Genomic DNA, 119,185 nt, shown 5'->3' with positions numbered 1-119,185 from the left:
ATTAGTTAACATAAAATAAGGATTTAAATTTACCGTAAATCTAGCGGGACAAAAAAATATTACAAATTTAAGATAACTAAAACCCAGACAGACAAGAGCAAAATAAGATTATGACGTCCACACTCCAGTCCGATAGGTGGCGGTGCACCTTAGGTTGGTTGCCAACCGTCAATAGAAGCCAAAAGAAGAAGAAACACAAGAATAAAGTGAACATAAGTAAAAACCCAGCAAATTACCAGAATAGTGCCACAGCAGAAAAGCGAGACCCAAACTCCAGAGGATCGTGACAGTGTTCGTTTTTAAAAGGATTGCTAACACAGACATGTCATGTCCGCCACGCTCTGGCCTGAAGCAATTATGGTGAAAAGTGCCGACTTCACATTTTGTCACAGTCACTGTTTCTCTGTGCAGGCAGCTTAAGTCACAGAGAACGCTGAACACAAGCATACTAACGGGGGAATGAAAACGTTGCAAAGATAACACGAAGGAAAAGACAACTGAAGAGTTTGGGGGAGATTCCCCAAGGCCTGGACTGTAATCCAGGACAGGAGCTGCAGCTGCTTCATTCCTCGCAGGAAACCAGGCCTGAACAAGACAACGCCGCCCTGCTGCACCTGGACGCACAGAGCTCCTGTCAGAGTGAAGGACAGGATGACATCAGTCACTATGGACAGCTTCCAGGAATGAGGCCTTCCTCACCTTGTGGAGAGACCCACAATTAGATAAAGAGGGCTGCAAAAATGGCTCCCTCTAGTGGTATGATGCTGTTTTACTGGTTAGAAGAAAAAAAAACGACTGCAAAAACAGAGGTGGGTAGAGTTGTTCAGGAAATTACTTCAGTAAAAGTGAATGCTGCTACCGCTCTGATTTAGTTTGTGGAACCGAGACAGACAGAGAAAATATAAAATGATGTGAAGGTACTGGTACTTTAGTAAGATTTAAAAATATATATAGTAACGAGGCACCTTTAATAAAAAGTAGTTTGTGTAACTGCCTCTCCAATCTACACAAAAAGGGACAGAGATGAAAATAAAGAAAAATGAAACAGAGAAACTAATCCAAACTTTGTTGTATTATATAATAATTAGTTGTCTAATGACAGGACGCGTCATCAAATCTCCAGTATGTCCAGTTTCCTTTAATCTCCAGCTGATTTTGGTTGAACTTACAGCTGAAGACATTTAAAAAAATCTATTCATTCATATGGCACATTTAGCAACAAGTTCAAAGTGCTTTACATCGTGAAAACAAAAAAAAAATAATAATCAGATGTCATGAGAACACCACATCAAGTTAAGCACAATAATCAAAACCATCACAACACATGTTGGTCCACATTCATCACGGTCCAAAAGAAATTTAGCCTTGCAGATTTAACACAGTCTGCATGTGTTAGATGGGCCTCTATTCCAGAAGAGCCGATCCAAAAGATTATATGACCTCTTCTATGACTGTTTGACCTTCTTCTGCAGAAGCCTGTTAATCACCCACAGATTGAATCCAGGTGTGTGGCAGAAGGGAAACACCTAAAACATGGAGGCCATGGGTTCCGAGGACCGGACTGAGAAACACTGATTTAAAGGAACTCCAAACATTAGCATCATAACAAACCAGGCAAGAAGTAGGACGTATTGAAATTCCAACTTAAAAGCTCACATGAGTTGGTGATAAAGCAGTTTGACTGTCTGCAGCTCCATAAATTCCCCTTCTTGCTGCTGGAATCTGGTTGCTTTTCCAATGTTTCATCCATATTGACTCGGATGTCCGAGAACTAGAAGAAAAAAAAACTGGAATTTTCTCTTCTATCATTAGAGCATCATTAGAATATTGAGTGTTGTGACTTTAACGTAGCTCCATAGAGGTGACGCCATCCTTGAGCCAGCCGGCTCCACCGCCCCCATCCGGCCCGGCCCGGTCCGGTCCGGTCCTGCCCATCCCATCCCATCCGGACTGCAGCTCAACGCCACGCGTGACACATCACACGGCTCACAGCAGCGACACATCAGGACGCAAAGCAGCCAGTTTCCCCCAAACCCAACGAGCCGCTTCACAGCAGGGATCCGTGCGCACAACATGGGCAACGTGCAGGTAGTAATTATATTTTATTTGTTTGTTTGTTTGTTTGTTTTTATCCCCCCCAACTTGTTCTGCTAATTCACGCACCTCTGAGTTAGAATCCACTTAACGCGACTACTTTGAGGAGTAACAGTTTTATTTTATTTTTTTTAATAGTTTGTTTAGAAAATTGATTTCTGATCAGTTTTACGAATAAAAATACAAATCAGAAAACTAAATTTCACAACAACAAAAAAGAAAAAAGAAAACAACTGGGCTTTTGTCGTTTCCTCCAGACAACTAGACTCAGTGGAAACAGCATGAAACGCAAGTGGCGCAGTGAATAGGGAGTGTGCTCTGCCTGAGGGAATTTCAGATCAATACGGAAGAGGAGAGCAGAGGGAGAGGCTGCTGCTGCTGCTGCAGCTGTAGCTGCAGCCGCTGGTGCTGCTGCTGCTGTTGGCCCATGACTCAGCACAGGCAGCAGCACCCTGCTCTCGCGGGAGAGACTACTTCCTGGATGCAACACCAGAACAAATCTTCTGCAGCGTCTCCTTTTAATTGTAGTCATTTTGTGGTTCTTCTTTGCAAATAAATATTTCAATAATCTGTGTGTCTTCTCCCCTCAGCCCACCGTTGTCCCATTTGAGGACTTTGACGTTACGGCTGACATCAAAGACATTAGAAAAGCATGTAAAGGTTTAGGTGAGTGCACTGAAGCCAAAACAAACAAACAAAAATCTTTAGGAAGATTGTTAGAAAAGCCTTTTAAAACTGGAGCATACCTGAAGGGGCGGTGCTATAAAAAACAACTTTTTATTTATTGCTTTATATCATGTTGTGTTTTTGTTTCCTCATCAAAAAGAAGCAGTGTTGCTTTGACTCTTTCGTGCATGTTTGAGACATCCATTCATCTCCCCTGGACGCAGAGGACGAATGGCGGAACCAAGCGCTGCCTTCCTCACTCAGCTCCTTCAGACTAGCTGGCAGCAATTAGCAAACACCTGGTGGAAATGAGCATCTGCTGAGCTCGTTATAGGAGCTACTTCTCAGTGAAACACTGGTAAAAACGATTAACATAGGAAGGTTGCTGTGACAACTTCCTGAAGGTGGAGCGTCAGAGCAGGAGCTTCTTAAAGAGACAAAAACCTGAAGTCACGTTTGATATTCACAATTTTTTTTTTTTTAAATGACAACATAGTCTCTTGTTTGTGCTACAAAATAGCACGTTGTGCATGGAAATTCCAAAAGAGCCTAAAGTGTGTTTAGTTGGGTGGGAGATGCTCTAGTTTCTAAATTCTGTGTTGCTTCATGTTTTCCAGGCACAGATGAGGAAGCAATCATCCAGATCCTGGCCAACCGCTCTGCAGCTCAGCGTCTGGCGATCAAACAGGCCTACTTTGAAAAGTATGATGACGTGAGTTCCCCGCCCTCCTCTGGTCTCTGCTGTGTGTGTGTGTGTGTGTGTGTGTGTGTGTGTGTGTGTGTGTGTGTGTCCTCTGTTCCAAACTGAGCTGTGTTGTCTGTCAGGAGCTGGAGGAGGTGCTGAAGAAGGAGCTCACCGGTAGCTTTGAAAATGCCATCGTGGCCATGTTGGATGCGCCGCAGGTGTTCTTCGCCAAGGAGCTCAGGAAGGCGATGAAGGGGGCGGGAACAGACGAGGCTGTCCTGGTGGAGATCCTGTGCACGGCTACGAACCAGGTGGGCAGCGAGTTGGGTTGGTGGTGTTGAATAAAAGGAGGAGTGTGTTGTGTTTGAGCTTTTGTCCTATTTTGAACAAAAAAAAACAGAACTGAGATTTGGTGTTTTCACTCTGTGTTGGTGTCGACTTTCACTCGTCTTGGTTTGTCCCACAGGACATCATGAGCTACAAGGAGGCGTACGTCCAGGGTAGGTTTTCAATCTACCCACCAGATTTTGTTTTCTGTTCGTTCTGAAAAATGCAGCCAGGAAGAACCTTATCACATTTCGTCGGGTTACGACAATTGTTACAAAGCAAATGAATGAATAAATAAATTCTGCTGGAAGGCGAACTTCTGCCCAAGTCTTTTGGCAGCGTGCGTTTGTCTGGTTTCCTGAGTGTTTGTCGTCTCCTTCCAGTGAACGAGCGTGACCTGGAGGTGGACATAGAGGGCGATACCAGCGGAGACGTCAGGAACCTGCTGATCTCACTGCTGCAGGTACAAAAACCAGCCATTGTTGGGGTGTCGGTTATCGAACGAAAGCGCTCCTTCCGGCCCCGCCGCCTGAGTCCGGAAGGAGAGTCCAGTCCAGACGGGAGAAGAACGCTGCTTGTGTTCTCTCTCCCTCAGATTGTTTCTCAGAGTCGCTGTCGGTGCCTCGGCTCGCCCACTGCCACATTCGTCACATAGCTTGGCACGCTTGGGCCCCCATGCCCTCTCGGACTCGGCTTCCTCTCTTTTTCCTTCCTTCCCCCGGGTAAATAAGAAGGGAAAAAAAGGACAAACAGAGAGAGTGACTCATGTTTTACAGCAGTGCCGTTCTGGGGAACTTCAGTGGCCTTCAACCGTTTCCTATTTATGAACTCCAGATGACTGCTACCCCATTAAACGCCTGGTGTTGTTTTTGTCGTCCACTCTCTTTAAGTTGCCCCTAACTCTCTCTCTCTATTTCTCTCTCCACCCATCTTTCTGATCCTCTTCCCTCTCTTTGCTTCCTTCGCAGGCGAGCAGAGACGAGGGCTACGAGGTGGACGAGGATTTGGCCGAACAGGACGCCGTGTCTCTGTTTGAGGTGTCCAGGACAGGCTTTTCTTTACGATACATTCACCTCAGGAGAAACACATTAGTGGCGTGGAAAGAAATGGCTCACAGTTTCAAAAGTTCCTTTCGAACACAGAATCAGAAAAGCAAAAGGCATTCATTCAGATTTAGGCCCCCTCTACCATAACGCACCCGAATACAATCCGGTTCCACCAACTGCTTCCAGAAGTCATCGACCCGGTAGATGTCGGTGTAATTTGATCTCAGAGTAAATACTAACATTCTGGAAGGTTCGGATGATAATATAAAAGTGAACAAACAGTATTGAGCGACGTGGAACGCCCTAAGTAGAAATTTGAGGAGATTCTTGAAGCAGGTTTAGGTTATTTAAAAAGTAGAGGCTCTTCATCTGATCCCGCAAAGCTTTAAGTGTCTTGCAAGGAGAAATGGTCAGAAAATCTGAGACCTTAGGTCATCAAAGCCGCACTGCAAAACAAAACCACAAAACGTCGCCATGTATTTTTGGTCTGGTTTCAAGTTCAAATATTTTGGTTTTTCGTGAAATGGGACAAAAACAATCTGAATGTAAGTTTTCAGCAAGAAATGGCAGCTTGTTTTAATTCCTTAATGCTGATGAAAAATTATGAGTCCTGCTGACAGATTATTTAACTTACAACATGGGGAAAATTGTCTTGGTGCAGTTAGGGTTAGCCTGAACCCTAACCCTACCTTACCGGAAAAAATCTCCCAGTGGAAATGGGAGGTTTTTAATCAGCATCAAGGAATTGGCTGCAAACAATAATCTGCTGAAATGTTACTTGTAGGGTAATTTTGTCTTATTTCAAGTATTTGCACTAGAAACTAGTTCGCAAATACTTACTTTAAAAAGATTTTATCATTTTCCTTTTTTTGATATAAACTCATCCCCTCTTCCTTAGTCATCAAAGAACTTACAACCGAACTCCTAAACCTATAATGTCTTCATTTCTCTATCACCTGGCCGAGATATCAACTGTCTTCTCAACCGCTTAATGAGCAAACGACAGTCCGAGAGAGACATCTAATACAACTGCAAACATGTTGGCGTATTGTTTTCATTTTGTGTACACAACAGGCAGGTGAGGGCAGGTTTGGTACGGACGAGTCGACCTTCACCTACATCCTGACACACAGGAACTACATGCAGCTTCAGGCCACCTTTAAGGCCTACGAGTCCGTACGTACCGCACCGTGGCAAACCTCCTCCAAAATGAATCCCTTTGCTTCTTTTCATTAATTTCACACACGTTTATGCTGCCTTGTTCGCACGCAGCTGTCGGGGACAGACATCTTGGACACGATTGACGCCGAGGTGACGGGAACCCTCAAGGATTGCTACGTTACTCTTGGTGAGCAGAAAGTTTTTATCACTTTTTTTGATTTTGGACCGTTTCCCGCTGATTTCATGTTTGTGTTTGGATTGACAGTGAGGTGTGCTAAGAACCCACAGCTGTATTTTGCTCGCCGTCTTAATGCTGCAATGAAGGGACTTGGCACCGATGAAGACACGCTCATACGCATCATCGTAGGACGCTCCGAGGTAAAGTGTGTGTGTGTGTGTGTGTGTGTGTGTGTGTGTGTGTGTGTGTGTGTGTGTGTGTGTGTGTGTGGACAGTCTGGGAAGTTATTATAGACTTAACAGGAAATTAAAGGTATTATTACGACGCGTCACGTCTTGCAAGAGTGCAGTGCTATAAATGTTTACCGCCTGTCTGTACAGAACTTTAATCATACATGCTTAGGGTTTGTAATTTCTAATTATTAAATGTTTGATTCTTTGATCGGTAACTCAGGATTTCAGTTTCCATTTTTACTCTTACTTGAGTCATTTCTTGGACAGCTACTTTCTAGTTGAGTAAAAATAAGTCAAAGTAGAACCAGAGTGTAACTTTTGGCTACTCTAACCATCTCTCTAGCAAAAGACAATAACTTTTCACACCGACTTGAAGAATTTCCCATTCATTTCATGGCACATTTATGTATTTTGAGTCATTGATGATGAATCAAGCAGTAGAAAAATAAATATTACAGAATATAAATGCCATGGATGCACCACTGTCCTTGTTTCCAACCCTCAGATCGACCTGGAAACGGTGAAAGACATGTACCTGGAGAAGTACGACGTCACCCTGAAAGACGCCCTGGACTCGGAGTGTGGGGGAGACTTTAAGCGTCTGCTCATTGAGATCTTGCACTGAATCACACACTTACATTCACGTCCGCTCCTCACCCGGCCTTATTCCGCTGTGACAAAACGGGATGCCTCTACACGCTCTGTTTTCTATCTCTCTTCACTCTCTACTCTAGGCTTTCTCCATCTCGGAGAGTTCACTTTACAGCATGGACCAAAAAACAAAAAACCCAACTCGACGAAATCCAGTGCAGTGTTTCGACATGTCGTAATTTTTTACAAGTTTTGTTAACACCTTTGAGACTTTTCAGAAAATCGTCTTAACTTGTTGTCCAGTTACTCAACGACAGAATTGCGGAACTAACGGCATCACGTTCATGCATCTTAAAACTTGCAGCGAAGTCATCGTCGTCTGTTGTTTTCCCACTTTCAGCTGCGATCGTTAAGCGTCTAACAGAATAACACACATTCGTCTCTCATCAATTCTTCATGTCACCATTTGCCTGAAGGACGACCTTCACAAGATTGGAAGCGATGCAAGCTACTTTCCGCTGCAACACAGAAGTGCCCGATTATCATATCGAGTCTTTAAGATCCGAAGACATTTGAGCTTTTTCTTAGAACTTAAAATATTGGGACGTCTTCATGGAAGGCCCGGTTGTTTAAGGGATTCGCCGCAGGCAGTTTGGTCGCATATTTCAAAAGACTAGCGAGACGTGCAAGTGCTCCAAGTCGTTTTTAAAAGTTCACATGTTGCCTAGTTCTTAGATTTCTAGACACTCTTAAACTATTTTTTGCATTGAGTATTTAAAAATCACTGCTTCAAAAATAGCCATAGTTGATTGAGACGACGCTGATAACTTTTGATGTTTTAAAGCAGTCCCTCTGAGACTGAGCTCTGTTAGTACGAACGAACTGAGGCATAATTGAAATATTACATATTACAATATAACTTACGTAACTGTATACATGTAACAAAATGTAACTGATGTCTGTTAGTGTTTGTACAATATTGGTATGTAATAGATATTAATAAATTTTAACCACCTGAACTGATTTCGTTCTTCCTGTAGAGGGCAGTGTTGAACCATTTCCGTGATGTTGAGGGGAGAAAAACCCAAACACACTAATCATGATGTAAAGTCAAATATATTCAGCCACACATAACATAAAATGAAACAGGGGATTAATGTTGTTTTGGAGATGATGTTAGTTGCTCTTCTAAGTGACGTGTGTTTAACTTTCATATTGAAATATGGAAACTTTGAACAGAGGTTTCTGTCCACAGGTTTGACCCCAATCACCTTTTGATTCATACCAGAGTAGAAAATCCTGTGTGACGTCTCTGGCTGGGTTAAAACTGGACAGTAAAGGAAGTCAATCAAAGTATGAAATGATCCCAGATGTGCCGCTGTCACATAAACAGCCAGCGTCTCTCCCTCCGCCTCTACATTTTCTTCTCCGAACCTCTCATGGTTTATTTCGCCAGTTTCAGAGATCAGTGTGCACCTGTTTTCTGTAATTTCTGTACATATGCTTCCAGTCTGTGCACCATATGTGGCCTCACCAACTCTGGCTGGCCATTTATTTGCCTGGCTGAGACGTGTTGGCCCCACCACATGTGGCTGCAGATAAATAGAGAGGTTCAGGATGTGTAGACACCAGTCTGGTGTAGGATTCTTTGTGTGTGTGTGTGTGTGTGTGTGTGTGTGTGTGTGTGTGTGTTGTGTGTGTGTGTGTGTGTGTGTGTGTGTGTGTGTGTGTGTGTGTGTGTGTGTGTGTGTTTAAGGGAATTAACACTTTTCTGTTCTTTTTGTCTAAAAAAGGGCTTTCGAGGTTTATGTGCCAACGCATGACATTAATCCAAAATGTTTACCTCGTTTGTAGCTTCGTTTCCATCTGCCATAATTGTGCAACTTAAACATTTTAAAAATAAATTCACTTAATGGAATCCCGCCATTGTTTTTCGATAGTTTTGGTGCTGTGATGTTTTTCGTTGACCGTATCAAAATTGGTTTATTTTGCAAAACTGCCATGGAAACATGTTTTTTTTTCGCATCACACCAGTCACATAGTCAACAACCGCATGTTGTCGCTGGCAGAAACCATGAAGAAGACAACAGGAAGTAGTTGGAGGATGACTCATCGCTGAACAAACTTATTCCCAGGTGATTTTAATTGTGTTTCTCTTGTAATGGAAACGCCGCATGTGCAAATTGTTTTTTGACATTAGTGGCATATTGACAAGGTTTTGCAGACATTTACATATAAAGCAGCTGCTGTTACACGATGCAGATTAATCGTACGACCTGTTCTGAGCCAAAAGCGTCGGTCCCGCCTGGTTCACGGTGCAGCGGTCTTCTTCTGCGGTCATTGGCGTGTCAGGTGAGAAGATGAGTGAGGAGAGTCAGACTGATTTGTCCAACGGGAAGTTTCGCTTGAAAAAACACAGCGATGATGTTTATAAAGAAAACTGAGATATATAGATTGAGACTTTATTTCTCCTTAAGACTATTAGGGCAATAACATTTTCACATTTCAAGCTTACAAAGTTAAGCATGCTAATTAATTGTGATTAATTGTAGCATTGGTGATTAATCTGATTAAATTCCTTAATCGATTGACAGCAGGAGCTTTTGCATCTGTGCTTACCTTGAGATTTTCTTTTGTGTAAATGTAAATGAAAAAAGCAATATAGTTATTTGACTTTTTTTTTTATTTTGCCCCTTTACTATTAACACGTTAGTGGAATAATTAAAAATGGTCAAACGTCCTTTACATAGCCCACATCTGTTAGAGTATCTGGAGGTGGGCACGTGTATCCAGACCCAATTATGTCTGTAAATGTCTGCGGCATGAAGCTGGGTAAAATTTAGCTAGCGCTCTTTCAAACAGTGACATGTCCTCAAAACTTTTGCCCAAAGACTAGAAGTGAAGTCTGCGAGTCTCTGTCTTTCCGGCGTGGATCATGCGGGTAGGCTTTGCTTTCATGTTATTGCTACTTAGTGTAATTTGTATTTTAAATTTTTCCACTGGCTATAAAAGCCCACACACATTCCAAACGGATTGGATCCACTTACAAAGCATTCAAAAGTATTGAAAATCATCAACATCTTTTTGTTTTATTGTTATTTTTAGGAGCAAATATGGGGCGGGTCCTTGTGCCCTCTTTGGTCAGCAGAAGTTTTCCCGTGAAAACTCTTGTGGAGTTCTAATTTTTGCCACTGTCTCTTTACTGTTGAGTAGTAAGAATTGATCTGAACCTGTTACAAGCTGCTTGTAGTAGATTGGTGAACTCCTGGTTGAGGTTCTGATGCATTTTTGTTTTAAAATTTTCAGCTCTAATACCAAGGTTCCCTGCTGTTCCACGTTTTCTCCATCTGTAGATAATGACTCTCCCTGTGGTTCACCAGAGTCCTAAAGCCCCAGGAACAGCAGATTCATGTCAGCGTCTTTGTTTTCAATCTGTTCTTGAGTTTGTTTGGATCCGGGTCATGGATGTCATAGCCTACTGCATATTACTTCTTAAATCTAAAGATCTGGCAGTAACTAGTAAAAAAAAAAAAAAAAACATGTTTAGTTTAAGATTTAACAAAGGGGATTTAAATTAAATTTCATATTGGGATTTGGTTTGTTTTGACATTTTTTTCCCGCTTTATAAAGTCCATGGTTTGAAATCTGCATCATGGAAATCTGTGAGGGAATGTCAACTGAAGTAGCCAAGCTACAAAGCACTGCGTTTGCAACATCTGCTGTTTTATAGCACAGCTCATGGTAAAGTAGCTCCCAGTTCTTCAGTAATAGGACAGTTGCACGAACCAACACCTCGGCCTCTGAAATGCTGTCTGCCTTACATTTATACCCTGCTTTAGAAATCATGCGGCTCCATAATCAGGCTCCACAGCAAATCTGATAAATATTTTTATTGCGTTAACAGAGAAACCTCAAATGTACACGTCATTGTCAGTCTTAAATAGGCTGCTTTTTTTTTATTTTTATTTTTTTACATGGCCTCAGTCTTTCTTTCTATTCATATTTAAGCCAAACTCTGCATGCTTGGTACAGTGCACTCGCGGCAACAAGACTGGCATCTGATGTGAAACACATGCCCTTAAAAATGAAGAGAAACCAGTTAAACAACTGGAGTCATCTGAAGGCCCTTTGGCATAACAGAGTAGGATCTCTGAATGACTTAAATATACAAAAACAACTCAAAACATGCAAACTGAAGACAGTTTAGAACAGAAAGCTGAAGCTTGAAAGACTGTCTGGTGGGAATAAGTGAACAATAACTATGTACAAATAAACCACTGGTTTTCCATGATATAAAAGATCCATTCTGTTTTATTAAATATCCTGTAGTTCATTTTGACAGATTAAAAAAAAAAAAGTAAATTATAGCTGATTACATCATCAAGCAGCTCATAGGGGGAAAGAAATTAGGAGAAATGTTACTTCTTTGTTTTGCCGTCAGTAGGCAATATTTACAAGATATTTTCCAGATGACAAAACCTCTGGGAGCGTCTGAAGGCGGCTACTGCTGCACAGCGGCAGAATGAAACGGTCTGGAGGAAACAGCTGGCTTTCGCTGTGTCTTTTGAACTTCAGCGGGACAATGAAGCCTGACCTCGTGCTGGGGGCTGCACAGTACGGCGCTCGCCGCTGATGAAGCACAGACGCTCCGTTTCAATGATTTATGGTCCACCGCATACTTCAGCGTGAGCAGCGTCCAGTTTAAAGACCTGGACGTTGCTGGATTAATAATTGCGAGGCTGCGGGCCGCTTTGTTTGTTGGTTGGCAGCTCTAAAGTCGACAGACCAGCTTTAAAACTGCCACAGATGCGTGTAAAATGAAATCGATACGAACAGATGAAGTCGCAGGAAGTTTACTTTGAAGCTGGTTTCTGTAACTCAAAAGTATTTTCACATTCACAAAATGACAGCCAGTCATTTTTTGACAATAGGTGATTTAAGCAAAAGAAGAAAAGAAAAAAAAAAATTTTTGGCAAAAAAAAAAAAAAGTCTCAGTCCATTATTTTAGGAAGGTCAAAATATATATATATATATATATATATATATATATATATATATATATATATATATATATATATATATATATATATATATTTTTTTTTTAAAAACATATTTGTTAAAATAATTATTTTCGATGCGACAGTATAACCTGTTGCGTCAAAGACAGACGAGCTGTGAGGAGCTCAAGTTCCTCCAGTCTGAAGAAACGCAGCGCTCCAGTCAAAATCGACCAATCAGAGCCAGGAGGAGGTTCATGCCTGTGATCGACAGCGACATCCTGGGTTTGAGTTCAAGTCTCTTTCGATGAAGCTTACCTGTTCTCCCTTTGCATCCTTAGATTCTCTCCAGGCCGGATGCTTTATGCAATAAATGGTGGGAGATAAAAATGAAGCCAATTCCACTTCACTAAACAACTCTAGATGACCTCCTGCTAATAGATGTATTTATTTGAGTCATATCATTTTTTTTTTTGTTCTTAGAGTACTAGATTATGATTACAATATAGGAAAATAATGAAACATCCCGATTGGATGTGGATTAAGGCATTGCTAGTATAAAACCTCCCAGAGCAAAAGACGGCATTCACACCAAAACCGCGACAAATGAAACATCTAATATTTCAAGGAGACTATTGTGTTGACTGGGCCAAATGGGCATTCAACACAATGCCCATTTGGTAAAACACAAAGTTTTACCAAGGTTTGTTTGCCTAGTTTCTAGTGCGAATATCTTGGTACATTTGAAATAAGACAAAAACCAACTTACAAGAAACTTTTCAGCAAGATATAGGAGCTTGTTTTGTCTCAATTCAAATATTTTCTGTTTTTGTGGTGTAGCAACTTTGTCGTTTGACTTAGAGGTATCGGTGCAAATGTTAGGTGTTTTAGTGAGATTATGAATGTATGTGGCCTTATTGTTAAACTGAAATAGGAGGAATCAATATGGGAAGGTTTTGGCCTTTCAGGCTGTTTGTTATCATGCTGCCACCCAAACCGCTGACACCCCACTCCCTGCTTGGTGACTGATTTGATTGACTCGTCCACGCACACAGTCTAGGATGAAGAAGACAGCGGTGCCATTGTAAACCTGAAAGGATGCCCGTAGACTCAAGCTGGCCCACTGGCACCCCTCAAGCATCTGACCCGCCACCTGCTGGGCTATGGGTACGGGCCGCAGACCCTCTGCTTCACGGCCCCCTTCAGAGTCACTTCGCCTCAGCAGAGTCACCTTGACCAAGTTGCAGGAGTGAATGAGTTTGAGGTCCAACGCCACACTGACTGTGCCGCTCTCCCTGAAGACGAAGTCCTTCCTCTGATTTGGAGATCCTTTCGCCAACAGCCCCATTTGCGGCACCTGGGGGCTGGTCTGGTGGAAGAACAGAGGCTTGTTCCGTATTGCTCCAGATGGAAGGCCGGTGTTGGCTACAGAAGCAGTCAAAGAGGATGAGATGGCAGCAGGGACCCAAAATAGACTGACAAGACTGATGCCGGACTCATCGCCAAAGAAGCGCACGTTGCACTGAGCAGGAGAGAGGATCTCAAAGCCGATGGCATCTCCGGGACTGACTGTGGCGGCTCCCGACAGAGATATAGATGTGTCTCGGTAGTGAACCCCTGGTTTGAAGACCCGAAACATCTCAGTGGAGGTTCCATTTTTGTTAAGATATGCCACGAGCTGAAAGCCGTCACTCACACAAGCCTGGCCCATGGAGTACAATGCCTGCTGGAACACAAAACGCACAGTTCCGTTCTCTGCGAAACGGATCCCTCGACTGTCGTGGCTCAGCCCCACTACGTAGGGGTCAGAGGTGGAGGAGATGCGGAAAGCCGGGCGGTAATTTGTGTGGTAATGTGCAGAAACCACGGCCTGTGCTGTCATGGCGACAGCCCCGGTGTCGTGAGAGAGCCAGAGGAGGGAGAGCATGGCTGCAGAGGTGTCGTAAAGCTGCAGACCTTCGTTGCTTTGGTTGCAGTGATGACTGGCGCTCCGAAGAAACAGGGACATTTGGTGACCCGGGGCGACTTCAGCAACCCCACTGATGCTGACGCCTTGAAGAGACCTTCGTTCCTGGTGCTCCACCCGTATGCCGCTCAGGTCCCGGCCGTCGGACCCGTCTGTGTGGTTTACGCGAAGGCAGACCTGGACAAAGCTACGGCAGCCGTGACCAAGCGACAGAACTCCGTCGAGCCAGACCAAACCGTGCTGCCTCAGGACCAGCTGCCCGTCCTCAGCTGAGACCAGACTCATGTCGTCTCTTCCCTGGATGTGAAGCTGCGCGCTGGGGAAGGCGTGCACCAGGATCTGGCCTTTGGGACCCTTCAGACTCATGTCTCCGGACCAGGAGAGTGACAAAGCGGGAACATCGGTAACAGAGCCGGAGCAGACGGCGTCTGTGACTACAGTGCAAGGGGAAACAACCGGTTCGCCATCGCACTCGCTGCAGGCCTGACATTCATCCATCTCAGAGTTGTAGTAGTAGCCGTGGCCACACATTCCAGAGTTGGCGTCATGGACTGTCATGCCGTGGCACTTGAATCCACCTGGTGATACGACAGAAAGCAAATTGGACAAGTGGAAATAGAAATCCATCATTCAGAAAAGGGAAAAGGAGAGAAAGTGCTGCATTGTCGATAAATGAAAGCATGATTCATCGTACCTGGAGTGTTAATACACTTCTGTTTGTCTCTGCACAAGTCTGAAATTTCAAGACATTCATCTCGGTCCTGTAATAACAACAAACATCTTAGAGCCGCTGGTTGCAGCCAGCAGATAATGAATCAAGACTTTACAGAAGAAATGCAGTTCAACCGTTATTTTATATTTTGTTAGCGCATTATGGCTGACAATAGCTGTGTTTCCATTGATCATACAATTATGTAAATTCGAACTGGAAAATAAATTTGCTAAATGGAGATAGGTGAACTTTGAAAAAAACTCAAATTTTTTGAGAGAAGGTTTTTCTGGACGACTTTTCGGCAGAATTGAAATGGGTGTGTATTTCGCAAATCTCCAACACAAACGCTTTTCTGCATCTCACGAGTCACGCGACCTGCGCGATGTTACTACCGATGGAGAAAAACAAAGGAGAAAAGGAGGATCACATGAACAAGCTTATTCATGTGTGACTTTAATTTTACAATCTTATTGAATGGAAACGCTGCAATTCCTAAATTTGGGTTTTTGACAAAGTTATTTAATTCAAAAAAAAAAAAAAAAACAGTCCAAACTGGCACGACTCGGCCGAGTTAAGAAAGCCGTTTGTCGAAAGCATAATATTGCAAACCTGGCAGATCCTGTCAGCGTGGACAGAACATTGGGCGACGAGGAAGAAGCCAGGAGGGCAAACAGTGCACTTTTCACAGCCAGGCTGTCCGCTGCTGTAGCCGCAGTACTCCTCTGGACCGCAGCTCCCACAGGCCAGCCGGGGTTGTCTCACCTGATCACATTAAACACAGTGAAGTGAGAATCCCTGAACTAGTAGCATTAATCTGGTGTGACATTTCAGGAACCTTCCCCGCTTTTTTTTTGTTTTAAGTTTGAGGCTGATCTAGATACCTCAATGTCTAGAATAACATGAGCTCACCTCCATCACACTGGCCTCCATGTCCATTTTATGCAGTGACATGGCTTGCTGTGTTCGATGGGGTCTGATTTGCCCACTCAGGGTTTCCATGTGACCGTCCAGCTCCTCCTGAAGGTTCTGGAAGGACGTCTGCTTGATGGTGTCCATCAAAATGCTGTACTGGGCTTTTACCTGCACACATAAATCTCTTCCTTTCAGTGCGATCATCAAACAGACGTTACACTTTGAACACAAAGACGAAAACGACGTCCACTCAAGAATTTAGAGAAACTTCAGAAAGACTGAGGCTGGACTCAGCGCATCAGGAGACAAACAAATCCTACACATGGGCCACAAATGTTACATTTCTCATGTCAGGCCTCTCATAAACCAGATCTGGACTGCTGCCTTCGTCTTTTGTGTTTTATTACGAAGTCCAGAGTCTGGAGGCAGAGTGGAGAGACACAGAGTCCACGTTGCTCGAAGTTGAGCGTGAAACTTCCACAGTCAGGGATGATTTAAGGTCGCCATGTCATCTGCTGGTGTTGGTCCACCGAAGTCCTCTGTAATGCAGCTGTCTATTCTGAACGTTTAGCACACTTAACGCTTTGTGGTTTAATTTTCCAGCAGGATTTATCACCCGCCCACTCTACTAAATGTACCAAAATTTGGTTAAGTGGCCATGGTGTTACTGTGACTGTCCAGCAAACTGACCCATCCTGAAACCTAAAGAGAAGCAGTGGGGTTCTGTCGAGAGGAAGACCAGGAAGACCAGACCCAACGGTGCGGACGATCTGGAGTTTTCTGTCAAAGCAACCTGACCAGTCACTTCCAACCCACACTGCTTTGTTTGATTCAGGCAGGAGGATCCCCAACCGAGTTCTGGGTGAACAAACTTTTCAGAAGCCTCACATTTCTGTTTAAAATATTATTCTGAATTTGTGAGACACTGAGGGGTCCTTCTCGTCTCTAAGCCATAATCACCAAAATGACAATGAATAAGTACTGGAGCTCCGCAACTTTCAGATACATCCCAGATCCAGAACCACGTTGTTGAATTATATCATCAGCTGAGCATCAACTTATACTGGGTTCTGCTAATGACCTTCTTGTTTGTTTTAGGAAAACTGAAGAGTGAAAACCTAAAAGCGGCAGGAAACTGACCCCTGAGGATCAGGGTTTCAAAATGAGATGTTTGTAAAGAGACTCGGGATGAATGTTCACAGATGTTTTCTATCCAGCCTCTCTGAGCTTGAGCTCATTTGTAAAGAAGAATGTTTGCTGGAGACAAACACCAAAGGGTTAGCATGTGTAAGTGCATTGAGCGCTGGAGCAACACAGAATTGATCCCTGTGAGCTGAATGCAAATGAACTCAGTATCGTTGTTTGTCTCATATGAAACGGCAATAAAATACATTCCAGTTTGTGTCAAAATGTGAACAGAATCAATCGTTCTTTTTCAGATTGTTTATTTATTTATTTATTTTAGATCTCCTCTTCTTATCGCCAGTAACCAAACATTAGTCATTCCCCATCAGCCCCTGCAGACTCACTTGCTCCATCTGTTCATACATCCTCCTCTGTTGCTCCAGTATTTCCCTCTGCTGGTTAACGAGCGCCCCCTGCTGTTCACTGAGGAGTCTCTGCAGTTCCTTGACCTCGCTCTGTTGGCCCCTGAGGGCCTCCACGAACCTCTCCTGGCCCTTTGACAGCTGCAGCTGCAGGACAAGAGCGTCCTCTGATGGAACCTCGTTGGACCCTTTGGGGAAGACAGAAACTTTTCATGTGACAACGTTCAGGGCTTCCTCTCACATGTGATTAGGCCATTGTTTTAGGAAGGTGAGGATATAAACGCTTATATTTGTACTATTATGCAAACCACAGGGTTTGAATTGAATTTAAATGTAATATTTAAGTCTTACTCGCCCTGTCCCCCGCTCCACACAGCCTTCCATCACTAAAGTCCCAGAGGACACCGTAAGGTGTCCTCTGACGCTCACCTGGCTTCATGTCACATGCCAGCTGTATCCAAGCTCCACGATCCAAGCCAAAATCCGGGAGCTCGCCGAGGAACTGTGCAGCCCTGTCCGTCGTTTGAACAGGAGAAGAGTCTTGCCTCCCGTCGTCTCCAGCGTGCGTCCTGCAGCCGCTCCCGACGCATTGCTGCTGCTGCTGCTGCTGCTTTTGGCTCACCCGGTGGGGCAACCTGCAGCCAATCCCTTTGCACTCCCCCTTGTCATCACTGGTCCCACGATGAGAAACGGTGGTCGGACAAGACCCGCCGGAGCATCCGGGATGAAACACCTCGGCCGTGATGGTCCTGGGGTTCGTCCTCCTGGCGCCGTCGCTTCCAAAGCCTCCGTGTTGACTCTGGACGCCGCTGTAGGAGAATATCGGGCTGCTTTGAGCTTGGTGGTGATGGCGTGACTGACCGTCTTGCTGGTGGCCGGGGTAAACCTGCCCCGTCCTAGACTGCGCGGCGTGGTGCGGCTGCCTCCGGGGAGCGGGCGCCTCCGCGCGCCCCTGGCACTGCGCTCCGACGCACGGTCTGCCGCTCCAGTCCAGACCAGGGAAGCAGCGCGTCCCCCGGCACACCTCGGCCCCGCTCCCCGAGCAGAGGGCAGAAAGGGAAAGGAGCACAAAAGCCACACATGCAGTCTTCATGTTGCGGTCGTTCCACGGGGAGAAATGTGCAAGGGGCCCACGTGGGGACGGTGGCCAGCGTTTTCACGCGTCCGACTTCTCAGACTGACGGGTCCCGTTTGGTCATCACGGTGAGGACAGGGGACAAGAAGACAGATCTCTCTGCGCAAACATCGACATAACTCCACTTTCACTGCACTGGTTCGGTTTGCCTCCGTCGCGCGCGGCTTCTGGCTCCTCTTTGCGTCGAGCCCACATGTGGCGCTCACTGCTCCTAATTGGCACCAGGCTTTGCTCCGAGTCCCAAATTAACCCGTAGCTTTCCTGGCCGTACCTCTCCGCCGGGAGGTACGTTTTTGTCCCACTTGGCTGATATTTTTGGACATCTCCATTTCATTTTTTGAATATTTGTGGCCGTCACGTCCAGACATTTGCGACTTCAAAAGGACTTTTTAGGGAAACATTTACCTTCTCTCTTCACGCTTTTCATTTTGATGAAAGGGACAATTATGTGTGTGTGTGTGTGTGTGTGCGTGTGTGTGTGTGGGTGTGTGTGTGTGTGTGTGTGTGCGTGTGTGTGTGCGTGCGTGCGTGCGTGTGTGTGTGTGGGTGTGTGTGTGTGTGTGCGTGCGTGCGTGTGGGGAGGGTTTGGGGGGGTTAACAGGCCCCCCCTGAAGGGATTATAAACTTGAAATGCCTTTCAGACTTTCATCTTGCTTGAATTAAGAAAGTCTGTGGTGGGACTTTTGGAACACGCTCTTCTTAAAATCAGGGCCAGAACTGTTAAGTCATCTTTATGTCAGTTCATTGCCACTTTCATTTCCCTTTCCTGAAGATGAAAAAAGATGAAGGTGCTCTGTTTATTCTCATTAGCTTTCACACAAGTCCTCAGTCTACGGACATCAGAACCATAATCAGTGACTTCTCTCAGTTCTAACAATACTTTCCCACCTTTCCTGATAGTGAATTCACATTAGATGCTTAAGTAAGCTTGATACCAGCATTCACATAAACTCATAGTAGTCGAGGGATTCACATATGTCTCTGACACAGCATGAGGAGGTTACACACAAAGCAAAAACTGGGTGTCAGGATTACAGCTTTTGAAATTCCCTGCAGGTTTTCTCTGAAAACCTGTTTGAATGCAGGCACCACGTCCCTTCAGCTCATTTCCACGCGGTTTTGTTTGTCCCTGAGGGATGACGTCACACGAGTGGCTCAAACAGACTCAAGCGGTGACCCATGCAACCAAATTCACAGAATTCAATTCAAATTCAAAAACGCCTTATTGAGCCCAGACAGAAATCAAATTCACACATGCTAATAAATAAATACATAAGTAATAGCTTGTAAAAAAAAAGTGCAATGTGACCATCAGTAATAACACAAAGTAATACTCTACAGTTATTAAAAACGGCATATTGGTATTTCAAGGAAGAAGGTAATTTAGAGAAAGAAAGCACAAGTTGTGCATGCATGCATAAGTGTGTAAAAACCAACAGCCTATTGACAATGCGCACAAATGTTATTTGAAATGAGAAAAACTGCAAATAGGAGTAAAGTTGTAAAGATTCCTTGAGACTGTTGGGAGATGTGATGGTCACAAAGTTGAACAGCTGCTGGGAGGAAGGGACTCAGCTCTTTTGTCCACCTTGGACGTAGTGTTGACAAGTCCTCAGTGGATGGTTGTGTCCAGAACCAGCATGCGTGTTCGCCATATTTTCGTTCGTGGTTCTTTTTTATTGGGTTGCATTCCAAGGAGAGATCAAACCATGCGGCCGAGTGAGAAAGGAATCTGGGTCTTCAAACTGTGGCGACAGGCAACAGCTTGATCCTATCGAAGACCCCAAACCCTCAGAGAAACAATAAAAATATGCATGTGTAGATTTCAAAAATAGCGCTTGCATATTTTATTCTTTAACTTCCTTTTTATATATTTATATATGTATATTTTTTGCATCGTTTCCCATAACAGCTCAAAATTATTTTTTTATTTTTATATGTAGGTGAATATGAATAACCGGAAAATGTATTGCATATATGGCAATTTTGAAACTTTGTCACATAATGTCAAGTGAACAACATTGCACTCGACATTACAAATGTTTTTTTTCAGTGTAACTCACTGGCACACTGCAAAAACACCAAATCTGACCAAGTGCTTTTGTATATAATTTATAGTGCAAATACTTAGTACATTTGAAATAAGACAAAACTAACTTATAAGTAACTTTTCGCTAAGATATAGGTTGTTCTGAATCGATAATTCCTCAATACTGACTAAAAATATAAGTATTAGTTCCACTGGCAGATTATTTCACTTAACATAGGAGAAATGTCTTGCTATAAGTGAAATCATCTGCCATTGGAAATAGTGCTTTTTAAAATTAATATTAAGGAACTGTTGACTTAAACAAGCTTCTATATCCTGCTGAGATGTTACTTGTAAGTTAGTTTTATCTGATTTCAAGGTACTTGCAGTAGAAACTAGACCAAAATACTCCGTAAGATTTGGTGTTGTTTTTTATTTGGTTTGTTTGTTTTCTTGGTCATTTATCCTCTCACATGACAGGGACGCCATTCCTCTTAGTCACCCTCAAAAATGGGAAAAACAAGAAAACAAACCATTCAACCCAGACAGATTTGTGATCATTAAACCTTCCAGACCTCTCAGATCTTCTGGTTGTGGTTCTGCTCTGCATCCCCAGAACCAGAACCATAAGGTGGAGAAGCAGCGCTCAGCTTCTAGCGTAATAAATCGCCTTATTGCTGAAATGTGCTTCACGAATAAACTCCGTTGGTTGAGTGAAAGTCGGAAAATAACTTCAGCTCGTCTTTATCCGATGCCAGTTGAGTAATTAAAAGATGTAAATAGCTGCAACTTAGACAAACGAGCCACAAAGGCCACTTTTGCACACACACACACACACACGCACACGCACACGCACACACGCACACGCACACGCACGCACACACACACACACACACACGCACACGCACACGCACACACACACACGCACACACACACACACACACGCACACGCACCCACACACACACGCACACGCACCCACACACACACGCACACGCATACACACACACACACACACACACACGCACGCACACGCACACACGCACACGCACACACACACACACACACACACACACGCACGCACGCACACACACGCACACGCACACACACACACACACACACACACACAGAGAAAGAAAGCTGCACACAGGGGTGAAGAAATGCCTGAGCCTATATGTGGTGCCGAAGCACATGTATGCAACATGTTTAGAAAAAAAAACAACAACCTAAACCTCACAGGGTTTTACTAGAGAAGTTTGATCTACTTCCTGATTTCTCAGGAAGTTCAGTGAATATGTGCTAGAAGTCATGTGAACGCGTGGTTACATTATAAAAGTGACCTGTGGGCTGAACATCAGTCACACTCACTCAGTGGTGATCGCATGTGTGACGGGCAGAAGAGGTAAGAAGGTTACAACTATAGTTAGCAGAGATGTGTGTGTGAGTCTTTTCGGTTGATTTTTAACTGCATGTTGCATTTATAAAGTCGTATTTGTTGTTTGCAAGTTTAATTTATGCAGATGCAAAGCAAAGATGCGTAGTGTAAAACAGCAACACCTGCTATCTGTTTGCACGACAACGAAAAGTGACAATTTCTTCCGTGACCGAATGGGCTTCAGCGGGTCTGAGTGAAACGCCGGCCTTCAGCGTCACACAGCGGACGCCACTTGAAGACTCATCGGGCCTTTTCTGCGAAGCAGAACTCTTTCAGGTCCATCAGACCTTCTAAGAGTTAAATACCAGAAGATCCACGTCAGCCTCGATCAAATCAAACACATGCGTGCTCACAGGAGCCAACACATGGGACGTGCAACTAATTAGGAGACACCATGAAGCCACAAAAAAGGGATCAGACATGACAGTCGCCTGTCAGCAGTTTGCTGTCGTCGTGTTCCTTCCAAGCGCAACAGTCTTGATGAATCGTTTTCTTACCCGCGGTTTGGGTTGAAGTCGATTGTTTTACGTGCCCGGCGGTGTTGCAGCAGTTCCTCGTTGTGTTGACGCGTGAGGTCGACGCCTCCCACCGAGCGACTGCTGACAGGCCTGATGAGACGGTGGCATCGTACGACGCCCGTGGGTTTGTCACCAGTCACGCTCAAGAACTCCATTTATTCACGCGTTTATTCACTGAACGTGGCTCTTCAGCTGAAAAACAGCAGAGGACAGAAATCCAATCTTGATTTCCACATCTGGCGCATATTCGGATTGTTTTTCACTTTCATGTGAAAACAAGACTTGGCATCTGAGGCTGTGTACCTGTTCCCCTTTACTGTATTATAACAAATGGCTAGTCTTTTTAGCCGAGCTTATACATAAGGAAGGACAAATGGAACAGCACAGTGTGGTTTTGCTCAGTTTGTCTGTATTTACAGTGGATAATTTGCCTTTTGTTTAGAAATGATGAGCTGCTTCTGCAGAGAAAAATCCTAGATTTATACACCGCAAAGACTAAGAGACGGTTTCATTTATTGGCATTGTGTAAATTTTGGATAATACAAATATTTGTTAGTAAGTCATCATGAAGACATTGTCTGAAATGGTATAAAATACCGAGGACCCAAAATTCCAGCCAGATGCAATCAGTGATCGTTAAAAGATTTCTGACAGCGGAAAAGCAGGAAACCACCAGCAGCAGATTCAGGAGCCGCTGAGGAGGGAAGAGATAAGTTAGTGGCCGACGTGAGATAAGTTTCAAAGAAACTGAAAATTGAAGCCGCTAACCTTCTCAGAAACCCCAAGAGTCTGAAATTCAGCTCCTCCGCAGTGGCGCGATAAACTGGTGGCGACGTCGACACAAGACGTGACATTGACATACAGCGTGGGGCGAATGCTCAAGGACAGCCACAGGGTTCACAGTGTCAGAAACGAGAAATGGGTCGATGAAGTGTAGTGCTTTAACCAAAAGTATTGAAATGACAAGAGGTCATTTTTGACCTCAGTGGGGAAAGAAGAAGGTTATAGTTCAAAAGATATTTTAAAATGAGCCGAAAAAGATCGGCACTGATCCGGGACTCCTTTTTACCTCACAGTTGTTTGGCTGAAGGGTCCATTATGGGCCAGATGTTGTGGCCAACAGCAGGTTCAGGAGCCTCTGAGCAGAGGCAGGTGACTGGAGTTTGATTAAACAGAGCTGGTGCCAAAGTGGGGTGCAGGTCGTTGTCATGGAATCTACCTTAAAGTCCAGGTTCTTTGTGGATAATATGAGAGCATCTGGAGAAATAAAAACTAAAACTGAAACAAATTGGAAGCAGCAGCACGACAGCGACCCGAAACATACCACTGAATCCAACAAGAACTGGCTGAGAAATAATATTTTGTAAAAATAAATAAAGTTAAATGAAGGTTAGTTGAGAGTTTTAGGACCGTGCGCGTTGAACTTCTTCAGTCACATACAAAACCAATGTGTAAAGTCAAAACGCGGGTGCACCATGGCTGTCTTTTTTCGCCGTTTCCCTTCTTTATATCTCCTGCTTATAGTTTCTATAATCTCTGCCTTTAAAACCCTCTCTGCAAAACGTTCCCCAAGTTGGCAGCCACAGAAAGCTCATTCTTCAGTTTGCTTTTTGAAGTCAATCCACATGAAAGGTATATTTTTGATCCTCGGAGCTGGCAAGACGGTGCCTCCATATGGAAACACCCAGACGCCGAGTTTTGTGAAGCCTTGTCCACTTCAATAAAACCTTTCAGCAGGAATAATAAATGCAAAGTATTCCGTGCCCTTTCTGCAGAAGCTTAAGTGAAGGCATTTGGACAAGGTGTGAGGATAGAAATCGACGCGGGACACCATCTAGTTTGATTCTGGGTTTATTGGGGGTGAAGCACACTGGCCGGCGATTAAAGGCACTTTGTGTTTGTTTACAGCCGGAGGAGCATGGAAACCATTTCTGCTCTGCTTCTTTACAACTCTGCATCATCCGCTCCGGAGACGCAGAGCGTCACTCAAGTAGCCGAACGTTCTGTGGTGGTACCAGTGTGATTCGAAAGAACAACTTTAATTTAAAACCACTAATTTAATTAAGATGAAGCACACAGGCCCGCGACAGATGAGGCTTGAGACAATCTCACCAAATTCAATTTCATTCTAATCAATAAAATATACCATGTTAAAACGACTCACATATTTAAATAACAGTGATGGCTCAAGTCAAGGATGGCAGTGTAATTCAGGGTAGTGACCTAAATAAAAACAGCAAACAAAACAGCAAAACTAAAGGAAATTGTGCAGCAAATCAGAAGAGGACCACAACCCGGAAAGTCCACCACCAACACCAAATAGCTGGCCTTTCCTGTCAAGATAAAACAGATATTCAAATTAAATGAGTCATTTCATATTTATATCATTCAGTCCACAACCAATCAAGCAGCAATTAGGGATCCGTCCTGGCAATTTACACGGGCCGCCAGAAGAAGGATCGATCAGCGCGCATACTGCCACGTTCCCTGTGCGTGCGTGCGTGTGTGTGTGCGTGCGTGTGTGCGTGTGTGCGTGTGTGTGTGTGTGTGTGTGTGTGTGTGTGAAGAAAGAGATTAAACTCAAACCGTTTCGATTTTCGGTGCTTCTTGCCTGAAACTAATTTTAAACTGAACTGAAAGTGGCAGCACGTTTTCAGTTCAGGATGTGCTTTTTGCTTTGTAAACTTGTACCTATTCTTTGTCAGCCTTTGCAAAAAAGTATACATATCCCTTCCATTTTCACTTTTTTCTTATTAGCAGACACAAACATTAGTTCATTTTATGCATAACAGACCAACACAAAGCGGCGTATATTTGAGAAAAAGACAGTAAATGACACACTGTCAGTATTCTTCTTTTTACAACTAAACCCTTGTCAAGTGAGCATTTGTCTTTTGTCTCGTATCACCAATGCACATCTGGAAACTGGCCTTCCTACCTGTTTGATTGGCGTGGCGGTGTCAACGACAACAACAACAATCATCTTATTGCCCCAGAGTCTCAATTAGACTCAAGTTTGCAGTCTGACTTGTGTTGGAATCCAGACCAAAGCAGAGTCGAATCACTTTACAAACTCTTTAAAATCATATTCAAATAGTACAAGTACCTGCTCTTGTATTAGTATTATATTTACTTAATACATTTGGGCAGCTTGTGCAGGGATTCAGGCATACAAACTGGAAATGTTTTGCGCGCCTTCAATACTATAAGCAAGGACTCTTTTGGTTCCACATTCCCATGTACATGCTCTGAAAGCACATGGACTCTGACTTCTGAGGTCGACTCATTGCACTCAATTGCATTGAAGAAAATCAGAGTAAAGGGGGTGCGTTGCAAACACAAATCACATTTTTAGACTTTTATGGTGATGCCTGTTGGTCCGCCATATCAAAACCCCAATGAAACAAAAGTAGGTTCTGGGTTGTAATATAACAAAATGACAATTTAAAAAAAAGTTCAGTTGATATGAATACTTTTGCAAGGAGATGTACATTAAAAAAATTATAATTTTGCTACTTTTGGCAGATGGATGACATCGATGCTATGTTTAGTGACCTGCTGGGAGAGATGGATCATCTCTCTCAGGTAAGTTTCTTTGTCTTTGTCTGAATGCTAATATATTAAACGAGCTAGCTGGTGGAAGGCTGTCGGTTTGATGCAAGTCAGTCAGCATATTGGTACCATTGGAAAGAAATGGACAGAATATGCAAAAATTTGGAAAAACGACGGCAGCAACCCAATTATTTTGTTTCTTTTATATTTTTTTTTTCACTGTACATCGCATTACGTTCATTTACTTAAATTGTTGAATCAATAAAGAAAAAAATACATTAATACATTAAAAAGAGGCTTTCTGATAGTTTGACAGCAGCATCAAAGTCCCAATCTGCAACAAAGACTTTTTCCTACATAATGCTGTTGAAACAGTAATTTGAGAAAGTGAAAGCAGCTTTCATTAAAAAAAAAAACATCTTGTAAGCATGGAGGGAGATCAGTAATGCTTTGGGCTTGTATTTCAGGCAGCAGCATATTATCTGTTTAAGTAATAATATAAACCACCAGAAAAGCACTGGGATTATTTTGCTTACAATCCACAGAGCTGGTAAAATCAAGAGATTTATTATTATTATTATTATTATTATTATTATTTATGTTAAAGTCCAATAATGTCTAACGAGAAAGTATTGTGTTTGGGCCTCCGATTTACTTAAATGTGTCAATTAACCTGTGAGAAGTTTCAGAAGCCATGACATCATCATCTGAACTTTCTCTCATTGCTTAAAGAGACAGTAATTATTCTGAATGGAAACTTTTGACTTTGAAGACATAAATAAATACATATAAATCTGACACATTACTTCTCTCGTTATTGTAATATTTGGCAAACAGCAATATATATTTTTTAATTCTAACAGACTTAAAACAAGAGGAGTTTGGTCTGGTTTAAGGTCAGACATGGAGGAAAAAGAAGTGTTTGTCTTTTTTATACGCATGTAAACGTCTGGTTTTAGCTGTAGGTAAGGTTTTGCAATTGACTGCAGACAAGGAGGAACTACACATGCAGGCAGCACAATGCTTAATGCTCCGTTTGCATTAAGAGGCGCTCACTCCAAGTGTTGACTTATTGGAGATGCCCACCGCACTATTCAGATTTTTATTAGCAAAAAACAAAACAAAAAAGCAAAAATATTAAATGCAAGGAGGTTTGTGATTGTGACGATTCATGGACATGAATGATCTGATGAGACAATGTTTCCCCGATGTTTTGGTTGGTTTAAATTCACCAACATTCTTGTCAATGTCTGGCCAAATGATTCCTCTTCATTCTTACAGATAACCTAACTGATCCCGATGAATTCATCATTTCTTCAGGATCTCTTGATTTTCTTAACTCGTCTGTTGCTGTGTTTCAGGCTCCTGAGCATCAGCAGATCGGTTTGTTTCTGACTGATGCCTTCGCCTCCCGTAAAATGAGCTGCAGCCTCACATGTTTATGGCTCAGCTCGGTTAAAGGGGCAATCCCACAGAACCAGATGCCACTGATAAATGACTTTGTGTCTCAATAAAACTGTGCTTCAAGATTTAAAGGCCTTGCAGCCGTTTCTTCTGCAGACGCTCTACTTTAAGTGTCACCTGAACGGTCAGAAGACGGTTCCTTTTCGGCGCTGAAATCCACGTTTGGGGAATCAGTTCGTCACGCGACATTCACCGCGTTTGCCCAGATGATATCAGATTACAGCAGGCGCTCTAATGTTTGGACCGAAGCCGCTGCATGTGGGTAGGACATCAGGCTGCAGAGACGACGTAAACTGCTCATCATAAAAACTGCAGCTTTCGCCAAGAGCATTCTGATGTCATGGAGACTCAGCCTGAGGCACATTTTACCATTCTTCTTCTCCAGTGTCTGCATAGAAGCTGGAAACGAGAACAACGCAGAGACAAGGATCAGTCTACAGATCATATCAGACTGACTCACACTGATAGTTTGGAGCAGAATCATAACTGCAAAAGCAATTTCAAACAAGAAAGTGTGACTGAAAAGGATTTAAATTAAAGTGCAAACATCTCCATTGTTCTATTAATGATCTGCTTCAATTGATTTTAAAGAAACGGAGCATTAAGTGATTTAAACTCCAGTCTTGCCTTTGCCGGTCACTTCCAAAACTGTAAAATCACAAACTACATCAACAGCCAAGGGAATATTGTTGAATGCCAACGATATTCTCAAACGCACCACTGTTGCAACATACATAAAAACATGCTCAAAGCTTTCAAAAAAGCTTTTAATGTACCAGACAGGTGCATGGATTAATCTCATGCTACTCTATGCAAGCATTCCATCTTCACTGATGAAGATTTACTCACCTCAGCATGCTGAATGCTTCAAGGGGCTCCAACCGACAGCAGCTCAACCCATTTTTTGACAAAATAAAGCTAATGGTTATTGGATTACTCTAAGGCTTTCACCCACTGCAAAAACAAAATCATAGCACATATTTTTCTTCTAGTTTCTTGTGCAAATATCTTAGCACACCTGAAATAAGACAAAAGTAGCTTAGAAGTAACTTTTCAGCAAGAAATAGGAGCTTGTTTGTAAGTCAATAAAATACCTTAATATTGATGAAAAAGTATTAATTCCACTGGCAGGTTTTTTTCACTTGCATCAACAGGTTTATCCCATGTTACGAGTGAGTTCAAACATAACTAACTAAACTTTCAGTGTTCTGTTAGTCCTCTGGTCTTGTTCAGTATTTAATTTGAACCCTGACCTCCGGCCCCCCCCATGTCTCTGCAGAGTCTAGAAGAAGCCACAGTTTCATCAGGAGTGGATGCGACTCCGCAAGAGAGCTCTTTCTCCATCGGCTTCAACGACTTGAACGGCAAGTTCTCCTTCGCCCTCGACTGTTTCGTCTGAGGCAATGGTAGATTTTTGTCCAATTGCTGATAGTTTATGAAATCAGAGTAATTTTAGCCAAATTGAGATTTTGTTGTGAAAACTCACAACAGAATCCCTGATTCAAGATTAAACGCATAAAAAGAATCGCAAAGAAATGTATTAATACGAGAAGGAGGAAGTCTTTTTCACTCTTATTTTTGAGCTTGCACAGTTTCAGCCAGGTCATATCATGAGCATATGCATGAGGGGCAGATAATGCTGTATTCATTTCCTCCCGCGTTAGCAACAGTTATCTCTCCAAGGAAAAGCATGCAGCCCTTATCGCCTTTCATCCAAATGAACTCTCATGCCAGGACCCGATGCTAAAAATAACGCACATAGATGACGTGGTGAAGAATGTTGGCAGAGCAGGTCCGAAGTCAATCTCTTTTCAGGACTCAATCTCCTCAAGTGCAATCGAAATTAGTTTCGATAAAAACTACCAGAGTCTTGTTTGTTTTTTCTCTTTAAATTTTTTTTAATTTAGCTCATCTGGGAATATGTTTCCAGATGTGTTTGTTTATTATTAATAATAATAATAATAATAATAATAATAATAATAATAATAATGGAGGAACTGGTTCCGGTCTAAGAAAGGAATTCAAATAATAGATTTTTTTCTTTTACAAAAAATCTGATGTTTTTTTTTTTGACAAACGCATTTGGCAGAGTCAGATTACTAAAAACATAGGGAAATTAAAAAAAAAAAAAAAAAAACTCTAAATGTTTCAATATTCAACCACAAACTCCACGTATCATCACAGATGTCATCTCACAGACAGCGTGCCAGAAAACCGCCACTGTGTTCGAGGAGAAACCTCAGGGCCGACACGCCGACCACGCCACGACCTTGTCGTCGTCAGAAAATTAAGCGTGAAAGTGTTTTCCGACGTCGACTAATGTTTCAAAACAAATGTACGGTCTTCCTCTTCCTCTAACTAAACCAACGTGGCTCTCTGGGAGCAACATTTTGCCCACCCTGGCGTCAAAAGCAAATTGCTGAGCTAACTTGCAGCAGCTGTGGGATTCTCTCCCAGTTGAAGTCCCTCGTACTTTACAGAATCTTGTAGGTTAGAAATAACAAAAAAAAAAAATTAATATGCTGTTTGGCAGTTAAAGGTTTTAATAATAAACACACCATTAGGCCAGGCTTAGCGATACTAGCATTCACTGGTAGCACAAAGCGTATTATCTTACTGTGGTGACAGAATGTGTAAAGCTGTAGTACTGTCTTGGCCAGGGGCGGGCAACTCCAGGCTTAGACAGTTGCTGGTCTCCTGCAACTTTTAGATGTGTCTCTACTCCAACACACCTGAGTGAAATAACGAGGTCAGTAGCAGAACTTTGGAGAACCCTGACTGCACTTAGGAGGTGATCCAGCTATAGGATTCAAGTGTGTTGGACCAGGCAGACGTCCAAGAGTTTGCAGGACAGCGAACTTCCTAAAAAGCTTTCCTTTAACAACTGCATCCCTCTGCAGAGTCTCTGAATGAGCTGGAGGACCACGATCTGGACGCTCTGGTGGCCGATCTGGAGTCAAAGTCCACCGATCAACAATCTTCCGCACACAATGACAACAGCAACCCAACAAGAGATGGAACCCCACCACCTGCCGTTCCTCAGGAGTCCGAGCCTGTGGTGACCTTTCCTGTGGTCACCACTCAGTCATCAAGAGCCGTGAAACTGGTAGGACTCAAACGCTTCACAGGGCACTGCACACGCAAAACTATTTAAACATGAAAACTTTTCATTTTTTGTTCAAAATGGCTCAACACTGAGATGCTCCGTAGACGTCTGGGAAAACGTACACAGACATGTGATGTAAAACTTTTCTTTTTTTTTTTAAATGTCTGGAATTGATTTTAGATGCCAGAAGTTTAAATGTCGATGTGTTTTAGCCACCATGGATCTGCACAAAAAAATAACATCTACAAGCCTTGAACTTGGAATCTGTCAGGAGTTCATGGGTTTGGTTTTGCTTTTCATTTTACTGAACATTATGTTTTAGTTCGCTTTAGGATAGCCCTGCGTGGTCTTCTCAGTTTCAGTATTTGATGTTATTTAGTGAGATTAGAATTGCCTCGTTGTTTTCCTTATTTTCAGTCCTTTATAGTGTTTCTAGTTTGAGTTATTCTTTAGTTACTGTAGGTTCTGTTATTCTTGTATGTCTGAGTCCATGTAGAGCTTTCTTCAGTGATTATAGTTTATTTTTATTTAATCCTTCTACATATTCCTTATTTCAACCTCCCTTAGTTATTTTCATCTCCCAGGTTCAGTTATTTTTAAATGTCTGAGTTCAGGTATACTTTTCTTTAGTAGTTCCAGATATTTCTTGAGTCCTTCTTGTGTCTTTGACAGATATGTTTGGTCCCTTTGGGGCTCGAAGGCGGGGCTAGGCCCAACCAGGTGTTTTGCGCAGCTGAATGGTTGCCACGGGAGATTCAAGGATTTCTAAAACATGTGTATGCATGAATCAAACACTCCAGATGTGTTTTTGATGAGGAAACATCATAACGTCTGCAACAGACTGGCGACTGAACCCCGTCTCTCAGCCGGAGCGTTAGCTGGAGAAAGACACCGGCACCTCCCGACCCCACGAGGGACAAGAGTGTTAGAAAATGGATGGATGGATAGAATGATATGATGATATGAAGTTAAACAATTTTATTTAATGTAATACTGCTGGAGATATTAGCAAACACCTGATAGATCTGTGAATCTGGTGAATTCATCCTCCAAACTGCTTCTCACTCCTAAGAACAGCTGGAAGTAGCATAACGGAGAAACGACACGCTGAAGGCAAAGTGTCAGAAAGAGCGGGAACTTCTTAAAGAGGCAGAGGCCACAGCATCACAGCTCTCCCACCGTTGTTCTGACGCTGCAATTCATCCTTTCCAGAATGAACCCCAGACGAAGGCGGATAAAATTAAAGTGGCTCTGGAGAAACTGAAAGAAGCCAAAGTGAGGAAGGTAAACTCAGCGCTCACTCTCTCACTTCCACCCTGCAGTAGCACAGCTCAATTAAACCAAGCACTCTGCCCCTTGTAGTTGATTATAAAGGTGCTGATGAGTGACAACAGCTCTAAGACGCTGATGGTGGACGAGACGCAGACAGTCAGGGACGTTTTGGACACTCTGTTTGAGAAGACACACTGTGAGAGCAGCATTGAATGGAGCCTGTGTGAGACCAATCCAGATCTGCAGACTGGTGAGACAACCGGCACGCTCCGAACATTCGAGCACGCAGGCGCTCATTCAGGCAGCGTTGTCCTCAAATTGTCTCAGAAAGGGCCTTTGAGGATCACGAGTGTCTCGTGGAGCCGCTGTCTGCTTGGAATCGGCACAGCGAAAACAAACTCTACTTCTTGTCAACGCCTCAGAAGTACATGATGTTCACAGAGCCTCAGGTAAAAGCCCCCTCTTTGAGAAACACCTGAATGCATTACCTACCCTAATCCTCATCCAATGTGCAGATTTTTTACTTGTGGAAGAAGAAGAAATCTAGCAGCGATATGAATAGCCAGGCCAAAGAGCTTCTTATCAAGGTTGGTTATGGTAAAACCGAACTGGTCTTCTCTCATCACGCATTTTAACTCAGTTATCCAAGAATTACCTTTGCGTTGCTTCTCTTTTCTTACAATAGGAGCATTTCGGAGGTTCCACTACTATTGTCCCTAATCTCGAGGGCGTGTTACACCTAAAAGAGGATGGGAAGAAGGTCTGGAAACCTCGCTACTTCATGCTTAGGGCCTCTGGGATCTATTACGTCCCCAAAGGAAAAACGAAGGTATGACACAAAAAGGAAAGAAACTAAAAGGAAAAAGCTAACCCTTTTGAGCTTTATATCATGTTATAATGTAATTCGTTCATCAAAAACATACCTGTAGTGTTGTCTTGATTCTTTCACGCATATTTGAGAAATCCTTGAATCTCCCATGGAAACCATTCAGCTGGCCAAAACGCCTGATTGGACTTAGCCCCGCCTTCAGAGCTGCAGGTTCCAAACCTCAGAGCTTTTGCCTCACAGAACAGCCCTCCCTCACTCAGCTCCTTCAGGCTAGCCAGGAGTAATTAGCAAACATCTGGTGGAACTGAGTATCTGCTGAGTTCATTACATGAGCTACCTCTCGCTGAAACATTGGTAAAAATGTTGTTAAAGGGTTAACAGAGGAGCCATGTCGTGACGACTTCCTGAAGGCGGAGTTTCAGAAAGGGCAAGACGGCCTCTATAGCCCAATTTCAAGACGTAATCAAGAAGTAAAAGTCCTTTTAAGTAACATCTGGAACATATAGCATTTTATAACAATTGATGGTGACATAGTTACTTAATTATGATTTTTTAAAAATTGCATTATGTGCCCGGAAAACACATAATACTGCTCCTTTAAATCTAACCTCAAGAGTATAAACACACATCATTATTTATAGCACTGGTGAAAAAGTGCTTCAATCATGTTACTGCATTGCTTCTAAACGATTTAAGAAGCAAAGTGAGATCCAGGCGGTTCAAATTGAAAGCAGTGGACTATCTAATCATTTGCAGACGGGTCGGAGCATGCGGATGTGTGTTAACTCAACACTTAGAAGGGACGACATCAGCATTGACCTTGGAGAACTGACTGAAGTCTACTTTTCTGCAATAAGATTATTGACAACAGGAAAACATTTAGGACAGCTAAAAACCTCCTCAACATCTCAAGTTGCCAAGAAATATCACTCTCTCCGAACAGAATGAAGCAGCATTATTTATTCTGGCTGGATTGCATCTGACCATATAACAAGTTGTTGAAGGAGGCTCTTTCGACAGATAGGGGCAGGGGAGGAAGTGGAGAGATATTTGACTATAATGCGCAGCCCCATGTTTGCTGAAATCTAAACATAGCTTGTGTGAAACACCTTGCAGAAACTATTAAACACAAGAGGCGAGAGTTTATGATCTGGGCTTGCTTTGGCTGACTACTAGCTTCCCCGAACTTCGAGTCTCGGTGTTTAGCAAAAGATGAGTCAGGCTACAATGAAATGTCCCCAAACTTGGCGGGAAATCTACAAACAGAATGGCTGGAGATGATGACTCAGCGTGATGCAGTGAGACAGTTAAAGCCCAGATCTCAACCTGACTGACATGCTGTAGTGGACCTTATCGGGACGTCGAGTGTAGAGAAGCAAATACCCTAAAAACTGCATGAATTGCTGTTGTAAAGAAGAGTCGGCAACAATTTACTTCACAACAATATGAAAGACTAACAGCTGCCGGTAGTTTTTGCTCCTGTTGGTGGTTGGTATAAGCCACTGCTCTTAAATCATAGTTTTTCCACTTTAATTTAACTTTTCTAATGTGAATAATTACAACCTGCAAGCTGCTGACTGTTTTTCTGCTCTTTGGGTTTGAGGCTGAACTAATTTTAGAGCCTGGTGAAGAGCAGATCATTTTTGATATGCTGACGTGTAAAACTGCAGAACCGACGCGACGTGACATTTTCATGACGTGACTGTGTCGAGTTTGAAAGTAATTTGATTTAGAACTGGGTGTTTGCAGAAAACAATTGCAAACTCTCAACCCCCACGTCCAAAAATCTTTGAGATCGTTGACGAGCAGATTTAAGGTTTCGGTTTAACAGGGACTCTCGCTGTTGTGTCCTTGGGCAAGACACTTCACCTGCCTTACGTTGCACCAACGGCAACTGTGGCTACAGTGTAGTAGCTCGTCGCCATCAGCGTGTGAACTGAACCAGTAAAGCGCTTTGGAGTCCTCTGAACTTGATTCCATTTGCCATATTTTCACATGATCAGGCAGTCTTTCTTATGCGCTGATACGAGACTCTATTTAAAATATTTTGTAGAAAATTACACGAGTTGTGAAAAAAACGACTGAAACTCATTGCTAAGAGAGATAAATAGCAGCCAGTCAAAATGCTTCATTTTCAGGAAGTCACTAGGTATCATATTGTCACCAACAACCCCGTGTTAGTTGATGAGGGTAAATCTGTCAACATTATGATAAAAAAAATAAGAAGAAAAGTTGTAAGGTTTTAGACACTGTCCTTTGAACTGTGTATGTTAACTTGCTTTAAAATTAGATAATTTTAATATAATTCTTTAGACTGTATTGCTAAATATCAAGTTGCACCTAAAATTATTCAAATAGATTTACAAATAGATTCCCTTTGCTGAATTCAAAATTGTGTAGGTGCTTCCAAGAAACAAATTACACAGGAACTGTTAGATAAAAGTAACATGTCCAATATTTTGTCTAAGTTTATCCTACTTTCAATGAATACTCCATCGATATAAATGTCTAATATCTCCAGAGAAGAGATTCTTACGTTGTAACAACAAGACAATAAAAAGAAAAATAAAAACAAAACAGAGGTTATAAATGTTCCTACAAATACAGCTGACAGTTTTTTGAGTTCAGGTAGAAGGAGCAGAGACTGCACCACGTTGTCGGGGTAAAAACAGGAAACAATCACCGACCGCCAAGGGCCATGAGAAAGCAGGTGGTGAAAAACTAAACGTCGAAATACTTCTTCATTGAACTCCAAGACACACACATAAAACCACAAAAAAAACACAGTTCCAGTTTCCTCATAGCTCCATAAATGAGTCAAAGAGGTTTGGGGATTGTGTGGCACGCTGAATTAAAACTGAAACTTTTCAGGTCTGTGAACTAGCATGTCTCGCTTGCCTACAGTGAAGCAGTGAAGTGTGTGATGTACGGAGCTGCTGTGCTACGTCTGGTAGTGAAAAACTCCTAGATTTAATCTCGGGATTGCCAATCCAGGCAGAAAATGTCGTATTAGTTGTACGCTACCAGTTGGTTACAGAAGGCTTCCTACAACAGTGGTTCATAACCCCGACTCTCCAGTTCCATTAGTCACAGTGCATGTTTTAGGTGTTTCCTTGCTGCCACACACTTGACTTAAACAACTGAGTGATTACAACTGGCATTACAGAGGAGGTCATGCAATGATTTGAATCAGGTGTGCTGGAATAAAGACACACCTAAAACATAGAGAAGAGGAACACCTGAGGACAGGGGTTGGGAACTAATGTCCAAAGGCCTTTTCACATGAGGAGAAAGGTAAGATTCATCAGAATGCTATGAGAATGCAGTACCAGACCATGAATCATGTTTACTATAGCTCATGATAGTGAAAAGGTGCTGTGGATACTTGTCTTGAAGGAGTTGCGACATCCTTTGTACATCGTCCAACGTTTTCATCAATGCACACCCTAAACATTTCTGTCTCTTTCCAAAGTGTTCCACTGATCTCGCCTGTTTTGTTCGCTTCGAAAAAGTCAACGTCTACACCACCAGCAGCTACAAACAGAAATACCGAGCTCCCACAGACTTCTGTTTCCTGTTAAAGGTAAGGTGCTGTTCAAGATTTAAAGAACTCCTTTTCTCTTCAGGCGTATTTTTCTCTATGAAAAATACGTTGATCATGCACTGGCGGAAACTATATTTCTCGCCCTAGTGTAACATCACATCGCTACACACGCTCTTTTAGCTCGAGATAAATTGTTTAGATGAGCCACAAAAAGAGCTCCACAATTTTGCAACTTTTATGGTTTTTGGTTTTTTTTAATTTCAAGGAAATGTGCAACATTTACAGATGTGTTCCAAAGATCTGATCAAAATGTTTTTGTTAAGATGTGAAAACAGTGTTGGTATCTCAAACATTAAACTCAGAATCTCAGATGTAACGTTTTGTTTGAGAAAACGGATGAAAAATGAGTTTGGGGTTATTCTTATAATTAAATTATTTTTATTTTTTTTTTTAAAGGGCATATTTGCCATACAGAGGCCTTGATAAATAATTAAAATGGGAGGAAATGTTTTAAAATGTTCATGTGTTAAATTTCATTCAGATAAAGTGTCATTTTAAAAGTAATTAGAAGGTGTTTTGTAGTGGCAGTTGTTTGTGTGTGGGTTGATTATGGGGGGGGGGAGGCTGACATTGTGTTCCTTGGAGGGGGGGCTCACCCTTTCATACTTTGAAAACCCCTGCTTATATTATTTAAATATTAAAGAAGAATATATATTTCTGTCAAAACAAGATTATGTAGTCCCTGGTTATCAAAAGGGTTATTTTTTAAATAAACATTTACCTCAAGTTTTGTAGTGACCTATTAAAACTTTTATTAATCCGAACATATAGTTATTAGTAACCTCCGTATAACACTGGGATACAAAGGTTTTATCAAAGATAAAAGTTACTGTGTGATCTTTCTCTTAGTCTTAATTTAGACTAACAAATTCAAGATGAACTGAACAAAAAAAGTGCAATTCAACATGAAAAACTGTGTAGAAAAGGGAAAAAACAAGAACAATCCATGAAAGTATGAAAACAGAGAACTTAATCAGAAATCATTTCCGTTACAGGAAGAAATCAATTCTTAGATAAATAAATTGTAATAAATATGAAGCTTTTATGTTGTTGAGCTTATAGTTGTCTGCTTGTATAAAAGAGAGAAAAAGAGGCTTAGAAATGCCTACATCAGTTTTTTAACCAGCTTTATAGTCAGACTGCAAATTATGTTTTGTTTAGGACATTACTTATAGGCTTTGTTTGTCAACCTGGGTTTAATTCCCAGTCCTGGGAATCTGCTGCATGTCATTCCCCTTTATCCTCCCAATTTCCTGTTCAATCACTGTAAATAATGGCTACTAGAGTCTAAAACACTTTATTAGAGCCTATAAAACTTTTTACAAAATAAACAAATGGACCAAAAGTCAGAATATGATTACCTCCACATTGTGCTCGTTTCCTCATGTTAACAACTTTCTTCCATTTTCTCTTTTCCTACATAATTAACAGGTTATTTAATACACACACACATGCACACATCCCCTCCATGGCTGCTATCTTATCGTTGTGGGGGGTTTGAGTGTCCCAGTGATCCAAGCAGTTATGCTGTCGGGGCTTCATGCCTCTGGTTGGGCCACCCGATGCAGACGGGTCCAAGGTGAGGCACCAGACCAAGCGCAGCCCAAAGATGCCATATGATCAATAACCATTGGAACGGGTTGTACTCAACCATACAGGAGATCCTACCCTTACGGAGGCCCTGAGGTGCAAACCACTTCAGCATATTGAAAGCATGATTACAAATTACATAAGCGCCAAAACATGAATGAAGGCACTAAAACGTTGACGAAATGGATCAGGTATGTCCCAGTGGGAGACCTAAGAAATGGCTGATTGCTCTGCGGCTCGTTTTTACTTTGAATCGGAAGTTATTCTGTCTTTAACGTGTTTTTATTAATAAACATGAACGTTCTCGGTGATATTAACGCTTTCATTAATGTTGTTGTGCTTTCGTTCATGTTATAGAGCTTTTGTAAATGTGGTTTCAATTTGAACCTCAGGGCCACCGTACACCCTCCTCGCCAGGCTTGGCGCTTTCCCCCCTGATATGACAATAAAAATCCTTTAATCCTGAACAATATCAACAATTTGTGCATCGAGAAATACACTTAGCATACATACTAAGGTAAATGTTATTTAATTTGGTTAAGAATAATTATCGTACTATCAATAAATGACTTCTAATGCATGTTGTCAGTTGCCAGAGCAACAATAACACCTTTATCAGCTCAGAGGTTCAAACTGATGAAAAGTGAGGATGGATGCTCTCTGCTAAAATATTCCTCGCCATCTTCCATGTTCTTTCAGCAAACAGTGGAAACAGAGTTGTTTTTGGTTTCTCCACCATTGACCTGCTACTTTACCCGCCATTGAAAGTTTTATTAAAGTTTGTCTGCTAGTCTGCAGCTCATGTGACCAAAGCAGGCGAGGAGGTGAAAGGTTAAAACAGTCAACATTGTCTTGTTGGGAAACCCCAAGATCACTGGGAGTCTTAAAAGATACATTTGATTATTTTAGTTCATTTTTATCTACAAAGAGTGGTGCTGCAAAAGTCTGAACAATCGCAAACGGACTGATTAGTGTGAAAAGATGTTCAATATTATTTTATTTTAAACACTTATTGAATGCTGAAACACCGATTCATTGATATTTTAACAATTGAATTGGTTTTTATCAATGCAACCTGGCACAACATTCAGATTTTTGATCTGGGCCCAAATGGAAATGAGTTTGATGTCCCTGACATAAGACAAGAGAATCATGGACTATTTTGACTGTAAACAAGATATTTGGAGGTGGAATGATGTCACACCGCCAGCAAAGGGAGATTCTGTGATGTCACTGGCGATGCCGTCTGTGATGTCATCAACTGCAGAATTGTATGTAACACAATTCTGCATATTTGTCATTGCTCGCAATACTACTGACCAGTTCAGACGCTCGCAAACTCTGAGATATTTTATTGACGATTTCATTGATAGTGTTTGAGAAAATGTCTCAGAAAAGTGCAAGATCAACGATGATGGGATTTAATCCAAGGAGGGGAAACCACCAACACCCCAAGGCAGGAGCTCTACTGCCAACCCCGATAATATGGAAAGAGAGATCCATCGACTTAACGGCCTTTTGAACAAGGAAAAGGCCAAAAGGCTTTCAGTGAGAGAGAAACTGGAGGAAGAGCTCCAAGGGATGGAGTTCCAAGTCAAGAAGCAGGAGGAACTGAAAGTTGGCTATTTTGATCAGGCCTGCAGAGCGAAGGCCGAACTGGAAAGCCTGCAGAAGTTCAGAGACGTGGAAGTCCTGAAATTTGATGAGATCGCTTCTCAGGCTCAGATTGAAGTGAAAGATTTGGAGAAGGAAGAAATACAGCAAAAATATGAACAAGTGAGGGTCTCCTGCTCTCACACAGCTGAAGCTTTTATGGATGAACTTCATCAAGAGAAAGAGAAGAAAAAGGCCCTAGAGGAAGAAATCGCAATCCTGAAACAAGACCTGGAGCGATGCCAACAGGAGCTAAGGCAAGAAAAAGAAAATAATTTAGAAAACCTCTTAAAAATTAAGGAGCTGACCGACGAACTTAAAGCCGAGAGACAAAGTGCAGAAATCCTGAGAAAGCAAATAACAGAAGACAGGAGATTATATCTAGAGAACACAGAGGAGAAAAAGAAGCTCATCGACATACTGGAAATGAAAAACACTGTCCTGCAAAAAACATCAAAAGTTGAGATAAAATGCCTGCAGGACAAACTGAGCAACGTCATGGAAGAAGTAAAAAAAGTGGACATTTTGTATGAAGACCTCTCAATCAGATATGAAAGAGAAATCAGTTCACTTAAAAAATCAGCTGAACGAAACCAATTTAAAAGTTTTTCTGTGCAAAATATTGTTGAATCTTCGAACGATTTACCGTCAACCAACACGGCGAGTCCTCAAGAAGAAGAGGAAACATCAGTCGGCCATGTTGACCCGATTGATGAATCAAATGACAACATGGATTCAGACGAGGAACAACCTGGACAACCTGAACCACAACTAGAACCAGAACCAGAACCAGAACCAGACCCAGAACAAGAACCAGAACAAGAACAAGAAGCAGAACCAGAACAAGAACAAGAACCAGACCCAGAACAAGAACCAGAACCAGAACAAGAACAAGAACCAGAACCACAACAAGAAACAAAACCAGAACCAGAACCAGAACAAGAACAAGAACAAGAACCAGAACCACAACAAGAAACAAAACCAGAACCAGAACCAGAACAAGAACCAAAACCAGAACAGGAACCGGAGCAAGAACCAGAACCAGAACAAGAACCAGACCCAGAACAAGAACCAGAAGCAGAACCAGAACAAGAACCAAAACCAGAACCAGAACCACAACAGGAACCGGAACAAGAACCAGAACCAGAACACGAACCAGAACCAGAACAAGAACCAAAACCACAACAAGAACCAAAACCAGAACAAGAACCAGTACCAGAACCAGCACCAGAACCGGAACAGGAACCGGAACCAGAACCAGAACAAGAACCAAAACCAGAACAAGAACCAGAACCGGAACAAGAACCAGAACCAAAACCAGAACAAGAACCAGAATCAGAACCAGGTTGTTCTAAGGACTCTGACACCATTGAGAAAATCGTGACTCAAGAAGAAAGTGATTTTCAGGATATAGATGGTAAAAAGAAACCGAAAAAAACTATCTGGAAAAGAATAAAAAGATTTCTAGGTTTTAAATCAAAGAAAAAAAAAGAATTAGAAGAATAAGGAATATTAATTTGGTATTTATCAAAAACTTTATAGTTTCAAAGTTTTAAAACTTTATGGTTTTAAAACTTTATGGTTCTAAAACTTTATAGTTTTAAAGTTTTAAAGTTCTAAAACTTTATGGTTTTAAAGTTTTAAAACTTTAAAGTTTTAAAACAAAGTTTTAAAGACAGAACTTTGTCTTTAAAAAGACAGTTTTTCCCCCGATTGACAATAGATCCTCCCAACCCAACAGAAAAATGGTGGGCAGCACGGTGGCGCAGCGGTTAGCGCTGCGTCTTCACAGAGACCATCTGTGTGGAGTTTGCATGGTCTCCCCGTGTTTGCGTGGGTTTTCCCCGGGCGCTCCGGTTCCCCCCACACCCTCTAAAACATGCAGGTCAGGTCAGTTGGTCACTGCAAATCGTCCCCAAAACAGTTTATAAACTCCAACAATGTTCAGTTTTATTGTTAAACTTGTGAAATTAATTGGCATTTTCCCTCCATTTTCCAGGGGTCAGTTGAGAGAGTGGATAGAGGTTTGATAGTTTGGATAGCAGAGTTTGGATAGTGGTTATTTAGTTTGAGACAGTTAGTTTGGTGTTTGGAGAGTTTAGGAGAAAGAGAGAGATCGGAGATTTAGGAGCGTGTCTTTTCAAAGGCTGGAGAAGTAGTGTCAAAAAAGAGGAATAGTTTGAAACCAAAAACTGTGGAGAAATTGTTGTTTCTTAATAAAAATGCATGAAATCATCCAAGTTACACAAGCATTAGCCTATTCACTGCCCCCTCCCTAGTTCCACAAGCACTTTCACTGTCCTCTGCCTGATTAAGCCATTTTTCTAGAGCCACAGATAAACATTATTACACAACATGCCATATCACATGACACGACTATTTGGAGAAAAATTACACAGAGAATACATTCAAACAATATTTTATTGTACATATATGTATGTACATAATTTATGTAGACAAATTATTTCGTCCTACACCTTTTGTGACGTCATTCCCAAGAGCCATAATAGACAAATATTCAATGCATCACACGTGTTGAGATACAGCTGGCTGTGATTATACACCTGGCCAGTAGGTGGTTTCGTGAGCACATGAAGCTTCAAGAAATGAACCCTTTCTCGAACCATTTGGATCAAGTGGTTCAATGCCTCATGAGGCTTCATCTCACCATCACTAGTTTTCATACCAAACATGAAAAACGTGATTTAACACGTTTAGACTTTTTCAGGTTCCAGTTAATTAAGATTAGAGTTAAATCTGTACATGGAATTAGATGATAATTGTAATCATAATTTAATAATCTGGACCGTGAAGAAGCCCAAAGTTGTTGTATCTTTGATAAAACAGGTGTAGCACCTTCTTCCATTCTATGTAAAGAAACTAAAATGGAGGGTGCTGGGTTCCATGTACCTCCCGTACCCCAATTGTTGGGCGGCACCGATTACCTAATTTATGACAAATATGACCCAGAGAAAGTTTAGAATTTTAGGCGAAATGGTTCAGCCTAACTTTATTAAACTAAAGTGATAGGAAACCTATTAGTTAGTCACCCCTATAACTTCAAAGTTGAACAACCATTCAATAATATTTACAAAACATAAAAATAAGGCAAAAAATATGAAGACATTAATGTCCACCTTTTGATTCCAATGAACCAGAACACAACAACAGTCTTAAACAAATGTAACCCTGGCAGTTGGGTTACTCACGACCTCCAGGAGAGTGTGAAAAAACGTTGCAGGCCTGTTACAAAAACAAAGAGTTGAAGTCCCGAAGAAAAAACCAAAACATTGAGAGCGTTGCACTTCACAAAAACATTGAGAGCGCTGCAAATCCACTGGACTGTGTTCAGTGGATTGAAGTCCCTTGTCCAAAGCGGCTAGCTTCTTTAGCTTGAAGTGGCTAGCTCCTTTAGCTTAGCCGAACTCCGGACTACTCCCGTCTATCTCCTCTTTTTCAGTCCCTCTCGCGGCGACCTAAGTCCCTCAAACTTCTTCCGAACTTCGTCTTCTCCAGTGTGTTTTTTTCTCCCGTTCTCTATCGCTCAAATCTGTTTTCTTCTTCCTTTCTGATCGGTTCGCCTCACCCTCCGCTATTCACCATTTTTCTTCTCCTCACTCCTCTCCTTCTCTCTCCACCCTTCCCTTCTCTCCACCAATCAGGAGTCACGCCCCAGTCGGACTGTATTAATAACCAATCAAATGGCAAAGCCAAATAAAATCCCCTTTATATCGGCGGTTTTCAAAGTGTGAGGCGCGCCTCCCCTGTGGGGCGCCAAAGCACTTTAGGGGAGGCGGTGCAAGGGAAAAAATAAACCGAAGAAGAGCTATCCGCTTGCTGTCTACTGATGTGAGAGGAAAAAAATGGACAAATTTTTAGTAAACCTGCTCATTCCCTTCACTTCAACCTATCTCTGTGAATGTGGGTTTTCCGCTCTCGCAGAGATGAAAAGCAAATCCCGGTCAGGGCTGCTGGTTGATGATCTGCGGTTATACCGCTCCACAGCGCAACCCCGTATTAACCGGATTTGCGCATCAAAATGTTCCCACTAAAACGAAGGTGAGCTGAACAGTAATGTTGCCACTTTAGTTAAAATCATAAATAAAATGAGTTACATGATTCAGGACCGTGATAGAAAAGAAATGGTGCGCATAGCGTGCATAAATGTTTTTTTTTCCTTTGTATGCCTCCGCTCTTTCATACAGCACGTGTAGCGTAGTTAATCCTGCATTGTGTCTTTTTGAGGCAAGAAAAGCCAAACAACAGCTGATGTGCAGATGATTTTAATGCACCTGCATTCAAATGGCAGAAAATAGTATCAATCAGAACAGTGTACTTTTCAGTCCCGCACAGCGCCTTCTCCCACGGAATCCGAACAGAAAGAGCGCAAGTGCGTGTGACTTAAGTAAAGTAACACATTTACTTTATGAAAATAAAAACAGTTGCATTAATAGTAACTGAGCCCAAACATGGACATATTAACCTTAAACAGTACATTAATGAAAACCAAATAAAATACCATAAATAGTAATGAAACATCACATACCTGCATTCAAATGGCAGAAAATAGTATCAATCAGAACAGTGTACTTTTAAGTCCCGCACAGCGCCTGTTCAACCATGAACAATACTATCTTCAGCACATGCACATACGATTTGTTAGCAATGTTTCATGTATAAAACAGCTAGCTAACTGTTAGCTACTAGCCTTAATTTAACAAAGGTTAATTTATACTACAATAACAATACACATTATTTTACAAAAAAACTGTGATAAAACCATCACTTAATACACTAACATACACTTATTAAACACAAAAACGAAACTTCATAACTTCTCCCACGGAATCCGAACAGAAAGAGCGCGACCGAGAGTGTGGGAAAACCTTTCACGGCCTACAATGGTATGATCCACTAATTTATATTTTTAAACTCCAAACTGATACTAGATATAATGACCCATGAACTAAATATGTTCAACAGCAACAATAATAATTCCCATTTCTATTTACAACACATGAAAGTTTAATAAATAATAATTTGGAGACAGGAAGTTACCCGCTGGATTACAATGGATCTGTCGTCCTTTCAAAATAAAGCTGCCGGTGCTCAGAATTTCCCATCGGAACACCCTCCCACTTAACAATCTATGTTCAAACTGGTCTTGTGGCAACAGCAGCTTATAGTAGTGACTGGCATTACAAGGACTTCTGATGACAACAGTTGCTGTTAAATATAATAAATCAGCTTCGTACCAATGAGTTACCACTTGGGGCTATTGTAGCTTAACAGATGTGCTGTATTCAGAGTTCACAGATGGATGTATTTTTAGCTTCCCCTCAGACTTCTTAAAGGTCCACATATGAAAACAGGCAAAGTAAAAGAGGAAGACAGCGCGCAAAATAAGGAACAGAGGGCAGTGAGGTGGTGCCCTATACCAAAGTGAGCCGAGGTGTCGAGGTGTTTCCGTAGTTTCAGCTGAAAGGATCCGACAGAGCAGCAAGAGGGCTGGTAACAATATGTGAAGTCAAATGTCAGGCTGCAAGTTTAAGAGGTCAAGCAGACATATTGTCTGGTTTTACACAACAACATGAACAGCAGCACAGCTTAAACTCTCTAGATATGGGTAAAAAAAAAAAAAAAACTATTTAATATCAAATTCCTTCTTTTTTTAAGTTTCAGCATGCCCACACTGCCCTCTGCTGGCTCTTTTTTTGTACTACTCGTTTAAGAAAATGATGAAACCAGCTTCAGGGCCTTATACAAGGCATAATGAAATACATTCATTGTTTGTGTAGCTCTAAATGAAAAATGTCAACCATGTCAGCATGCTCATCTCAGCTTGACCCAGTTTGGAAAATGAGGGGTTGCAGCAGAACAACCGAGGCCAGCGGTTCAATCAAACGCAGGCACATTTGCTGGGACCTTGATGTGTCAAAAGTCTTCAAATAAATCCACCTTTTATAGTGGCACAATCTCACGATGACAAATTGACGCAAGGCCAGAATACATTTATTCAGTGAGGGAACAAAAATCCCATTGAAAAACATCTGCTAAATAAACTATTTTTCGCTATAGTTAGTTTTTAAATTATTATTTATTTACCTAAATCATCCAAAATCTCGGGTCATCTCTTGTGCAAACTCCTCTTCAGCTCACCGTGCAGATTTTTCTGGTAAACCACTTCTGTTTTGGAACAGAAGTGGTTTTCAAATGCTCCAATGTGAGACTATGCTTCTGCAATAAAATATAAATACACTCAGAGGTTTTCCCTGTCTTAGCATCCCTGTATCCAGAAGGAGTCTCCCTACATCAAGGTCCTGTGCTGCGAAGACAAACACACGCTTCTGCTTTGGGTCAACTCCATCAGGATTGCAAAGGTCAGGTTCATCGCCACTCGCTGTGATGCGCACATTGTGTTGCGTGTTCACAGAACCTCTGTGTGTGTTTCAGTACGGTGCTGCGCTGTACAAGAACTATCAAGCTGCGGTGACAAGAGCATCCGCTCTGCAGATTCCCTACTCAGCAGCATGCAAAGGTGAGAACAAGAAACGGCTCTGCCCAAGCTAAATCCTCCAAATCTCTTTAGGTGTCGCAAATGTAGGGATACATCAATCAGGAAGGAACAACTTGTTGACTTTTTTATATTTCTCTGCAGAGAAATCCAACAGTGCTACCTCCCTGGAAGGCCCACACCCAAGTTCATGAGCCAAATTCACTGAAACTAAATCATCACCCGACACCTGACGTCTTCAATCCTCCTTCTGGACAAGAATATCTTTGAAACATACGAGAACTTCCTTAAGTACAGCATCTTACCTGGAGTTTGCATCACTTTGTAGGTCACATTTATTCACACCTTTGGATAAGATGTGGAAGAAAATGAAGCTTACAACAGTGGCGTTCGAATCTTTTCCTAGGAAGGCCCGAAACATCAAGTCACAAACTGTTGGGGGCCACAACAATTATTTCTTTATATATGAAAATTTTAAAGACAAGTCTTGTGTGCCTTTCTTTATTTTCATATTAAAAGCGAACATCGTAGACCTAAGACATAAGATGGGTTGTGTATAATGTGTTTATTTATAGGATACAATTACAATTTCCACATTTTTGGGATTAATTTTGTAGACTGAAGGAGGCTCTGGGAGTTTTTTTTATGCCTGCAAACTCTTAATATTTCTTTTGAAGCACTTTGCAACAAGGATTAATGTAGAATAATAAATGAAGATTGCTTGGAGTTAGTTTTTTTTTTTTTATTTTGTCTGAAAATGCAATCTTGGAAGATCAAATGAGTGTCTGGATAAACTGCCTTTGCTTTATACCAAATTTGTGGTTGGAGGATGTTCAAAATCACTTAGTGGGCCGCAAATTGTCCCTAGGGCGACACTTTGGACATTGCAGACCTCAAATAAACCCATTTTTATTTGCACTGGCATGACCTTGTAAGGTGCAAGGTCATGCATGTACCTCGTGGTCTAAGCATGACCTTGTATATAGGTCATGGTTGTACAAAATCAGAGAGGAATTTGGTGATAATCTCATTTAGACTACTGTTCTTGAGAAATCTTCTCGATTTGCTTCCAGTTTTCTGTTGACGCTTATTTATCAAAGGTCCCGTTTGGAAGCATTTTGGCTCCATCCAGTGATCACAGTGTGAATGACATATACATGTAAATACGATTCATGATTTTCTTCAAATAAAAACATGAATTTCAGGCAGTAAGGGGTTAAGAAACAATTATTTATGAAAAAAAAGTATAATAAGTGCAATCACTGTGAGTCCTGATGTGGACATTTGTTCAACTCCCCCGTTCCAACAAGACATCACTTCGTCTCTGAGGTTGGATCATAAAGAGACAGGGATCTTTGACTCTGTACAAACTTTGTACAAACGTTTTGCCAACGTGGCCAAAAATGTAAAGCTGAAAGTATTTTATGGGCCATCATGTTTTATCTTATTTTATTGTTTTTATTAAAGATGATTTAAGAAGGAGTTTGTCCCGGGTTTTTTTTTTTTTTGCAATCATTTTGCATTATTTAACCGACGAAAAAAAAAACTGGTTAGTATCTCGTCTTTTGTACTTTTTAATGTTGCTCCGATATAAAGGTAAACGCCATTTATGACAGGGATATAAACCATGTGGTGTGAATTCAGGCAAAATTTGACAACAGTGTCAACACACGTCCCAATAAACATGCATGTGACGCCTAGGATTTTGAAAAATCTGAAATTTTACTTCCATTTTGTTTCGGAAAAGAACAGAACAACTTTAAAAATTGTTTCAATGAACTGTTTATTACAAAAAGACTGTACATAAATTTCAATGAGCACATTCTATGTACAAACTGAGAGGAGGACAAACAGATTCTATTCCCATGAACATTTAAGTTACACGTTTTTTGTTCTTCTTATTTTTGATTCCACATTTGAGCATATGAAAACACGTTGGAGAAAGGGTGCCATGTCTCGAGATGCCCTGGCGTTAGGGGCGAGTAAACATTTTCTGCCCGCTAGTGGCCAGTTCATGATTTCCAAAAGATAACAAAAAGGGTATAAATAAAGCCTTCACATACAAACCGCGAGCAAATGCTTCTCTGCCGTTTCTCACGTACAGAAAAGCAACAAGTCAAAAGTTAAAAATGCATCACGTAGAAAAAAGTTGTCTTCTGAATTAAAAAAAACAAACAAACAAAAAACACACACACACAACAGCCTCATGATGTCAAATACAATCCAGACAGGGACGCACAGGAGAATCATAGTCTGAATGACGCACAATCATGCAGGGAGGTTGAACGAATACTGCTCACATCAGGACATTCCCTGGTGAAGTAAAAATGATAAAAAGCCTTCGCTTCAAAGTGAAAACGAGCATGTGATCAATAGGCTTCAAAGATATGTAGGAGCTTTACTTCCACTGACAATCATTTTGTAAGAGCAGGGTTTTCTTTTGAGAGAGGAAACTACCAACGGCCCTCATTCCTTAGACCGTAAAGGTGTAGTTCACATATTGTTGGAAGTGAGGTTCCTTTACCTGCAGCAGAGAGGTATCAGAGCGTATAGAGAGTTTGTAGAAGAGTGAGAGTGGGAGGAGGCTAACAGCTAGTCAGTTACAGCAACACTCCCCGATTTAGCGTGTTTCGTCCATTTAAAACAACGGAAACTGAAAAATGTTTACACCTGTAGTGTACACTGCTACATAAGAGGATATTTACTGTCAACATTTCACAGAATACCATTTCCTGGCACTAGGAAAGTATCTGTTTTACTACATTAAACTCTGCTGATTGAGTTATGGTTATTTACATGTCAACCCTAACCCTAGGTCATATCCTCTAATGTAGCCTTGCATGTGAAGGGCAGTGATGGCTCTTGATCTGGGCACTTACACAGGGCGGTACTAAAAAAAAGAGAGGCACTGAAGTGTCAGATGAAAAGACCAAACATGTCAGTCATTTAAGCACTTTGTTACTTTCACGCAAGTGCAGTCAATGGGTAGTTGGCACCTGCTTCTGTTGAACAGGCAGCAACAAAAATAATGAGCCTACAATATTTGTTTTCTATGGGACTGTGCTGCCTTCATCACCCCCCAGGCTTTGTGATCATTTCAAACATTTTAATTGGCTGGGAGACAGCAGCAGATGAGCTGAAACAATGCCTGACGAGCTGAGGACTTCACTTTTCCGCAAACTCCCTGGAATATGTCCTGCCTCTACTACAGGTAAAGGAACTACTACTAAAAATTTTAATAGAATGTTAGCTTAGCAAAGCTAACGTATCCCTTTAAGCATATTTTCTCAGCAGTAGCTAGAGATGTTTAGCACAGAGTGTTGGACCAAAGATCAGGAGTGACTGACAGCGCGCTACTGCTGATTTGCCTACATTCACATTACGGATATGATTGAAGGAATTTACAATCAAAAAGCGAGCGACGTCGGAAAATAAAGAGACACGCCTCTGCGTTCTTCGTTACAGTTCTCCTTTGAGCAGTGTCGTACTTGAGGTTGTTCGGGTCGGTGAGCACCAACTGGAAAGCGCCGCACCAGCGAACGTTTGCAGAATAAACGGGGTCTCCCAGGGCGTCCTCCGTCGCTCGCCGCTTGACGGCGACTGGCTCGTCTCTATCAGACGCGAGACGGAAATCAAAGTCTCGCGTCTGATTGTCGCGAGACGTTGACGACTGACAGTGCAGCTACGACGCAGAAGGGAAACAAACGTGAACAGACGCAACAATGAGTCCCGAAGCCGGACGGCGTCACCGAATACAGCGGCGACGACCGACTCAGACCGGAACGGACACAATCACTTAGCCAAAAAACGGAAATGGCACCGTGACCGTTGAGGACAAAAAAAGCAAAACAAACAAAAACAAAAAACATGGAACATTCAAGTAAAAATGAGCTCCGTTGAAAAAGAAACCCAACCTTGGCACCACTCACCTCCACTGACGAAGCACACCGACAAAATGTACTGAACTGGCAGTTGGTCACGTTACACGTTATATACACGTTAAAAGAAACTCCACCAGACGGAAGAAGGAAATTGTCTCTTTTTTTTTTTTTGGTCGTCTACTGACGCATTCTGTACAACCTTCCTTTGTAATTCGACGCAGAGCGTTGTGAATGCACAGACCTTCACACTCCCGCTCGTAAACGTTTTCGTGATTTCGACAGCGTGGAACATTCAGTCGTGTCCGAACTAAACGCACTGTTGCTGGCGTTTTAGTTGTCCGTTTGAAGCGGAGGGGAGAGTCGCTCTGGTGGTCCGCAGTGCAAATAATCAGGTAGCAGGTTGAAGCTAAAGGAGCCTCGTCTCAGTTTTCGGACCGAATCGACTGTATTTCTCCTCGTAGTTTGCAATGACAAACGTATGGTTACGGGTAAATTCCAGTGAGGCCCCAATTTTTGCATGTCCAGTGTAAATTAGCAGACCGCAGCCTGTCAAATAAAACTCCTTCCCCGCTTTTTTGTGCAACATTCGTATTTTAGTAGACTAAATAAATGCAAGCACAACTCGCACAGATCTAAATAAAATCCTGTGACAGAAAAAGAATCACCATGGCACTATGACTCAAAATGGGAGCTTCGTTTGTCGTCATACGGCTGTACATATATAGACCTTATATATATGGTGGAGGTTTTTCTTCGTTTTTGGGTTCTTTTCTTTAGTCAGCGTAATGCATGATTGATTCGACGTAATTTCCTGGGAAGAGTCCGGTGACGCCATTGCAGACGCCTTCGAACCATCCATCGTCGTTCTTTTTGATAATGTAGATGATGGCGCCTTCCATGAAAGACAGCTCGTCCTCCTTGTCCTTCGTGTAGTCGTAGATCGCCACAACTGGGTCAGAAGAAACATAAGATGCTGTCTGTTTAGTGAACATAAAGGACTGGGTGAGTACAAATTTTCCATGTCAAAATTCAAGACTCTTCCACGCTCAACATCAGCCCATTTTTTAACAATAATTACAAATGTTTACTAAGAACTTATATAGTACATAATTCATTATGATAGCTTAACTTTTGACAACCTTACCATCTAGATGTGCTGCAGAATTCAGTTATATTATTATATTAATAATCGGAAAATAAGCATAAGGCCTGAAACCATAAAACTCTAGCGGACAGAATGCTCTGTTTTGTTTTTTTTCGTGGGGGAAATATTTGGTGTTGGTGTCCCTGGCACATTTAGGCTAGTGGAGGACAACTGGTATGCATGAGGAATAAAGCTGATTCAGAGCAGAAGAAAAAATGGAGTGGTTTTGAATTGTTTCTCAACAATTTTTCAGCAAAACTTTAGCTTAGCTGTGGCCGTGTAATTTCAATAAAAGACGAAAACTAGACCAATTGCTTCTTTTGTTTGTTGATCGTCAAGATATTCATAAGAGTCTTCAAATAGAATGAATTATTTCGTAAAGTATTTCACAAACTACGGCTCCTAAAGCGGGAGTTATGTCAAATAAAATTAATTGCGCAAGAAAAGAGAAATTTGCTTCGTCCTCTTTGCATCTTGACACAGTTGACGTAAACTGAGCCAAACTGAGCTCTGTATGTACATAAATGACACTCGATCCTTTCCAGTCTGTGTAGGAACTCTGAATAACATTACCTTCCCCACTGGCACTGACCTTTCTCTAAGTACGCTTTGGGGGCCCAGTGAGGGTCTCCATCAGCGTAGGGATCGCTGTAGTGAACGACGGCAGCTTCCTCTTCCTCATAGTCCACAGGCGGAGGAGGTGGAGGGGGAGCTGGCTCCTCAAACACACCCACATCCTCTGGGGGGGGTGGAGGAGGCGGAGCTGGACTGTCTGTTACTGAAACGCAAGAACATGTAGAAAACAATTAGTGTTTTTGCTTCAATTTGATCTAAATATGGTGAGTAAAAGTCATCACAAACCTTTCTTTTTAATTTAAGAAAGCAGCAAAGAAATGTTGAAATACTCTGACCAGTAGAGGGCAGTGAAGAATCCTGACTAAAAATGTGTTTGGCATGTAGGTCTACATCACATCTGTTTTCACATACATTTTTATGAACAATGTCTTGCTCATGTACTAAAGCAACTCTTTGGTTCCAACCTCCCTTTTCCCATTGGTCGACCAATTGACCCCGGTGATGTTTTAAGTTCACAATAAAACGACCCCTGACAGCAGTTTTATTACCTGCAGTAAAAACTCTGGATTTAGTCAGACTTTAAGTTTATTTCTGGCAAAGGTTTCTGTAATGAAACAGCTTTAAGGATGACACACAAAGCGACAGTAGTGCCTGTTTGAAATGCCTACGAAGCTCCCTCGTTAAAATACGTGATTCTGACTTACGAACTGCTCTTGTCTATTCTTGCAAATACGCTAAGCTTATTTTAGTTAATGTATTTTGAGCTTTAGGCACAGACCCAAAAAAAATTGCATCTATTTGCAATGTGTTTAGAAACCATGTACACTTTCATCTCATTGTGCGCTGGTGATCTTACCGTGAACAAAACTGCTTTCATGTCCCAAGTGAGCAAAAAAAATGACGGCCATTTTTTCTCGTCATTACATGCAACAAAACGTTTGGCTCTTTTAGACGTTTCTTCTCCACTAATGTCAATTTGGTGGGATAACTTATTTGATCTTGCTGTGATATGTAGTATGCCAACAACATGCCAGATGATGTTAAAACAGCAAGGTAAATGCGGGGAGCCATGGCAACCCATGCAGTTTCTGCAGTCAAGTTGCGTGTTTACAAGCATACACCTGCTTCTGCAGGTATGAATGGAAGTAGGTTTAATATGTCCTCCAGCCAGTCACTCCATGTTCCTGTCACAGTGATCGACTATAACCCCGTAATCTTATAAAAATTGTAGGATTTTTTTTCTAATTTAAAAAAAAAAAAAATCCAAAAATCTTACAACTCACGTAAATTTGGCCTAGGAGTTTTAAATTAAGTTTTATACAATATTTTCAAAACACACTTTCACACATTCATAGATATGTAAATATGGGTGATGTGGGACATATTTAGATGACAGTTCGGGGTAGGATTTAATAAGCTTCATCTTCTTTTCTCTCCTTTTTTGAACTGGGTGTAGAAGTTTTGTTGTCTTATGTTTTTATGTGATTGTTATTATGATACACATTTTGTTTTCTTCTTCATTATTTAACTTTTCTCTGACGTTTTACTTGTTCGAAATAAAGACTTAATTTAATTAAAAAAAATCTCTGGGGCCACCCCTAAAAGTTGGTGCCCTGGGCTACTGCCCCTGTAAGGCTTTTCCAAATTTCCAGATTAAATGTCAGCAGATGTTCCCTGATCCCTAAGCAGGCAGACACAGACAGGTGGAGAATTCAGGACAAGCCATCAGGTCACATTTTCTACCTTTTGGTGGACAGACATTCGAGGATCCGGGCTAATTCATCACCAAGGCAACCCCCCAGACATCAGAGAGGGTGCTCCGCCAGCAACCTTGCTAGGCCGCGCGAGTAAAAGCTAGCCCTTCTGAAGCCGGATGTGTGTAAACATGTGTGTCCTCACCAGCAGCTGGGTGTGATGCTGTACTTACTGCTCTCCTGCATTCTGGCCACGAAGCCCGTCAGGGGGATCTGCGGGGTCAGCTGAACCATGGGGGGAGGAGGCGGAGGATTCACAGACACTGAAGCAGCGACGCCCAGGCGAGAAAGCAGAGGAAGCGACAGAGACGGGGAGCAGAGGTGGACAGGGAGAGTGATGGAGACGTGAAACGGGACATGACAAGAGCGTGAAAGTCAGCGGGGTAAAGATAAAAAAATTTTTTTTAAAAAATAGCCAGAGGTGATAAAAATGTGCAGGAAGAAATGCTTTTCAGTTTTCCGGTCAAGAGTGAAATTTCTTCTAATCTCAGTTTGAGGATCTGTCTCATCAGCATTTGGATTTTTTTTTATTAAAAAATAAATACACTGCAGAAAGCTTCAGACACAGTTGAAAGAAAGCAAAGAGCTGCACAGATCCAAACACATGGCAGCGGCACGAGTTCACCAGCTGTTTAATCGTCAGAGTCAAATATTCTGACGATTAATCGAATACAATAAAACAATTTGCCACCTCCTGTAGATTTTTCATATGTGATGTTGGAAATACATTAAAATATGCAAATAAGGAGATCATTCAATTTCTTATTTAAATAAAAACAAATATGTTATTGCCAACAACATGGTGATCATTTTGTTTCAAAGAATGCATCGGCATCTAAAAAAATACTTCTAACATCAACATGTGAAAAATCAATCCAGAATACTGCTGAGCTGTTGATTAGTTTCAGATTAACAGATTAATAATTGGAGAGCAAAAGGTGCTTAAGACATTTTTGTACAGAATTTGAACCAGGTGAAAGTCAAACTGTGGCACCTGAACATAGCTACAAAAGTTTTTCATGATATATCTTAACTGCAAAATGTAGATATTTTTTGCATAGGTTTGGTTGATTTACTGCTCTCTTTGTGTGCTCCAGTTAACGATTAATCAATTAATTGACGATCATTTCAAAAATGCATTCATTGTGATTAATCCGATTAATCGCTTCAGCCCTGCTGAAAGGCATCCAGAAAGCCACAGCATTTATATATAATCCAGGTCATTTAAAGAATATGCATCATACACATTGAAGATGCATATAATGTATAAAAAAGCAGTTTAACCCCCACCATCTCAAAAAAAAAAAATAAAGAGAGAAAGAGATAAGCGGACAGGCTAACAGCTGTCCTCACTCAAAGATGATGTCACACGCAGACACATGTCAGCTCTGACTCATAAATCACATGTAATGGAAGGGCGTCTGCATTCTCACTGCGCTCCAAACCCTCATTGCTGTCCGTCTGCCTGGGGCTCAAATGTGTCACCTGCTTCCTGTAATCACCACTGACCGCCTCAGATCCAGGAGTCGCTTTCAGTTCGGTTATGCTACACCGGCATAGAGTCTGCCTCGTCCTTCTGCGTTTTCTGCCAAGAAAGATGGTCGTCCTCGGAGGCAGGAGCCATTAGAGGAGAATGGGGAGAATAAACGGGTTTCCCCCGTTGTCCGGCGGCCGTTCGTGTTTCAGACCCACAATATTTAAAGAGTAGAAAGTTTCCTCCAGGTGATTTGAAGGTTTGTTACGTAAAGTGCTAAGAAGTAATGATGAAACGAATCAGAACGAAAACCGGATGGTTTCAGCATCCTAGGCCTGAGTTAGCACGACTCATCATCCGCAGCATGTTGCATAAGCATTATGAAGCCTAGAGAGCTTTGTAGTTTTGTATTAGGTTGACACAGAGTAGCACATATTTATGAGATGGAAGGAAAATTATACACTACTTAAAAAGACTTTTTCAATAAAAAGAAAAATTGCTTTATTGTCTTTAATTCAGTCACTCTGGAACAATACTTTGGAGACCAAGCCTCTGCTGGAGATGCAGTCCAAAAATTTTTTTTTATCAAGTTTAGGGGGTAAAAACAGCTACAGACATAAAGAACATTTTGGAAAAAAGCCCAGTAGTTTTTTGAGATACCTCTCTACTGATTTCTACTAACTTATACATGTAAAACTATAAGTTTAACAACAGATATTTATTGTTTTTTAATCTGTTATTGAACTGTCAAATTGGTCCAAGGTGTCATTCTACACAGGAACCCCTAATAATTTGTTGAACTCCTTTAGAAATGAGGACACTGTTACATGTTTAGCATTAGGTGCTAGTATAGGCTTTAATAGAAAGCTAACTTTGTTGAGGACAACCTCAGCGTAACAATAGTTTTTTCTCCAAAATCCCATTAGGTTGTTTTTGTTGAAGAAATGATACCCCAGTGGGCCAAGAGAAGAGGCTTTTTTGTCGCTTGTGCGTCAGATTTACAGGCATACCAGAGACAAATGAATGCAAAGGTTCCGCCTTGAGACTTTTGTATGTTTAAAATCAAAAAGAAAGAAAAAAAAAAAGATTATTTGCGTCAAAGTTTTTAACACATTAAAATCGATTAATTTATTGAAATTACTTAAAGTTCCGGCCCTAATTATTATCTTTCACATTCATTCCTATTCAATGACATAATGTGGCTGTGATGTAAAAAAAAACTAAAGAGATAAACATAACTTTTAAATCTCCTCATCCATTTTCATCCCATTCAACAACGTAAAAAAAAAAATCTCTGATTTTACAGTTGAAATGCAAGAAAGACTACTAAAGTGTTTCCCTCCTAAAGTTCTGACCTACCTGCGTTCTGTTGGAACGCCGGGCCCCCGTTGACGTGAGGCTGCTGGGAGGAGACGGAGGGCGCGCGGCGGTAGGTCCCTGTGGCTGACACCATGGAGGCCGAGGAAGTGGTGGAAGAGTTGTGACGGGAGATCTGGCGAGAGATGGTGCCGAACTGGGACATGGGGATGGGACCCAAGCCGGGGCCCTGCGGCACCGACGCCGCGGAGGTCGCCACTGCGGGACGGGAAGAGGGCGGTAGCCAGGAATAAAAACAGTGAAACAATCGGCTGCTGCATTCCATGTGAATTCTCCATTTGATGGAGGACAAACGAAGTGAGCTGCAGCTGCCGGGACCCACCTTGCCCCATGCTGGGCGGGGACGGAGTGGGAACGGCGAGGGGGACCCCGACCCCGGTGCCGCCGCTGTTCTCCCGGCCGCCGCTGCCCCCGCTGCTGCCGCTGCAGACACAGCAGAAGAAGCTTCAGGAAGGCCCTAATTACACAACCGGGTCTGGGAGGCCGTCATTACTCCGGCGTGTGTCATTCTGTCACAACACTTATTCCATCGCCAAGGTAACAGGGTCACGTGGGTTATGCAAAATGTTTCACAGTTGCATTTTGCAGCCCGACGGTGGACCAACAACAGTCTCCTGTTGGCATGTGTTGCATCTGGGTGTGTGTTCGTTTAGCCCACACACACCTTAACAGCTTGAAGAAGCTTTATCTCTCATTTTAAATGGCTCTCAGGCCAGCCATTTAAAATGTTTTCAGACATTGTCACAAGGCCTAGTGAAAAAGGACAACTTGGAATTTAGTTTGTCTTTTAATAACCAACATTTTATCGCCCTTTTTTTTTCTCTGTGGGATGGGAAATGATGTAAATGGTAAATGGACTGAACTTATATAGCGCTTTTCCAGTCATTTTGACCACTCAAAGCGCTTTACACTAGAGTCACATTCACCCATTCACACACACAGTCATACACCCATACGCAGACCGGTAGGCAATTTGGGGTTAAGTGCCTTGCCCAGAGGCACATCGACATATAGCAGGAGGAAGCTGGAATCGAACCTACAACCTTCCGATTGCAAGACGACAACTCTGCCACACAACCACAGTCGCCCATTTGTATTTGAAATATTAAATATATATTTCAAATACAGATGTAAATGCATATAACTGACATCTTTATGGTGTTTTCACAATATTCCAGTGGACTTGGTTTGACTGGGACCAAAGTTGCAACATTTGTTTCATTTTCATCTGGTGCGGTTCACTTTCACACTGCACTGTGTCAAACAAATCTTTTGAAAAATCAATCCACCCCCTCATCTGTGACGGCGCTGCATCAAGAACTACTGAAGGGAATGGCATAAAAACCCCAGAAGAAGACATAAGGGAAACTTCCTTCTTCATAAAATGTAAACAAACGCAGTGGTGTTTAACTTCAGTGGTTGCAGAATTTCTACAACCATTTTTCCCGCAAATGCTAGGCTCACACGTTTGTTTTGGTTGTGTCTACCCAAGATGCCCTGTGCTAGTTTGCCTCCTGCTTTTGGCGCGGTCTCTGGTCAGCTTGGCATTCACATATGCACTCGAACCGCACCAGAGTTCACTTCAACCAAACCCAGACAGAAGTTTTCAGGCAGACGAGAGTTCGCTTTTTTGGATCTGTATTAGAGTTTGATTGCAGCTTCACACTTCAACAAATGATCCAGACTTTCTAGGCAAACGAACTAGAGTTCGATTAAAGAGGACTGGCATCGTGTGAATGCGTACTCTGTGTCATACTCTGGAAAAGTTCAATACGGTGTCAGGTTTGCTACCTGTGTGTCCTGGGTCTCTGGTTGAGCGAGGCCGTGCGTGCGGGGCTGTGCTGGTTCCCCAGTCGGGCTGGGCTCGTCATGTAGTCGTTAGGCACCACCGGAGGCTTCACGGGCTCCAGGGTCTTGTAGGGGGTGTTACGCCTGGATTCAGACCAGCAAGGTGAAAGAGAGAGAACAGATTTCAACCTCGGTATGTAGAGGAAGAAAAATGTTGACAATCAAAACAAAGGGCGGGTTAAAACCTTCAGAAGAAGGTTTTAACCCGCCCTTTGTTTTGATTGTTTTGAGTTATTGAAATATAATATATCTACAGGGTATCTGCATCCCTAAAAATCTTTAAAATCCTTAAATTAGCATATCTAAAATTAATGCCTTAAAATGGCTTAAATTCATGAAAGAAAACATAAGTTGCCTAAGACACATTGATCACAGGTCTTCCACTAATGGGACTTTTCTTTCAGGCTACAGTCTTGAGTCCAGACGCAGATATCATCACTCACTGCACTGTCTCAAGACGGTTGAAGCTACCAGCTACCACCTTTCAATACTTGCTAGCTAGCTGCCTAGCATTTTTTAAGCTTCTCCAACCCACAAGATACTTAAAAAGTTTAAGGGGTTAAGAGAGCCGCTGTCAACAGCCACAGAGACCCCAGATATTTCAGTTTTGGTCCTCTGGAAAAATAAATCTGAGTTGGTGAAACCTGCAGACACTTGGTTGCATTTAGCATTACGCTGTAGCCTCTTACCCGAGGGTCCCCCGGCCAGCCATAGGGGGACTCGGGGGTTTCTGTGAAGGCGGGTTGGTCCTGGACAGGGTTCCCCCTCGTCCTGCTGCATTGTTCCCGTGTTGCTGGAGAAGCAGAGAGGAGTTAAGTCTAGAGCTCATTCATAGCTCGTCTGATTTAAATAGGTTTGAAAATTAGTCGTCATGAAAACTCTCATTTCCATTCTATTCAACTCAGAGGAGAAGAAAGAGACAAAGTCAACTCTTACCTTGGCTTTAAGCCACTGAGTGCAAGCAGGCAGAGAGGAGACAAACAAGTTACTATTAAGCTTGGTTAGCAACACTGTTTCATAGTAAGGACTGAAAGGAAAAACAGAATGGAAATGAAAAACATCCATTCTCAGTCTCCCTATGTATTTGCGTACTGAGAGCAAGTAAAGCCTGGTGGCCCGCCAGGCTTATAATACTCTGGGGAAAACACTGCCATTTTTTTAACTCTTAAAAAAACTGGGATATTTTAATTTCGTAGCTCATTTGTTCTCTACATACTGTTTGACTGACATGGCCTGCTGATGTCTTGAGCGATGCTATTGGACAAGAACCACGAGAGACTGTGAGGTCATAAATAACAGCAGACAGTCCGGGGGATGGGAAGGCTGTAACCTGTTAGAAAATCTGTCGCTGTGGAAACTCTCAGAAATGTCCACAAAGGTTATTGTGGCGAAGAAGAGAAGAGCTCAGTCAACACGCTGCGTGTGAATGTCTCTGAATTCCCAGCCTTCGTCTTTGGCTGATGAAGGGGAAATTAAAGAAGAGGTAGAAGGACGACGACGATAATGCCTCAGGAGCTCGAGGGAATCCGCCACAGCTTAAACGAAACATGTCGAAGGGATGGAGCACTAATAAGCTGCACAGTAGATTTCTGTGTCGCAGCGACGAGTTTCATTGCTTCTGAACTATTTGCAGATGCGTATGGAAGAAAGTGCTTGGGAGGGACTGAAATGTGATACACATTTCTGGATCCATTTAAATGCATATCCACATGCACAGACACAGCTGGAAGGAGAAGAGAGACAGGGAGAGTTTTAAAAGAAGGAGAAGACAAATAGGAAGCTAAAACCGAGAAATAAATCCTAATAAATTCCAAACGTAGTTGAGTTAAAAGCTTTAAATCTTGGATTTTTTTTTTTTTTAGCTCCAACAACCTCCAGCTCCACTGATCTGCGCTGATTTCCACAGAGATCCATCATCTCTTGTGTCCATGAATGATGCCTGATTTGCATAGCCAGCCATGCCAGATCTGCCTCAGTGTGAGCCAGCTCTCAAAGGAGGAGACAGAGGCTTTTGAATTTGAATCAGCGGATGTTTGAAAATCGGCAGACAGCCGCTATCTCAACAGAGACAGACCCAAAGGGGGGTAGGAGAAAACGACGCACAGGCCAAATCACACATTACGCACATGACCGGTTGTACACACACACACACACACACACACACACACACACACGCACACGCACACGCACACACACACACACACACACCCACACACACACACACACACACACACACAAAATGCACGAGAGAGGGGGGAGAGGAGAGGATGGATCATGGGGAGAAATATAAAAAATCCCAAAATGAAACGGAAGAAGGCTGAGAGATTTCTTTTCTTCTATGCTTCAACAGTGGATGTGGATGTGTGCATAACACTTGGCAAAGATGTTCCCGTCTCTTGTCTCCTTGCTCACACACACACACACACACACCCTCACACGCACACACACCCACACCAAACAACATTCAGCTTCAGACAGTACTGGGCCCCCCACAACCCCTCAAAAAGAGGTTTGGTTAATGAATCTGCTTTCAGCCACAGTCCGCAACCTGCTCAGCATCGACTGGTAAAGGGCGACACGCGGAGGTCCCACATATTTTAATGTCAGAACTCTTCCAGAATCACATTTCTGGGTTTCTCTGGTTAGACATTTTTAAAATATTATGCAAAATCCACTCTTTCAGCTTTATATCTTGTTATAATGTTATTCTCTCACCGGAAACATATTTGAAGTGTTGCTTTGATTCTTTCATGTATCTTTGAAAAATCTTTTAATCGCCCGTGGCAACCAATCTGGGGTACCTTGACTGATTCAACACCTCAGTGAGCCTCTGGTTCTGTCTGCCTTCGTCTGAAATTGAACTCTTTAAAGTCTCCTCTTACTTTGACGCCGTGTCCCACGTCGTCCAGCAGCGTGTAGTCGATGGGTTTCCGGATGTACCGGACGGGCCGCTCCATGTTCGCCGGGGCGATGATCTTGTGGGTACGAGAGGTGTTCTTGTTTGTGGTCAAGATGCCGATTTCTCGACGCGCCACCTTCTCCTTGTGGATGTCCACCGTCTGAAAAAGAGAGACATAGGATGAAGCCCCCATGATGGGACACAGCACATTTAGTCATCTGGCATATTAAACTTTAACACTCTTTTCTTTACAAATGTGCACAAAAGTTAGTTGATATTGTGCTAATGTTGAAAAAACACAATTGCTGTGTTTGTGTTAAATAAGAGATGCAATTAAAATCACATGTGAATTCGTTTGTACGTTTGTTTACATAAGTAAAAAAAAAAAGCCACCCCATTCTCCTTCTACTACTTTCTGTCGTCTTCTTTGTCGTTTTCGTCAGTAGTAATATCTCACTGTTGATCACGTGACCTGTGTGATGCAAAAAAGGTGTCTCCATCGCAGTTTTGCAAAAACCACAAATTTCTATATGTTTGAGAAACAATTTCCAGGCTGGGAATCGAATCTGTGACAGCCGCGTCAAGGACTAAGGTCTCAAAATGTGGGTTGTGCTCAACCCCTGTCCCGGCAATGCACTCCCTCATTGTGCTTATTTTATTTCTTGAATCCACTTTTATTTTTTATTATTCATTTTATAATGATTTATAAAGAAATGCTGTATTGTATTGCTAAAAACACATTAAAGCTATTGCAATTTCATTTTAAGGGATTATATTACAGCTTTTTACATCTCATATTAAGATGGTTAAAAACAAAACAAAGTAAGTCTTTGTCTTTTTTTTAACCATAGTAAAAACTAAAAGAACAAACAGCTAACTAATTAACTGGTGATTCATTTTGTTTTTACTGTGTAATTTTCACAAAGATCCCCTTCGGGCCTTCACACCAGGACTGATTGAAAATACCGGTGACCTACTTCTCCTCTAAGGCTTAAGTCATTATCACTCACAGCAGTCTCCTGAATGAACTGGCCCTCAATCTATGAATGATGGATGAAACTGGAATGGATGAGTGATGCTCAGAGGCAGAGGGGCGGGGCTAAGGAGAGCAGGAGGAAAAACGAGTGGAGCTGAAGCAGGGTTTGTTTAATGAACAAACCGCTAGTAAAAAATATGAGCTCCCCGTTCTCCGGCCTTAGTGAAATCTTAAAAATTGTATCAATATTTTAGATAAATTACGATAAAAGGCATACTGTCTTTTTATTTATTTTTTAAAATAAGACTAAGCAAAGATGTAGAGGTAGGTTATGGAACAACACAGAGCGTCCTTCCTGTTTTCTCTCTCTCACTTTCTACCAAAAACTGGATGGCAAAGTTTTCCAATTTTTGTTCACAGACACTTCATAATTCATGTTATTTGTTGTTTTGGTTGTTTTGTTGATGTGATTTTGATATTTAAAATGTCTTTCAGTTTAGTGTTAAATGTCTGCTAGAATTTAAATTTGATTGATTTTTGAGAACATGTTCTCACACTATTATGCGACCACCTTTATATTACTTAAAAACTATCTCAAAATCACAATTTTATCGATTATCGCAAAAAAGTTTGGGACAATTTATCGTTTGGCAAAATTAGTTATTGTGGCAGGCCTAAATCTGAGCATATGTGCAAAATCATTATTTATAGTTATCAATCCACTGAAATACTGATTCAATTGTGTAGCTTTTCATACAATTGTTCACATAATGACATTTAATGTTGCATTTATCCAACTGGTCAGGACTGAATGCCTCTTTATTGAATACAGACATTTAAATAATTTTACTAATAGAGAGTTGTGATATGACTGCAGCAGGTAGTAAATGTTTTTAAATAACGATGTACCACCCAGTGTGTAGGAATGCGTTGATGTTTTTGCTAGGTGTTGTCAAATGCCTTTGCCTGATCTGAAGTCTCTGACTGACAGAATGAGAGTTAAATATAGAGAACCAGCTGAGTCCTTTTTTAGGATAGGAAACCAACGTTACACACCCAGCTTCAGCTGGGAAGTAAGAGAAAAGAGCCGCCCATTTCCTGCCAGCGACAGGCGAGCTGAGGCGAAGATTAGATAAAGTGAGAAAAACCAAGAAAAACAACAGAAAAATATTTGGCAAACAGAGGATTCTGACATTACATTGCAAAAAAACAAAACAAAAAAACAATGAAGATGAGGGAAAACTACATTGGAGATTTACATGTAGGATTTAAAACAAATCCAGCACACAGAGCAGACACGTTTCTCAGCAACAACGGCTGCTGTAAACATCCGTCGTGTCTTTAGCTCCACTAGCACGGCCGTGAACAAACACGGTAATCGTGAAACCCTGCACCGTCATCTCTATTTTCAACATTTCCTCTGAGCGCTCATTGCTGAAGGCCTGAACATGCGTGATGATCTGTGTCAATCTTTCAGACATAATAACTGGTTACCTAATCGCTGACGGCACAACTCCGTCTGCCCGTCCTGCACTCACTCCGTCTCATTTTCTTTTGTAATCTTTGCCCTCAGAGACGTCCCTGCTGCGTGTTTCAAACAGCAGATGGTTCAGGGGTGATGATTTCCTGCCTCAGTCTAATAAATCTCCTTTTAGCAAAACAATTCCTCATTTCCACAAAGTAGCCAAATATGCTGAGGTGTGGCTGCACCAGGGAGGATAAAGTCCAAGATAAGATAGACGATTTCAAACGTCATGAATGTACTATTCAGATTAGGGACGTGTCGATACGCTTTTCTCACTCCTGATACCGATATTTGAGAAGTTACCATCGGCCGATACTGATCCGATACAGAAAAACGATGCTGAATTGATTTAAAACGTTTCTATTTTGTGAACACAGACATAAATGTACTGATTTATCTGTTTGGTAACTCTGCACCAGTGCAGCACACTTAGTGACACCGATAGCTTCACAAGCTTGGTCAAAAGTTTTAACCCAACCCAACTTTAATTTGTTCGGTCAGAACAGCCGATGTAAAATAAATAATAAAGAAACAGAAACTGGCAAAAACATTGGGTTGATTAGATCTACCCTTATGGATCAGGAACATTTTCATTGATACTCAATGTAGATTTTTTTCACAATATCAAGACCGATACAGATATTCGTATTCGATCGGTGCATTTCCTATTCATATAGGTTTACTCTGGATCCAGGCTTCTCAGCTAATAGTCGACTGGATCACCTGACACTGACCAGTTGTTTATGGGGAACAAAATGAAGAAAAAAATAAATAAAAAAGCAGGCGTGGAAAGTGTTACACAGCCAGAGTGTGTGTGTTTTATCTACCTCTGCATTGAAGATATTTTTAGCCCCAATTATCCAACCTAAACAGTGATTCACATCTCAGCTTTAGATGGCGTGTTGACGTCGAAGCGTTCCTTGTGTTATTCCGTCACCACCTTCTCTGTTGTGAGCTTTTGAAACAAGGCTTGGACTTGGCAAGCCACGTTTGGCTTCCTTCTCGCTTTAATCTCATTTCAGCCGTTTCAGCTGAACTAAGCTGGAAGTTCAAACTTAATTCTTTAGACACAAAAACACTTGAACGCTGAACAAAAGCCAGAAATGCCTGTTTTAGATGCGTGAATGAGGGAGGTGGGGACATTCATAATTATTCATGCCCTTTGTGGCGTTTCCAGTTTTCTCATGCGACAATCGAGATCTTCAGTTGGGAGTTTATTGGGAATTTATGTGATGGACCAACACAATGTAGAAAATAATTGTAAAGTTAAAAGGAAAACATGTAGTTTACAAATGTATTGTGCAAAGGAAAAAGAAACTGAACTGCATTTTGGGTGTGTGACCTCAAGTTCATTAATCTGTGAACACTTCAGATTCTCAATTGGATTTAGGTCTATACTTTTACTGGGACGCTAAATGTGTTTTGACTAGTCCATTCCACTGTTAACCCTTGTTTGTACTGTGCTTCCAGTACAAATGTGCGCAAAACTTTGTCGTTATTCCGCTATCAAAAATAGCTAAATTTTGCAATTGCAGTGTTTCTATTAAACAAGAAACACAATTAAAATCCCACATTAATGAGCTTATTAACCTACAAGTGCCTACAATGCTGCTGTGTACAAACTGGTGTGATGTGAAAAAAAAGTGTCTCCATTTGCAATTTTACCTTCAAACAGGCTGAAAAATCACCCATCCTAGCACAGAAATGTTTTTGTCAAAGTTCATTTGTTTACTTTCAGCAAATTTATCTCCGCAATTTAAACTTGCACAGTTTTATGGTCAATGGAAACTTAGCTGCAGTCAATGTTTATTTCCAAGAATTGCCCTGTAATTATTAGGATTGTACCCACTGCAGTTTTCTGGCCAGTTGTTACCTATTTTTTTTTGTCTGAAAAGTAAAGCTTTATTTGTAAAGCCCTTCTAAAGATAAAAAAAATCATCAAGTGCCTCAACAAACAAAATAAATACACAAAACAAATTTATAAAAAAATCTTTAAAAAGTTATGTTTTTAGCTGGCCTTTCAAGAAAACCACTGAGTCCACATCCAGCGGCGGTTTTTGATATTGGATTCATGGGTGGTTGCCCAGGGCGGCATCAGAGAGTTGTGAGGCTCACAAGAATAGGAAATAAAATGCATCTTATCTGTTGGTTTTCCTCTGAACAAGTTTGCTACAACTTGTATGCATGAGTAGTGAAATAAGTTTCCCTTAGTTGCTGTTGAGAACTGGGAGACTAGAGTACCTACTTTCTGCTACAAAAAGAGAAATCTGATAACTGCTTGCATTTTCATTGGTTGGAGTCTGCGCACAGAAGGAGGAGCTTGCCAAGGGCACTGCCCAACTGCATGCATATTTTATATTTCAAGCTTATTAAGCACAGTGATTGTCTTTAAATTGTTTTGTCGATTGACAGGGGTAAAAAAACAAACTACTAAGAGTTGTTACCACACTGATCATGTGAAATTGTCCAAGTTACGCTCTTAACCCTAACCCTAAATATTACACAGTGTCAATAGTGACAGAGAATTCTGCACTTGACGGCCAGAGTTACATTGCGGTCAGCGCCGAGGGCTATGAAATGTGAAGCAGCGATGTCAAGTGCGAAACAAGATCGGGCGCTAAGCCTCTGTAACAGGTCGATAAAGGCGGCGCATTGTTCTTGGTCGGACTGCGCCTAACGCCGCTCTATCCGGCCGCGGGAGGTGAGAATGCAGAGAGAGAGAGAGAGAGTACTGCTGTCAGGACTTTTTCTTCATTCCTGACGGGCTTAATGAAGCATGGAGGCAGGGCACGGGACGTTCACTGACTGACAGAGAGACAGGGAGCAGACAGAGGAGGTGTGACATGCCCTCCATCATATCTGTCTCCGAGACTTTATTACTTCCTCTAATGTCATCATACCGGAGAACATAAGTGGAAAGCATCTCTTTGTACTCAACTGGAATGAATGTCTAAATTAAAATTATACGAAATACAACAGCACAACAATAACAATAACAGTTTTTCACAGCCCCAGTGAAAGACTGGGGCTGTAGGACGTTTCATATCAGCCGATATTGATCATTAATAATCAGTTTTTTGTTTGAAAGATATGAAATGATGACTTGACCTTTCCTCTCTTGTCCACAGTTTTCACTCCAGATTGTCGTTTTTTTTATTTTTAGGCAGTTTTGAGACGGGTAAAATCTTAAACCGCTGTTATGCAAGTTACTCAACAAGTTGTTGCTGTGTAACTTGGGGGGTACCGATTTATCGGCACTTAATTTTGTGACATCAGTGATCGGCCGACTATTACATTTGAAGCCGATCTTTTCACACAATATTATTTACCTCTGCGAATGTCTAAAAACCAGCAACTGTCTTCTTCTGCTCTGCCGTGACAGAGTTCCCACTGGTCGACCTGCTCACCAGGTCATATCTGCACATTTGCAGCGAACAGCAGTCATCCCTGTGCCAACTCTGTGACTTTCTTGCTACATTTACCGCCATTTCAGACCAAAAAAAAAAGGTATTGGCCAAAATGGGAATGAGCAGATAAGGCTTTTTAAATATCGACGTTCGGTCAGAAAACCACAACCGGTGCACCTTCATAGGTAACCGCTGAGTGAGTTAATTAGTTGATGCCACCCAACGTTGCTTAGCTGGCTGGGAAAGGCTGAGCGGATGAAGCCTTCATCTGCTTGAATCTCCCAGAATGCTGTGCGGTTCTGAAATGCTCATATCGTATTTGGTACACATTTTGGTACATGGTGAAGTGTGTCCTCTGGGATTTGTTTTTTAAACCTTGGTCATAGGCTGTCAAGGTGCATGTGTGTGATACGACACTGGTGATTAAGTAAATCAGGGAGTCTTCAAAACGTATCTGACACATTAGGCATGAAGGCCAAACCACATAATTTAACTACGGTCGTTCAAATCCAACATATGACGACATATGGATTGTTTTCACAGAGTTTAACTAAAAATTAATTCTACTTAACCTTCCTTAGATACTTTTCTTGCATCTTTTCTGTGCCTCTATTTTGAACTACATGAAGAGGAAACCCTGCAGTGTGTGAAACGGTTCGTGTCGAAATCATCTCAACTAAAGCCTCCCGGGTGTCGATCCGGCCTTTGTACCTGGGAGATGTGGTTGATGGAGGACTCCATGCGCCGTAGCTGCGAGGCCTGAATGTCCAGCAGCTGCAGCACATTGTTAGCTAAGGCATTGATCTGGTAGGCAACGCTGGCCAGAGACTGCGTGGTGTAGGCTTTGGTCTCCTCCAGGGCTTTCTTTTTGTCTTGAGCCTGGCAGGGACAGGAAAAGAAAGCAGAAGTTAGAAAAAAAAAAAGAAAGTGAAAAGTAGTGAAAGGATGTGTGGTAGGAGGAAATGCTGTGCTCTAATTTTTACTCTCTTGTCAGTTTTTTTTTTTTTTTTTTTTTTTTTTAAGCTGAGAGTGTGGAGAACGTGTATCTGACAGGACCATTCAGTCTCGGCTGTTCTCAAACAGCAAAGCCGCCGTTAAGCTCCGAGGAGAAGCGAGGGCAAGTTTGCGAGACTCTAGAGGAAGATAATCCAAGCCAGGAAATTTCACAACACAACTCCAGAGTGAGCCAGGTTGGCAGTGTGGGAACAGGTGCATGGTGGGAATTAAGCCCAGAATGCAGGAATGCCAGGACATTCCTATTTTATTTTTTTTTTTACTTTTATTTTATGGGATCCCAAATGTCTGCCCGGCTGCACAAACCATCTGTTTCTGGATGTCTCTGCATAGCACTGAGATTGAGTGGACATATTTATAGTTTGGAAACCAAACAGGGATAGTGCAGCCACACACAGAGAGGCTCTCTAACAGGGGAAATGCCAAGTCCGGTTAGGAAGCAGGATTACAATTATTCCACAGATGTTTTCAAGAAAAAAAAAGAAAGAAATCTAATTTTGCACATCAAAATGCAGTTTGTCACAGTGGAATTTATTGCTTTATTAAATCCTAAAAATAAAAATAAAAATTCCATAGATATGCAAATTCACCCAGCCACTCATTAGTTGTGTTTCTGAATTCCAGGATTATCTGAACGTTAATATGATCAATGCAGTCTTCGACATCTGAACTTCACACACCGCTAAGCCCAAAAGGACTTGCTTCAGCTTTGAAACAATCTTTCCTTTCATCACCATTTCTCTTCTGATTTGATAGAATATTAACATTTTGGAATGACTTGTATACATGAGGGTGATGATAAGGAGGCCTTCTTTGAAGCCAAGTAGTCAACTTAAACGTGAGAGAGTCTGTGTTTACTGCCCAATCTGATGCGATGTGATTTTACTGTTTGGTTTTTGTGAGAATATTGCATGACACAGGGCTTTTCTAATTCCCCAACAGCAATTTTAATACCACGCTAATCTTTGCTAAAAGAATGTCAGGCGGCGTTATGAACAGCTTTGAAGGCCGACCATGACTTGCTTCTTGGTGCCTATTTCATCAGAACAAAGACTTGGACTCCTCCTTTCATTATGAGGTGAATCTAATCTCACTGCAGCAGCTCACTGCTGACCTGCATTTCAAAACTAGCTTAACACTTAGAAAGTGCACAGTTCAGCAGCAAGGCCAGTTTCTTCTAATATATGGAGGGTTAACGGGGACAAAATTAAACATAAATACATAATTAAATCATTAATAAACTGTATCATGTGACAGATAAATGTTTAATTAAAGGCTTGAGTCTTTTATTTAGTAGAAAATGAATGTGCTAAATGTCACTCATTAACTCATCAAAATGCAAACTGATAGTAGCCAGTGCAGATAATGAAGTAAATATGTATTTAATTATTTCATGGTTCCCGCTCCTGCACTGTGATCATAAGGTAATTTTATCTGTCAAAGTGGAGGGGCGGAGCTACGGGCGGGGCGAGCACTGATCTTTTTTCTCCAAATGTACGGAGGGCTGAATGGGACAAAATTAAGTAAATATATACATCATGAAGACATAAATAATTGCTGAATTAAATAAATGATCTGTTTATGCATTTAAATAACTAATTTAAATGCTTAAGTTGTGCGTTTAAACAAATACACTTAAATAAACAAATTAATCATGATAATAAATTTATTTAAATAAATAAATATTTGATGTTTAAGTTACTAATGAAAGTCATTTATAATTCTAAACCTGTCATTAAATTGCTAAAATGCAAACTTATAATAGCGGATGCAGATGACTAATTTACTATTTCACTATTTCACGGCTCCGGTACCTGCAGTGTCACTATGAAGTAATTTTATATACAAAGCTTGCCCATTGAAGTCGAGGGGTGGAGTTATGGGCAGAGTTAATGCTAAACTATTAGCTTCATCCTTTGAAAACCATGGCGGCTCATGTTGAGGACGGATCAATGTAGGAGGACTTATTTGACAAATTGTCTATCAATTAAACATTTAATTAACCATTTATTTATCTCATGGTACATTTAATAAAGCCTCTTAATGGTGTATTTATTTATTTAATTTGGTCCCTTTTTGCCCTCCGTACAAATTAGGCTGATGAGCATCCTCGAGATTTAACAGCACTTAGTGTTAAGAAGGGAGAAAGAAAATTTTTGAAGAAACATTCTTTTAAAAGATGAAAAACAAGAACCCTGGTAAGCCGAAAGCAGCTTGAAAATGACGTTAAAGATGATGTGCAAGCAGTTTTCCTGTTCCACTTCCTCCCCTATGACAGGCCACCTGCTGCACTAATATCTGTTGAAAGGCTCTGCTGCTGCCTGCAGAGTCCCAGCTCACCAGCCTGCCACACAGCAGACACCCTGTTGGTTGGGTTTTATCACAAATACTGGATGAAAGGTCCATATTTAAACGTTTTCCGTGCACGTATTTTGGACACAGACATAATTACTCTCACACCAGCGCCTGAAGAAGAGCATGGAAGCTAAAGTATGAGTACAAAACTTTTCATTTTAACAAAATGTTAACTTGAACAGCAACCTTTACACAATTTAATGCGGTAAAATTGTCCTGGCCACTAAACTACTGGGATACAGGGAAGCAAAATGATCCCTTAAGAGTCAGAAAGATTTTGTTAAACAAAAGATTCTAAGGAACCGCAAAGCAAACTCTTTTAGCTTTCTTATTAAAAATAGCCAGTAAACAGTGAAGCATTCACAAGTGAAACACAGGAGGTTTAGAAAAAAAGAATTGAAAAAGAAATGTATCACTTTTCTATTTAGCGGATGGAAGCAAATAAGCCAGACTGTGCAGAGTTAGAACAGAGCTGGAATGGAGACTGAAAACCTTGATGTCCTAAAGGTTATGGACGTACAGAGTCATCGTTTGGTGAGTGCAATTGGTAAATGACCGGCTCAGTAACACAAAAATCTATTTTTTTGACGGAAAAATTTCCGCTGCCCTAATTATGACACTCTTTGGGAGTAGAAGTCATTAATAACGGGAAGAAACCTCAAATATTTATTTTTGATATTTGTGAGGTCAAAAAAGGCAGGGAAGGCACAGAACGTGCGAGAAGTTAGCTACCAAACAAATATCACAGTAAGCAGGAAATGAACATGTCAAAGCAAAGACGGCCTGTTTTGACTTTTTCACTTCAAACTGTTGTCCGTCACAGAGCATGCTGGACTTGGAAATGTTGCCAGCAATTTGCAAATTTCAGACATTTAAGTAAGATTGAACATTCTTTCTGTTTATAGTTGCTAATTACTAATGCACTAAAGATAAAACTTAACAGCCAAATAAGGATTTTGCCTCTTGAAAATAAAAGTATAAGCTTGTAAATTTTCTCATTTACACCGGGTGAGGGATATATAACAAATGCTCGTAATAATAAATTAATGGGGAAAATATCGGATGTTGGCATGTCTAATGTTTACAAACCAAATATAAAGACCTGATTTTTTTTTTTTTTTGAGCACAACATCAAAAGAAAATTCAACCACTTTTATATATTGTAATTGGACCACGTTTAATATGGACGTGATGTAAGTGAAGCAGCTGTAATCCAACCTCAACAAATGTTGTGGACATCAACACAAGATGAACGAGGGAAAAAAAGTCCTCTTTAGAAATGACAGTAACTTTTAAGCACATTACTGGACCATGTCAAGAAATTTATTCCTATAACCTACTTTAAAGTTGAAGTGACTGACTGCAATTTGTCCAACAAAGTCCCAAACTGAGACAATGAGTTCAACATGCAGAGTGGAATTAGAATGGTGGAACAAATAGCGTTTCTTTCCTTTATCCCGCACTGGCCTATCAAACAAACAGCAAAAAGACTCAAACGAATATAAAATCTGCTTTGTTCTTACCCGTTTGTATGGGTGACAGTTTGACAACTCCTCCAAAATAGATTTGTTTTTTTTGTTTTTTTTTTTGCAAATATCTGATCTAAGAATAAAACTCCAGTTCGGAAGCATCACACAAACGATCTCCATATCACAGCGTGGCTGTTTGTTTTTGTGCAGCGCTGCTATTTAAGCTGATGATCTGACAGTAGGAGTGCTTTTTAAATGGCCTATATGCAGGAGGATGAAGAACCATTTGAAATTAGATGAGCAGATTTTAGCTCTGGGCTTCAACATCACGGACTCACAACAGGAGGCTGGAGTCATAATGCTCAGCAGACATATTACCGGTGAAGCTGTTTTGGCTGACCATTTGCATGCTTCGTGGCATCATTTTTTAAAAGCGCGTTAAGATGCACGCAGATTCTAACTGTTTCTAATCTCCGTAAAGGGATTATTATTCAACAGAAACAAAAGAAAGATTCATGTTCATATTCCATGGCTGACCTGTTGAGAAACACTGCACTGGTAAACAATTTTCGATAGGAGTTTCTTGAACCGATATTGATATAAGAAATCGGTCCAATATCAAACAAAAAATTAGTATGGGATTATAACGGCCTCCATTCAAACCCAGCATTTCAATCCAGCAGCGCTTCTGTCCCTTTAGATAATAATAAATGTCTCTCATACCTATTGAGTAACATCACTTGATCAAGCCTTTTCTAACCTTCCACATTACACAAACAGCAATAATAATCTGTACAGACATTGTATCAGGTTAATATCGTATCAGCCAACACTCAAAGCTGTGGTATCGGAACTGAAAAAAGTATCGGAACTGAAAAAAGATGCATCGCTACACCCCTTGCTTTCGAGATCCACCGAAAATAAAATCAACATTAACTGTGTCATCATATTTTGATTAATAGGTTAAGAAAGTACTAAAAAGATTATATAGTTGTTATGACAAACAGATGAAAATGTGCATTTCTTACCCACCAAATTGAAATACCTCTATTTACTGTCCATGCACAACAGAAATTTTTGTCATGATGCAGTTTATAATACTAATAGTTGCTTAATAATTGAATACATATCACAAGTTACTGATAATAATCTATATATTTAAAACATTTAAGCAAATCCTTGCGACTTCCACTTCTTCACTTCTTTAGATAAGTTTGAGAAGTGACTCTTCTTGGGTAAAGTTACATTTTCTTATGACGTAAACTGATCACTTGCTTTCTCTGGCTGTTAAAGTACAGATCACTGGAGGCACTGTCCTCTATGTACTGCTGATAGTTCAGCTGACGGAGTACCACTGACGTTTTCCCCAGATTCAGCTGCTTAGAAGTACACAGACAGTCATGGTGGCACCACGCTGCTTCCTGCTAAAGGTGACATGTTTCTGTTTAGCAACACTTAAATAGTTAAAGTCATCGATTCTACAGAAAAGAGTCCTGACTACTTGAAAAATATTTCCAAATTACTTATTTATTGTGCAATTTTGTCTACGTGTTGAAATGAAAGTAGAATTAATAAATTAATAGTACGGCTCTGTGGTTCCTGTCTGGAGAGCTCGTTTGTGCAAAATATGTCCAAGATAAACACAAACAAGCTGACATAGTAACATTTTACAAATTTTTTTACTGAACAACTTGTCTTTTTTTTTTTTTTTTTACACAATATCATTAAAACGTTAAAATATAAAAGGAAAAAATTGTTCAATTCTTTAAAATTGAACAATTGCAAAGCAATAATATAGAATTCCTTTACCAAATCAGATCCGGTTGGATGCTAGAAAACAAACAAACAAAAAGCAAAAGCCAGTTGAGTAGATTTGGATAAGACATGTTTGCAGAGAACAGTGTTTTTGTTTTAAAGACAAAATGCTTATTTTGTTCATGTTTGCCTTAAATTCTGCTCTCAATATGTTCTGTGTTTGGTTTTTTTTCAGCAAATGGCCTTTTTTCCAGCTAACAATTAATGATTACTAAATTAGCTGATGATTGTTTCAATAAATCGGATTAATCCTTTCAACCCTACTTTTATATAGGAAGGTCACAACTGTGTTTCTGATGGCGACTGGAGTGAAGCAAAAAAAAAAAAAAATACAAATAAAAAAAAAAAAAGATGTGGCATTATGTTGAACTGCGGCTATGGTCTTTCACAGCATCACAGTGAAAATAATTGCCGCTGTGGAGCACAGCTCTTGGTCTCACTGCTGAGAAACACAACAGTTCATACCGGACCACTCGGCCAGCGACGCCGGCTCGCACATTGACTGAAAATACTCTGCGGGAAAGCAGCAATATGAAATCAAATCACAGTTTGTGGTTACAGCATCAGGGTCTGCAATCTCCAACAGCTGATCGGATGCAACATTTAGCGTCGTATCACGGCGCAGTCGCTTTCACGTTCAAATTCCACATTTAGCCGGATGGGTGGACTCTTCAACTCAAGCTTTAAGTGACTGGGATGCAAAAAGTGGGATGTGGACAATGGCATGCTGGGAAAAAGGAAGAGAGGGAGGAAAACGTGGCTAATCATGTTTATGTCGCAAAGTTGGCAACAAGCTACTCATAAATAACTAGAGAAATTGCTGGCTGATGCCAATTTCTGGCTTTCTGAAACGCTTACTCCGATTTTGACGGTTTGGACGCATTTCTAGTAACTGCCCCATATAAAATAGAGCAAAACTGAGGCACAGGTTCTGATACAGAACAAATCTTATCAATGTGAACCATTGCTCACAAAACGTTATGCTTAGCACACAACCACACCTTAGAAGAAACCTGACATAATGTAATAACACAAGTGGAGATGCAACAGCCAGGATTTTGTTTTTTATGTTGGAACCATTTATTGATTTAGTGTCTTTTTGTTCAACTAAAAAAAAAACCCCAAAAAACATCAAAGTTCATGCAGCGAATGTGTTGGTAAATAAAATATGATGGGGATTCTTTGTGTTCTTTTTATTTATTTATTTATTCCCATTTAAACTAATATGCTATTTACTTATCAGGGAATATTGAGATATCAAGCTGACTGATTGGTGCATCTCTGCATTGATTTGGTGTTTTCTTCTTTTTTTCTTTATCTGCAAGGCAATGGCTTACCCTGTGGCACGCATAAGTGAAGATTACTAATGTAATCCAGTGCAAAGATTAACATTAGAAAAGTGTCACATTTACGTAAACCAAATACATTTATATATATATTTATCTTTTAAGAACCAATTTTTCTTTTCGTAACCCTGTTGTGACGCCTGAATGTCGCCTGCACACTCAGCGGGATTCGTGTAGAGAAGGATAAAAACGTCAAAAATTAAAAATGGGGTCGACATTGTCTCTCACAGGTACCTATAAGAGACCGAAGTGACAAACCACTTATAGCCTTAAGGACGACACACCCTCTCAAAGGCCCCCCAGCAGCTCTCAACTCGACCCCGGCTTTATAAATGAAGCTGAAAGGAGAAAACGCCGACCTGCAGCCCTGCCCGAGCCGAGAGCCGGGAGCTCGGAGTCGGGAGCCGAGACTCGGCGAGGCCAGCGCTCGGAGAACCGCTTTCATTGCGACCAGCATTTCCTGTCGCTGTGGTTTCACTCTCCTCAGCTACAACACCGCAGGCACGACGGAGGAAGGCGGAGAGGGGGACATTATCGCGGTTAGCGGCCTTTACTTACCTGAACATAATTGTTTTCACAGTATTCTGCAACCCGGGACAGGTTCTGGTAGCTCTCCACCAGCGCTCTTTTACCGGCCGGGATTTCCTCCTCTAATAGCATTTGTAGCTCTGCCATCTTACATCCCTTTGCATTGCTCTCCTGCCCGTCTTTCTTTTTTTTTCCCTTCAGTGAGGCGAGGCTGTGATGCTCTGCTGTATTGCTGAGAAAGGGGCTCCCCCGTCTGGCATTGTGGCTCGGCGCTGGCCTCCGATTCACGACAGCGCGTGACAAATCGCAGCTACGTTGTAAACGGAGAGCGCTCATTGGTTCAAAAGCCGAGCGGGGAGGCGAGTGAACCAATCAGATTTCGCTGCGGCGGTTTTAGACGTAATGCAATATTTTAGTAGCTTTTGCATTTTATTAGTACAGAAAAGTGATTTTTTAATATGTTAATATAAATAGGTTACACATTTTTTGACTTTTTTATATTTAACTGTCATAGTAAAGAAAATACATATAATAATAAAACAAAGCCTGTAATAATTATTCAAATTTTAACAACAATAATAAACCACAAATGGAGGTGTAAATTTAATTTCTCTCACGCATATCACCCAATAAAGTCGAACTGAATTTACGAATTTAATACTAAATTAATTTTAAAAAATAGATCTCTTACTCTTGTCATCCATCAAATCAATCAAACTGAAACGCCCACAAAATTGAATATGCTATGAAATACAGAAGTCCAAAATTCTCCGCATTAAAAATTAAACTGCTAAATAAAATACAGTTTTAAAAACATGTAAAATCACATAAAATTGTTATGACAAACATCGAGTATGCGTTCACCAGCGTTTATTTTCAGATTTTGCTGAACAGCCAAAGCTTCTATAATAATATAATATAATATAATATAATATAATATAATATAATATAATATAATATAATATAATTCGAAGCAATCCTTATTTTCTACATTTGTAAGTAAAACATTTGTCCGAAATTTACATAAATAATTATGATAACGCTTAAAATAAATCCAGAGTGCTTATATGACATACATTTCCAAAGATGTGTCAGTCTGACATCTTAAAATCAACAAACTGGGTTTCAGCGTTTTGCTGCATAGACGAAACACATTTTAGGACTACATTTCCCATCACCACCCTGTGTTTTAAATCCCCCTCAAGTACATGAGGTTTGTGGGATTTGAACGCCGTCAGCGGTGGGAGGCGAACCTCTTCCCAGCGTGGCTCTTGCTGCTCTGAACTACATTTCCCACAACCCTGAGCGGCGCTCGAACGTCGACTGCTGGGCTTCATCCTTAACCCGAGAGGAGATTGGCTCCCTGCTTCATTACTGCAGGCAGACACCGGCTTTATCAAGCGATAAGGTGGGTTTCTTCAAACTCCGAGATGGGAGGTTGGGCAGATATATATATAAAAAAGCAACAGATAGCGTGGGTTACGCGGATTATATGGGCTAATAAAATAAAATGAATTGAGAGCATGCTAATCTTCCGTTTCTGTGTATAGGCTGCAGGGCAGGGGGACTGCACTCTTCATCGGACACTCTCTGAACCACCCTGATTTTTATTTTAATCCCTATTCTCGTCCAAGATCTGAGGCTCCTTTCATGTCATCCCTGTGTGGACTCGGCATGGCGCAGCAGGAGAAGAAGAAAGAGGAGCAGGAGGAAGAGGAGGAGGAGGAGGAGTACAGCCTGGAGGCGAAATTTACCGCGGCGGTTAAAGTGATCCGGAGTTTGCCGGATGAAGGTGATGAATCATCCCGATCTGTTCTGGGGGGGAAAGGCAATTATAAAATAAACCCAGAGTTGTCTAATTATGCGCAGTCGTCCATGTGACGTGCGCGCCTTGTGGGGTGTAAACAATCCAGGTGACTGACCTACATGCTCTCATAAAGCTGCTGCACAAGCATAAAGAGCCGTGATTAAGGGAGTCCGCCGTTTGTCTGGTGTAGAGGCTTAGATCATGGATTAGCACGCAATTCTTAAAAGGAATCTTTTGCTTATTCATTTATTTTAATGAGGTTTTAAATGTCGTCCACCCTGTCTTCATTTCTTAGGTCCTTTCCAGCCTTCAGATGACATGATGCTGATGTTTTATAGCTACTACAAGCAGGCTACCATGGGGCCCTGCCGCATCCCCAGACCCACTGGCTTCTGGGACACTGGAGGCAGAGCAAAATGGTATAAACTTTCACTTTTTTAAGCTGAATTTAACCTACGAATATGCAGAGATTAATTTATTAGAGCTTAACCCCACTTCTGTGCTTTGGAGATCATTTGCCTTGCCTTGTGACTGCTATTCTTTTTGTCAAAATGGCTGTAAAAACCTGTTGCCGTCAAAAATGTAAATATTGTGGTGTTAATATGTTGTTGTCGTCCCATTTTCAGGGATAATCTGCAATCAAATTTGGAGCAAGCAGTTGTTTTTGGTGGCAGATCAGTCTATGATTCTTAAATAACAGGTTCTGCATCACTGGTACAAGGATGTGGGCCTCCTTCTAGCCGGAGAGGCACCGGTTCTGGTCAGAAGCAATCAGTCAGAGCCATAGAGGCGGGTCTTAGCGCTGTCAATCACGCTTCTGTACATGTATGCAGATCATCTGTCTCATGCTATCATGTCACGGTGACAGTTTTAAAAAGTATGAGAAATATATGTAGATATATAGAAATGATGCTGCAGCTTTAAAGATAGCCAGACTAAGTCAAGTTTTCAGTTTGCCACAAGTTATGCACACCAGCGGTCCGTTGGGCCTGTTATCCTCCTTGTTTTACATGTTTCCCTGATCCATAGTAACATGCCTGCGAAAGCCTTCAACTTGTTTACTTTAACCTGGGATGTGACGACAGGAAAACGACTAAACTGTGCGGCTCAGTGAGTCCAACAGATCATGGAAGCATAAATGATACAGCAAACATCTGAAAAGCAGTGCTCATGATGGACGAGACCAGAGCTGAACGTTCTGGCCTTTCTGTCAACAAACTTGATGCTTTTCATCAGCAGGCACAGGAAAGTTTATGGTTAATGGAAATACTCAAGCACTTATTTAGGAAGAAACCATGCGAAAGGCTGAATGTTGGGACTTTGTCTTACCTTGTAGCAGAAAAAAACAACAGTTTTTTTTTTTTTTCAAACATAATTTTATCTCTACCCAAAGCTCACGGCTTTATTCATTTTCTGAAAACACTTTCAGAGAGACAGTTTCGCTCAAGTCATTTGGCATTCAGCTCTTTCTTCTGTATTGAACTTGGACTGTGTTGTCAGGGACGCATGGAGCTCTCTGGGAAACATGACAAAAGAGGAAGCCATGAAGAATTACATAGAGCACATCCAGCTGGTAAGCTGCTTTCCCACAAAACAGAAGCGTAGTCTACAGTAATGTGTTCGAGTTTTGCTCTGTGCGTCAACGTTTGTGCGTGAGCGTTAACACGTCCATGTTTACTGGCCAGAAAATGTAAAAAAACAAACAAAAAAAAGACGTTGGGCCTTTATGCTGCTGAGTCGGCGTCATATCCCCTGGAACTCCACTTTGTGTGTGTGTGCCTGCGTTGTTGTCAGATTTTGGAGACCATCCCGATCTCAGAGGAAGTTACAGAGCTGGTGCAGAGGCTCGGCAACTTCTACGCCGAGGTGGATGGAGAGGGAGAGGAGGAAGGAAACAAGGCGGTCAGGAGGCCCTTCACCAGGCCTTTTGCGGAGCACGCAGGTAAAGAAGATAGGTAACATCCACGTGTTCGTGCTGCTTCACACCTGAAAGCACATCAAATGTAATCAGAATGATACTCCCTGTGTTTTTGCCACGTGTCGTATCATTAGAGGAGCTGGTTAAATCGATTAAGAAGCCAACAATGGAAGGTAAGTCTTTGACGTTAGTCGCTTTAGACTCAGTAGAAGTAGGTTGTGTTGTGCATTAGCCTGGTCTAGTTAAAGAGAGGCCATTAGAACAAATGTGTGTTTTCATTGTTTATGTTGTATTTAATTGACATGTGTTCATGCCAGGATTCAGAATTGGTCAAAGCTTTTGTGTATTGATACTCCTATGGGGCTTTTCCACATGAATGACCTTTGTTTCAATTTAATTCAATTCAATTTCACTTTATTGCCAAAACTACCAGTAACATATAAGACATAGACATAACTGGAAACAATGAACTCAATTCAAAAATTCTTTATTGATCCCAAAGGGAATTTTAATTGGTGCAAATGGCAATACGTATAAAAATACGTGCAATACCGTAAATGTGACAATTCATGTAGTGTAAACATATGAATTGTGCAAATATATTACAATTTTGTTAAAAAGTGCTGAGTTATCGCTGTTACAGTAAACGTCTATCAATGATGTTTAAAAACCCCTGAGTCTGTCCGTATTGTTGGGGTTGTGTTTTTTTTTCACTATTTTACACCGCTGTCTGTTCAATGATAGTGTCAATATATTTGAAGATATGATTAACCTGTAATTTCTTTTCTTTTCTTCTGGAGGCTGTAAGAGGATTGCTTTGGCTCTGGTCACCTAATTGATGTTTTCAAGTAGCAACAGTTACTGCTAGCAGGCTACAATGATAGCTCTAAGCTGGGGGGTCAAAGGTTTTGACTTTGACACCTTCATTGTTTTTTCCACACAGTTTAAAACTATCAGATGTTTTAGACCTTCAAGATCAGACACGAAAAAAAAACTTGAAATGAAGTGTCCGACATCAATCATTGCCACAGTTGAAAAAGGTTTTTATCTTTAGGTTTAAGGGGTGCGAATGTTTGGCAAGGCACCGTAGATCCTGAAGTGCTGTTTGTCACTTTTCAGGCTACGGGGATCTGTGGGAGGACATACAAAATGTCCAGGCGAGCGACAGAGACAGCGGCGCCCTGAGACGTAGTGTGAGCAGCGAGGAGACAGTGGGAGGCAAAATGATAACAGAGGAAAGTGGGGAGAACTGGAACGACGACTTCCGCGCCGACATTGTGGGGACCGGAGGTACAACGAAAAATCAGAAATTCAAAAAAAACAAAACGAGACACTGTCAAGTGTTTCTGCTTTTCTTTTTGACCCCAGATTGGGACCAGGATCCACGCTTTTTAACCGTGGAGGACAGAAGGTGGCGGTCTGACACCAAGGGGTCCAACAGCAGCCTGGAGCCCAGCGTGTCGTCCTTCACCAACGGCACACACAGCTCCCTCAATAGCGAGGTGGAGGAGGAGGAGCTGGCCTGTTCCATGGAGCCCACCGGGCTCCATAACCCATACCTGCACTGCAATGGATACTTTAACGGTAGGATGCTGTGAGGATTTGGTCATTTTTGTGTGTTTATTTTGTTTTCTGTGTTCTGTAGAGTCTCTGTGTTGTCCAGTCTACCCCTTGATTAGTTACACATGTTCCTTGTTGCCCCTGTGTATTTAAACCCACCTGTGTTCCTTGTTCTTTGTCGGGTCCTTGTCTAGTCGTCTGGTCGCGTCAAGCCTGTCTATTAAGTTACCAGTTGCTACCAGTATTGAGCCATTAGCCTTCCGCTCACCTGTGCTGCCTGGTCTTGTGCACCTCTGACATATTCATTAAATTCATCATTCATTTTCTACAACCTGGATCCGCTTGCATCTGCAAAACGTGGCAGATCCCCCACATTATCACTGTGTCAAAATAGTCTCAGTAAGAACAATCAGATGTGAAAATTTAATCTTCTTTCACCAAAAGCAACAAAATGGAAAACTTCCAGTAACACTATATCACTATGTGGTTCTTAATATGAACTTGGTAAATGTTTTTTTTACATTTAACAATGTAAAAAACTGTTGAACTGAAAACAAAACAAAATGGAAAGCGATGAAAATAAAACGCAGCTTTTTTTGTTCTTCACTTTATTAGAGCTTCGTCTCTTGGCAGACACTATGAACTCAGACCTTTTCCGTTTTCGACTTGATTTTATGTTTTCAGTTGAATCTTTTCTACATAGTTCTGAAGTTAGTCAGTACGATGTAGCTTTCCATTGACCATCCAGTTGTGCAATTTGACATTTCAAAAATAAATGAGCTTTATGGAAACATGGCATACTTTGGGGGGGACAAAAATGTATTTTCAATAAAAATGTTTTGTCACTACAATCAAGGAATTTTCAGAAAAATGATTCAAAATATTTAGAAATTGGTTTGTTTCACAACACAATTTCACTTGGGAACACTTTTCTCGCGTTACATGAGTCACATAATCAACAACCGGATGTTGCAACCGATGCAAATGATGAAGAAGAAGAAGACGGGAAGTAGTTGGAGGATCGTGGCGTGGAATGATTTCTAATGATTTCTTATTCACTTGAAATTTATTTTTATTTTTTTAATTTCTGTGTCTTATTTAATGGAAACAACGCTACAATATTTTCTCATGTGTGCAAGTGAAGCAGTTTCACTGTCAGACTTTCAAATATTATTAGATGGATATGATTAGTCTCTTTGTTTTTTCTGGTAACACATTTATGTTTTTGGTATGCTTTGTTTTCTGGCCACTCAGACGACCATGGTGCAATTCCTGAGCAGAACCATCGACCCACAGACTCTGACAACGAGGAATTCTGTGACTCAATGGAGCATCTGGCCATGGAGGAGGTTCACCGTGTCTCTTCATCTCCCTGATGAAAATAAAATGCCAGAATTACAGACGCACCAATCAGACAAACAAACGCAGCTCTGAACTGGAAAGTTCCTAATTAGATTGAATGGCAGACTGCACTTTGGATTTTTAAATATAAAGTGAGAACGTCCCACACCTTTCAGCCTATAAACACATCAACCTACAGCAAGTACATCGCAGCACTTTGCAAAGTTATCGGATAAAAATCCGGTAACGGTTTGCGACACATTTTTTGATGCTCGAATTAACTTGTACATTTGCAAAAACACAAAGTCTTGCAAAATATTTTTGGTTTCTAGTCCAAATATTTTACATTTTAAATAAGACAAAACTAACTTACAAGTAAATTTTTGGCAAGATATGAGAGCTTGTTTTTTGTCAATGATTCCTTAATGTTGTTTCTAATATAAAGTTCTTGTTCCACTGTCAGATCATTTCCCTTGTAACAAGGAAAAAATGTTGCTGCATGACTGAAATATTCTGCCAGTGTAAGTTTTACTTTTTCAACAACATTAAGGAATTGTTGACTTCAGTAAGCTCCTATATTTTGCTGAAAAGTTATATGTAAGTTAGTTTAGTCTTTTCCAGTTTACTGAGATACGTGCACTAGACATTAGACCAAAAATACTTGTTTTTGCAGTGTCTCTGTTTATTTTCTATTGGATTCTAAAATACTACATTTAAAATAACAAGAAAAAAAAGCGGCATCTCATTTCTTTATTATATTGCTTTTTTTTTAAATTGCAATGTTTCAGTCTTTCAAAAAAAATCACAATTCATGATGTAGGTGCAGATGGTTTTCTTTAATAGTGTATGACTCTAATCGGCTGTGCCCGACTCTCGTTTGCGTGTGCAGCGGCTGCCTCCGTCCAAAGGCCGGTCCCCCGGGTCAGGAGCTACGTCGGTGAAGACGAGCGACGTTTGGTTTGAGAGCAGCACAACCCTGAAAGATGCCGAAGATGAAGGGCCGGCGGGAGATTTCTACATGAAAGAAAGAGCGGCTTCAAGAAAGCACAGCAGCTCCTTGTCGAAACGAGGACGAGGTGAACCTGCAGTAGTTTCCCTTGATAACGCTGCATCACTGAAGGGGCAAAATTATGTGTTTTCCAGGCATTTAATGCCATTTTGCAGCACAATCAAGTAACTGCGTTAACTTCAATTGTTAAAAATTCACCTCATATATCAAATATTACTTAAAAGAAATTTGACTTTGTAGTTTAATGCCTTGAATTTGTGCCTCTTTAAAAATCCCTGCGCTTTCTAAGACTGCCTCCAGGAAGTGTGATGACTAGCCTTTTAACAATGTTGATACCAGCGTTTCACTGAGAAGTGGCTCGTATAATGAGCTCAGCAGTTTTGCCAGGTGTTTGCTAATTTCTGCGGGCTAATCTGAAGGAGCCAAGTGATGGGGTTGCACAAGATATCTGCTCTGTAAGCTTGAAAACTGCAGCTCGGAGGAGCAGCTTCATCCCTGAAGGCGGGGCTCGGTCCAAACACACATTTTGCACAGCTGAATCGTTGCCTTGGGAGATTAAGGGATTTCTCAAATATGCATGAATCATGGCAACACTACATGTTGCACTGACTATAACACGATGTTCAGCTCAAAAAGAGTCAAATTTTAAATAATACCATGCCTTTAAAATGTTGATTTCCCCCACAAAGTTCTTGCCTCTCATTCTGTTGCAGGTTCGCCCAGAGCCACCTGCATCCCTCTGCGTTGTGTAAGCGCAGACGCTGCCTGTGGTTGTGCGTTGTGGAGCAGACATCCTGTCGTTGCTGCGAGGGGAAACACGAACGAGCAAATAGAAGCTGCTCTGCGGCAGCTGCAGCACAACATGGCCGACGTGCTGCACAGGCTGCACGCTCTAGAAGAGATCACCAGGTCACAGGTGATCAACCAGAACCGCCAGCTGCTTCATTTGCTTCAGTGGCATCCGGACTTGTTCTGTTTACGTCACATTTTTTGCTCACCTTGTTTACCGTCACAGGTCTGCGTGTCCTAAACGATGCCTTTATTTCCTTAATTTTAGTCAAGATCTCCGTCTCCAAGAGAGGAAGGCTTCTTACCTGTTCCACGAAAGGTTCTTGTCATTTCTGTTCTCTTTTCACTGTTCTCTCTTTTATGATCACAGTAGCAAAAAGTGGACATCAATAGAAAAAATATTTCTATTGGGTTTTCTGCATAAAATTATCATGAGATTCTTAAGTTTGGAGCTGACCAAATGAATCATTACCTTCCTAAAACAATGCCCTTAGTCATTTTTTGGCCAAAATTGATTTTGGAGTTTTGAAAAAAAAAAACTTGGCACAACTAGTCAATGGATTTAGGTACCAATTATTTTTCACATAGTAATTAATTTCTTATTTTTTCCCCAAATAAATCAAATCATTGCAATCCTCAGCCCCGGAAACTACAATGAAAAAACGACACGCGGGCATTCTGTTGCAGGTTAAAAATAGATATTTTGGATTCACTCGTGTAATTATCTTCTTATTTAAGAAGGCATGGACGACACATGCGACCTTTAAGTTTTCGATTAAAAAAAAGCAGAAGAAAACTTCAGATGCACATTTTTTTTCCCTCTTCACTTGATTTTATGAATGACGTTTGTATTTAATGCAACCATATGTTGGACTTAAAATCATTTGTAGCTCTAAGTATGCACAATCAGAATAAAGGAGGCATTTAGGTACCAGAAACTTATTCACGTATTTGGTTTTGGGATTTACATAATGTGTCTACATCTAATATCAGACCTAGCTTTAAAAAGCTTTGAACATATCAATGAGGATAATCTGTTAAAACCTCATCCAAATCGCTATACTTATTTAAAGTGTGCTGAGGTGTTTCCTCTTGAAACTAGACCAAAAATACCAAAGATTTTGCCGTCTAGCCACTTTGGTAAGGTTCAAGCAGTGACACATAAATTTGCACCATGGTAACTGTATGTCTGAAGCCCAGAAAGCTCTAATCATTTTACTCGTAATCATCTTATGAGCTCAAAAATGGTCTTTTCCCCTCGACAAATATCCAATCACTTCAATAGAAAAGTTTATTTTTGGAATAATAAATTATGAGTAACATTTTGCATTAAAGCGGCAGAATGCAGCTTTTTCAAAACACATTTTTTCCATAATTATTAAAACCGTCATTATATTGTGACAGTTTCGTATGAGACAGATAATCTGTGAAAAACCTCCTCTCAGCCCTCCTACTGTCGGTCAAAAACAGCCAATCAGAGCCCGGAGGATTGTATTAGCGCTGTCAATCAAGCTCGTGTACGCAGCTCAATGTGCAAATGGTGCAAAAACAACTTTCTATTACTAGTTATACTAACTAGCTTTAGCTTTAGTGGCAGGCTATGTTGTGGTGACTCAGCTGTAGCTTAGCAAAGAGCAGGCTGGAGGGCGTGAGCATGAGAGTGATTGACAGTGTAAAGACCCTCCTCCTTGCTGTGATCTGTTGTTTCTGAATGGTGTTCTAATGTAGTTAATGCTGGGAGCAGAATATTAATTCTAACAAGTACGTAGAAAAAAAAGTTTTCAAATAAAAGTTGCATGATGCATCTTTAACCAAAGATAAAGACTTTCATTCTCTCTAGATATTTACTTTCTTATCTAAGGATAATGGGATGGATAGGAAAATCCACAAGAACAACTTTAGAAGGAACAACTGCTCTCAGCTTTCTCATATTGTTGCAAAACGTGCTACAATCGCTACCAAAACGTTATGATCATCTGTTCATTTCAGTTTCAGTCGGTTGCCTGTGTGTGTTGTAGCTCCTGAGGCCATCTTGGTGGCCTTTCCACCTCTCTCCACTCACTGTGGTGTTGACGGCACTCTGGCCTCTTGTCACCCACTGGCTTGTCCAACTTTATTTCCAACGTAAAAGAAGGTGAGCAGGATTCATGCCGAATAATAATAATAATAAAAGCTAACTAGATTTTAATGTTTTATTTTGACTCAGTCTTCACTTTTCTGTTCACAGGAAAATACCGTGAGGGTTCTGACACTCGACAGGAACCAAAAATGCAATTTTGTTTCGCCGTGGCTTCACTTAAGCCAACGTTCCAGATGTGGAGTTATGAAACTTAAATCTGAAAGCTGCAGGAAATTGGTGGTTTCCCCTCAGCAAGGGGAGCCCTGTTAGGTGTTTGAGAAGGTTGAATTATAGCCTGAAGCGATAAAATAACTGAAATGAAATGGTAGTTTATGATAATACAGTGACTGTAGTTCACCGGTATTGGGGGTTTTCAAAATTCTCATTATTATTTGGTGGATCATGTTTGTGCAGTTTAGTTAATTTAAATGTCTTGGGAAGATATATTTATAAATAATAAATCAGTGTTTAATGTGTGTATTTTTATTTTTTACATTTAAGATTGGCTGAGGGTGTTTCTCTTAATATCTGATATACATTTCACGTAGCAAGAAGAAATTTGTCACTGCAGTGCACTAATAAATAATGATTCCTCCTTCTACATGAAGAGGTAGCTTTTGTTTTTGTAATTTAGAAAAAAAAATTGTGTGAGGGAAAAAAAAAAGAAAAATATGTGCTTTTAAAAATAAAAGAAAAACAAGAATAGCAACAAAGAAACTGCTACAGAAGTCTTGAACAAGTGTGGTTTCAGGTGTCTGTTTATGTCATAATTCTTCCTACATTTGCAATACATACTAAAGACAATCTATATTAGCCTTAGCTAATCATTCATCTAGTCATTTTTACAGTATAAATTAAGATAATGTACACTTTAGATGATCTTACAGCAATACTAGTTGTAATATGAGACTGTATAAAACTTAAAAAATAAAATAAAACATTTTTTGTACCTAAAACTGACTGTTTTTAGGCCAGTATTTAAAGTTTTGATTAGTCTGTGGTTGTTGAAACATTCCATGCACTAAGTATTGATTCCCTCAGGATATTTTATATACTGGCATGTTTGTGAGCATTGATGCTCGTGAATCTATAGAAGCTACTGTCGGCTCATTTAGCCTATGAACCATCCTGGTTGTATGTATGGGGTGAGAGAAATTTAATCCCCAAAAAGGCAAAAATAGGGACTGTGTGTTCAATTATCTATTTTTGTTTGGGTTAGAAAAATCAGGGTGTTAAGTGAAACCCAGCTAGGTAAGAAACACACACACACACAAAACAAATGTGAAGTTAAAAAAAATATACTGTATTTATCCTCAAGGAAATAAAATGTTGTAGATCTTAATCTTATTTGGTCTCTGGTCTTGCTCTGTAGCTGATCGGTTTGAGCCAAAATATTGTCGAAAACGTTAATAACATTGCCTCTTGATATTTTATTGTACTTTTTAAATGTGGTTTCTCAACTCTACCTCACAAAAGATTTTGTTCTTTAAAAATTATAGATTTATTGCACTCTATTTAGGGGGAAAATTAAAACACATTTATTTTGTTTTTTTCCCCACTGTTTTTATTATGTTAATATGTTAAGTGTTTTGTAGACACATTTCTTCCAAATTGTGTCCTAACAAAATAATTCAAAATAACAAAATAACCACAAAAAACGTGTAAAGGTCAGAAGCTTGCTCATATTTTTAAAAAATTAAATAATAAAAATTATTATTGGTATCAGCGACACTGGCCCAATACTTATTTGATAGTATATCGATATTCAGTTCTATATTCTGTAGTTTCTGACGTTTGGCATCATAGTTCAGGTTTTATGTAAAAAAAAAAAAAAAACTTAACGCACTATACCTTGTTTCCAAGGTGATTACACATCGTAACAATTGTTTGAAAATAAACAAATAAGACAATCAAAGAAGGAACACGTCAACAACGAAAACACGTTTATTCAGGTAAAACCAAACGTCACTTTAAATTCACTCCAAGAATGCATCCGAGTTGATTCTCCGCTATTTTCAACTTTTCTAACCAACGGAACTAATCGAAACAAAACAATTTTCGACAGGGATCCCCCGGGTTTTGTTGTTGCCACAACACCGTTGACGTCATATCCGGTGTCTCTCCCTGCCCCAGTCGGTGTCAATGCTGCTCTGCCGAAGTTCGCAGTTGAACTTGCTATGCCTGCTGCGGAGAAGCTGAGGGGAGCATACCGACGCCGTTAACTCTCGGGGACAGCGACATAAAGTGACTCGGACTGCTGGGGCTCGTATTAGCGGATGATGTTTTCCTTATCGATGTCTGTTCAGCCACAGGTAAGAGACAAGTAGGTCGAGCTAGCTTTAGCATTGTTGTTGTTTTTGTTTCTGACCTGGCCGGCTGGGCTGCGCCTGCTGGGTCGGACCCTGCTGTTTATTTGACCATATTAGTTCGTGTGGACATTTATATGTTTTCCTGTTCCGCTTTGGTACACATTTAAACTATTCCAGCCTTGCTTCACCACATACAATGATAGTAACACGCGGGACACTTCGTGTGGTTCAGATATCGCCTTAGCATAACTCTGGGACATCAGATTGGGTTGTGATCGTCGCTGTTTGAATCATCGCAGGTGACTCTACCTCTCAGTCACCTCATCAACATCCTTCACCCCCTGAAGAGCTCAGTGGGAAGCAGCAGCAGCGCCACCTGCACGTCGAGAAAGCAAAAGGAGCGTGCCCCGGATGCAGACCTGCACCGTACAGAGGTACAAGGCAACAACTCTGGGCGACGGTAAACTGTTCAAATGTCATCTGACGTCAGACGCAAGTTGGATTCAGTCACAGTAAACAATCTGTGCTTCTGGATTATGCTTTTGTTTGTTTCTGATCGTCTGGCTGGAGTTCTTCATTAACTTCTCGTGAGATGTGCTTGATTTGTTTTTTCTCTAGCCTCGAATCTGGATGCATATATATAAATATAAAGTTGCGCAATATATTCACTCACAGAATTGTTTGGATTCAATTTCAGCTATTTCAAGTCATAATCATTCATACTTTGGGTGCCTGTAATGTGTATTCAGCTCATCAGATTCCCTTGATTTTGGCACCAGGCGTGTTGGATGACCAAGATGCCAAGACGAAACGAATGGAATGAATTATAACCAAGCCTGTTGCAATAAGAAATAAATCAATTAATTGCGTGATAAATTGAAGCAATAATTTCTATTTGTATAATATTTGATTTTGTGCGTGTCTATCTAATTTTCTACCAGATAGCGGGTGACAAGCCTCTTCAGCCTTGCATGTTATTTAGAGATGTCAGTATCCATTTTGTTTGTTATTTTGTTTATTTATGTTGGAGATTTAAAATGTCTTCCGCTTCTGGTGTTAAATGTCTGTTAGAAATGAAAGTTTATGGCTGTTTAAGAGAGCAGACTTTCATTTTTATGCCATTATCGTCTCAAACCAACGATATTGTCATTTATCGCAATAACTTTTGGGACAATTTATCGGCAGGAAAAAAATTATCAGGGCAGGCTGATGATGTGAAAAGAAAAACATAATTATTTTCTCAAATGTAACAGTAATTTTGTAACCTGTTTCTAATATCAAGACCTAATTTTTATTGGAAAACAAGTACAAAGTGTTGTTTCTTCTTTTACTTGTTTTAACATGTGTGTACTGTGGTCTACACAAATATAGAACTACTGCACATTTTGTTGGGTTTTTCTAGTAACAGTAGGAGAGTGCTGTTGTCCATCAAAAGCTGTGACCCGTTAAGTTTCATTAATCTAAACATGGGAAAATATTCAGGGTAGAGAAAAATCTGTCAAACTCTAGTAACCATTCTGAAATGGTAATTTAAAAATTATTTTAAATTTTTTGGACTTCTCCTTTAGATCAGATTGCGTTATGGAGCTCTGTGCTCCTTGTTTTAACACAAACCAATTGTCCTTGAACCTTTCCATGAATTTCATGTCGTCTGCATGCATGTTTTTTAGTATGCGCTGTCCGCCGGGAACCTCCGGGAGCTCGGTTTGTCCGACCTTGGAAAGCAGCAGCTGGACGAGCTGGTGAGCCAGGTGTTGCCACGCTTGAGCCCGCAGGAGGCGCCCCCTCCGACCTGGGGACCGTCGGCATGGAGGACCTCGCACCTCTCCTCGCACTCCTTTTTCCTCAATAAGCACGGTGAAAATGAAATGTTTCATTTAGAAAAAATGTTTAATTTTCAGCGGTTGTCTTGGCAGCCTGCTGGTGTTTTCATCTTGTTGTCACAATTAACTGACAGCTGCTGTTGTCTCTTTCACTCAGGCTTTTCGTTGGGCGCCTTGCCCCTGATGCCTCCTGTTTACTTAAACAAGCGCCCGTCTCCCCTTCAGATGGTCTGCACAGAGCTGAAACACTGTCCAGGTAATTGCTGACTAGTTGCATTACGATTGCTGATCGGCGATTGCCGATCAGCAATCGGCGATCAACTGTGATCGCCGAGAGACTAATAAGTCGGATTAGTTGCAAAGTTCTGCGATGTGTTCCTATGCGGCGTGAGAAATTCACCCAGTTTGTTCACGACTCTGTCGGTTTTTCAAGCGTTGTTTCAGAGCAGAGGCTTCAAAACTCTGAGGACCAAAACCAGGCGAGTGCAGTCGGCCTTCGAACGGCCTGCCGACTCCGAGACTTTCGCACCGTCTTTTATCAAGGTGGGTTCTGAAGGATACTCGCCCATCAAGCAGGGTTGGGCGATGAATCGATTTGATCGATGAATCAACGGTTTGGTTTTTGAAAAAGTTCCACATAGTTTGTTCAAAATGGTTCAGATTTTTTGAAAAAATTATTTTTTTATTATTTTTTTTATTCACCAATTCTCTCATTCTGTTGCTTAGCACAAAGTTGTTTCACAAGCAGGTTTTCCAGCTTCTATTTATTTGAATTCAGATCAAAAGGAATGTAAGGGCCAGACTGAGAATAAGTCATAATCTTACAATAAAGAAGTCATGACAGTGAAATTTAAATAGTACTATGATAAAGTTGAAATATTAAGAAAACAAAGTAGTAATTTGTAACACTGGTACCAGTTGCAAAGGTAGTTGTGAGAATTTCAACAAAAAAATGTTAATTTAATTATCCAAGCTTTGTCCAAAATTTTCCTGAAATTTAAAGATGTTTTTCTGGTAAAATTGCATATTTTTTCTGCTAATATTATGAATATTTTCTCCTAATTAAACAAAAAATTGTCTTAGTTTTCCTCAGTGTTTTTTTTTTCTCTGCAGGGTTTCCTGATGCGCGGGAAGGGGCTGGAGGCTGACAGCCTGGACGGTCTGGTGAGGAACAAGAACATACCTGATGGACAGCAGGAGGCGTTCAAGAGGGGCTTCGCCGAGGGTTTCCTCAGAGCTCAGGCGCTGACGCAGCGCACCCAAGGCAGGTCGCACACCTGATCCAACCGAGAGAAGAACTGACACCAGAACTAAAATGTTTCTGTTGTGACTGTTCAGACTCTCTGAGGAGAACTCGTCTGTTCCTGCTGGTCCTGCTTCTGGTCGGGCTCTACGGCATCTCCAAGACTCCGTTCATATCCGGTAAATGCCCACCTCTCTTCTTTCTTTTTTTTTCTTTTGTCCCCAATTACGCAAAATTACTTTCACATTTTTGATTTGTATCTTAGCTGCTTGATCGGCTTAAATCGGGTGCAAACGTTTGCCACGGAGCTCAGCTTTCAGCTCCATGCACAACTGAGCCGCTCGCTGCTCTGACTAGATAACGTTCCTGTGCTGTATTGAACTTGGACAGTGCGCTTCCGAACAACAACAGGCCTGGACTCAGCCGTGGACCCGGTGCAGATGAAAAACGTGACGTTCGAGCACGTGAAGGGCGTCGAAGAAGCCAAAAACGAGCTGCAGGAGGTGGTGGAGTTCCTGAAGAACCCGCAGAAGTTCACGGCCCTTGGAGGAAAGCTGCCAAAGGGTGAGACGTCATGGGTGGAAAACAGTCCCTGTAGTTATTGCGATAAACAATAATGCTTTTTTGAGACCGTTTTCAAGTGAAATGCTTTAGGGCTGAAACGATTGATCACGATTAATCGATTGTATTTGAAATACATTAAAACTTGCAAATAATTCAGTTACTTTTGTGAATGAGGATATAATTTCTCCCCAACATGCAATTTCGAATAAAACAATTATTCGATTACTAAATTGGTTGATGATCATTTCAACGGTGTAAAAGAAAAACAAGTAACTTAAGTAGTTACGTGAAAAATCTGTAAAGTGTACGAATTTTTATCCGATTAACAGCCAAAATAATCAATTACTAAAGTAATCATTTATTGCAGCCCTAATATATTGATGGTAGCGTAATAATGCAAGTTTGCCCCCTGAAATCTTCAAGTCACAGTGTGAGGTTTTCTTTGCAAAAATTAACATTCAAAATAAGAAACAAAACAACCAGTAACAATAATCAAAATGAAAATAAAAGCCAAAGACGATCGAATATGATTAGATTACTCTGACTCATAAAACTATGATTTCGCTGTAAACAATGCTTCCCTTCAAAAAGTATTAATCATTAGAATGGAAACTATGGAGCTCATTTCAATTTATTAGTAACAGGTGTAGTTGTGGCATCTTTTTTGTTGTTGTTGTTTTACTTTAACTTTTTCTTCCCCCTCTGTTTTTATTTTAGGCGTTCTGCTCATTGGTCCTCCAGGGACAGGAAAGACTCTGCTGGCCCGAGCCGTGGCCGGAGAGGCCGACGTGCCGTTTTACTACGCCTCTGGTTCAGAGTTTGACGAGATGTTTGTTGGCGTTGGAGCGAGTCGCATCAGGAACCTTTTCAGTGGGTAGTTTTTCTTTCTTTGGGAGCCTAAGGAAGTTTACTCATTCTCATCCTGGACATGGGTATCATATCACTTCTTCTTTTGAGGCTGGAATATTTAAACGGTTAAATGGTTTTTCCTCCATTAGAACATTTACCAGCACGTGCACTAGATTGATTGACAGCGCTAAGACCCTTCCCTGGGTCTGATTGGTTGTTTTTGGTGTATTTCTTCGGATGGCAACAGCAACACAAGAAGGAAGTGGAGGAAATCTGTCTTTTCACAGGTTATCTGAGTTATACTGTCACAACATGGTGTCAGTTTTAACAAATATTTACAAACTTTTTTTTTTTAAATAAAAGTTACATACTAAAGCTTTAATTTCTGAAAAGGAAATTAATTTTTTTAATTTGAATTAAAAATTTAAATGTCCATAAGCTATTTAACCCCATATTACAAGTAGTGTACGCAAATGTATAAAGTCAATTGTTTCTTTCTTTTTTTTTCTTGAGCCCTTGTGGATTTCAGGAAATACATTTTAGATTCAAAATTATGCAGAAAAGTCTCATTTAGAAAAATCGTTGCAGTTGTGTTTTGTTTCATCATATCTCTATGAATCACACTCATGGTGATTGTAAATCACTTGAACTTCGTTTACTTCAATGGGTGACACACACACGCACACACACACACACACACACACACACACACACACACACACACACACACACACACACACACACATATATATATATATATATATATATATTATATATATATATATATATATATATATATAAAGCTGAGGCATTCATTTAGATGTAGCTGCTGTTTTCTCAGGGGAGGCTAAAGCTAACGCGCCGTGTGTGATCTTCATCGACGAACTGGACAGCGTGGGAGGAAAAAGGATCGAGTCTCCTATGCACCCTTACTCCAGACAGACTATCAACCAGCTGCTTGCCGAGATGGACGGGTAATCTCGGAAACGGTCGGCTACATATTTTTAATTTGGCTCATTTTTATTTTAAATAATCTCCCATCTTCCAAGCTAAGCATTTGTTTATCAGAAAATGACCCCAGAGACATTGACCAGCTCTTATTGTAGGTTTAAACCTAATGAGGGGGTGATCATCATTGGAGCAACTAACTTCCCAGAGGCTCTGGATAAGTACGTTTTATGTCGCTGGGTAACGTACTCCCCGCCGTTCAGGTTCTGCACAGCTGTGCGTTTACTCTGTTTCTGTGTTTGTGTTCGAAGCGCGCTGATCCGCCCAGGGCGCTTTGACATGCAGGTGACCGTACCCAAACCAGACGTGAAGGGACGGACGGAGATTCTCAACTGGTACCTGAAGAAGATCAAAGTCGATCCAGGTGAGCTGTTGGTGTCTGCAGGCATTGCTTCATTCGAATCAAATTATTTCACTCTCCTGTTGTTTCATGGTCACATTGAGATGAGGGGGCAGAGTTTTCTCTGTGGGGGCTCGTCCGGTTAGAGTGCAGCACATCTGCATGAGGGGCAACGAGACCGGGAATCAAACAGAAACTACCAGCAAAGTATCAGTGAAGAAGAGAAGAAATGCAGACTTTTTGTGAATTGTTTCAAATTTTTCTGCATTTATTGAACTGATTTGAATCAAAATGCCTGGTGACAAAAGCGTCTCAGGCTTATTGAGAAAGGTTGCTTAAGTAAAACATTCAAAATGTAAGCTGGTCAGCGCTGATGGGAAAATGAATTAAGATGATTCTGGACCTAGAGTCAGAACTAAAACTGATTAGTTGAGATTATTTAGAATGCTCAATACAAAGTCTGGATTTAAATCCAGACATTGACGCTCATACTTGTTCTCAACTTGTCTAACCGGTGAAAAAAACTAACGTTTGTAAATGTGCAAAGCGGAGAACAGATGCCTCAAACTCTCATAGGTGTAATTGTGAAAGGCTTTTCTGAAAAACATTCACTCAGGAGGCTTGAACACTTTCATAAAGCATTTTAAGTCCACTTTCTGTGCACCTGATTATTTCGTTATACAGTAAAATAGTAAGATAAAGCATTGAAACAAAGCTGCGACTACCACAGCCAAGCAATTCTCCGACTGTATGCCTGTTCTCTGTTCTGTCCGCAGCCATTGAGGCCAACATCATCGCCCGGGGAACAGTCGGATTCTCTGGTGCCGATCTGGAAAATCTGGTGAACCAGGCCGCCTTGAAGGCAGCAGTCGATGGCAAAGACATGGTCACCATGAAGGAGCTGGAGTTCGCGAAAGACAAAATCCTCATGGGTGTGTAACACCACGCCGGCGTAGTTGCAGACCGTAGTTCATTTCCTTCAGTTACGTCACTCCTCAGAGTGAGCGCAGACTAGCCACCTTCCCAGACACACAGGCAAAAATATTAACGTTCCATGATATTTCAATTCATTTCAAAGTCTAATTGTGGTTAGTAAGTGTGCATGCATTTATCTATCTGTCTGCTTGCCTGTCACTAACTAACTAATGTGAAAAAACAAAAAAAGCCTCATTTTGAATGTGTGGCGGCGTTTATTTTGCTATGTAAGAGGGTCAATTACGGGTAGAGGAGACCCTGAACGTCCTCCTTTTTTTTTTTTTTTTTTTTTTTCTTCAAGGCCCTGAGAGAAGGAGTGCAGAAGTAGACCAGAAGAACAAGCTCATCACGGCGTACCATGAGTCTGGTCACGCCATCGTAGCGTACTACACCAAAGACGCCATGCCGATTAACAAGGCCACCATCATGCCCAGAGGCCCGAGCCTGGGACACGTAGGAGAATCCAGATCTAGTTTTTTTTTTTTTGTTGAACGTAGATGTTTTTTTGTTTATTTTTAGCGTGATGTAAACGTTTGAGAGCCTCTCTGTCCTCCAGGTTTCCATGCTTCCGGAGAACGACAGGTGGAGCGAGACCCGCACTCAGCTTCTGGCTCAGATGGACGTCAGTATGGGCGGCCGTGTGGCAGAGGAGATTATTTTTGGCCACGAAAACATCACAACAGGTAGGAAACGGCGCCTTTCATGGGTGATTGGGAGAAGGAAGTGTAGAACATTGTTTTCTAGGACTGGGTAACAGACTGATTTTATAAATTAATGCATTTTTTTTTTTTTTTTTTGATTTTTGGTAAATCTGGATTATTTTTCTTCCATCAATGAACTCTTTGGGTTTCCATACTTCAGAATGCTGTCGGCTCCCCCAGGGCGGCCATCTTGTTTGACTCGTGTGTTTTACAGTTTCTATTTATTTGGACTTTGAATTCAAGTCAACTCTCTGAGTCGATTAGGAGAGTGATGTCATAATTATACAAAAGCACAATCGTAATATTTTGAGAATGGCTTGGTATTGTTACGAGAGCTTCAACATGAAAAATAAATATAAATCATCCGAGCTATTTTCTCATTAAAGCAGCTTTCTTGTAATTTTAAGACGTAATTCTCGTAAGATCATATCTTCATAACTTCCCGTCCAACTCGAACTAAAATGTACTTTTTGAAAATGTTTTCTGTTATATTTTAGAAAAGAAAGCAAAGGGGGAAATAAATTGATTAAAGAGATAAAATTTTTATGTCATATCGCCCTAATGTTTAGTGTAGCTATGTTTCCCTCTAATTGTCTTATAAATTTTGAGCAAATTTTTAAAATGTCATAATTATTTTATTATTTTTTTTCAAAGAAAAAACAAATTAAACTTGGGTGTTTTCTTCTGCTGGTTTGGAGCAAATCAACCAGGCTACACAGAGCGTAATTTCAACAAATGTTGACATTTCGCATGGCTTTGTGCCTTACCAAAGGCATGGAGATCAAAAATTTGTTGATCTCAGGACCTGTCGGGCAAATGTGTTCCCATCTCCCCTTTCCCGCATTAACTCAAGTCGGCGTCAAAACCTTTTTGCAAAATTGAGGAAGTCGCGTTGAACTTTACAGTGTCCAACAACCTTTTCTAACCTCAAAAGACATCGACGCAAACAAGGTGTTGTCGTTTCTCCTTTTTAAGGCGCGTCGAGCGACTTCGATAGCGCCACCAGGATTGCTAAGATGATGGTGACCAGATACGGGATGTGTGAGAAGGTAGGCCGAAAACTTTCAACTGACGGCAGAAAAACGTCGCGCTTCATTTATTTGTATTTACTGACTCCGCTCCCCCGTCTCTCAGTTAGGCGTGATGACGTACTCCGACCTGACAACCCAAAGTCCGGAGACACAAGCCGCTGTGGAGCAGGAAGTCAGGGTTCTGCTGAAGGTCTACCTCAATCGTATCGACACAAATGGGCCTCCTGTGCTCCTGTGAGCCTTGTGTAACACCTGTTTTGTTTTGTTTTGTTGTTGTTATTGTTTTCAGGACTCCTACGAGCGTGCCAAATCTCTGCTGAGGTCTCACGCCAAGGAGCACAAGAACCTGGCCGACGCTCTGCTCATGTATGAGACGCTGGACGCCAAAGAGATTCAGCTGGTCCTGGAGGGCAAAACGCTGGACAGCAGATAAAACCAGCAGGGACACAGCCGGGGAACGATCGGGGGAGTGGGATGCATACATTTTCAAAGAGAATTAAATCAGAGGCATCCGTCCATAGTGTCTCCTTTTAAAAAAAAAAGTGCTCCACTTTATAGCCTCATGACTTCGTGGAACCTCCCAAACAGTTCACGCTGATTCTTGGAGCAAAGACTCATCGTCGTCGGCATGGTGCAGGTCTTTTTTTCTTTTCTTTTTGAACCTCGTGGTACCGACGTGTGGAACGCCTTTACATAAATAAATCTTTTACGGCAGGGTCATAATCTCACATTGAAATTTGCAGGGGACAAAATATCAACTTTAATTTATTTGTATTTATTCTGTGGGAGGAAAATAATCCACATTAAATTTTAACTCAATCATCAATGACATATTGGAGAGAAATCTTGGAACAGATTATCTAGATCCTGGAGTGTCGGTGAGCCTTTTACAGCCCTATGAATTATTATTTGTATTATTATTATTAAAGTTATCTATATTTTTCTTGCTTGAGCAAGGACAGGCAGTTGATGTGTTTGTGGTTTAGATGTTTATTTGTATTATTTTAAGGGTGACATTTTTGCTGATGAACGAGTTCTCAAAAATAGATGCAGATTATTGTCTACTAACCGCATTTACTTTTATTATTATTATTGTTCCACAGTGAATTAGATAAACATCAAGTCATGTAAATAGGGTAGAAACCAACCAGCACAAAAAGATGACAGAAATTATGAGTCGTTCTTACAAAATTCAGACTTTGTCTTGTTTAAAATTTGTATCTTTTTCGATGGATGCTGATTTTGTTTGGGGAATTTTCCTTTTCTCGCTAAAATAAATAGAACTCAAACTGAAGGCAGGATTTTGTATGATTATTATTTTCAGCACGGGATTATGCTGCCACTGTAAAAGAGGAATCAAATTTAATCGTTTTTCCACGTCCGTCCTCACCTGTAATGATTCTTGAATGTATGGAGGAACTTTTAAACGTTCATCCACTTTAAAAGTGGACGACCCGCTCACTTTTGCTGGAAGACGTCGCGTACGGGGAGGTTCTTCACGCCAAGATTTTACTAAGATGGTAAAAATGATGAGGTAATAACACAAAAACACTTCAGCCACCATGTTTTCCGTCTTAGTGTTTGACGAGGCGCTCCTTCGTCGTGAAGGCGGCGTTTTGGGTGAATGCGCAACGAGCCATTTTTGCACTTCGGTGCATTACTGTCGACGCACTTTATTTTCTCATCGTAAAGTCGAAACTATCCTTATTTATTTCGTTTGGCCTTTGGAAAGCCTCCGAGCGAAACACTAGTCCGCTTGTAATTACAGACGTGTGAAGCGAAGACGAACCAAGAGGCCCGTTTTGCGTCTCTCTTCTTGTTCTTCGCTGCGGACAAATCTCCTGCCCACATTGGCTTCTGCAGATATGTGTTTCATTTTTCTCTTTGGAAGCTGAGGCTTCGTCAGTACGGAGGAGTGACTCGGGCTGGCTCAAACTGAACCTGGAAGCAACATCCTAGACTCTGGAAATGTTTGGACATTTTTATTGTATTGTGGTTCATATCTGAGGCAACTGAGAGCATACGCCAAGTTTAGAGCAGTCCATTATTTAAATCTATACCATAATCAACAGAGTTAGCAATATTTTCTTGACGTTGGCTTTGGTTTCACACGTTCTGTTTCTTGGTCTCTTAGCTTTGCTTGGCATGTATATACGACTCGGTGGTGGGAAACCTGTATATAAATGTATAGGAATGCTTTTATGCTCTGTACTCTCTGAAAGACTCCCCACTGCAGTAGTGTGATGAAGACTGATCATGTGCTGCAGAAATAAACAAACTCCAAATAAAAGCTTTAAAAAAAAAAGTACAAAAAAAAGCGAGAAGTGGCCGATTTCTTGTAAAACTGTAGCATTTTTTTTTCTGTTCAGTGAAATAATCCTTATGTTTGCTGTTTCAGGAGCAGAACAAAAATGATGAAAGCACCACATCCGCCACAGTCAACTTCAGAATACTAAACGATAATCAAATCGATCTGAGCATATTTGACAGAAATGACCAAAAAACAAAAAAAGTGAACACTCAATGAAACCAAAACTAAAGTTTCACTTTGACCTCATTTGGTCCAGAGATTATTTTTCCAGTGAAGTTTAAACATGAAATGCCTTTGGCAGCATTTTTTTTTTTTGACATCTTTTGGTCAATGGAGGTTTTGACTTTGCATCCCCATCAATTCATGTATTTTCTGAATGTCACTGTTCTCAAATAAACATTTAATTTGCAAACTCAATGTTCAGTTAGTGAGCTAAACATCGAGTCGACAAACCAAACAGTATTTAGTGTGGAAGAGAATAAACCTGATCATTACTGTCAGGTTCAGACTCTGTATCTTTATAAACGGCTTAGCTCCGGACTGTTTGATCCGCGAGCATTTTGGGCCTGTTGAGTTTCATGACTGATTTTGACCCCTGACCCCAACCAGAATAATTATAACGGAACAAAAAATTTTTATTGGATTCATGAAACAGCAAAAAAAGTGAAATCGTTTTACATATTATTTTTGCGGATACGAAGAGGCTGTCGGTATTAAAGAAGTGAATTATTTTTATTTTTTAATTTTTTTTGCTGAGTCCTCGTGAACTTCGGTGACGTCACGCGCGTCGCAGCAGATTAGGCGGAAGTCGCGCGGCCAGCTGTCATCGTCGCCGAGAGCCGCCAGCATCTCGTCGCTCCAAGCGTCTGACCCTGGACGCCCGCTGACGGCCAACATGGACGAGGACGTGCTGACCACCCTGAAGCTGCTGATAATCGGAGAGAGCGGGGTGGGGAAGTCCAGGTTTGTGCATGCTAGCCGCTGCTAGCCGCTTGTTGACGTTGACGTTACGTAAGTTTGTTATTCTCCGCTCAGCAGCTGCCGCTTCGTGCTAACGTCGCTTTTTGAAGTTTGCTACTTGTTTAACACAAGGCGAAAGTTGCTCAACAAAATAAAAGTAGTACTTGTTGGCTTTGATAGGTGTGAAAGTCTAGTTTTCGCTCTGAAGGGAAGACGCTGCTCGTTCGGTATCAGAAATGTGTTGTTGTTGTTCCTGGCAGAAAGCTAGCTCAATGAGTTTTCCCCACAGTGTCCTGCTGAACATCCTGTTCATGTCCTGTGTGTCCTCGTTTCCCCCCGCAGCCTCCTGCTCAGGTTCACAGAAGACACTTTTGACCCAGAGCAGTCGGCCACAATAGGTTCCACAGTCACAAACACACTCACATCTGCCGATGCAGAATACAGAAACTGTTTCGTGTCGGCGGTATTTCAGTTGAATCCACTTTCTCGTTTGTTTGTCGTGTTTCTTAAGGTGTGGACTTCAAAGTCAAGACCCTTGCGATTGAAGGGAACAAAGCGAAGCTCGCCATTTGGGTGAGTCTTCTTCACGACCTCCATCCTCACCCACATTCACAAACATGGTGAAGTTGGACGTTTCCTCCACACGATGGCGACATTGCGCAGCAGTAAATACTGTTGAGCTGCAGCTCTGAGGTCACAGTAAGAGTTGAAGCGCCTTTTAGCAATGAATTTTAGAAGCTAAAGCTTATTCACAAGGTGAAATGTTTGCTGAGATCCCCGTCCTTCCCCCACGACAGGTCAAGATGTCCCAAGGACCACAAAGGCATCCCTTTGTGGACTTATAAAGATTATTAAAGCAATGATCAGTTCATTAAAGGGTCATTTCTGAGTCGTCCGGCAGTAAATGGGGACATTATCTTTGAGATGCATTGTGCTAAGTGGTGGAAAATGTCACTTTAAAGTCCGGTGTGTTTTCTTCTTCAGGACACGGCTGGACAGGAGAGGTTTCGCACGCTGACGCCCAGCTACTACCGCGGCGCGCAGGGAGTCATACTCGGTAAACAGCCGATACTTTTCAAGTCAAACTGCCTTCTCGCTGTCTTTTTTTTTTCTTTTTCCATCCACCTCACCTGCACTTGTTTACCTCGTGTTTTGGTTATCATATTTTTGCTTTAACTTTAACATGCGACGACTTCCGTTTAGTCTTAAGGCTGCTTGAACCTTGAAGCCATTTATTTATTTAGCCTGTACAGCTAAATAAAACTCATCTCATATGATCTTTTGAACAAAAAATGATTTGATTTTCTTATAGAAAGCTTTTCTCTTTTCTTTTTTTTTCTTAAAGAACCACCAATTTATTTCAATGTTTGGGTTTTATAGTAAAGAGAAATTTGTTCCAGATTTACTTGGAAGAAAATTATTATTATTATTTATTTTTTCAAAATAAATAATAACCCTTCTTTAAACTTCTCCACAACTGTGTTCCTCTGTCTTCATGATGCTGTTTATTCACTGTTGTTCCCTAATAACAAACCTCTTTTGCCTTCGCAGGATGACTGGATTTAGGCTATACAAAACAAAAAAAACACATAGAAAACCTGACGTTAGACTTTTTGTTCAGCTCATAAAATTCTGATTTAACGTATTTTGAAATGTACAATACAGCTCAACAAAAACTGAAGAAAATTGCTTGAGATAAAAGGTTTTTAAGTTGCATTAGTGAAGTCGGAGCTCAAGCGTTTTTGCACAACACAGCTGCAGATGCACCGATGCGAACATTTGGGTCGATATTTATAGACATTTATCGATCTGTGCCAAACTTTCTTAGCCTGCTTCTGTGCTTCAGTTCAAATCCAATCGACGACGCTGCTGACGTGTCGGGCCTCTCTCATCACGGCGCGCTGTTGTTGTCGTGTTTTCTCTTTGTCAGTGTACGACGTCACACGGCGCGACTCTTTCACGAAGCTCGAAAACTGGTTGAACGAACTGGAAACGTACTCGACACGCAACGACATCGTCAAAATGCTGGTCGGCAACAAAATCGACAAGGTGAGTCGCTTCCTGGTAGTTCTCGCACGCACAGCGGGGGACTGACCCCAATGCTAGAAACAGACGTTTTAAGTTTTAATCTGACTGTTTTCATGAATGTCGGACGACTTGCATGATTGTTCTTTGGTCAAAACAAAATAAAATAAGCAGTGAAATATCTGTTTAATGCATTTTGTGCCGCTCTGCTGCTGTTGGTCTGGAGTAGTTCTTTTACGATCCTTAAACATCTGATGTGGTTTCAGGATGACCGTGAAGTGGACAGAAATGAAGGACTGAAATTTGCCAGGAAACACTCGATGCTTTTTATTGGTAAGCACTGGCCTGAGTGCGGAATCAGATGTTGTCGGTCATGTTCGTTTACAGCGAGAGAGCCGTAAAGTTCCAGCCGGCGCCAATAAAACTCTTCAAATTGTATTTAAAAGTTACAGCTGTCATTAAATGTCACAGAGGAAGTCGTGCGCACAGCGCGGATTAGCTGGCCTGCTTTTCACGGTGCTTTGCTCACGACAAGAAATGGAGCGCCGCAGACAACCAGGGAAAAAATAAATAAGTAAAATGGCGCTATTATTAAAATTGAGCTGCTCGAAGTGACCAAATCCATGTCAGCGTCTGGTCCTGACTTCCACCTTTTCATCAACTTATCTGGAATTTGTTCTAGAAAAACTGAATGAAGAATTTTAAAGGCAAAATCACAAGATATGATGGATCTGATCTCTTTATTCTAATTGCTATTTTCTATTTAGAGATGCACTATTTCAAGGTTTTCCTGGACATTATACGTTTTCTTTGAGTTATGACTTGCTGATCCAGATTTTTCTTTTTGAAGAAGAAGAAGAAATTGAAAAGTGAAATATCTAAACAATTAAGTCTTCATGTTAGTTAGAAGCCGCAGAACCGTCACAAAACATTTGCAAATTCAGAAAAATCCTTCCTGTTGTTGGCTGGAAATAGAAATGGACCGATTTCTCCTGGCTAATACCGATTTCTTAGTTCTGATGTGAAGAATTTGACAGGAACTAGGGATTCACGACATATTGGCGTCAACATCAGTATCGGGTGTTTTTGACAGATCAGTGTCGGTCCGATAAGCAGAACTGTCAGTCATTTGTTTCAAATTTATGAATATTCTCATTGAACATGGAGAAAATAGTGGAGGGTGGTTCAGTTTTTCTTAACACCATTAATTGGAATTTATCGTAGCAAAAATAAATCAAGATTCTTGAGATGATAAGAAATTTATTCCGATAAAATAAATCCTCGCCGATGAGAAGCGTCACAATTTTTAGACCCGAAGTGACGTTTGTGTCGTTGTTACTCTGTGTTTGGCTTCTGCTGCACTTTTACCTCCCGGATCACATTTAATCCCGTCTTTGTCCAGAGGCCAGTGCTAAGACCAAAGATGGCGTCCAGTGCGCCTTCGAGGAGCTAGTGGAGAAGATCCTCCAGACTCCGGGGCTCTGGGAGAGCGACGGCCAGGATCAGAAGGTCCAGCTGGGGCGGCAGGAGCAGGGCGGGGGACGGGCGTGCGGCGGATACTGCTCCATACCCTGAAACCCACAGAAACGGCGACCTGACGGAGAAACACTAAGGACCAGAGAAACGGAACTACAGAGGCGGAAGAAGAAAAGGAAGTCAACTGTTGAGAGCTCTGCCATCTGAGGGAACCCTGCAGTTTTGCACAATTACTGTTCAAACGTCATCACTCATTCGACTCTTATCATGTTTCGTTAGCGAGCGCGTCAGTCGGCTTTCGGCCAGCGGTGTCTTCAGATAAAACGAGACGTGCCCAGGGCGTCGCAGCAGCGCGCGTCTGGGGCGGCTCTCCATCATTAGCAGCAGCTGTTCAGTTCGGCATTACTTTACCAGAATTGTGCCTGTAACATAATCAGATTTTAGGTGGCGCTTCAGGTTTCATCCTGAATATCTAATCCTAAACAGTTTAAAAAATGAAATCTCCCAGGTTATGTCCGACTCCCTTCAGATTCCCGACTTTATCACACCTCAGCACTGAATTCTCTGAACCGTGGAGCCCAGTTACTGCCTTTTTTTTTTTTTTGCCCGTCTTTAAACTCTTGTGTCCACATCGTTACTTCTTGCTGCAAAGTATTCCCCACTTATTGTTTGAATGCTGTTTTCTCGGCATTATCAGCCTCTGTAGTCCAACTTAATCTCTGGTGAGTTTTAGTTTTGCGGTGATTTCTTTGCAGTTATCATTTGTCAACCATAGACTCAGAACATTCCCAAGAACTCTTCCGTCTCCTTCATGTATTTGAATTCCAGCTTTAATTATTAATACTTTACTAGTCCTAGTTGCTGTTACCTGGGAGAAGAAATGAATTTAATCTTTTTTTTGTTTGTTTCTTGGTTGTGTTTTTCAGTCTTGTTGTCACACGTCGATCTGAGACCTGCCTTAACACCAAGAGCTGCAGTCGAGTAGCATTTGATTTGTTTTGAACGTAAATAAATAGAAACCTGCAGATTTGATCTCTCGGCTCCAATGATTGTTTGCTGTTTGGTAGCTGGCGCGGTGCGCTGTTGATGACTGGATGTAAGAATGAAAATATTTGTTGGAAAAAAATAAATAATAATAATTCATCCCAACGCCCTCCTCCAAAAAAGAGAGAAAAAGTCTGCAGAGCAAAAGCAGCACATGCTGAAAATCCAAGATAAATGATAAAAAAAAAAAAACTAATTCAGAAATACTTGCAGCAGTGGAAAAGTAACATGGTTTTATGTTTCCAGTGCAGTCTGGCAGTATTTTCCAAGTTGGGATAGGAATAGATAAAACTGAGTTTGGAAAAATGTGATTCCAGACTCTTTTCTTTATCCCACTGTCTGAAAGTGACATCTATTCATTAATCCAGAACTTCATTACTTTATCTGAAAATTATTAGACAAGAGAGACTTTAAACCATGCATCTGTTTGTTGATCTTTCCGTCTGTCTGTCAGTTTTTCCATAACACAATAACGTTCCAGTCTGTCAATTTGTCTGTCCATCCGTCCACAAACCAATCAGTCCCACTTTCGGAACATCACTTTATCTGTCCGTCGTTCATTAATCTATCAGTCCATCCATAAATCATCTGGTTTTTGCAAGTTACAAATTTGAGTCAAAGTCCAATGAAATGTGTACACAGTTGATATTAAACAGTAGTGCACATTTAAAACACTGAAATGAAAAAGGAAAACATGGGAAAATATCAAAAAGGAAGCATAAAATGAGAAATTTCAGTGAGAAATATCTAAATTACAGAAGTCTCAATTCTTGTCTCTCATTACGAGCAAGGATTTGGCAAAACTGCAATGAAAACACTTTTTTTTTTTTCCTGTCACACGAGTCACGTGATCAGCAGCCGGATGTCTGCCAACGTTTTTTTCATCCCAGTTGATTCTGTCTGACCTCTGTGCCTCCAGGAGCCGTGTTCGGACTCCTCTCGGTTTGCCATCTCTCTTTTTTTTTTTTCTCCACAGTGCATTTTCTAAATGAAAGACCATAAAGCACATGAAACCCACCACTAAGAACAGCTCCGTGGAACATAATTAGGTTGTCTCAGCCCCTGCAAAGTAACGATTTAAAGCAGAAAAAAAAAAAAAAAAAGGCAGGCCAGACGCTTTCACATTGGCTTTATTCAAACGGCTGCTGTAAAACTTCATCATGGGAGGATTCTCCGGTGTCTCGACAGTTCTTATAAGTTATGGAAAACGAAGGTCATGTAGGGCGTAGCAAAGCAAGCAGACATTATTTGGATTCACTCTTCGGGGTACTAATTAGATGTTACAGTATATAACATAATTAGAAAGGTGTTAAAGGTGTAAAACGTTAGGCCTGTACACTGTGTACACCACCAGGCACTTTGGCTGGCGGCGAGTGGAACACGGCGTTCAGTGCCTACCCGGTGTTCGCCAGGGGGGCTTTGACAGTCTGGACCTCGGAGATATGAGACGACTTCTGGATGATGCGGCTGGTGAGGGCCGTCCCCGCGCTCTGCTTCAGGGCCGACACGGCTCCCGCCACACACAGCCTGGCGGCGCCGGGCGCCGGGTCGGCGCTCGGAGCCGCCTTGCAGCTCTTGCCCTGGGCCAGGCTGGTGAGGGCCACGGCGGCGTGGATCTCCCTCCAGCCCTGGCCGTCCTTTCTCGGTGGGTTTCGGCTCTGCAGCTGGGCCCTGCGAACAACAAGCCAGTGAGATCCAGATGAGTTAGAGCTGCCAGGTGAGGCTGTGCTTTATTCACGCCACTCGCCATAAAAAAATATATATATAAACTTTATTGCAGCAGCAACATTGAGGAAAATGATATTTTTAATCTGAGCACTTTTATTCAGCGGTAGCCAGAGCTTTTTTTTTTTTCTTCTTCACTTTTTTATGTTGCTGTTTCAATTTTGTGTGTTTCTAGGAACTTCCACACTGAAAAAAATGCAAAATCTTACCAAGTATTTTTGGTCTAGTTTCTAGCGCAACTATCTAAAGTACATTTAAAGACAAAAACCAACTTACAAGGAACTTTTCAAAAAGATTTGGAGAGCATGTTTCAACATTAAAGTAAAAAAAAAAAAAAAAAAAGCTGTTCCACTGGCAGATTTCACTCATAAAGATAGAAATATATTTCATCAGTCAATAATTCATACAGCACTTCACACAACCACAGTATGGGAGACTAAAAATGGTTTACAGGTTCATAAAGAACATGAAAAACACAGCAATAAGAAAACATAGCAAATAAACGCAGAACAAGCAAAATAAAACCACACAGTTAAAGCTGCAGTATGTAGCTTTTATAAATAGTATGTTGCTACATATTTGTTAAATCTGTCACCATGTCATGACCGTATATGAGGCAGATAGTCTGTAAAGAGATTCAGCTCTTCCACCAACTCTGAGCTGCTATTGCCGTCTGGAGAAATGCAACGACCAAAGTCAACCAATCAGGGCCTCGATCCATCGCGTGTATGTGCTGCTAAATGCGCGGCTAAATGCGCTAATGACAGAGAAACAGCTTAACGCTAACCGGCGGTTGCATTCACAACAGGATGTGCTGACGGAGAAAAGCTGTAGCAACGCAGAGAGCAAGTGGAGGAGAGGGAAGAGCGATGAGCAGCGTCAGACGGAAAGTGATTGACACCGTTAAGACCCGCCCCCCTGGCTCTGATTGGGTGTCTCTGGTTTGCACTGAGAGCAGGAAGAGGAGTTAAAAACATTTTCACAGATTATCTGTCTCATACAATTCTGTCACAATATAATGACTTTTTCCACAAAAGTATAAATACATATAAAAAATATAAATATATTTACATATATATATATTTTTTTTTTTTTCAAAAATCACATTCAAGGCTAAGCAACTCTTATAAATGATGATGGTCATTGACAGCTGTACAAACAAATAAAAGCTTGAAATCTATTTAAAAATCTATATTATAAGTAAAATAATCTGCCAGTAGTTCTTCTTCGTCAATATTAAGGTATTATCGACTTGAAAACAAGATTGTGTCTCTTCCTGGAAAGTTGTTTGTGATTTGGCTTTGTCTCATTTGTACTGAGGTCCCTGCACTCAGAACTAGACCAGAAATCCTTGGTGAGATGTTATGTTTTTGTAATCCGTAATCCACAACTTTCCGTTCTCCTGGACTATAAATATGATGTTCTTCTTCTTCTTCTTCTTGTTTTTTTTTTTTAACCAACTGACCACCAGATTGAACGAAGAGCCATACTTATCTTGCCATCACATGTGGCGAGCAACATGATGGAGGAGGTAATAAAACATTTCCAAAGCCTACCGCCACAAAACTACGGCGAAATAAATGTTTTTTTTAAAATGACGACACAGCAAGTCTCGATAACAACCACTAGTCTTTCTACGCGCCGCTCATGATGGAGTCACATTTTGTAGCCTTTTAGCTCATCGTTATTTCGGTTGCATGTTCGGCCTGTTATCCTGTCTGGTTTTGGATGCTGTGCAGCCGAGGGGATTATTCCTCTTACTTTTTGTACTTTTGGACAGTTTGTTATGATGTAGCAGTGGTAAAAAAAAAAAAAGAAAAGAAAATATATATATTTTTTTTTACATCCAGGAGCAGCTGGTCAGCTTCTCGAAAGCTCTAATAAAACCTGAACTACAAACCAAAATCCCAGAGGAGTTGGAACAAAAAGGCTTCGTGGATGAAAAGCAGGTCCAAAGAGAATAGAGAAAAAAGATGATATTCACTATTATTATTAATATTATTATTATTACAGCCCGCCTTTCTAACCACATGGCCAGTCAGACTTAAACTGGAGCGGCAAAAGCAAACCAGCTGGATTAGCAGTGCTTGCCAACAACTGATGGTGTCGTCCATGCGAACTACAGATGAAGATGTTAGCATCTTATGAAAGTTGAGACAACATGCGACGGTCTTCAATCAGAGGCACCTTCAGATGTGCTGCAAAACTGACTGTTGCAGGAGAGCCGTCTTTCCCGCAGCAGCTCTCGGTGAGGTTTGACCGTATCCAATTTCCTTTGCGATAAGTAAAGCATGCTTGAACGGAATTTGAGTAAAATTTGCTTCCAACACAAACACAGTCATGCGGACTTTGCTCAGCTGTACCGGGACTTCAACAATCCGGTTCAGTCAGATGAGTCCGAGCTCGAGCTTCATGGTAACAAACTCCAGGTGGGTTTGATGTGAAACAGAGGATGAACATGGGGAACATTATTTCATGCCCACTGTTGAGCAGAGTGGAAAATATGTGATTCTGTTGGCCTCTTTTCTCCTCCACGTACGCCGGGAACCTGGAAGTCCGAAATACAATCACGCTGAAAACAAATGCCAGGACCGGCAGTCTCCAGCGGGTTCATTCTCAATGACTACCCATGATGGTAGTCATTGACACTTTGCAAAAATCACTTGCAAAAGTGTTTTTTTGAAAGCAACCTGTTTTTGATAAGGGAATTACATTACAACATGATATTAATGATAATGCTGTCCCTTTAACATTGAACCAGTCGACCTACTCAAAGTTAAGCTTTAACTTTGCTAAAATGAACAGTGAGGTTATGCTTCTGCAATAAAAGAGGACATTTATTTTGAAAGGTCTTCAACAGCGGAGGCAGAGTTTTTGTTTTTTTGGGAAAAAGTAAAAGTCACATTAACAGGGTTATGAGATATGAATTACGGTACTAACCTGCAACTTTTAACCGAAGTGCTGTCAGTTGTATCTGCAAAAAAACATAAAAACATGGAAAACTTAGCAAATGTGCCACGAAGCTACTTACCAGATCATTAGGCTGTCGAATGCTTATAGCAAACACAAACATGAAACTGGTTCAGTTTTCTGCTTGCGTTCGAGCAATTACTCCAATGTTTGGTGCAAATTCTTTCGGTATGTGTTCATGCTTTGGTTGAACGTTGGAATGTGATTCTCCTCCCTCCTCTCAAATATTCAGTCATGTGTCTCTAAAGTTGGTGGGTTGCAGGTCTTTATCTCAGCTCAAGCACAAGCGCTAACGGGTAGGAAACATTTCAGAAATCAATGCTGGATGCCTTGGCTGTGTCTCCTGAATAACTAAGGATCAGTTGTTCTCCAAAGGGGCTTCGAAGACGTTTTTTATGAGCACAGACGAGAGGAAAAGGAGAGAGAGAGAGAGAGAGAGACCATAACCAATGTTACGTTGCTTCTAACCTGCAATTTCTGTTTGCGGTCTGTGCATACATGTGCGATATTTGTAGAATATATTTTCCATCTTTGCTTTGGATTACAGCCTCATTTTAGGTTTGAGCACGTAGATAGTGGCCAAAACCGATTTCTCTTCAGAGTCCAATAGAAAAAGAAATTAGATGCTGAAACTAAGCCTTTCGGCGCTAACAGTCTGAAACATACCGCAAACCTGAGCCAAAAGTAACTTCTTGCTGATAGTAAATCACTTTTGTGTGTTATGCTTTTTTGCTTTGCTACTGAACATCCCTCACCATGTCCCTCCTAAGCCATAAAGTGCCCCTGCCAAGAAAGTAGCTCTGTACCTCTGCTATATTTATGGCCAGGGGGAAAAAACTTAGTTTTACCTCTGGTGAGTTTCACTATGCGAAAGGGGATTAGTGACAACGTAATTTTATAAGTTAGCAATGAATCCGATCGGTGCTTTGTTTCCAGTGGGTGATACGTCTTAATCAATAGGAAAATGGAAGCGCAATAGATCGTAGCTTCATGCTCATAAAGCTGCACAAGGAGCAAAGACCTGTTTCATCATTTCATTATTTGAAACATAAACGCTGTGCGCACCTGTTCCGCTTCCACGGCCACAAACGGCTATTTACCTTTTCTAATACATAAATTCTCACACAAATTAAGAATTAAAGAAGATGTATCTGTCTGATGTTTGACTGTGTTTTATATATATATATATATATATATATATATATATATATATATATATATATATATATATACACACACACACCATAAAGAAGTAGGCTTTCAAAATACAAATAAAATGGATGATCTGATAAATATTATGGCAGATTCTGTAATATTTATCCATGTCTGTCTCTTTAAATATAACTTCCAATGGACAGATACGGACATGTAGATGTAAATGTAGATCAAGATATAGACTAAAGTAGATTCCTAGAGAGACAGAAAGTGAGAAAATAGGATAAACAGTTAGCTTCATGACTCTGAAAATGCACTTTAAAAGGAATCTCTGAATGTTGTAGAAGAACAACATTCAGAGTCCCGACTCTCTAAAACCGTTAAATAAACCTGTAACGAGATCCAACTTAAATACGTTGTTGATTGTCGCGGGTAACCATATTAAGTTTATGCAAAGTTAATTTACTAAGTTCACTAAGTAAACTTAGTAAATTTAAATAAACATGAAAAAGGAAGCTCAACAAACTCCATTCGGTTGAATGTGACCAGCACATTTTTTTTTTAGTCTGAGCTCCATTCTCCTTTTTTAGTGCAAAGTGGATTTTTCAGTTTTTTACTGAGAGCATACATCTTTTCAGCAACATAATCCCCACTTTGAAACAATGAAAAACAGAAGGAGGAAAAAAGGGGTGAAGAAAAACACAGCAAGGCCCCTGTCCTGAATTATTTCCAACAAACACAGCTCCAGTCACACTGACAGGATCCCTACAGGTAAAACTGAGCTGGTGTCAGTGTCCACTGTAAAAAAAAATCCTTAATAATAAATGATAAAATTCCCAGGAAGCCATTCCTAATACCTTTACCTCCTTTGAGACTGACAACTTGTACCACACACTCCACCTAAATCAGGCTCACTGCAGGTTCAGTGGCTGCTTCACGCACTCTGAAAACACATTAGCGGTGCTGGTGATTGTCATGTTCTCCGTTTTATCTTCACAGAGGAGCCATAATGACCAGGAGCTGTAGCTTTAATGAGCGGACTAGTGTTTAGGGGATTCTAGCAAGAATGTAAGCACAAAATAATCCAGAATTTTAATAAAAAGACATACTCCCTTTAGTATGGGATTCTTAGCTTTTTTATAAAATTTGCTAAAATGCTCACGTTAGCTAATATGCTACAAGTAGCTTAAAATGGTCTCACAAGTGTGGCTACAATTTACATGACCAAAGCATTCACTTCAGTAAGTTAATAAAAAGGCTAATGCTACTTTCAATATAGCATTAGCATTTATTGTAAGTAGCATTCCAATAAATAATTGTTAGCTTTAATTTTTTGTAGAATTTAAGATAACATTAGCTTGTAGCTTGAGTGCTACAAGCTTATTTAGCAATTAAGTAAAATTAGCACTCGTAGCACTTAAGCTAACCCAATGCTACTGGTTGCAATAGCATTTATTGCAACAATAGCATGTAGCTATGCTATTGGTTAGCATTTAACCAACCAATAGCTTAATTGTTGCTAAGAGTTCCAAATGCTACCAGTGGCGTTAAAGGTAATCGTAGCATTTTGCTTAAGTGAAGGAGTTAACTGACAGCTTGAAAAGATAAAGTCATAAAAAGAAGATCATGGCAAACATGCTATTAAAACTGATTTCTAAGGACATCTAAAATATGTAAAGCATCTTTTATAAGTTATTATATGTACAAAATTCACATCAGCTTCTTATTACATTTAAATTTGAACAGCGTTAATTGAAAACAATCAATTATTATTAGATGTTTTATTTTATTTTATTTTTTTTGCTTCAATGATTATTATCAGAATCTCTTGTGCACCCACTAATGACTACTAGAGGAAGGTAGCAGCCTATGAATGGGTGGTTATCGTTTATCATACGGCTTCACAAGCGCAGCCACAATTTACGCGAACAAAGCATTCTCTTCATTAAGTTTAGAAAAAATATTCCAGACAAAATTCGGTGAATTTTACCTGTGCAGGCAGAAGAAATAGTGTCTCTTGTATCTGAATCGCTAATAAAAATCTCAAGTGCCCAGTTTTTTTTTTTTTTTTTTTAGCTTAAAAGAAACTCTCCTTTGACTACAGTATTCCTATACAAGTTTAACTAAGCTTAGCACAAAGAGCAATGAAATTAGCCTTTGGTCAATTTATTTCTTTGATGTATCAAAGCTTCTTGGCAATTAATATTATACTGTTGGCGAGCCTGTTTATTTGCCCCTTAAACGGGGCCACGTTTGTAAGGAAAATGCATTTGTGTGTTAATAAGCAGAGTTGAGTGTATTGGCAGCACCCATGAGAGGCTTGCCAAGGCCTTTCTGCCAATGCCAATCAGCTCTTTGTGGAGGTATTGTGAGGGTGTGAGGCGGCAACGCCCTAATGGGGAAAAAAAATAACGCATGTCATCGGTGAAGGCCGTCTCAGCTCAAATATGGAGATGAGATATTGCAACCAATGCCAAACTGTCCGACATGTCATCGCCCACCGATTTGGGGTTCATCAGAGGCCACCTCCAGGGTTTGGAGGTGGCCAGAATGAAATGGTCTGCACACACACACAAACACACACACTCTGTGCTGTTCTGGCCTCCGTTTGCTACGAACAAACAATTTTTCAAACTCCAGTCATCTTCCAGTCCAGGACAGCCCGAAATCCAACACCAAACCAGAGTCAATAGAGAAGGAGGGATTCATGGAGAGGATTTGGCAGGTCGCTTCGCCCACATAACTCTGCTGTTAAACCAGCAAATCCATTTTCCTTTCAAAACGTAGCACCATTTAACTGGATATAAAAAAAGACTTTCCAAACGAATACTTTTTTTGTGTGTGAGGAAGGATTGTAAAAATAACTAGGCAAACACAAATGTTCTTGCTTTTTGTGCAAATAGTTACCCACTATAATATTGAAGCAAGGCCTGAGTCTAAATATGTTACACTGACCAAAAAAAATCTTATTATAATCTTTTTTTAAGCTACACAACTTCCCAGATTTAAATTCAGTGCAAACGGTTCGACAATATAGGAAGGAATTAGACTGTAAACACAACAAATACAGCAGATGCTAGCGTGCTAGCTTCATCGCTTCCCCTAATTTTTTGTCTTCAGGATGGACTCCCCAAAATCAACCGCAAATGTTGGGGAAAACTTGAAAAAAAATCTTCTGGGCGAACTGCAAAAAAACAAACCTAAATAAAATTTAGCATAGGTTTATAGATCTACAGCTGACACGGTGCAACCTGAAGTCCAGCAGACATCGAAACAACATGAATGTTTATTCAACAGTTCGTGCAAAGAAAATATAAACAACTAGGGGAGGAGTTGGAACGAAATTTCTGCCAGAAAACCCGGTAACTTTTCAGCTGTTCTTTGTTAACGTGACATGAATAGGTTATAATGATTTTCATTCAGTCAGACTGACACTAGCTAGATGCATTGCAGGTAGATTGTAGTAAGGAATAGATTAATGCCTGGTTTCAAAGTTAGTGAACTGGACTTATTATTTTGTGTCCATTGTTGGACACAACACGGTTCGATAGAACCGTTATAACTAGGCTTTCTGTCGGCTAATGTGTCTCTCAGGTTTTGATAATGGGCCGACAATCGGCGACATAAGATCGTGCAGCGCGCATTACACTAAGGAAATAAGGAAGAGAGGGTCAGTGGAGAGCACCAGAGTTGAGCCTTTTTTCATTCAGTGTCATCAACAGTAGGAGAAATACGGCAGGAAGAAACGATATAGCGATAATTAAAATGACGTCGATAGTTTTAATTTATCGTACGATTAATTGATTTATCGTTTATCGCGACAGGCCTATCCGTAAATCAAACCATGAGAAGGAAAACTGTAAAACCCAGTTTTTGTCGTCATTCTCGCCTTGTTTAATGGATGCTTTAGCATCGTTTGTGTGCTTAACCGTATTTTTCATCCAAAAGCTGGCTCTCTGCTTGTCATTCTAAAAAAACTAAAGCTTTACTCATTAGACCGCCTTTCCTGGAATGTTAATTATAATGAATTTCTCACAATCACAGCTTCGCTTTCAGAACAAAACATTTCTAAAAAGCAGTAGAGATTAAGCAAAGTTTAAAAGTGACATTAATGATTGTCTTAGTTTTAATTGATAATCTTATTTAAGTGTCTGTGGGATGATTTTCTGTTGTTGATTGCATTGTATTTTGTTGTATTGGATGCACCACTGAACCATTGAAATTTAGGGCATCTTAGAGATATATATAATAAATATATGAACGCTACAATAAACTATAGAGTTCCAGGTATTTTCCTGTCCTAACGGAGCAGCTCAAATGAATTCAAATTTCAGACAGACTCCAGAAGCAGACGTCCGAGAGGGTAGCTGCAATACAAAGTCACCTGAAAAGGCAGCACCCCAAAACCAAAGGTAAGCAGAGGACAATACACAGGAAATGATGTTAGCAGGGTTCTGTCTGACTATGAACAAAGCAAACCGGAAGAGCAATCACAGGATGAGTAACAGGTGCGCCGATTAACCGATAGCAGGACGAGAAAAGCACTAAGAGAAGGACGCAAACTCCTCACAAAGCAAAAACATAAACGAAACCACTGCATTTTTCACTCTCAGCTCACGGCGAACCTCTAAAACGAACATGACATACTCGTTTCGTGAGTCTATCTAACCGCAGAAAGCTTGTGTTCGGGTGTTAAACTTTTCTCCTGTTTAATTGCTAACCTTTGTCCGAGCTCCCTTTTTCACACACAAGTTATACTCAAACTATAAAAAACATTCCTTAAGTAACTTTGCGAGGCTGGAACTTCTTTGTTGCCAGGAATAATTAGGCAGCCCCGTCCTCAGTGTTGGACTGAAACCTACACAGAGGCGCAAGAGAGTGGAAGTGATTACAGAAACGCTACACACAACTCCTCCAATGCGACGCAAATAAAACTGCTTTCAAGCAGGAAAGTAACACATGGAAGATACAGACTGCCAAGGCACACAGCTACATCCTCACAGACTGCGAGAACAAGCCAAGTAAATATTAGCGTGTTGCCTCACATTTGCGTGGCTGCTGCAGCACTTACTCTACAATCTGTCTGTCTTCAGCGTTTTTTGGGGGGGTTTTTTTGCCGACAGACTGTTCCCTTTCTACACTCAGGCTGATGTTTCCACTTCTCACCCTGGGAGAAATAAAGTCTCAGACATGCTGTAATTGTCCTTGAGGCCGGACTGGACATTTCCACCAAGGCTAGAAGTCGAAGTGGAACAAATGGCACATTCTAAGTATATGGAAATGATATTTGTGGTGTTCGGTGGCAGCCAGCGAGAGCCCCTTCCAATTCTTAAATGCAGGATTTCAGCATCTGCGTGAGTCTTTATTAGTGATCTTTGCAGAGGCTTTGGCTGACTTCTGCGAGTGGCTTTGAGACGTGCCAGTGCGCTGTGCTCCCCGTATGTCTGAGAAGGTAACCATGTGTCAAACTCCCCCCCCTCTGTTTCGGCGTTGCATTTATGATTGAATCTCGCCGAGCTTCTGACTTACAGACGGACGCCAGAGATTTATTAATGTCAGATCGCCCTCGGGAGCCAAGTTGGAGGTTTCTGTTTGCTGTGTTCTTATTTTACTGCACACTGTGGTGTTTTAAAATGGAACTGCGAGGAAACAGGGTCGTAAAACTGCCAGTGAGCTTTGCATTCATCGTTAATCTTTAATTAACGAGGAAGATGTCTTTATTATTTCTTCAGCCGGAGGACCCTTGTTGTTTCTCTTCATGAACCTTGATGTATATAACATCCTAACCTGTTTGCTGCTCCTACAAGGTCAATCATCTCTTATGACCTTGGACATTGTCTTCCTGCGCTATTCCACTCGATTCAAATCTTGCTGACAGCAGAATCAAATTTCTACCGGTTGTGAACGATGACCACATTTTTCTGCAAAGTTTTAGTATCGTTGTCTGTCTGTAGTTTTAACAATGGGAGCTGAAGAAGCGAACAAAGCTGTTGAGTCTGTGTTGGACACACTTCCAAATATTGAATTAGGATTGCCAGTAGCTCTTCGTTTGGTTTGCCACGTCTCTCTTCGCGTTGGAGGATGATTGCTTACAATTTCCGGTAAGCTTCATAGTGTCAAACTGATGCATCACGTAAGTCACAACTGGATAAAATTTAAACCTTCAACAGAGTTTACGTCTCCAGGAAGAAACAGTTTCTTAATAGCTCAGACCTTTCCGCAGGCTAATAATCTCTTACCCATGCTGTAGATGAAGTTGGCCTCTGCTTCTGAGGAAGAATCTGGCGAGACAACGTCTCGATCGCATTCCTTGGAGCTGAACGATTGGGAAAGAACGCGAGCAGAGGCAATGGCGTCAGCCTTTGCCGCCATCATGTGTCGCAGGGTGTCATTCAGGTAGCGGTTCAGCAAGCTACTCTTGTACTTGGACGGAGGAGACGTGCCGTCCTCTTCGTTGGAGCAGTCTGCCCCGGCGAGGACGCTGGCCTGTTTCTCAAGAAGGCTTCGGCGGTAAGACGAGCCGCCAAAGTTTGATTGGGCTATTGGCGTCTGTAGGGCGCACTCTTCATCTGGAGAGGAGAAAACAAAACCATCACTACAAATTCTGCTTAACAAGAGAGATTTAGTGGACATAGCAGCAGATTTAAACTTTCCGAGCCGCATTCCTCAAGCGCTGAATCTTCTAGATGTGTCCCTTGTCCTGCACACTTGAAGTAAGCAGTGAAACTGCCTCATGTCAAAGTTGCAGGACATCAGCCCTTGAGAGCCACTGGTCCAGACCTAATTCTTAGAAATCGCTTGACTAGTGAAACGAAAAGGCTGCACTATGTCGATCCATTAATCCTAAAGCCTCACCGTCCGAGTTTGTATCGTCACTGCACACACTCAGCCTCTCAGCATTGCCCTGGATGTATTTATTGTAGAGCTTGATCCTCAGCGCCCAGCTCAGGTCTGGCTGCCTCACCGTGTTCTTCAGCCTTCGCCGGGCGTTTGCAAACCAGTTGGAAACCTTGCACAGACATCGCTTGATCGATCAGTATGACTAGCCCTGACAAAAAAAATGACATAAGCATTCCTTTTGACGAGATGGTCTCACCTGCACTAGTGTCATGTGTGAACCCAGAGCGAGAAGAACCTTCTCGGTTTTTGTTGGGTAAGGGTTGTCCCGGTGCTTGTACAGCCAGTGTTTCAGCGGCCGAGCCATGTCCTGGAGTACCTGCCTTTTGTGACGAGCTTTCACCCCACCGAGACGAGATCTGGGGGAGCTACAAGACAAATACTTCATGCATATATCTTTCCTGTTTTAGGTAGGAGCTTCCATAAACCAGCTCATGTTATCTTTTAAGTCCAAAATTTAAAGAATTACAAAAAAAGAATCTTAAAGAAAAGATTCCTACCTGCATCTTCTGTACTTCATGGCAGAGATTTTCTCGGCCTGCTGCATGTCTGGGCTCTGTCCGTCTGTTAAACTCGTCTGAGGTGAGTCTTCACAGTTCGGCCCGGTCCTGTCTCCGACTCTTCTGTAGTCGTCCAAACAAAACTGAGCATCATCAGTCTTCATCGCTGCACATTTGTCCATTCTTAAACACGCAGGGTTTCTCCTCTGTCAACAGGTGCATCAACAGACTCCCACAGACGTCCACAAACGATAGATCCTCATTCTTTATAGACAAGGAAAAAATATATAAATTATGTCCACTGCTCCTTTTTGTTGTTGTTTTTTCTGGAGTCTCAGGAGCAAATAAAAACTGAACCTTACCAGGGAATAATTTTAGAAAAGTCAGATGATGTTGTCTGGTTTTACTGTTCTGTCTGAGGAGAGTTCAAATAACACTCAGCTCTGCAGACTATTGGTCTGCACGCCAGCCAATCGACTCGCTGCAACACTCTGCAAAGCCTTTTCTTGCAGAGTGCTGCCTCGCAGAGAGAGTCCTGCAGCAGTACCTCTGGATGTGAAAAATGAGTCCACTCCAAAGAATATCAGCAAACCCAGTCATTAGGTTTACTAGAAAGTGATTCTGTCAGTCTGCGCGAAGCTGCTTAAGCGTGGCCTCATACTTTCAGCATGAGCCGCACGATTCTTGCGGATCTTGCGGCATCACTAAGAATGGTGTCAGCAAATAATAATCCATGTTTTATCAGGGGATTCTGGAAATTTACGAGCGTAATAACATGGTTGCTAAAAACCACAAAACGACGGCTCATGTCAGGCAGGAAATCCCGCTGTTTTTCTGGAGGGGTGCTGGGGGAAGAGGGGGGGCTTGGGTATGGATTTCAGTAAAAACCAGCTGTTCAGAGAGGAACCGCGTTCAGCTTGTAGATACATTCAATTAGGATCACAAGTGCGCTTATAAACAATTCACGACAAAACATGCTCGACACATCTTCATCCAGACATGTGGAATGATTGCGTGCATTTTAACATTTAATCGTGTTTACGACATACGGCCTCTTGTAAAATTTATTTTGAGACTAACGTTTATTTATTTTTTTATTCTATTCCTGTTGCTAGAAACACATATCACAATATAAGCATTTGATATCAGCCGATATCGATAATTACGATTAGTTTTCAGTTTTAAATGTCCTAAATACTGCCAAACTGGTGGCGCTCCTGTTTGATCCAGCTTCCTCTCCATTATTAGTTTTAAGCAGTTATGAGGCAAGACAACCTGAAACTGCTGCTGCGCAAGTTAATTAGCGAGTTGTTGCTAGGTTATCAGAGTGAGTGAGTAAGTTGATGCTGTTGATTGCTATGAGAGGTTGAGCAGCGACAATTTTCCTCTGCCTACATCCCTCGGAATGCTGTTCGATTCTTGATCGGAGCTCAGTGAATATTCTATATATAATCAATATTCTATAATGATGTATTATCGATTTTCTTGCTATGGATATTGTTATTGATTGTGTCCAGCCCTATGCATTCCTATT

General features: G+C 41.1%; 8 protein-coding genes across 15 annotated transcripts; 5 read left to right on the top strand and 3 right to left on the bottom strand.

Moving 5' to 3' along the window:
• Positions 1–1,897: 1,897 nt before the first annotated feature.
• anxa13l (annexin A13, like) lies at positions 1,898–8,000 on the top strand. Its single transcript, XM_055033731.1, has 11 exons — positions 1,898–2,088; positions 2,685–2,760; positions 3,378–3,472; positions 3,586–3,756; positions 3,912–3,945; positions 4,156–4,235; positions 4,741–4,809; positions 5,893–5,994; positions 6,091–6,166; positions 6,245–6,357; positions 6,896–8,000. Exons 1-11 carry the CDS (start codon positions 2,074–2,076, stop codon positions 7,013–7,015), a joined length of 951 nt encoding a protein of 316 aa, XP_054889706.1. The 5' UTR covers positions 1,898–2,073; the 3' UTR covers positions 7,016–8,000.
• Positions 8,001–12,107: 4,107 nt separating this feature from the next.
• Positions 12,108–18,405, bottom strand: si:ch211-252f13.5 (uncharacterized). The gene is made up of 6 exons (XM_055032520.1): positions 17,545–18,405; positions 17,098–17,303; positions 15,566–15,736; positions 15,266–15,418; positions 14,639–14,705; positions 12,108–14,522 (listed from the first exon to the last, which is right to left on the bottom strand). The coding sequence occupies exons 1-6, from the start codon at positions 18,206–18,208 to the stop codon at positions 12,958–12,960; spliced, it is 2,826 nt and encodes a 941-aa protein (XP_054888495.1). The 5' UTR covers positions 18,209–18,405; the 3' UTR covers positions 12,108–12,957.
• A 3,219-nt stretch (positions 18,406–21,624) lies between these two features.
• LOC129362163 (amyloid beta A4 precursor protein-binding family B member 1-interacting protein-like) lies at positions 21,625–47,268 on the top strand. The gene is made up of 13 exons (XM_055033551.1): positions 21,625–21,679; positions 25,756–25,815; positions 28,526–28,610; positions 30,147–30,352; positions 31,565–31,636; positions 31,715–31,874; positions 31,952–32,073; positions 32,140–32,211; positions 32,310–32,453; positions 35,926–36,036; positions 45,582–45,680; positions 45,754–45,838; positions 45,959–47,268. The coding sequence occupies exons 2-13, from the start codon at positions 25,756–25,758 to the stop codon at positions 46,006–46,008; spliced, it is 1,266 nt and encodes a 421-aa protein (XP_054889526.1). The 5' UTR covers positions 21,625–21,679; the 3' UTR covers positions 46,009–47,268.
• A 312-nt stretch (positions 47,269–47,580) lies between these two features.
• On the bottom strand, positions 47,581–75,636 carry LOC129362161 (abl interactor 1-like). Of its 3 annotated transcripts, none has more exons than XM_055033544.1 (11): positions 75,233–75,636; positions 67,387–67,554; positions 60,751–60,927; positions 58,805–58,819; positions 58,558–58,661; positions 57,812–57,952; positions 56,311–56,443; positions 56,043–56,080; positions 53,343–53,467; positions 51,432–51,617; positions 47,581–50,644 (listed from the first exon to the last, which is right to left on the bottom strand). In XM_055033544.1, the coding sequence occupies exons 1-11, from the start codon at positions 75,536–75,538 to the stop codon at positions 50,469–50,471; spliced, it is 1,569 nt and encodes a 522-aa protein (XP_054889519.1). In that variant the 5' UTR covers positions 75,539–75,636; the 3' UTR covers positions 47,581–50,468. The 3 variants fall into 3 exon arrangements, with proteins under 3 accessions (XP_054889519.1, XP_054889517.1, XP_054889518.1); XM_055033542.1 differs by having other exon boundaries at positions 53,343–53,432; positions 56,003–56,218; positions 56,343–56,443; positions 75,233–75,633; XM_055033543.1 differs by lacking the exon at positions 58,805–58,819 and having other exon boundaries at positions 53,343–53,432; positions 56,003–56,218; positions 56,343–56,443; positions 75,233–75,633.
• Positions 75,637–76,231: 595 nt separating this feature from the next.
• LOC129362162 (acyl-CoA-binding domain-containing protein 5A-like) lies at positions 76,232–87,087 on the top strand. 5 transcript variants are annotated; one of them, XM_055033545.1, is made up of 14 exons: positions 76,234–76,610; positions 76,837–76,994; positions 77,305–77,428; positions 78,510–78,582; positions 78,804–78,951; positions 79,062–79,100; positions 80,047–80,217; positions 80,296–80,511; positions 81,742–81,836; positions 82,718–82,904; positions 83,551–83,753; positions 83,895–83,945; positions 85,645–85,760; positions 85,833–87,087. In XM_055033545.1, exons 2-14 carry the CDS (start codon positions 76,853–76,855, stop codon positions 85,864–85,866), a joined length of 1,599 nt encoding a protein of 532 aa, XP_054889520.1. In that variant the 5' UTR covers positions 76,234–76,610; positions 76,837–76,852; the 3' UTR covers positions 85,867–87,087. The 5 variants fall into 5 exon arrangements, with proteins under 5 accessions (XP_054889524.1, XP_054889520.1, XP_054889522.1 ...); XM_055033547.1 differs by having other exon boundaries at positions 76,753–76,994; XM_055033548.1 differs by having other exon boundaries at positions 76,237–76,610; positions 85,854–87,087.
• A 723-nt stretch (positions 87,088–87,810) lies between these two features.
• Positions 87,811–97,882, top strand: yme1l1b (YME1-like 1b). Of its 2 annotated transcripts, none has more exons than XM_055033541.1 (18): positions 87,811–88,057; positions 88,354–88,488; positions 89,725–89,911; positions 90,035–90,133; positions 90,311–90,420; positions 90,991–91,141; positions 91,216–91,299; positions 91,532–91,684; positions 92,402–92,554; positions 93,375–93,507; positions 93,640–93,702; positions 93,793–93,905; positions 94,658–94,813; positions 95,158–95,309; positions 95,413–95,539; positions 96,533–96,606; positions 96,692–96,778; positions 96,878–97,882. In XM_055033541.1, exons 1-18 carry the CDS (start codon positions 88,022–88,024, stop codon positions 97,019–97,021), a joined length of 2,157 nt encoding a protein of 718 aa, XP_054889516.1. In that variant the 5' UTR covers positions 87,811–88,021; the 3' UTR covers positions 97,022–97,882. The 2 variants fall into 2 exon arrangements, with proteins under 2 accessions (XP_054889516.1, XP_054889515.1); XM_055033540.1 differs by having other exon boundaries at positions 91,511–91,684.
• Positions 97,883–99,671: 1,789 nt separating this feature from the next.
• On the top strand, positions 99,672–104,392 carry LOC129362165 (ras-related protein Rab-18-like). The gene is made up of 7 exons (XM_055033553.1): positions 99,672–99,862; positions 100,202–100,257; positions 100,371–100,432; positions 100,844–100,916; positions 101,790–101,908; positions 102,151–102,217; positions 103,287–104,392. The coding sequence occupies exons 1-7, from the start codon at positions 99,795–99,797 to the stop codon at positions 103,457–103,459; spliced, it is 618 nt and encodes a 205-aa protein (XP_054889528.1). The 5' UTR covers positions 99,672–99,794; the 3' UTR covers positions 103,460–104,392.
• Positions 104,393–105,466: 1,074 nt separating this feature from the next.
• LOC129362164 (homeobox protein Mohawk-like) lies at positions 105,467–118,074 on the bottom strand. The gene is made up of 6 exons (XM_055033552.1): positions 117,652–118,074; positions 117,351–117,519; positions 117,110–117,263; positions 116,494–116,823; positions 109,070–109,103; positions 105,467–106,075 (listed from the first exon to the last, which is right to left on the bottom strand). The coding sequence occupies exons 1-6, from the start codon at positions 117,831–117,833 to the stop codon at positions 105,799–105,801; spliced, it is 1,146 nt and encodes a 381-aa protein (XP_054889527.1). The 5' UTR covers positions 117,834–118,074; the 3' UTR covers positions 105,467–105,798.
• Between the last annotated feature and the right edge of the window lie 1,111 nt (positions 118,075–119,185).

Source organism: Poeciliopsis prolifica, unplaced genomic scaffold, assembly GCF_027474105.1.
Source record: "Poeciliopsis prolifica strain line A6 unplaced genomic scaffold, Auburn_PproV2 SCAFFOLD008, whole genome shotgun sequence".
Lineage (NCBI taxonomy): Eukaryota > Metazoa > Chordata > Actinopteri > Cyprinodontiformes > Poeciliidae > Poeciliopsis > Poeciliopsis prolifica.
Note: the sequence above shows the minus strand (reverse complement) of the source record. Positions and strands in the feature narration are given on the sequence as shown.

What these genes read in the sequence shown, in the direction of transcription:
- anxa13l (XM_055033731.1), top strand. An exon ending in AAAAGCATGTAAAGGTTTAG is followed by an intron (nt 2,761 to 3,377) that starts GTGAGTGCACTG and finishes CATGTTTTCCAG; the next exon opens with GCACAGATGAGGAAGCAATC. An exon ending in TGCTGATCTCACTGCTGCAG is followed by an intron (nt 4,236 to 4,740) that starts GTACAAAAACCA and finishes CTTCCTTCGCAG; the next exon opens with GCGAGCAGAGACGAGGGCTA.
- si:ch211-252f13.5 (XM_055032520.1), bottom strand. Translation starts at nt 18,208, where the DNA reads ATGAAGACTGCATGTGTGGCTTTTGTGCTCCTTTCCCTTTCTGCCCTC. An exon ending in TGTATGAACAGATGGAGCAA is followed by an intron (nt 15,737 to 17,097) that starts GTGAGTCTGCAG and finishes TTATGTGTGCAG; the next exon opens with GTAAAAGCCCAGTACAGCAT. An exon ending in GAAGTGTATTAACACTCCAG is followed by an intron (nt 14,523 to 14,638) that starts GTACGATGAATC and finishes TCGTATCACCAG; the next exon opens with GTGGATTCAAGTGCCACGGC.
- LOC129362163 (XM_055033551.1), top strand. Translation starts at nt 25,756, where the DNA reads ATGGATGACATCGATGCTATGTTTAGTGACCTGCTGGGAGAGATGGAT. An exon ending in AGATGGATCATCTCTCTCAG is followed by an intron (nt 25,816 to 28,525) that starts GTAAGTTTCTTT and finishes ATGTCTCTGCAG; the next exon opens with AGTCTAGAAGAAGCCACAGT. An exon ending in AAGAAGCCAAAGTGAGGAAG is followed by an intron (nt 31,637 to 31,714) that starts GTAAACTCAGCG and finishes TGCCCCTTGTAG; the next exon opens with TTGATTATAAAGGTGCTGAT.
- LOC129362161 (XM_055033542.1), bottom strand. Translation starts at nt 75,538, where the DNA reads ATGAGCGCTCTCCGTTTACAACGTAGCTGCGATTTGTCACGCGCTGTC. An exon ending in GTGAAAACAATTATGTTCAG is followed by an intron (nt 67,555 to 75,232) that starts GTAAGTAAAGGC and finishes TGTCCCTGCCAG; the next exon opens with GCTCAAGACAAAAAGAAAGC. An exon ending in CAGAGACCCAGGACACACAG is followed by an intron (nt 56,444 to 57,811) that starts GTAGCAAACCTG and finishes CTGTGTCTGCAG; the next exon opens with CGGCAGCAGCGGGGGCAGCG.
- LOC129362162 (XM_055033545.1), top strand. Translation starts at nt 76,853, where the DNA reads ATGTCATCCCTGTGTGGACTCGGCATGGCGCAGCAGGAGAAGAAGAAA. An exon ending in CCGGAGTTTGCCGGATGAAG is followed by an intron (nt 76,995 to 77,304) that starts GTGATGAATCAT and finishes TTCATTTCTTAG; the next exon opens with GTCCTTTCCAGCCTTCAGAT. An exon ending in CTTGTCGAAACGAGGACGAG is followed by an intron (nt 82,905 to 83,550) that starts GTGAACCTGCAG and finishes ATTCTGTTGCAG; the next exon opens with GTTCGCCCAGAGCCACCTGC.
- yme1l1b (XM_055033540.1), top strand. Translation starts at nt 88,022, where the DNA reads ATGATGTTTTCCTTATCGATGTCTGTTCAGCCACAG. An exon ending in CTTTTTCCTCAATAAGCACG is followed by an intron (nt 89,912 to 90,034) that starts GTGAAAATGAAA and finishes TCTTTCACTCAG; the next exon opens with GCTTTTCGTTGGGCGCCTTG. An exon ending in GAAGATCAAAGTCGATCCAG is followed by an intron (nt 93,906 to 94,657) that starts GTGAGCTGTTGG and finishes TTCTGTCCGCAG; the next exon opens with CCATTGAGGCCAACATCATC.
- LOC129362165 (XM_055033553.1), top strand. Translation starts at nt 99,795, where the DNA reads ATGGACGAGGACGTGCTGACCACCCTGAAGCTGCTGATAATCGGAGAG. An exon ending in CGCGCAGGGAGTCATACTCG is followed by an intron (nt 100,917 to 101,789) that starts GTAAACAGCCGA and finishes TCTCTTTGTCAG; the next exon opens with TGTACGACGTCACACGGCGC. An exon ending in TCGGCAACAAAATCGACAAG is followed by an intron (nt 101,909 to 102,150) that starts GTGAGTCGCTTC and finishes ATGTGGTTTCAG; the next exon opens with GATGACCGTGAAGTGGACAG.
- LOC129362164 (XM_055033552.1), bottom strand. Translation starts at nt 117,833, where the DNA reads ATGGACAAATGTGCAGCGATGAAGACTGATGATGCTCAGTTTTGTTTG. An exon ending in ATGAAGTACAGAAGATGCAG is followed by an intron (nt 117,520 to 117,651) that starts GTAGGAATCTTT and finishes TTTGTCTTGTAG; the next exon opens with CTCCCCCAGATCTCGTCTCG. An exon ending in CAACTTCATCTACAGCATGG is followed by an intron (nt 109,104 to 116,493) that starts GTAAGAGATTAT and finishes GTTTTTTTGCAG; the next exon opens with ATACAACTGACAGCACTTCG.